At 35.8% G+C, this 144179-nt stretch overlaps 2 protein-coding genes and 2 long non-coding RNA genes across 4 annotated transcripts; 3 read left to right on the top strand and 1 right to left on the bottom strand.

The window, feature by feature from the left end:
• Positions 1 to 45282: 45282 nt before the first annotated feature.
• Positions 45283 to 49512, top strand: LOC126707235 (uncharacterized). Its single transcript, XR_007648871.1, has 3 exons — positions 45283 to 45434; positions 45672 to 45748; positions 49076 to 49512. It is a non-coding gene; the product is annotated as an uncharacterized LOC126707235 (long non-coding RNA).
• Positions 49513 to 52297: 2785 nt separating this feature from the next.
• On the top strand, positions 52298 to 62971 carry LOC126704727 (copper-transporting ATPase RAN1-like). The gene is made up of 5 exons (XM_050403748.1): positions 52298 to 52495; positions 52913 to 53110; positions 53267 to 53524; positions 53755 to 54132; positions 62918 to 62971. Exons 1-5 carry the CDS (start codon positions 52298 to 52300, stop codon positions 62969 to 62971), a joined length of 1086 nt encoding a protein of 361 aa, XP_050259705.1.
• Positions 62972 to 63608: 637 nt separating this feature from the next.
• Positions 63609 to 67048, bottom strand: LOC126704726 (uncharacterized). Its single transcript, XM_050403746.1, has 7 exons — positions 66938 to 67048; positions 65633 to 65719; positions 65303 to 65533; positions 65031 to 65195; positions 64861 to 64920; positions 64626 to 64775; positions 63609 to 63974 (listed from the first exon to the last, which is right to left on the bottom strand). The coding sequence occupies exons 1-7, from the start codon at positions 67046 to 67048 to the stop codon at positions 63609 to 63611; spliced, it is 1170 nt and encodes a 389-aa protein (XP_050259703.1).
• Positions 67049 to 127209: 60161 nt separating this feature from the next.
• Positions 127210 to 131670, top strand: LOC126707243 (uncharacterized). The gene is made up of 3 exons (XR_007648873.1): positions 127210 to 127349; positions 127584 to 127677; positions 131234 to 131670. It is a non-coding gene; the product is annotated as an uncharacterized LOC126707243 (long non-coding RNA).
• The last annotated feature ends 12509 nt before the right edge of the window (positions 131671 to 144179 follow it).

Genomic DNA, 144179 nt, shown 5'->3' with positions numbered 1-144179 from the left:
AAGACCTTGATGCACCTTCAAGGAGTGGCAGACGCGATCATGTGTAGAGCCTTCCCTACGACGCTGATGGGTGCTGTAAGAATTTGGTTCAGCCGACTGACACCCAACTCCATCGGCACCTTTAAGGAGCTAAGCGCTCAATTCACTACACATTTCATTGGAGGACATCGGTATAAGAAGTCTACGGCTTGCTTGATGAGTATCAAGCAGCGAGAGGAGGAAATGTTGAGAGCCTACATATCCCGCTTCAATAAGGAGGCACTCTCAATCGACGAAGCCAACGATAAGATACCTGTCGTAGCATTCACGAATGGGCTGAAGAAGGGTAAGTTTTTGTTCTCCCTGTACAAAAATTACCCGAAGACCATGTCGGAAGTGCTTTACAGGGCCACCAAGTATATGAACGCCGAAGACGCGCTGTTGGCACGAGAAGAGAGACCCAAGAAAAGAGAAAGGTAGGACGACACCCAGTAGGACCAAGGTCAGAAGAAAGCAAGGATGGGAGACTAAAGGGATGAGAGACGCCCTAAGCCCCTGGGAGGAAGATACACAAGCTTTACTCCGTTGACTACCCCGATAGATCAAGTCCTAATGCAAATCAAGGATGAGGAGGTTCTGACGTTCCCTGGAAAGCTGAAGAGTGATCCCAACAAACGTTCTAGGGATAAGTATTGCCGCTTCCACCGTGATCATGGTCACGATACGATCGATTGCTATGACCTAAAGAAGCAGATCGAGGCCCTTATCAGACAAGGAAAACTGCAGAAGTTCGTTAGTAAGGAGAAAACAGATCCACCCCCATAAGACCAACACCCCCAACTGGATAACGAACAACTAAGACCCCTGATAGGGGACATAAGGATGATCGTAGGAGGAACAGCTACCGTCGGGTCATCCAAAAAGGTTCGCAAAACCTACCTTCGGATGGTACAAAATGTTCAGCTGACAGGGGTAGTGCCAAAGATAGAACGAAGAGGAGGCCCCATTATTGGGTTCTTAGAAGAAGATGCACGACACCTTCACCATCCATATGATGATGCGCTCGTCGTCAGCTTATGTGTAGAAGACTACAATATACACCGGGTGTTGGTCGACAACGGCAGTTTAGCAAATATTCTATACTACCCGGCGTTCCAGTAGATAAGGATTGACTGGGAGCGATTGATTCTGACAAATGCCCTGCTCGTGGGCATTGGAGGGAGCCAGGTATTCCCCCTTGGCATGGTCACATTGTCCGTAATGGTAGGTGATTACCCCCAGCAGATAACCAAGGACGTAACATTCTTGGTAGTCGATTGCTCGTCAGATGGCCGCGTGCGAATGCTACGTGGCCATGATGGAGATGGAGGATCAGGTTCAAGCCTTGAATATAGAAGAGCACCGAACAGTGACAGAGCCAGTAGAGAAGCTAGAAGAGATACTCCTTGACAGTTCCGATCCTGGCCGAACGACCAAAATTGGAACACTCGCTAACCCCACAATCCGTCAAGAGCTCATAACCTTCCTTAGAGGCAATCGAGATGAATTCGCCAAGAGCCATGAAGATATGCCAGGAATAGACCCTTCAGTCATGGTGCATAGGTTGAATGTATCGGCCTCCTTTCCACCTATCCGACAGAAGAAGAGAGTGTTCGCCCCCGAACGAGATCGGGCCATAGCAGAAGAAGTTCGCAAACTACAGGAAGCAAGTTTCATTAGGGAAGTATACTATCCCGATTGGCTAGCAAACATAGTAATGGTCAAGAAAGCTAGCAGAAAGTGGCGGATGTGTGTGGACTTCACCGACCTTAAAAAAGCCTGCCCCAAAGATAGCTATCCCCTCCCAAGGGTCGACGTCCTAGTAGACTTAACGGCCCGACACCAGTTGTTGAGCTTCATGGACGCTTTCTCGAGGTACAACCAAATCCGAATGCATGAAGCTGATCAGGAGAAAACTTCATTCGTGACCAGTCAAGGCCTCTTCTGTTACAAAGTAATGCCCTTTGGCCTGAAGAACGCGGGCGCAACATACCAAAGACTTATGAACAAAATGTTCGCGCAGCAAATTGGGAGGAATGTCCAGGTTTACGTTGACGACATGCTAGTGAAAAGCCGAAGGGAGGAAGATCATCTAGAAGATCTCAAGGAAACATTCAACACCTTTCGTTCTTACAACATGAAGCTTAATCCAGGAAAATGCGCCTTCGGAGTGACGGCGGGAAAATTCCTAGGATTTATGGTGTCCCAAAGGGGGACCGGACAAGATCCGGGCCCTTATGGAGATGGCGCCACCAAGAAATGTGAAGGAGGTACAAAGCCTTAACGAAAAAATAGCAGCACTGAATAGGTTCGTGTCAAGGGCGATGAAAAAATGTTTGCCCTTCCACACACTGAAGAGATCATTCGAGTGGACTGCCGAATGTCAGCAAGCATTCGAAGAGTTGAAGGCTTATCTCTCCTCCCCACCACTGTTGAGCCCATCACAGCCAGGAGAAGAGCTTTTTCTCTATCTAGCCTTCTCCCCCACAGCCATCGGCACTGCCTTAGTCAGAGAAAAAGAAAATATACAAAAGCCCGTATACTACACGAGCCGAGCTCTTTGTGGTGCCGAAGAAAGATACTCGCCTATGGAAAAACTTGCCTTTGTATTAGTTACGGTGGCCCGCAAGCTCAAACCGTACTTTCAAGCCCATACGGTAAACGTCCTGACCGACTAGCCCTTGTGATGGTCGATGAGCAATCCTGAGGCTGTGGGTCGATTGGCGTTATGGGCTATAGAGTTGAGCAAGTTTGATATCCAGTACTGCCCACAAACCGCCATCAAGGGACAAATCGTCGCAGACTTCATAGCAGAATTCACTCATGACAAAGACAAGGGGTAGAAGAGTCCCCTCATTGGAGCATATATAAGGACGAGTCATCCAACAAACAAGCCGGAGGGGCTAGCATCGTGCTACTATCACCTGAAGGAGATACAGTTGAATGTATGGTCCGTCTCGACTTCCCCGCTACCAATAATGAATCAGAATATGAAGCATTAATAGCAGGACTCGACCTCGCCAAAGCAGCAGGAGCTGCGAGGGTAGTCATCTACTGCGACTCTCAGGTCATTACTAACCAAATAAATGGAAACTACGAGTGCAAGGGCGAAAAGATGAAGAGGTACCTTGATCGAGTAAGGGCGAGAGTAGATGACCTAGAAGCCAAAATCGTCCAAATCCCCAGAGGAGAAAACGAGCGAGTCGATCGCCTCGCAAAGGCCGCTTTAGCAAAACATATGGTCATCTCGGGTAATGTACTCTCTTTTGTGCAGCTTTCTCCACTAATAGATTCCAGCAACGTGCAGGAAATAATCTTTGACAGTAGCTGGACCACGCCGTTAATTTCATACTTAAAAAACGGGGTCTTACCAAATGGAAAGGAGGCTGCAAGAAAGCTGAAGGTCCAGGCGACAAGGTTCATCTTAATAAAAGATGTCTTGTACAAAAGAGGCTTCTCCCAACCATATCTGAGATGCTTAGGTACAGAAGAGGTAGACTACGTCATGAGGGAGGTACACGAAGGAATCTGCGGAAACCATTCAGGGTTAAGATCATTGGTGCACAAGCTTGTGCAAGCAGGGTACTATTGGCCCACCATGCAGAAGGATGCTAAAGCTTATGTCAGGACCTATGATAAATGCCAAAGGTTCAGCAATATTATTAGACAACCAACCGAAGAGCTGACCCCAATGACAACCCCATGGCTATTTGCACAATGGGGATTAGATATTATGGGACCATTCCCTATAGCAATACGACAGCTGAAGTTCCTGGTAGTGGGCATTAACTACTTTACAAAATGGATGGAAGCTAAAGCTTTGGCCACCATTACGGAGAAGAACATATAAAGCTTTGTCTGGAGATGCATCATATGCAGGTTTGGCATTCCTAGAGTCTTTGTCTCCGACAACGGGAGGCAATTCGACAACGACTCCTTACGGGATTTTTGCTCACTATTAGGAATAAAGAACCACTACTCCTCCCTCGCCCACCCTCAGGCTAATGGCTAGGTCGAAGTCACAAACCGATCCTTGCTCAAGATCATCAAGACTCAGCTCGAGGGGACAAAGGGTATATGGCCTGAAGAATTGCCAAGCATACTGTGGGCATACAGGACGACGGCAAGGACACCTACAAGAGAGACACCATTCCGGCTAACGTACGGAAGTGAAGCAGTCATCTCAACCGAAGTTGGACTTATGAGCTACAGGGTGAATAACCATGACAAGAACAAAAATGACGAAGCAATGCGACTACAGCTTGACCTAGTGGACGAGATCAGGGCGGCGGCAGAACAAAGGCTCGCTAGGTACCAGGACCGCATGGCCAAACACTACAACTCTCGAGTCCGACATAGAGACTTCCAAGTTGGAGATCTCATTCTTAGAAAGGTCATGGGTGCTGCTAGGGACCCTACCCAAGGGAAGCTCGGCCCCAATTGGGAAGGACCTTACTGAGTTACGTCGTGGTAGAGGAAAAGCACTTACCACCTGGAGACGTTAGATGGACAGAGGCTGCCACATCCATGGAACACTGAGCACTTACGAGAGTATTACCAGTAGAAGCGGCAACATGAAGACCAACTTTTTTTATTTACATTTCAGCAAATTTTAGTCTTACTCCTCAGTTTTATCATTTACTTTAAGTTTTTTTGCAACAGTACCTTTTTTTCATTTTAAGCCCAAACGGCAGGATTTGATTTTGGAACTACTTTTATTTACAAATGCATGGCAATAAGAGGTGTTTATTCAAAATTGCTGAAGTATCTATTTTAGAAATCTACAGTTTAAAGTTCACAAAAGTAGGCGACTAAGTTCACAAAAGCGGGCGACTAAGTTCACAAAAGTGAACAACAAAAGTAAACGACGAAGTCCATAACGCATGGACTAAAAAAGTTGACGATCTCACCAAATAAGATGGGACTATCATCATATGGACAAGGTTCTATAACCAACAGGCCTACAAAGATGACAATCTCATCTAGTCCATGACAGACTAAAGCTAAAAAGCTGACGGTCTTACCAAATAGATGAGACTATCATCATATGAACAAGGTTCCAAAACCAACGGGCCTACAAAGATGACAAGCTCATCAAGTCCATGATAGACTAAAGCTAAAAAGTTGACGGTCTCACCAAATGGACAAGTCCATTGTATAACCAACGGGCTTACATTAAGTCCATAAAATGACTGGAGATTAGAAAATTGACGGTCACATTAAAGTAAGTAAAATGATAAAAGTGGTGACAATTGACGGGCGAGGCTATAGAGCCGACGGGCTACAAAAGTGATGGAACCAGTATGCGAATAAAGCAACCAAGCTGACGGAGCTTGAAAAATGACAAACAAGGTTGCAAACCTAAGGAGAAAGCCCGTGAAACTGACGAGACTATCTAACCCAAAAGGATAAGATGGGCAAGCTCATAAGTCACAAAATGGCTATGCCGACGGAGTTTCCAAACCAATTCAAAAACTGACGGGGTTCCAAAACAGATGGGAATTCTGACCAGGACTTCACCTAGCACAATAAAAAAAAAAAAAAAATGGAAATGACGGGAATAACATGCCATACAATAAATGCAGCTGTATACAAACAAAAGCCCAGAAAAAACCAAATGGGCACTTAAACGATTGTTTGAAAAGCAATTGAAATACACATAAAACGATTGTTTGCAAAATGATTGAAATACAAGGTTAAAATACAAATAAAAAGAACTAAGGAGCAGGAGCGTCAGCAGGATTCCCGTCGGCTTGCTGATTTTCAACATCTACAATCACAGCTGGAGTGTTGGAAGCAGGAGTAGGAGGGTTTGCAACAGGCTGGGCTAGGACAACGACACCGTCAGAATCCAGAGTAGGATTAGGCTGAGAGGAGCCGTCATCTCCATCATCCATTGTAATTCCATACAGGTCTAGCTCTGGGAATGCTGACGCGACCTACTTAAGGCAATCGTCAAACCCAGTGCCATAATACTTGGCACAAGAGTCAATGAACGATTGCATCGCTTTAAAATCTCGAACGGCTTCAGCCCCAGCCATCTGCACCCTTTGGCCTAGATCTGTCACCTCCTCCTTAAGCTTTTCATTCTAACGGTTCGCCTCTACCAGCTTTTCCCTGACTTCCTTCAGCTCTTGGTTTAATGTATGGACGGCATCCTTGTACTGCCCCTGTTCATTCATTAGATTTGTATTATGCTTTTGGACCCGGGTGACGACTCCCTCCTTCGCGACACAACGGTCCTGAATGGCCTTGACGAGCACCAAGGCCTAAGAAAAGAACACAGACGTCAGTCAAAGTTTATCATAACAAAATAAAATTAGTTTAACCAAAAGATAGAAAGCATACCCTGGTGAGATCAAAAAGGGATGACGCCCCTAAATCCTCCATCCCTAACAGATCACAAGGCTCTATATCCGTCGGTTTTATTAAGGACTCAACCTCCTCGACGGCGTAGTCCTTATGGGTCAAGAGGTGGCAGGGACCCTAGTTGACGGGACCAGAAGAAGTCATTACCCCCTTGCCCGCACCGTGGCTTGGCTTCAGAGGGGATTTTTCCTTTAAAGCACCATCCCTAAGAGTGATGGCGGCCTTTTAGGACAGACAGCCATCACTCCCCTCGGACTTCCTCTTTGACAGCTTAGTGACGGCCTTTGGGGTTGACGAGGTCTCCCCGCCTGCCTCCTTTGCCCTCTTCTCCTCCTTCTGACGGGCTGCGACAGCTCTCACCCTCTGTTTAGCAGATTCCATCTCTACAAAAAAAAAAAAAAAAAAAAAAAACCTAACAGTTAGAACAAAGAGACGGAGGAGTAGATTAACGGAGGTAGTAAGGAATCTACTCACGTCAGTGAGAAAAATCGTCCAATCTCTGGGCTTCAGCTGACGGTTCTAGACCCCCACAGTATAAATGAATAGTGTCAAGGGTGATCAAATCCCTACACTTTCGTTCTTCCAGAGGAATCTCGAGAATCTGACGAATGAACTCCTCTTGCTCGTCGGTTATGTGGGGGCGGGTATTAGCTGAAAAGAAAAAAGAGAAAGAAGGTTAGAAGCGTCACTTCAAAACAAAAGAAACATGGTTGACGGGATTAACCTGAATCCCTGACAAAAGCCCAAGTGTTGTCAAAATAACCATGGGGCATCGTCACCCATTCCTCCTGACGGCAAACCCAATCCGTCCCTTCAACAAAAAAATATTTACTTTTCCAGTTCCTATTGGAATCTGGCATATCTGATACCAGCCTCAAACTTTTCTCTTGGGCATTAAAATGGTATGTCCCCCTAGACGAGGCAATGTGATGGGGTCTGCAGCAGTAGAAGAATTTGTCCAAGGTAAGCTGATGATGTCCTCCACTAAGGCAACCCCACAGGATTTCAACACCTATGAAAGTTCTCTAGGCATTCGGGGCAATTTGAGTGATGGACAGGTCCAGAAAGTCAGCTAGTTGACGGTGTATGGCCGTCAACGGCAATCTCAAACCCGCAGTAAACATGGCATCATACATGCCAACGTCAGCTGTTCTCCTTGAGTAACATCTCTCATTCTCTCTAGGGAGATGGATCGGGATGTGGTCTGGAATTTGGTAACGAGCGCGCAACTCCCTAAATACCTTATCACTCATCCTAGGTAAAAACCTGTTGACGGCCCAATCCTCAGGAAGAATGAAAGGATGGTTATCCCCTGGACCCTCCGAGGTCTCTCCATTGGATCCCTCATCACCGTCACTATCATCTCCGTTGACATCTATATCATCCCCGTCACTTCCATTCTCTCCTCTTCCCTCTTCTACTTCGTCCTTACTCCCCTCAGTATAACACTCATCACCATCAAGAGATCGGGCCAACGTCTCTTTCTCTGACGAAGGCGAGAAGTCCTCTGACTCATCACCAGAACCAAAGGCCTCGTCGTAGCCCACTCCTTCGCGGACTGATGACTCCACACATGATGCGTCACTTAACATCTGACTACCTACAAGTGACGGATCCAATCTAAGTACAAGATCCAATCTAAGTACCTAAGCTGGCGTCCTCACTAAAGAAATATTCAGGCATAAACAAAAATAAAAGAGAAGAAGAAATAGAACTTATTGGTGAGCAAAAATGGCTTTAAGGGCAGCAATGGACAAGCTAACGGAAGTAAGGAATGAAATGACAAAATTCAGGGCGTCGGTCTCTCTCTTTCAAGGATCAGCAAGGATGAAATAGGGGAAATAGGGAGGAAGAACCACTTATATATAGAGTGATAGTGTGCGAAAGACGAAGCGACGCCCTCGTCAGAAGTGAAGCCAATGAGAACGTGCCATTTGTCCAAAAGCATTAAATGCATGGCGGCTCGAGGAGTTCCATGTAAATATCTTTCCCGCCTCCTTAAAGAATACAACAATCAACAAGAACATTAACTCCATAACCAGTCAGTATGTAAAGTGACGGAGATATGGAGTAGGGGGCAACTGATAAGGATAAAAGAGATTAATCATAAAAGACAAGCCGACGATTTATAGCTGACGGGAAACTACTGATCCGTCAGCTCTCATTTAATGAGGGCTGTCGACAGAATAAGGTTATAGGGAGAAGCATCGAAAATACACCCTAAGGCTGACGGGGTCATAAAGCTGATAGGATCATGAAGCTAAAGGGAACTTGAAGCTGACGGGATTAAGATTGAAGGTATACTGTAAGCTGACGGCATTAGTCAAAGAATGCTTGCTGATCACGTTTGCGTATGTAAGGAAATGACTTGTCCTCCACGTTTGGGGAAACCTAAGAGGGATTCCTATATGGAAAGGATCTCAAAAAATATGCCCAAGAAGACTCCTATAAGGAAAAGACTTCTACTCTAAGGAAAAGAGGTCAACCCCTACTACTATAAAAACCCAAGTACTCTCACAAACCAAGGTACGCATAATTTACCCTCTCTAGCACTCTAGAGTTGTAAGAATATTTTTGATTTAACCTTCGGAGGGTATTTGGCTGATACCACACCAGTACTCTCTGCTAGGTCTTTTTTCTGTTTGCTGTGCAGGTGTTGTTTCGAGCGCAAGAAGACCGTGTGGCTTACTGGTGATATTTTCCGCATCATCAAGTGGGTTTATGAAAAAAGTGTAAACATGTGCATGTCTTTATGTGTGCGTATTGGAGGACAGAGAGGGGCACAGTTGTATAGAAGGCAACCAGATTTCTGTGAGGCATTGAAGTATAATTTTTCTCAAATGGGAATATATGTCATACAAATATTTTCCTTTTTTTTTTATATTTATATTTTTAAATTATTGAAGGAATATCTTTTAAGGACCTTTCCAAACAAATAGATTGAGCATGTCTGCCATAAAACCAATTGCTTTGTGGACATTTGCAAGATTTCGATAGTTCAAGGCTTATTAATTTATTAACTCTTGATAAGGAGGGTATAATGCTGTCATAATATATTAAAAAAAAATTAAAGTTTTAATCAAGAATTATATTACTTGGCAAGCCAAATTTTTATCTACTATGATAACCATTTGGAATAGTTTTTAACTTTCACCTTTAAGCTTTTTAACTTATTTGCTTACATACATACTCATAAAATCCCAAGATTTTTTAGATACAAATATATTACTGCCTTTTTTCAAAATAAAAAATGCAAAGATAATAAATATAAGAGAGATACAAATATTTAATTTTTAATTTTGAGCAAAGTGAATTACAGAGTGTAAAAATTGAAGAATCCAAATCCAATTGGATTTCAATTTTTCACCATGTATCCATTTTTTAAAAATTTTTGTGGCAATTGAATTATTGGATGAAAAAATTGAAAAGTCTAAATCCTATTAAATTCTAAATATATATAATATGAGAAACTATTACATATTTTAGAATTGTATGGTTTAAAAAAAAAATAAGATAATACTACGTATAATTTGAATCTCTTCCAAAAAAAAATGTATAATTGTGATTGTTTTTAATTATACCCGTGCATAGTGAAAAGACTCTGTTTTATTTCAATGTAATTTGTCCGGATCCTTCGTAAATACTACCAAAGTTTGGGTTGTAATGACTAAGAGTCTTTAGAATGTATAATAATAATAATTACTTGATAAATGGAATTATGGAATTTTTTGGATTAATTAAACAAACAAATTGATAACTAACATATCTTACAAACTTTGCAACAAAATTTTTCTTTAAAAATTGATTTTATTAGCCAAATGTCTCTTATACTTACGAGATTTCAAATGATCCTGCGTGTTGCGCGGGTTAAACACTAGTATATATAAAAGCAGAGACCTCCTGTGAGAGTGCATGAGGTTCTGCCATGTGGCACTCTCTTTGAGAAGAAAAAAATTTCCACTTTAATTCTTTACCCAAGTGCTACATTAGAGATAAGGATTAACTAAAATTCAAAAGGTAAGAACTCTTTATTTTCTTGGGTTCACTATTTCTGGACATTCCTGAAGTGGCACAATAAATACAAGACCTAATTACAATTTAAAAGATAGGAATTCTTTATTTTCATGGATTCAACCAAGTGGCACATTCTTTACAAAGAGAATTGAAATATTCTCAAGTGCCACATTGGAGATAAGAACAAATTAAATATTGACTTTTTGTTTCATTTGGTTTAATGTTTTGAGTCTTTTCCTCTCTCACACATACAAACAAAACTCTTTGCATTTCATTTCATCATTTTCACCTCTTGTACTTCTACTCCTTTATACATATTCCTATAGATAACCCTTCATGTAAGAGTGTTAATTAGGGTTAGCAGGCAACGTGGACTAAGGTAGTTAGGCAAAGTGCAAAAGTGTGATGTGAAGATTAGGAATTCGAGCAGTGAGGCAAAGGTGTGAAGATGAGTTTGTTTTGTTTGATTAGTGTTAGGGATTTTAGATTTGGGGTTGCGTTGGATTGGGTTGGAAGTGGCTTTAGTTTAGAGGAGAATTCATTTTGTTTGATTAAGGATCTTGGGTTGGCTAACTTGGCTGGATGTGGGCCAATTTTTTTGTTTGTATTGGACTAGAAAAATTGTTTAAAATTTTGGGGGGGGGGGGGGATTTAATTTTTGTGGGGGGCCATGTCTATTTTTTATATATACTATAGAGGAAATTTTAAAAATTTTGGGGGAGCCAAGTTGCCCTGCCCCTAATTAGCATGTCGTGGTAGTGTTGTGTCAAGAAAACGGTATTCAGCTAAATATTTCAACCTTGAACTAGACTCATTTAATAATTGTGTCATGACTCTTCATCCCTAACACGACCTGTTGTTGAAGCAGGTTAACATGACACAACACGACCCACTTGACATGCTTAATAAATAGGTTGTGATGGTTGATACGAATGTGACCCAACTTATTTCAACCCACTTAATATTAAACAGGTTGGAATATCAGTGGTGGTTATTGCATGTCCTTGTGCTCTTGGATTGGCGATGCCAACTGCTATCATGGTTGCAGCAAGGGTTGGGGCTAATAATGGTGTGCTGATAGAAGGAGGAGATGCTTTGGAAAGGGCTCAAAAGATTAAGTATGTCATATTTGATAAAACAGGCACCCTAACCCAGGGACAAGCCACAATTACAACAGTAAAAGTTTTTACAGGAACGAACCGTGGAGAATTTCTTAGATTGGTGGCCTCTGATAGGCCAAAAACGAATTGACCCATTGTGATAAATTAACCAATTAATTTAGCCAGGTGAATTAATTAAGTTAATTAACATGCAAATGCATGGTAGCACAAACAAATCACCAATAAACTAAGTATGCAGAGGAAAATAAATTTGACACGGTGATTTGTTTACGAATGGGGAAAATTTACATAGCAAAAACCCCACTGGGTGATTTTCAAGTCACTACTCCAGAAATTTCACTATTATCACAACAAGCTATTACAAGTAAAGGAATCCCAGTACCTTATACCAACCTACAGTTGAACCCTTACCCCAATACCCAATTGGACTTGTTCTGCAGTGATAATTTCTCCTCTTGATGCATGGCTCCCAATATGTGACTAACCAATTGCGCAGATCCCAGTACGCTACTTTAATCACCAACTAGAGAAGGTTGTTGGCTGCAAAGCTCTTCAGTTCATCCACGATGAAGATCAAGAAGATGCTTGGTTACAAAACCCTACGGTGCACAAATATAGCAACTTCTTCACAAGAATGATGAACTAGGGCAAAATTGTCTTCGGTCACAAATTGCTTGAACAAACTTTGCTTAACACTTGTGTAACTTGTGTACACTTTTTCCTTAATCGAACCCGAGCTATTATAAATAGTAAAGACAACATTTTTTTTTATTGAAAAATTGTTTATATTCACTTTATTGTTCTATGGTTAATTTCTAGAACCAGTATCCAATTTCATATGGTTCTTGTGGGGGACCAGCTAATCAAGAGGTATTGTTAAGGCTGTACTAACTGAGCTTATGGCCAAATCCGAGGACATTAGCTAATCCGAGGATGGCCAAATAAGATTATAAGGGGAACGGAATAAAGAGAAAAGTAAAGATAATATAAGATAAGTCCATTGAATGTCCGACGAGAAAGGCCATCTCGAAAACAAGGGTCAAAGGTCAGTAAGAGTGCCATATCATCATGGACTTTCTTCAAAGTTACATCACAATTAAGAGTTGGACGTTGGACAAAGGGTAAAAAAGGGGAAGGGCAACAAATATCTTCAAAAAACTGCTACCTCCACATTAAATTCCTCCCAACTAACTCTCTGGCCGCATTAATATGGAGGTGATGCCTGAACAGTGGTTAAGCAGCCTTACAGCCACTAGTTGATGGTTCTGGGAGGTGTTGGATGGGACAAGAAGGAGTTCACATAATCTAACCTACACGTGTATGGTAGGGATGATACCAAGATTGTAGTATATAGCATGAGAAGGTGGACTAAAGAGAGAGATCGGAAAAAATCAAGAAATTGTTGTAATAACATTGTGAGCTCTTGTAACTTTGTTCATAAACAAAACAATATAATATATGCTTCTCAGGCCACTCCAAGGACAGACTTTCATATCTTATTTGTGTTTAATAGCCTTCAATTAGCAAATTTTATCAATTTTCTTCTCAAGTAGATTTAGTTCTTTCATCTACGCTCTACAAATTTATTGTTTGGGCTTTTTGGGCTAAAACCCAATCCTATATTGGGTTCAATCCAATTTCAGTCCTTACAGTTCTATATGTGAAAAATATCATATTGTTTTTTTGTTTTGGAGATTCAATATCATATTGTTCCCCAAGTTTCTTGTGGTATACAAATATTTTACCCTTGGCATTTTCAATTAGAATTTCAATTGTTTATGTTTTAAAATTATATGAAAAACATGAGTTTGTTATTAAAACTAAATATATTAAATAGACTAGCATTATGCCCATCATGGCTTAATCAAAATTCATATGCAAATAATTTTTTTATTAATTTGCTTAAAATTAAATGTAAGGTTGAATTTAATCAACCATTTTGTTGGCTTTATTCCGTGTCAAATTTTCTTGTATTTCAGCATTTAGTAACCCTATATTTAGGTGGGTTTGTTGTAAGGGTAGTGCGTGAGATAAAGTGTTGAATACTCAAAAGTGTGCAAGAAAACAGAGACTCGCGGCTGGATCTCGCGGGTGACTCGCGGCTGCAAGCTGCCAGATGCAGCACACGTGCCAAGCATGCCAGAAGATGAACAGTCATGCTAGCTGGAGCACTACAGGACAAAATAGGACAACTGGCCATACGGTTATCTCGTGACTGGATCTCGCGACTCAGTCAAGTTGCAAGGCCAAGCCGCGAGCCACCCCTGTTTTGAAAAACCTGACGTTTCACATTCTCTTCTCACCCCAGTATAAATACCCTTCATACCCACAAATGAAAGAGAGCTTCTGGAGAGAATTTTGAGAGAGAAACCCTAGAGTAAACCAAGATTGATTCATCTACAATCTTTACATAAGAGTCTCTTCAAATTCCTCAACTCTCTTCCTCTCCATTGTCAAATCCTTGAGAGGCATTTTTACCAAAACCTTTTCCTCACCATTTCCATTACTGTGAGAGGGTTGTTTGGTGTTCTGGGAAGCAGTTAGGAAGGAACCAATTTACATTGGTTGATGCTATGGTCAAGTAGCGGAATCTGGGAAGTTAGAAAAGAAATAGGTTCGGCGCAAACTCGTTGGAGCAAGAAGCTTGGAGGGCTTAGGTGCACTGGGTAGATTAGGCTTGGAGGGTCTATTGCTGTCCATGTATCCCAACTACATTTTCTAGTGGATTGTTTACTGCTTGGAGGGCGGCAGAGAGGTTTTACTCCAAGGGCTTCGTTTTCCTCTTCGATAACACATCGCGTGTTGTCTTTGTATTTGCATCTTCCTTCCCTTTTATCTTTGCCTTTTATTATCTGCTGTGGGTTGTGATTTTAATTTGGCTTAAATAGTTTTCCAATTCTATTTTATAGCTTTTGTTCATTTTCCGTACACTAGTTGTTTGACATAAAGATTGAATTGGTTAATTTGTAAATTGGGGGTTTAAACGTTCAAGGGTATTTTTACACTATTTGAACTTTCATTAAATGATAAAAATATTTTACTTTTAAGTAATATAATGAAGCATATTGTGTTAGACTAAGATATCATAAAATGCATATATAAAATGATTTTGAATAATATATTGAACTTTAAAGATAAAAGGATTTTGAATAATACATTGAATTTTAAGACTCAATTAATCACTTATATTTAAATGGAAAAATCTTGAATTTAATAATGAAAAACTACCCAAAACAATAATTGAAATCATGATTAGGTGGAAACCTCAATTCAATAATTAAGAACAATCTAAATTACTAAACATTTTAAAATTTAAAGTAAAGAGACTCACATGAGAATTTAATTTTTGTTCTTGAAAGCATGGGAAAGACACTGAAACTTGAGTGAGTTTCACCCAACCAAAAAAATTAAAAACAAAAGAGGATGTACAGACACACACACTTCAAGTTTAAGTCCCATGCATTGCATGGGTTTTGAGTATAAACTCATAGAACATATAATTTTATTAAAAAAAAAAAAGATAAATGAACTATTATTATATAATTGAAAGTAAAAATCACGCTACAAGTGTGTGTGTATGCATGAAAAAAAGTTTGAATTCAAAATTTATTGCAGAAAAAGAAGGAGTGTAGTCTTACCTCTGTTAGGCTAATTCTTGTTATAATCCTTTTATTTTGTGGGGATAGAGAGAAACGCTTCTTTTTAGAAAGGGGGGGGGGGGAGTCATTGTATACTATATAATAGCAAATATATTAGTCTTTGGAAGTGGTTTCCCATACAAATTAGTATTTCAATTGTGGTATTTTTTTAATTATTTTTTTATTAATACAAGATAGAAATTCTACTCTGGTCTAATCTAAGTGTATATGTGCGTGAAACTCCCTCCAAGAAACTTGAATCTCGACCCTTGCTCACCACATTTCACAAATACTTATACTTGTTGAATGACCATTGCATGTGTGAAACTCCCTACTGGAAACTTAAATCTCGACCTTTGCTCACCATACCTCACAAACACTTATACTTATTGAATGACCATCGCACTAAGGGTGCGCGGTGGTGTTTCAATTGTGGGGTTTGGTAGTTAGAAGTTAGCACATAGTAGTTAAAAATTAGCAAATTACTTTGAAAAAATAGCTTAAACAAAATGAAAAAATAATAATGAAAAAAGAATGCATACCTGTGTTGTCATAAGATTTAGGCATTCACATATTGGAGTAAACTTCACTCTAAAAAGGATATAAAATTCCAATCCTATTTGAATTAAGATTTCTAATCAATGTGTTTGTTGCTATCTCATAAATTCCATAAAAAAGTGGAATAAAAAAAGTCGTATGAATAGAAAGAAAAAAGAAAACATTTTTATTTTAATGGAAAAAAAGGAAATATTGATATAGAAGTTGATACTTTTTATCTTTATGAGAAGGAAGAGAGGGTGTTTACTTTAAACTCAAATGTTTATAACATTATTTACATTTTTTTTTTTTTACTTTATCCAAAAACATTTTTGAACAAGTAACTTGCTATCTTTCGTTTTTTATGGAATACGAACCAATAACGTTGCTGTTTTATTTATTTTTATTTTATTTTTTATGACTATGTAGTAATATAAATTAAGTAAAAATAAATTAATTATAAAAGGATTAGATGAGAAATTTGGATTGTAATCAAATTAAGATTTTAAAGATTTTTATCAATTTAGAAATTATAGGAGAAGAAGATAAAAACAAAAAAAAAATTTATATATATATATATATATATATATATTTTACTATAAAAAGACTAAAAATATTTTTGCAATTTGGTGCAACTACTTGCCACAACTATGGCTTCTAAACCCAACATTTGTTATCTATACTATCTCTATAAGAGGATTCCTTTCTTTGGACTAGACTTTTATGAGGTTCAAAAATACTCCTAGACTCTAAGTTTAACAACGAAAAAACTTGGAGACAACCAGGTAAAAATATATCTCCAATTCTACTTAAAAAGCCTACAAAATAGGACACTCTCTGACTAATCCATGTTTTTTTTTAAAAAAAATTATCCAAAATTTAAAATTAAAAAAATTTTCTAAAAATTGAGATGAGCAGAAAATTATGACAATAGACCAAAAACAGAAAAATAAAAGAAAAGAAAAAAAGGATACTAGACCCATATCTTCAAAAAAAATTCAAAGTTGAAAAAAAGAAAAATAATGACACTAGACCCAAAAAAAAAAATTCATCGCACATGCAAATCTTGTGTGATGAGGCTAGTATAGTATATGATATAAAATTTGGCTTATATGTTAAAAATGAATAAAATGTGTAAATGTTATTTAGTGGTATAACATAATAATATTAATAACCTTTCCCCCCATTTTTTGTAAGATAAATATCCTAAACCACTAACCCCACACACATATATCTATATTTATTTTAGAATGAAAACATAATATATATATATATATATATATATATTCATGGACAAATTGGAATAAAAATTTATTTTTGGCTTTTTTAAGGGCCATTATAGTCCATATGGGTCTATAGCAATGATTTTGGGTGTTCTAGATATTGTCGCTATAGGTTTGGTTTTTGTAGTGTAGATTCTCTTGTGCATTCATTATAGAGGTTTCAAACGGGTCTTACCTATATTGGGAAGTAGCTAAAAATAAAAAAACAAATATTCTTTAATTTAAAAATGGCTCGACTTCTCATGCTCTTTAACATGCTTTTGGTCCGATCAGGTTAATTGTTGAAATAGTTAAAATGATTAGAGAAAGTGGCAATGACTTATATGTAAGATAAAATATCCTCTCTCTCTCTCTCTCTCTCTCTCTCTCTCTCTCGTTATACATACATACATACATACATACATATATATATATATATATATATATATATAAAGTATGAAAACATAATATATATTCAAGGACAAATTGGAATAAAAATTTATTTTTGGTTTTGTTAATGGCCATTATACATTATATTCCATATGGGTCTATAGTAATGATTTTGGGTGTTTTAGATATCTAGTTTTTATAGTGCTGTTGCTCTTGTGCATTCGTTAAAGAGGTTTCAAACGGGTTCTACTTGTATTGCGAGGTGGCTAAAACTAATAAACAAATGTTCTTTAAATTAAAAATGGCTTGACTTCTCATGCTCTTTAGCATTCTTTTGGTTTGATCAGGTTATTAAGGCTGATACCATGACCAACGAACCAAGCAAGCTTCTTGTGAGCTAATATGAAGTATTATAAAATTTATATTAGATTTACATGATTTATAGTTTCTAAACTTCTATATCACTTCTCTCTCAATATATTAAATATTACTAAACTTGTTTTCATCACTAAATTAACTTGTGATTTAAGAATAATAGTAATACCTTTGCTAAGGAATTTACTATTTATGAGTTTTTTTTTAAATGATTTTTACTTGAATGATTTATAGTTTCTAAGCTTCTATATCACTTCTCTCTCAATATATTAAATATTACTAAACTTGTTTTCATCACTAAATTAACTTGTGATTTAAGAATAATAGTTAATACCTTTGCTTAGGAATTTACTATTTATGAGTTTTTTTTTTTTTTTTTAATGATTTTTACTTGAATGATTATTATACATATTTTTTTTCATGCTTATTTGTGTTGTACTATTTTCTATAACAGTCGATACCGTATTTTGTTTGGCCCCAATTAATGCGTCAAGGCAATGATAAAAATCCAAAAAAAAAATCATGATTTTTAAAGCCAAAAAGGGGCAATAAATAATTGCAACATGATCGGATGGTGAATTAAAAAATTGCAACAATTAAATCCCTTTTGATAAGAATTAAGATCAATTGACTTCCACTATATTAAATTTCATAATTTCAAAATTTTACTGGTCCAAATAATAATTTTTTATTTTCATTTATTGAATCAAAGAGTTTCATATTACATATGACTTGTTGGTACATTTGGTGTGACATGAAGAGAATACGAAAAACAAGTATCCTCTTCTTATTTTTCATTTTTTCTCCCTAAATTTGAAACAGTAATCTAAATGATCAGGGACAATTAGGGTTTCTACCAGGACCACCATAATAAAATTTGTTTATAAAATTTTTGACATTATAGCAATTTGGTTTCGTAGCGGAACTGTTACTTTTTTTGAGAAACCTGAGAGTGTTTGAACCATCAATAATTTGGAGATTTGTGAAGTAACTAGCCCTGCTGAGCCCTTCTTCAGGGAAATGACCGCTGCCCATTTGTGTGGAGGTGTGCTGCCCATTTTTTTGTTGGTTTGTTACCAATCCTCCCCATAGGATCTGTGAAGCGCTTTCAGATAGGGATACAAATAGGGAGGCAGGCCAATATCCCATTAGATACTTATTCCCAACTTGCAACCACCAGTCTCCCCCTCCTTTGATGTCCTACCTCATTGTACATGTCATGCAAATCAGTTTGTAATATTTTGAATGATGAATGAAGGTATGAAGGTTAAATATTCTTTCACTTATTTATGTGCATACACATGCCTGTAATTGATGTGACAATATACATATTAAAAAAAAAAAAAAAAAAGATATCTATATTTAAAACATAAAAATAAATGTGAAAAAATGAATGTAAAAAGTATAAGTGAGAGAATAAAAACCTATCGGTAAAGCATTATATTTTAGGTGTGATATATATTTCTATTGAAAGAGGAAAAAAAAAAAAGAATCTTTGTGCAGAACAACTAGACATAAATTTGCGGTCTTAAAAAATAAGTCAGGTTAAAATTAATTGAGTATAGAAAAACTTGAAACTTTAAATTTAAAAAGTTGTATGTATTAATAAATAAACCGAGAAATAAGAATTTCAAACATGAACTGTTACAAATAAAACCAGAAGAATATAATAGGGCTTGGGCCTTGAGCCCTATCTGTAAGATTTGTTACTATGAATTTTTTTTATTATAGAAAAACTAGGTATGATATAATCATATATATATATATATATATATATGTATGTATGTATCCAAAAATTAGAAGTATTTGATAAAGTAATAAAATTGAAATTTTTTACTACCTTCCAGACAAGGAAGTGGAGTTCATATTGGGAACCAGCATAGACGGAAATAGGGTTGAGGCTTCCACCCAGCGCAATTTCCTTGTTGATTTGAACAAAGCCAGGTGAGCACAATAGATTGTAGCAGCCCCAGCCCCTAGTTTTATTTTTATATTTCTGCAGGAATGAATAAAAGACTATTTTTTGAAAACCAGTAAAAAGAAACAATAATGGTGGGGAAGTAAAGAATTAAAACACGTACATTAGAAAAGAAAAAAGCGAAGAGTCTAGAGTTGTAATCTCCATATACATTATAGTTGACCTGTTATTACACACATATAATTTTTGTAAAATTATTAGTAATTCAATGTTTTGCAAGGGCCTAAAAGAAAAAAAGTAAAGATGAAATTAAATAATAAATATACCATCCAGCCAGCTTGAATGGTATTAACCGCTGTATGAGCATCACCACCTAGGATTTCGAGTTGAGACAAGCTGAACTCAGCTTGTTCCTGGATTTGGGGTTTCCAAGCGTTTATGGTTGCCTTAGTTCCATAATACTTATCTCCTGTCACAAAAACCATTGCATTCTGGAAACTCAACCAAAAAAACATGAAGTTTGTGAGTGTCGACTTCTTGAGTGTCCTTAGTAGTAGTAGTAGTAGATATCATTGAGTTCAAACCTATTAAGTTGTACCTCTTGGAAACCAGTTTTCTTGGTTTCCGTGGTATCAAACTGAGGGTATTTGTTCCTTCCATAATTTGCTACAGAGCTTGCCCTTAATAAATCTTCTTCTTTAGTTCTTCTGATGGGAATAGTTTCTTCAGGACACCTTCCATTCAAGTGCCATAGTTGAGTAATTTGGGACTCGGACTTTGAAGAGACATCATCGAATGAAAGCCCTTCTGGGTGAAAACTTGGTCTCATCTAAGGCATATATAGGCAAACCCAACCCCATACATACATAAAATAGGGATCAAATTATTAGCGGTTCCAAATGATCAATTGCTTAATTAAACTAGTCACCTGAATTGTATGATTCTTGAAGAAAGGATGATCAAAAGCTGGTTGGTTTTTGATATGTACGCAGTCGATTATATCTCCATCTGGACTCTGTATCAGATACATTTTCTCATCACACACAGATAGATTTCAGTTTAAGCTCATAAAAAAGTAGTAAATGTGGGAGTCATGGAGACACCACAACACACAAAAGAGAATAATTATTTTAGGACTAAAGCTGAAAATACTATATAGAACACAAACTTTGCTTACCCCAAAGAGAAGGAAAAAAAGAAAGAAGAGAGAGAGAGAGAGAGAGAGAGCTAAAAAGAAGAGAAAAAGAAGGTGGAAATATATAAAAGGACAAAGTTTAGCTACATAATTGGTTATAGCTTAACGCAACAACTTCCTTTAAAAAAATTAATATTGCTACATATTTTAAAAATCTAATTGTTAGATGCATGCTTTTTTTAACTCTTAACACATATGTCAAATTCAAAAATTCTCAACAAACAAACTCAAATTCTCAAATTTCAATCAAAAATCAACCTTGAATCAAACTAGAAATTCTTATACCCAAACTCAAAATTCTGAACAACTCAAACTCAATTCTCAAATTTTAATCAAAACCCAACATGAATCAAACCATAAATTCTTATACCCTAACTCAAACTTCTCAACAAGTTAAACACAATTCCCAAATTCAATAATATACAAATCAAATTTATCAACCATAAATCACACACAACAAATTACCAGCAATTAAAAAAAAGAAAAAGAAAAAAAGAGGAAGAGCAATTAAGATCTAAGAGAACTCATGGTGCAAAGCCATGTAGAACCCACCCCAAATCTCAGCCACCCATTGCAACCATAAAACCTAGCTACCTGCCACCCACCATAACCCACAAACTAGCCAAAAACCCAAATCGACAAACCCACATAGTGGTAGAAAAATACCGATTTGAGAATCAATGGGTGAGTTGAGGATGGTGGAGGTGGAGGTGGTGATTGAGGATAGTGAATTGAATGATTGGATTGGGGGAAAAAAAAAAAAAATATATATATATATATATATATATATAGAAGAAGGTTGAACTGATAATTGGAGGTTGGAGCTGACGATGGTTGAGGTTGGGTCAGCAATGAGTGGTGTTGGAGATGAGTGGTGCCGATGAACCTGAGAGTGATGAGTGGCTTGGTGGCTTTGGTTTGTGGGAAGAGAGAACTTGAGAGTGAGAGGGAAGAGGGGTTGTTTTACTCATGAGAGAGAGATAGAGAGTAGAGAAAGGGGGGGGGGGGGGAGATGTGTGAAAGAGAAGCGTAAAATGTTTTATATTTCATTTAGGAGTAAAACATTTTATGCTTGGGAGGGGTTTTTATTTATAGTTTGACTATAAAATATTTTACAGCTGACCGAATTTTACACCCAAACAAACATGGTAAAATGTGTAAAATAATTTCCGGAAAATATTTTACTTCGAAACAAATGGAGCATAAAAAAGAATGTTATATGAAGTAATTAATAACCTTGATGGATTTAAGAGCAGGCTTGTTGAGGCGCTTCAACTGCCGTTGAATATCCAATTTTTGTTTCTGACCAAAGATGGTGTTAGTGTTTCCAATTCCAGTTGCTACCATTGGTATGAGAAAGCACAAGCACAAGGTCATCTTTACTGCCCTTGACCACCTCCTCCCCCTGACACAAGGCAATGCCATAACTAGCTAATACTTGAAGCAAGTTGCTGGTTTACGGTGTGCAATGATATTGCTAGCTTTGGTCATCCCCTTTGCAATACTTAAAAAATTTCAATTGTTTGTCTTTGAACTATTACACATTCTCTCTATCTATCTATCTATTTATAATCATCTATTTATAGTCTATCTATTTATAATCTATCTATCTATTTATGAAGAGAATTGAAATATTCTCAAGTGCCACATTGGAGATAAGTACAAATTAAATATTGACTTTTTGTTTCATTTGGTTCAATGTTTTGAGTCTTTTCCTCTCTCACACATACAAATCTAGGTTAGATATAAAAGGTATTTAACAAATCTAAAATAAGATGAATATTTATTTGTTATATAAGTTAATCGGGTTGTACTAAATGGGATCCGAAAGCACAAGCACAAGGTCATCTTTACTGCCCTTGACCACCTCCTCCCCCTGACACAAGGCGATGCCATAACTAACTAATACTTGAAGTAGGTTGCTGGTTTGCGGTGTGCAATGATATTGTTAGCTTTGGTCGTCCCTTTTGCAATACTTAAAAAATTTCAATTGTTTGTCTTTGAACTGTTACACATTCTCTCTATCTATCTATCTATTTATAATCATCTATTTATAGTCTATCTATTTATAATCTATCTATCTATTTATGAAGAAAATTGAAATATTCTCAAGAGTCACATTGGAGATAAGAACAAATTAAATATTGACTTTTTGTTTCATTTGGTTCAATGTTTTGAGTCTTTTCCTCTCTCACACATACAAATCTAGGTTAGATATAAAAGGTGTTTGACAAATCTAAAATAAAATGAATATTTATTTGTTATATAAGTTAATCGGGTTGTATTAAATGCAATGGCGGAGGTAGGATTTCAAGTCAGGAGGGGCAAGATTAAAAGACAATATTGAAAGTAAAATTAATCTAAGAAATATTAATCGATACTATTAACAAAATAAATAAACGACTATATGCCAAAGTCATTGTCATACATAATCTAATATAAAATTTTACTTTAATTCATTTTTTTCATTTCTAATTAAATTTACTCAATTGCAAAATCTACTTCGGTACGAGCTATGAAGTGGTATGTGTTCCTCAATGTCATGAATGCTTTTAAAATGTTATGTAGACATTTGAGTTTATAGCAAAAACTTTGGTTTATTTATTTTATTTATTTATTTATTTATTTTTATTATTATTTTTTTATTTTTCAGATTAGCAAAAACTCAGGTTGAGACAGAAAATGGTTGATTACAAGAGAAAAAAATTGTAAATAAGAGGCAGACTACTGAGGTGCTACAGTTTGGAATCACTATATTTTTTTTCCCAGTCATATTCAATGAAAGTTGTGTGCAAAACCAATGTACTAGTAGGTGGGACCCATTATTTAATAAAAGTGTTGCTTCAGTCCTTTGTAAATGTAAAATTGTCTTCTTGTTGACAAGTTAGCTATACATATATAGTAAAATCCAAAAGTTGTTTCTATCAGGAGGGGCAAATGATCTTTTACTACGTTTATTAATAGTTTATAACTAATACATAGAGAATTTTTGCCTCCCTCTGCCCTTGATTAAATGGGATCCCACATGAATTTCACTTTAGTAGAGATCCTTGTGAGATCCAAGACATTTTAGGTATGTGGGATCTTAAGATCCAAATCTGGATATTGATTACCATGCATATGACCCATAAATGTCATATATGTCCCTTGGCTACCCAATAATTAAAGGAAAAATAAAAAACATCCAAAATTACAGAATGGTTACTAAACCACTAATTAAACAAAAAAAACTTATAAAAATATATAGTATCTTTATAATATACGGCCATGTGTCTTCTATATTAAATATTTTGTAGTTAAAAATATAAATTTTTACTTTCTCAAAAAAAAAAATTAAGTTAATGGCTTTTAAGTGGCTTTAATTCATGATTACATTAAATTTTCTCTAAATATATATCTTTTTATTTTTTTTAAGTAATGGTCATTACATCAATCAAATTTTTTTTTTTTGAGAGAATTACATCAATAATGTTAAATTATCATTTTTTAGAAGAAAAAAGAACCAGATTATCAATTGAGCCTCTTTACAACTTTCAATCTTTCCATTTTCTTGAATTAATTTTTGGGAAATGCTACGTCCACAGTATTTTTACAATACTTTCATAACAAATCTTAAATGACAGATTGTTACGGGCTGTTACTAGTGGGCAAGAAAGTAATTTTAGTGATGGATTCAAATTAAAAACCTATAACAACCTGCCGTTTAGGATTTTCCCTTAGTTTTTTATTTTTTTAGTAACCTAAAAGCCATGTTTTGTATTTTGTGAAAATCTATAACAATGAGTGTGTGAAAACATCTAACAATTATAAGACTTAATAAATAAATAAATAATTGAAATTTCCGAGGTGAAGGAATTGGGGAAAAAAAATGCCATAACTAAACCACTATTTTTGGTTACAGACCTTAATTATTATATTATTAACATATTTTAAATTAGGACAATTAAATATGATGCTTAAATGATTCTCTAAATACATATACACACTCAAGACCAAGGTTATCAAGTTCAAGATCTTACATAAATTGATAAGAGGGTTCGAGGATCGAATTGTAGGATCAGCACGAGGATTGTAAGATCCTACTTTTCAATTAAAAAAATATACAAAAAATATCCATAATTATAATTAAATATATATATATATATATATATAAACATTGAAAAAAGTAATTTTTTTGACACAAATTACTTAATTAGTGAAACTAATAATAAAAGGCAAAGTATTAAATTGTAAATACATAAGCAAAGTTCAAAGTTCAAAAGTTACAACTCACAAATACCAAGTTCTAAGTTAAACAACTCAAAGTATACATAATGTTTCACATAAACAACTTAAAGCAAATAACAATCTCAATTCCAAATATATCACATAAACAACACAAACCAAATAACAATGTTTCAAATAACACACAAACACACTCATTCTTTAAGACCAAAGTTTTGGTTATCTTGGATGAATTTCTCAAAGTATAGTTGATCCTTATAAATAACATTTTTGTCATTGTTAGCGGAATTTAAAAATATAAAGAAATTCTTTTGTTGTCAATGTTCTCTCTTATAGTGGCGTCACCGTCGGATTTTTAGCTTCTCACCCTCATCTTCTACTCTCTAGTAGGCCACTCTCTTCTCTTCTCTTCTCTTCTCTTCTCTTCTCTTCTCTTTTGTCTTTTGTGATTTTATTTATTAGGTTAAAGTGATGATTGACATTAGCCTTAGGGTTTTATTATTATTTTTTTTAACCAATTTGGGCTAAAGTCACTAGGCTGATTGGTTTATTACATTTTTTTAATATCAGTTTTGGGTCTTTGAGCCCCATTTAGAGGCCCAAAATAAGAAAATATTTTTTGAATTTTCCTTTATAACATCAGATCTTTAGTATCATTATGGGATTTGGGATCCTATAAGATCCTAAGATCTGGATAAGGATTCCACATAGATTTCACTTTAATAGAGATCTTAGTGAGATCCATAATGTTTTAGGTATGTAAGATGTTAGGATCTAGATTGAGATACTAATAACCATAACTATGAACCATAAAATGAGAGAATGGTTATTAGTAATTAAATGAAAAATAAAAAACTTTTAAAATAGGAGAATGGTTATTAAACCACTAATTACACAAATATATATATATATATATATATTTATATATTTATATATAGTGTCATAATGGCCGTCATGTGTCTTCTATATTAAAAATTTTGTAGTTAAAAAAAATATTTTTTGTTAATGGCCTCAAGTCACTTTAATTCACATTTGTTGTCATCATTATGTCAAATTTTATCTAACTATATATCTTTCTAATTTTTTGTATTATATTTTATAGGTAATAGACTTTACATCAATTATGTTCTTTCCTTAAAAACAAATATCAATAATGTTAAATTATATTTTTTTTATAATAAAAAGAACCAGATTATTAGAGATTAATTGAGCCTCTTTACAACTTCTAATCTTTCCATTTCTTGAATTAAGTTTTTGGATCCTCAAACTGGAAGTGCTTACAATAGTAACACGTGTCCTTACAACAATACATAAAACAATGTCATGTATAATATTTTATAACTTCCTTCTTTTATTTGGTATAATATGGAAAGATAAGTGGGTTTCAATTAGCTCAACTGGTAAAATCTCTAATAGTTGTATAAGAGATCTGGGGTTCAATCTCCGCCTACACCAGAAACTAATTGGTGTCTTGGTCTGATGACAAAGAGCTATTATCAGGAGCGGACGTTATAGGTTGAAACTCTCTCAAAAAAAAAAAAAAATGTAAAGATAATGTTATGTGGTAGACAATTATTTGTACATGTCCATTTCTTTGCCATGTGTCAACAATAAATTCCATCATTATAATAAATATTCACTATAAGTTCCTTTAAACACTCCGTCAATTTTTTCTTTAGTTTATTTTATTTTATTATTTATTTATTTTTTTAATGTTTTGGCCAAAATATATGCACTTTTGGTCCTTATATTTTGGGTAAATTTTTGGTTTGGTCCCCACTTTTTAGGTTGCATTTGTTTCAACTGAAAATGGATTTGGGAGAATATTTTACACCCTCCTATGTGTTTGGTTGCGCATCGAAATTTTGGTCAAATGGAAAACATTTGCGTTAACCGTAAAATAAAACCCTGAAACCTGTAAAACAATTGCTGGAGTTATTTTACCTTCAAAGCATTTCCAAAATTCTTCACTCCACACAGTCCAACTCACCAAGCTCTTCAACGCACCAACAAGAGGGAGACAGAGCTCCACCCCACACATCGACGCTAGTCCGAGGTCCACCCACACTCCAACAAGTAGTTCCGTCGTTTTCCCCTTTGCGCCAATGGGTTTTCCCCCTTTTCTTTCTCTTCTCTCACTCAACCTCACCTCTGCCAATTTCAAGCTTTGCATGTACCTAATCCACCAAGGCAAAACTCTCCCTCACGCCGGTGAAACCCATCTCACCTCCAACATCTCCGATTTGTCGCTCCCACGTCGTTGGTGAAACACTTCTCTCAAACCCACCCTCTACAATACCCAATCCACCCAAGACCAAACTCATTGCCGCCGCTGAAGACCAATCTTGTTGACCTAATCTCCATTTCTTTCATGATCTATCTCTCTTTCCCTCAATCTCTCACTCTTTCTTCCTCCCTCTCTCTCAGTTTAACCAAGTTCAGCTTGTGAATGAATGAAGCTAATGGATTTTTGTTTTGTTAACTATATATACTGAAATTTTCTATTATAAAATTTGTTTGGAAGCTGAGAAAATATGAGAAACTAGTAGAAAATAGCATTTTTAGAATGCAACCAAACACCTGAAAAAATTTTCTAAAACAATTTTCATAAAGCAGCCAAAAACTTGAAAATATTTTCTTTTCCCAAAAATATTTTCACCGGAAAATATTTTACACTTGGAAAATATTTTACATGTTACCAAACGCAGCCTTAGACACACCTAACTTAGTCCATGAAAATCGAAAATCGTTACCATTTTAGTCCTTACAGTAATCTCAGTAACAAAAATTGTCTATGTGGTAGATGGAATACATTATTTGCACAGTAAATGCTAACGTGACTATTAAAATAATATTTTTAAAAATTATTTGGAATTTAAAAATTACCACATCAGCAAATAAATTAATAAAAAAACAAAAAAAAATTCTCAATTTTAATTTAAATTGGAAAAATTAAAAAACAAAAAAAATAAAAATAAAAACTTTTTCCATTATAAAGATTTAGAAAAAAAAACTTATAACAATTTTCTCAAATTTTCTTAAACTCTCTTAGTCACCAAGAGTAGACACTCCATTTTGTTCCAACATATATCCAAGCCCCCTATTCCTAATGATGAGAAATCAAATTGCTACCAAATTGATCAGCTCCATGTGTCGAATCCAATGAGGAAGATAGGCCTAACAATGGCCCAATACAGTCCAAGTTCAAGACCAATTACAAAAATATGCAAGAAGCCCAGAGCCCAAAAGGCAATTTTGACCTAATTTGGCCCATGCTTACAAAGAGTGCGTATCTTGGGTATTTAATGCGTACGCACCCAATCTATGACATATGCACTCTTTGGATAGAAAGCCTAAAATCACTTCATTTCCATTTTAATGAGATTCTAGGGCAACTTGCCTGGTCAATTGGCTACCTAAACTTGCCATCAAACCCTAACTACTCATTTCCCCTATAAAAACCACCATTTCCAACATCCAAGGGGTCAGAAAATTAAGACCTACCAAAACTCTGCCAAAATTCCTGAATTATACCTAAACCTAAAGTTTTAAGGCAAGAAGGGCAAAGGGGCTGAGCAATGAGCATTAGATTGATCTTTAGATCCTTGTTGATTTTGAGATAATCTCTTTCTCACCCAAATTTGAATTCTAGTTTGGTTCAAGCTTGCAATCATACTACTTAGTGTCTCTTAGCAAACCCTAATCAAGTTACTCAACTCATCCTCCTACACACATAATTGTGTTAGTCGATTTTGTTAGGACATATGTGATTCAATGCTAGGAACATATGTCAACATTTTATGTAATTGGCTAATCCTTTGACAAAACGCACTTTACTTGTAATTGGGTAGATCTAGGATGTGTTTAATGCTTCAACAAATAAGGTTTCAAGTTCAAGTGTTAAAGTCATGCAAGTCTATCCAAGAATCAAGTGAGAAAGTGCAGGGTTTTAAAACTCGACAGCTGGCATCTATCGAGGTATAAAAAGCCGTGAAGCCTAAAGCTCGACAGCTAGCTCGATAGATATTCTATCTTTTGAGGTTTATGAAACTCAGTTTTTTAGAGCTATTTTTCATCCAATCCATGAGTATGTGTTTAGGCTTTCTTTTCTCATAACCCTAAACATATATAAGGATTATTTTAAGGGTTGTTATAGCTGATGCAACTCAATGCAAAAGTTTTTCACAAGCATATCATGAATCGGAGACATATGTCCTAGTTCATCTTTCTCTTGAAGGAACTGTTGTGTTTGTACATCGTAGGATTTTGTGACCAAGGAGCTTCTTGATCTTCATCGTGTGATGAAATGAAGAACTTTGTAGCCAACATTCTTCTCAGGTTGGTGATTAAGTCGCATACTGGGATCTGCGCAATTGGTTAGTCACGTACTGGAAGCCGTGCATTAAAAGAAGAGATTTTTACTATAGAACAAGTCTAATTGGGTATTGGGGTAAGAGTTCAGCTGTAAGTTGGTATAAGGTACTGGGATTTCTTTACTTGTAATCGCTTGTTTTGATAATAGTAGATTCTCGGGAATGGTGACTTTAAAATCACCCGTGGGGTTTTTGCCATGTAGGTTTTCCTTATTCGTAAACAAATCGCCGTGTCAATTTATTTTCCGCTACATACTTAGTTTAATTGGTGATTTGTTTGTGCTACCACGCATCTTGCATGTTAATTTGATTAATTAATTAATAAACTTGGCTAATTAATCAATTAATTCATCACAAGGGGTCAATATATTCTTGGCCTATCAGATTTCACTTGAGGAGCCGGTTAAAACTACATCATTGTAAGTGCTATGAGGAGGGGATATGTATCTTTTCTATGACCCACATTTTCCTCCTCAATCCTTGTTTCTATTATGTTTTTGTTGTTTTTAAGCCTTAATATGTTGTTTTTCATGTATATATTTACACTTTTTCTTTAATTTTGTTCATTTCTACTGTTTTTGTTAAGAACATGTAAGAACCCTAATTTGCCTCGAGATGTGTACGCATAGTGTTGTGAAATTTTAAAGTACTCGCAAGTGTACGAACTGTACCGAAGTATAGTTTGACAAGAACGAGGTTGAACCCATAAGGATTTGAATGAATGCAGGAAAATTAATTAAACCTTAACCAATTAATCCTAATCTAGTTTAGTAAAATTTGGTTGTTTTGAAATTAAATAAAGCTAACCAAATAATTAAACAAAGCAAATATGTGATATCAAGCAATAAAAAGATGTAAACAATCAAGAGAAAGGTATTAAGGTTTTGGAAATCTTCTTGCTAATTCATATTAGCATATATTTATGATCATTAATTTTTCCAAACCAGTACATGATAATCTAGAAATCAATTTTGCTATCATGGAAAATATTATCATTAAAATCTTCATTTAAATATCTAAATTATGCTTTTCTTCGCTTCCTAGGTATAAAATCAAATTATCAATTGTATCCATAGTCAAACAAATCACAAGATATATCAAATTTCAAAATTAAGTAATAATAGATCAAGCATTCAATTAATTAAGATAAATCCAAAATCATGAAAAAAAAAAATGATTGGAATCATATTAAGATTCCTATCTTAGTTAATTGTAATGAAGTAAGAACAATTTAAATCATTAAAGAAAAATTGCTATGGAAAAAAAAAAATCAAATCACATAAATATTACTAATAATCCTTAACAAAATTTAATCCTCGACCTTAATTGAAAATTTAGTTACTCATAGTAATTGAAATAAAACAAAAAAGTAAAATATTAAACATTAAACATTAAACTAGATAAATAAAATAAAACTAGAGTGAAAGAGAGAAGTCACAATGCTAGAGAAAAGCCACAGAGGAAGCCACATCTTGCTCCTATTCTATGTTATGTGCTCTAGCCCTAGCTGTCCACCTTACTTTTCTGTTTGCTCATATTTATATCACACAAAGGCACACCCACTTCAAAGAGAGAAGCCGCCTGGCTCTATGAAATTCCCTAACACAAGTGAAACTAGGATTGTAAGCCACACACTACGCTTCAAGTTCTGCCCAGTCAAAACCAAAGACTAGCCCAAGAGTGTTTGTGTTTCAATAAGTAATAGAGAGGCCCACCAACAATTAACAAATGTTCATTTAAAACTTAAGCCCACGTATCTCTTCCACGTGAATAAGCTTCCTATCAATTATTTCTCTTTTTCTTTTCTTTGCTCCTTCACGTGTCTCCAGGGCCTTCTTCTGTTCATGTTGGCTTTTGAATCAGTAGGCTTGAACCTCTTTCCCTTCCTTTTATTCTTCTTTCTTTAATTTTCTTTGATTCTCTTTGCTTCACATTTTTTCTTCCACCAATTGTCATTAGCATGTAAATCATTTATAACCTATAAAACAAACACAACTTATAGTCAGTCACGAAATAGTAAAATTGAGGCTAAAAATGTAAATATGAGAGTACTTTATCATGTGTATTTCATGCACATGACACGAGATAAGACACGTATGCGTCGACATCCTAGCATACGCACTTTTCATGCAGCTAGGGTTCTTGTTTTGGTTGTTTTCTAGAAATCTACCTTAAGTCTCAAGTGCATACACCAATAGAAGAGTGCATACGCACCCTTCTTACAGCGTACTCAAATTTGAGCTCAACTAGTTTTCTTATCTTTTCTGTTTCATTTGTCAATTTTGTACAAATAATATTGTTCCTTCAAAGTCCGAATCTACTAGGAGGCTTTTTTTTTTTTTTTTTTCCTTTCTCTTTTTATTGTCAAAATTGTTCATCTATCCCTGTTATAGTTTGTATATTTTTCTGAGCAATTTATGAGTTTGCCAACCACCAAAATTGCCAGGAGCGTGATGAGATACAGCTAAAAAAAATGAACATCAATATCCTCTTTTATTTCTATAACAACTTTTTTTTTTTTTTTTTTTTTAATGAAGCAAATAATTTCTTCTAGAAACATGATTAAATTGAAATTTATTAAAAACTTACCCATGCTGATTTGGCATGGATAAAGTTCACACAATTAATAGAGCTTCTAACACATAAAGGGGCATCAATTGGCCACATCCTCTCATATAATATCATTTACTATATAATAAAAGTTGGGCTTAAAAGTTGTGGGTGCATCAAGTGGGTTGCACCAAATTGCAAAAATATTTTAGATAAAAACAACTTATTTGTTCTTATCAACTCTTTCTCTCTTTTCTACCCCAAAAAAAAAAAAAAAAAAAAAAAAAAAACTAGTTCTCTCCTGCTTTATTATTTGAATTTTTTTTTTCTCCATGATTAAACTCTCATTTTTGATATTAGTGGATAGTTATCTATTAATATGTTTGTGTGATACTTTGGTATTGAATAAAGATGTATTTGTTGTTGATAATTGATAAACTAGCATTATCGGTTATAATCCACACCAAAAAAAAAAAACCCTAGCATTATCCATTTGAATCTCTTGCCTCTTTTACGCCAGCGGAACTGCTTTATCTACAGAAGTTAAAATAGAATCATATTTAGGGCTTGCTGTTTCTTTTGATATGCAGTATATAATTTGAGAAAGGCTAAGCAGCTAGCAACTAGTGAGGCCTGTTTTACGTCCCTTGTGGGCATGATTCACATTCAATAAACTCTTTTGGCTATGTTCTTGAACTTTAGGTAACATCCTAGAAGTATTGCAACCCTTTTCTATTTTTTCTTGTATCATTATTATTTTTTCTATATAAATATAAAAGTGGCATATTACGATGCTTTGTGTTAGAATTCTTGATGCACTTATCAATGGCTTTGCTCAAAACAAAACCGGATGTTTAATTACTATTGATAATTTGCTTCTTCGTTTTGGTATTGGATGTACGTACCATTCAGGCGAATTAACCTTGAACTCTATCTCTAAACATCTTCATACAAAAACCACTTTGTTTTGGTGTCTAATTATTTAGATTTGCATGTCTAAGTACATTGTCATTTTATTTTATCTGGTACTATTGATGCTGGTTTTAATCAAGAATTAAAAGAAATCACTAATATAAAAACACATTGTTTAATTCACATTTCTTTTTTTTGTATGTAATCCGTAAGAATGATTTTTTATTTTGGTTGTCATGGTGGCGATTACGTGTAGCAAAATTTTATACACACATTTATATATTAACTATGTTATCTATACATTTTTGTGTACATGGTTACATATGATTTTTTGTTCTTAGCTCATTCTCCTATATCTTCTAAATTGATTAAAAAGCCTAACTTTTTTTTTTTTTTTTTGAGAATCATTAAAAAGCCTAACTTGATTACCTTTTTGAATTATTCATCTAATATAATTCTTTATTATATGTGGGTTCTAGTTAATTTAACTAGTAAAGTCTCTGATTGTTGAATAAGAGATCTAGAGTTCAATTTTTGCCTACACAAAAAATCGATTAGTGTCTTGATCTGATAATAAAAGAGCTATCATCAGAAGTGGACATCATCAGAAGCGAATACTATAAGTTAAAACTTTCTCTCAAAAAAAATTCTTTATATTATTAATTTTTTTTATTAGTAGTTTCTTAATAAATGGTTAAATATATAGTTCATATCAACTTTTCATTAATAGTTTGTCTTTTAAAAAAATTGTTTAATATACACGGCAATATATATAAGAAATTATTTCAAAAGAAAATTCTCAAGTCCGAATAAAGTCAAGATCTTTGGTTGGAGAGCTTGCCATAATATTTTGCCCCCTAAAGATAATTTGCAGCGTCAGAAAATTCTTGATGTTTCCTTGTGTGAGCTTTGCGAGCAGAACCATGATTCCGATCTGCATGCTTTGGGGAATTGTGGGGTAGCTCAAGATGTATGGGCTAGTAGTCTCTTCGCTATCCAAAAATGTGGGACTGGCCAAGTTGATGTGCTGGGATTGTTGGAGTATTTGATGACTCAGCTAAGTTTGGAGGAGCTGGAATTTTTCTTCGTGTAGGCTTGGTTTATTTGGCATCAATGGAATGTTGTTGTGCATGGTGGGAGGATCCAAGACCCAACCTTTTTGAACAAGCGAGCCCAAGAGGTTCTAGTAGATTTCAAAAACTCTTAGCTTCGGTTGGGAGTTTCTCCATGTCCACGTGCTTCATCTTAGTGGCAGCCTCCTCCTGATCCTAGTAATAAGTTGAATTTTAACGTTGCGATGTTCACAAACCCTTCTGCAACAGGTTTTGGTGTTATTATCAGGAATGATAAGGGCGAAGTGATGGCTGCTTCCTCTGCTAGAGGTGCCCCGGCTTCTGGTTCTGAAGAAGCTGAGGTTTTGGCGTGTTGTCATGCGGTTGAGTTTGCCCTTGGCTTGGGTTTTAGAGAGTTAGTTATTGTAGGAGATAGCGCCACTGTTATGCGTAACATCACTGATTTTGGGACTTTCTCTTCTCGTTTGAGCCATATTTTCTTGGACATTCATTCCTCCTTGGCTGGTCTTTTATGTTTTTCTATCTCTTTTATTCATAAGGAGTGTAATTCTGTAGTTCACTCTTTAGCTAGGTTTGCTAGGCATATCTCTGATGATGTTATTTAGATTGAGGACTCTACTCCTCCAGATTTGAAATCTTTGTACTTTGATTTAGTGCATATTACTTCTTAAATAAATTATCAGTTTGTTTTTTTAAAAAAAATTCTCAACATTCTAATATGATATTATACATATAATTTTCACTAATTATCATATAAAGATTAAGATTTTTATTTTATAAAAACTTCTTGTAAAGTCTTTTGTTTGTACCATGCAATTATCAAATGTATCAACTTCTTTTTTTTTTTTTTTTTTATAAATTAGAAAATGTAGATAGATTTATACTAAATACAGGACTTAACATAACCGTAATTAATACTTATTAGATCAATTTGGGATTATGTTTAACTTGATGTGAAGTAAATAATCGGATAGTATAAGTATGTTGTTTAATAATAACTCTTGGTAGAATTTAATTTCTAATTAATAACAACCAGTTTGGTTTAAATTCTATAAATAAGATTTTAAACGTTTATGTGATTCATTTGTCAATAATGGATTCTTTTGTCAATTTCTTTTTTTAATGTGACACAAATAAAAAAAATTAAAATAATACAAAAATGAACTAGAATGGTCAAACTTAAATGAAAATCATAAACAAGCCCTAATTCAATTGAGACATTAAGATGGTAAAAGGCATTTGGCATCAGTTTAGCTTTTTTAGTTTTAATTTGAAAACATGCATGTTTACATGGGCAATGTGCAATGTGAATTTTAAAAACTTCCTTCTGTTTTTCCCCCGAACCACATGTTCATTAGATATCTATCACATTAGTGTGTTTAATTGAGATACATGGTCATTTATCTTCACCATCCATTGGAGGTTACTTAATTAACCCATGCTCATTCTAGAGCAACTTTCAAAAAAATAGTTGAGTTCAATTTTTTTATTTAAAAAAAACTAAACAATCATTTAATTGAGAACTAATCCAATTCTTTAATTAAGAAAAGATAAAAAGCCCGAACTATCAAGCAACATCCAATATAGGCTTAACCAAGTTACACCCCATTTTAGCCATTGATTCTTATAAGATCATGGTAAGAAATAGAGTACTTACCATGTCATTAATATTCTAGAAATTAATGACACAATTGCTTTCACAGTCAACGTATATCACTTTGATTCTTAAAATAAATAAAAAAAAAAGTTATGTTAATAGGTGCCTTTAGAGTAACCGTTAACAAATTATTTTAAGAAAGTTTTGGCACCATTTTTATGAGAAATATAAAAAATTGTCACAAAAATTAATTACTTTATCATTTTCCCAAAATTGATTTTAATTATATAGTTTCTAAACCATTGCCTTTAATATTCTAGAAATTAATGACACAACTGCTTCCACAGTCAATGTATATCACTTTGATTCTTAAAAAAAAAAAAAAAAATGTTAATAGGTGCCCTTAGAGTAACAATTAACAAATTATTTTAAGAAAGTTTTGACACCACTTTCATGCATGGAAAATATAAAAAACTGTCAAAAAAATTAATTACTTTATCATTTTCCCAAAATTTATTTTCTAATAATAGTTCCAAAATCATTGCCCTTAGGCTACATCCGTTAACTTTTCCCAATGTATGTTATGCATGGATACATTTAAAGATATATAATAAGATGCATAATATAATTCCTATATATATAATTTAAATACTATTGTTAGTTATTTTTATATTTTATTAACTCTTTAAAAAATTTTGTATGGATATTATTAGATATAAAATGTAAATTGTCCATGTTTTTTTTTTTTTTTTTAATTATTGTAAAGCACTTTTTTTTTTTTTTTTGCGATTCATTTATTCTAGACTCTTTGGTTTTTGTACTTAATGACCCACTTAAATAAATATTTATGATGTGATCCCACATTTGATTCTAAAATTAAAAAATAAAACTCTTTATTAATAAATAATTTAGGACATATGGCGCAAAATTAGAATTCTAATTTGGAATTCTAATTTGAGTTTCTCTCAGCTTCACCTATTATTATATGAGATGGGTTCAAGTTACACCTGGTGCAACTCTTGTAAAGTTACACATTTTTTACACCATAGATTCATAAGAAATCTAACGGCTAAAAAAATATCATTAAATGTTATTGGTTTCCACCTCATTCTTAATTAATACTAGCATTTTTTCTCTCTCCTTCTTTATTGTTTTTCACTTGATAAAAGAATATATTGCCATTTTTAACAACTTGCAGAGATTTTTCCTTAAAATCTTCCAAAGCCATGAGGTATTTCTCAACAATTTATAAGGGAATTGAGCACCAGTCAAGATTTCTTAGCTCTAGTAATTTGGGGAACTGGTAAAGAGTCTGAACAATTGAACCAACAGATCAAATATCATTCATAAACCTTTTTTTATGAAAAAAGAAAAAAAAAGTAAAAAAGCACAATGGAATTAGTAGTCATGAAATTTATGACTAACCTGATATAAGAAGGTTAACCCAAGTGTCTCGTGCTGAGAGAGATAACGCAAAATCGTGCAATCATTTTTTACCAAATATTGAATATAGCCATAATTTATAGACAGATTAACAAAGTTAGGTATATCCCCTAAAAGGATTTTTGTCTTTTGAAACCTAGAATAATTGAAAGAAACAAGATTTATAGCAGAAATCTAGATATGATTCAGAGAGTTGCAGTTTAATATCTCTAAATGCTTTAACTTGGGCAAAGGGCTAGAAGTCTTTAAATTCAATAGAGAGTTTGAGCACCCCACATGTAATCTTTCAATGGATGGGCAATTAGATAAAACATAGTCGAGAACTTCCCCACTCAGTTTCACATAAAAAGAAAAAAGAAAAAAAGAGAAAGGTCTGTTAAAGAATCAAGACTGTAACCATGAAGAAACTAACTAGTAAGAGTATAGGAATTAGAGTAATGATGCCAAATGGACTTGAAATACAATGAGAGCTTTTTAACCCTTTTTTTAGTGAAAAGAGTAGCCAAATTGTCAATTTCCGATGTGAATGTCCCATCCATGTCAAACAAAACTCTAAGTTCATCTATACTATCGCCTTGATGCAATTCCAATACGTGATTCACCCAACTATATTTACTGGAGAAGAGTAATATGAGTGGAAACTGTGAGTCTGTGACTGGTGCTTGAATACCTTATAAACTGTTGAGAAATACCTCATGGCTTTGGAAGATTTTAAGGTAAAATCTCTACAAGTTGTTAAAAATGGCAATATGCTCTTTAATCAAGTGAAAAACAATAAATAAGGAGAGAGAGAGAAAAGCTAGTATTAATTATGAATGAGGTGGAAACCAATAGCATTTAATGATATCTTTTTAGCCATTAGATCTCTTATGAGTCTAAGATGTAAAAAATGTGTAACTTAATAAGAGTTACATCAGGTGTAACTTGAATCCATCTCTTATTATATATATAGATTTTCCCAAATTCTCTTTTTTCTCTTTCTAACCTCACCTCTTCAGCTCTTCCACAGCTCCCCTCTTCACCATAAAATAAGTTGGGTTTATGATGAGATTAAGGAACTATAAGTACTAAACCAGTTGGGTTTGTGGTGATGGTTTGGTGCTTAGTTCGAGCTGGGGTTTTTCCAAAAGGGGTGGGTCTTGTCTATCTCTACGGTGGCAGCAAGGGCATGATCCTCAGTTAAGTGTATTGATGCTACATGTGTATTGATGGTTTAAGATAGAGACCCAACCTCACAAATGGCAGCTACATGTGTATTGATGGTCCTTTGCTCTTTAAAAGCATATGCAAATTTCAAATATCTTATCATAAATTCATATCTATCTTCGAATAGATTTCTTTATTTAGGATGTGATTGGTCCGTAACTACAAAATAAAGAACAATACCAATCATATCTATCAAATTGCAACTTAGGATTTTCTTGATTCCCTATCCATTATTATTTCTCATCCCACAAACCATTTCGGTCTTTAAATTTTGGGATCATAGTTAATTTGATTTTTACATTTTAATAATGGCTAATTTGGTTATTATTATTTTCAACTTGCAATCAATTTAGTCTTTACCATTATGTGGTGTGGCACACGTAAAAAAAACTGACATGACTAATAAAATAATATTAAAATTTTATAATAAATATTAAATAATACCATGTAAGCATTTAAATATTAGAAAATATAAAAAAAAATAAAAAATAAACACAAAAATTAAAACAATTAAGATTTACTTTTTCTTTTCTTTGATTGAAATATTTTTTGGCAACTAAACATGTGAAAACATAGAGATTAAAAAAAAAAAAAAAAAAAAAACCAGACCAAAACAATACAAAATGATCTCTTTTCCTTTTAATTAATTTTGTATTTGCTATTATTTACTATCTGGATGGTATCTGTAAAGTTAGAGAGTGTTTGGATTGCGTCTACATTTTCACGCAGACGCATGTTTGCCTTCCTTTTTTTTTTTTTTTTTAACCAGTGCTGAATAGTGCAAATAGGCAAATGAATAGTGCTTTTGGTGTAAACAGTAATTCGAAAATTATTTTTTCATTATTTTCAGTTTTCAGCAAAATAAACAGTATCCAAACTCACACTTAACAAAACAAAAAAGAAGAGAATAACCTCAGCTTCCGAATGCTACATAGATTTCCTGCATCCAAACCCATTTACATCTCTCTCAGGGGTTCACTCAAATCTGCGTTCAATATTTATTAATTGAATGTGAATTTTTAACAAATTTACAGTTCGATTAGATGTTCTTCTTATATTCTAAATGCTTTCCAAATTCAAGATTATATGAGACAAATATCTGTCATTGGTCAAATATTTAAATTTCAAGTTTTTATACTTAAATTATGTATAAAAGATGGGTTTTTAGATAGAATAGTGAATAGCCTTCTCTTGGCACTAAACTTGGTATGCATATTAACAACATAGGTCATTCTACACTACCCACTTTTTGTTTAGTGAGTACGATACCCACCTAAATCTCACATAGTTGATTTTAATTTTATTAGTCTTGACCGTTTATCTAATTTTAATGGAATAAGTATTAGTTACTGGTGAAGCTCATATAAAAGTTTAAGAAAAAAAAGGAAAAAAACACTCTTTTATCTCATGTTCTCTCTATTTGCCTCTCTATCTACTTATATCTTGCGAGTTTTGTGATGGGTTAATCTCTTTTGGCATCTAGAGGGCTTCTCAAAAAGATCAGCATCTCTTTGATATGGTGGAAGGTAAGGAACAAAATAACAAAACTCTAAATCATGCAAATTGTGAAATCTCTAAATTAGCAATGTTTGTTTTGTTTCCCCAAAATTTTTGTTAGTTTTTCAAATTATGCAATTTTTATTTATTGCACATCTGATGTATCTCTGTCTATCTCTCTATTTGATTTAGTCAGCTGAAGACTCATTATATATTGTGGGTATTATATGAATTTCAACCTCTGTGAATTAAGGAGGGGCCTTTACTGGATTTTGTTAAATTATATCACTCCTTGTCATTAATATCCCTTCAATTAGCTTATTCTATAGATGAATTTTAGCCTTTAAGCAATGATTTATTCCTTGATTTTGGTGGAATAGAGTTTGAAGAAAGGATGATATGCAACTGTAAGGAGCTTTTGAAAGATGTACTCAGATGTTGTTTTGCATTAGATATGGCAAGCTTGACGAGGTAAATAGGGAGAGATGTTGAGATTAAAGAGTATTAATTTTGGAATAATAGAATTGGAAGTAGCTCCTAGCAACTACGCTATCATCCTTGTTTATAGTTTGGTTTTAATATTTCGGAGTTGTGTTGTTAGTCTTATTGATATTAATTAAGGTAGCAATCATAGTGTTTTTTTTTTATTATTTATATATATATATATATATATATACATATATAAAGCCTATAGTGTTCGTTCCTGATGATAGCTTTTTTCATTAGATCAAGATACCGATCAATTTTTTGTGTAGGCGGGGATTGAACCCCAAATCTCTTATACAACTATCAAAGACTTTATACCAGTTGAGCTAATTGGAAACCACAGCTAGCAATCTTAATTAGGTGGCCTTTGAAGGATTGGCTGTGAGCTTTTGCTTTGTTTGTAATGTTTTTGCTCTTTAATATAAGGTCTAAATTATATATATATATATATATATATATATAGTAATTAGAAGTAGGTCTCATGCATTGGATCATGTAGAACAATGTTAATCTGTTATCATGCAATTACTACTTTTTGTTCTAATGATTAGTGTTGATTCCACATCGCTACTCTCTCTCTCTATTTGTATGGTCAAATATTTAGTAACAGGGGAGTTGATATCTTTATGGTGCTTGTTGATTTTTAGGTAGCTTGAGGGGTTATAGGGGTTTGCTGTTTTTGTTTTCATAAAAGATGGATTTCTAGATTGAATAGTAAATAGCCTTCGTTTGGCACTGTATGTATATTAAGAACATATAAAAAACATGTAATTTAACAATGAGATTTTTGAAAAATCAATCCAACAAAAAGTTATTAAGTGGTTGTGGTGGGCCTTTTTGGGTTATTGGGCTTTGATTTCTCCTACCATATTACGGCTCGTGCGTCTGAGGTAAGAGAGTTGGGGTTGGCCTAAATGAAATACACTTTAGGCCAATTTGTGCACAAGTCAAGTCATCCCAATATAGATGCGTTCTAACAGAATCGTTGAGTGTATGGTGTGCCCATAGTAGGAACAATTGTTAAAAATGTTATAGCAGGAATACAGTATGGCAGAACGACTAAAATACTAAGCAAATAACGTTAACACCGAACTAAAGGAAAGTGGCCTAATAAAGTCATGGCAGAATAATACAACAGTAAAAATAACGCTATAGCAAACAGTTTAATAACTAAACAGTAAACTAATCACCCAACAAGCATAAAAGAAAAACTTGTCTGCCAGAAAAGTAGGCTTAGCTTCTTAGTAGATGCAAGTCCAAGAATGGAACCGATCCCTAATGTGAGTAACCTCAAAGAAGGCTTCTGCCATATAAGTTATGCACTTTGGAAAAATGACCTAAATGGTTTAAGTTTCAATCCTCAATCTCCCAAAGAGTGGGTCTGTCAAGACGGAGAGAAAAAATGTAGTCTATTGATGTATGTATCTATTCCTACCGCTTATGTCTCTTTAATTTTTGTATATCCTTTTCTTTTCTCTCCTTTTTTTTTTTTTTTGGTTATACCTCTTCTCCTTTTTTGTTCCTTCTGTCCTCCTTTACTGTTCACAGCAACTACTTTTTATATTGTCTACCATGGTGCGATTTGCCACTTTTACCCTTCAACTACTTTTGGCTCCTTATGGGTGTCCTTCCAAGACTACCTACTGGCCTTTCGGCTGATTAGCCACTACCATAGCTCTGAATGTGTTGATTGCACCACTCCCAATTCCCAGACAAAATTGCTTGTCTTGTTTCTTACATCTCTTTATGTTTCATTACTCTCATCTGGATAAGGATTAAATCTCTCCATCACATACCTTTATGGCATGTATCAAGTAGTCCCAACCCATAATTACTTCTTTTGGGTGAGATGCCATCCCAACAAGATATTTTCTTCCCAAACAAGTTTGAGTGGGAACTCTAAAATATACCCCTTCTTTCTCCTCACTGCCAGACCACACCCTTTAAATACCTTGACTCGTGGCCTACCTCCCATGTATTGGCTGGGTACAAGTAGGTGGTGCCTTGGCCCTTTGTGCATGCTCCTTTTTGTCTGAATTTTTTTCTTTCTAGCCTTCACTCCATTTTTGTTGTCTTCGTGTTTTTTCATTCTACTGTATGTTCTAGTTGGTGTTTATCTCTTGTGGCATGAAGGATGTGTGGGCTTTTGGGCTTATGTTCCTTGCCTTTTATCCCTTCTTTGGATTGGGTGTTGCTTGGGCAAAGGCCCTCATCTTTTAGCCAAGCCCATCTGTGTCAGTGGGCCTTTTGGTTATTAGTCCTGCCATATCACTTCATCATGCCTACTATAGCTTTACCCTCTCTTTTACTTCGTGTTACACTGTGAACTTGTGGGCTGATGTTCTTGCCGTGCCAACCCATTTCTTTGTCAATCCTTTGCTTAGGGCTTCTTAGGCCACCTTTTCATATCTTTACCTCTTTTGAACTTTGGTGGCCAACATTCCTGCTGTGCCAGGCCATTTCATTATTTCATCCCTCGGACTTCCTCGGCCCGTTTACTTCCTCTTTACCTCTTTTACTCCCATGAGCTTTTTAGTAGATCCTTTGGGCTTCCTCGGCCACATCCTTACCTCTTATTACTTTTCAGGCTTATTAGCCTTTAAGCTAACTCAATGAGTTTACTAATTCATTTCTTGGGCTTCCCCGACCCATTTACTTCCTCTTTATCTCTTATTATTCTCATGGGCTTACTACTTCATTCCTTGGGCTTCCTTGGCCCATTCACTCCTTCTTTACCTCTTTTTATTCTTGTGAGCCTGCTGGCCATCAATCCTGCCATTTAGCATGCTAGGCTTGTTTCCCTATTCCCTTACTATTTTCCCCTTCTCACTTTCTTTATATTGTTGAGCTTCTTTTGCTGTTGGGTCTTTTGTCAAAAGTGGGCATCAACAGTGGTCTAACAGGCCTAACAATATTTAGAGACTATGTTGGCATTGGAGACCAAATTTGTTAGTTTTGAAAAATTTTGGACTTGGTTGGCATTAGTCCAAACCTCAACCATATGTTAATGGAATTTATCTTAATTCTTACTACAAAATTGACTATTTATATTCTCAATAAATATTTTTTGACAAAATATTCTCAATAAATTATAAACACTAATTTGACATTTTATTAATTTATTTACAAACTTATAAAGCCCATATAAAGTCCATATAAGTGTACTTTTATACATACATACATATTCTCTTTGATCTAAATTACTAGGCCTCTATTTTATTTTGAGATATCCCAAAATGAAGTCCTTTTTGAAGGAGTACCATAAATATATACTCTCTACTCTCACATAATTATGGGTCCCACTAATTAAATTCATGATGGAACCCACAATTCATGTGAGAAGGGAGAGTATGCATTTATTGTACTCTTAGAGTATTCAATAAATTTCCCTCTTTGAAAAGTCAATAAATGAATTTCAAAACATACGATTTACTTTATTCAAAAAGTTAATATCCATCTTTCAATAAATTTTAAATTAAAGTGAGTGATTTTGGAAAATTAAACATATTTATTTAAAAGACAATGTATTATATGATATTCCATTAAAAAATGAAAATTTTCAGATTAATATATTTAAGTTTGACCTAGGCTGTGTTTGGCTCAATGTAAAATGTTTTCAGAGTGTAAAATAATTTCAACTGAAAATGTTTTTGGGAAAGGAAAATATTTTTAGGTGTTTGGTTGCATTCCAAAAAAATTTTTGGAAAATATTTTCTCTCTCTCTCTCTCTCTCTCTCTCTCTCTCTCTCTCTATATATATATATATATATATATATCATATACTATATATAATAGCAGAAGCTAAGAGAAGTTGATTCCTACAATTAAGGAGGCGCTGACAAATAGGATAACTGCCTATCTAAAATTTAGACACATATACAACTTTTAAGTAAAACAGCCGCAGTGAGCATTAACATTGGGGAATGCTAATGCCAAATGTAAGGGAAATTTGGCATTTTAAGCCTCAAAATGCTTTGCATCAGGGAATGCTAAACCTAAGTATTGCAAATTTTTTTGCAATACTGCAACAGTGCAATTCTAAACTAAATATTATTTTTTTATTCCATCAGTTCTCTCTCCTTCAGTCCTCTCTCCCCTCACTCCCACTCTGTCTCTTCGTCTCCCACTCTGTGCAAAGTCCCTCTTTCTCTCATCTCACATATCTCTTTCTTGTTCAAGACTTGCACTGGAGCTGGGTTGGGTTCGTGGTTTGATCTGGGCATGGTGGTGTGTTAGGATCGGTTGATGGGTTCGTTGGAGTGTGTTTGAGGAATGGGTTTGCGAAGTGGTGGGTTTGAGAAATGGGTTTGCGGAATGGGTTTGTCGGAGTGGTGGGTTTGACGTATGGGTTCGTTGGAGTGGTGGGTTCGTTGGAATGGGTTTGAGGAATGGGTTTTCTAGGTTTCAGGGATGGGTGTGGTGGGATGCAACCAAATCGGGTTGAGTTTGAGCAAGAAAAAATGGAAGGGACGACGAAGCTGGAGGGGACTTCAGACGATGCCTTGTGGTTTGTGCTTGGTCGGCAAGGTCTTGGTCGGCGAGGTCTGGGTTTTTGCATTTTGGTCGGCGTGGGTCACGGAGTGGGTTTTTTTTTTTTAATATGGGTTTTTGGTTCCGGTGGGATTTTGGTGGGCATTGGGTAGTGGTGGCGTGGTGGGCACGGTGGAGGTGTGGTGGTGGTGACTGGGCAGTGGAGGCGTGGTGATAGAGGTTAAGGGAAGGTGGAGGAGAAAATTGGAAAAAATAAAAAAGAAAAAATATATTTTATTGTATAGATATATTATTTTAATGACTAGAATAGGAAAATAAAAGTTTAGGATACTAGAGTTATTGTAAAATAGCATAGTATAATGATAAAGTGATTTTTTAGAATGATAAAATAGAGTAGAATTAGAATTTCGGGATGCTAACGCTCAAACATCGTTTGGCGTTTCAAAACTCTACCACGCTTGCAATTAAAAAATAGATAAGTTTCTCAAAAAAAAAAAAAAAAAAAAAAAAAAAAAAAAGAAAAAAAAGGAAGAGGAGGATAATTTAAATAACCGGTTAAAAAAAAAAAGAAGTTGCAATTAAAAAAACCCTACCGATTTCTTTTCATCGGACTGCTTAACATTTTCTCTCTCTAAACCAAAAAAAAAAAAAAAAAGCGATACTGCGATACAGAGAAAGGGAAGGATAAAAAAGAAGAAGCTTGCAATCCAGTGGAGAATCGTGCGATCAAACGTTTGTCTCAAAGGTATTGAGATACGGAAATAGGGATCGACCGTTAGGGTCGCCGCCCATATGTTCTGTTTTTAGTTTTAGAAAGTGGGGTTTTTGTAGGGAGATTCATTTGGGTATTATTTATGATTCAGGTATTTTGGTTTGATTGGTTATGATTTAGGTTTTTTGGTTAGGAGTAGTTTTGTTTAATTTATGTAAATAGACGGGTTAGCTTTGGTTTAATCTCTTACCTGGGTTGCTGTCAATTTAGGGATTTGAGATACGGAGATAGAGGTCGGCTCAACTCTGTAGCCAACGTAATTGGAACTAAACATAGACCAATGAAAGGTACGTATAAATTCTCTGAGTTCGAATTTGAATTGAAATTCGAATGTTCATTCTCTTTCTTTAAATGCTTTGTTGTGAATATTAATTCTTACGACATGGACAAGAACGGCAGAACCCTAGAAGTGCACAATGATTTGAATTGTTGCCTCTCCTCTCTCTTTACTGTTTTCTCTCCACCAACAAAAAATGAAAAACCCATTTGTTCTTTGATATTTAAAATTTCAAATACAATTACAAATTAATAATTTTTTTTTAACAACTTAAACCGTTTCACACCACTTAATTTTTTTTAGCCCTTGAAAATGTGTAGGAAAAAACATGTTTGCCGATTAATAATGGTTGATTGCTCAATGTTGCTGCTCTGCGCATCTATTACCTGAAACTAAAATGTGTAAAACCTTTTTAATGTTTGTGCTAAAAAATCATGTTCCCTGTTTGATTGTATATTTGTTTAAAGGAATGTATATTTGTTTTAAAGAATCAATGAATTTTTTTTTTTTTTTTTTTTTTTTATAGTAAATTATGTTTTTTTTCCCTTATTGAACTTGATTAAATAGCCAACATATTGCTTAAAATTATGTTGTTGAATATTTAGGGATTAATTGTTACTATTCTTCTGTTTTGAACAGAATTTCAGTAACTGTTACATTTAACTCTGTTCTTCACTTCCCACTTGATCATTTTGACCATAGCCTCTTCAAAAGGTAGTCTTCCTTGATTAATACTAGCATTCCTCTTAAACCAAATATGATACATAGTAGAGCAGAATGCCAATCTAGACACAATTCTCATCCTTGAGAAGAATCTCATGCCAAAAGAACTTTGGGATTTTTTAAAGGCACCAACTCATTATGGTTCACCATATATTCATCGAGAATGAACAATCACAAAACGAGTGATGCCTACTTTCAATTATCTTTTTACAAAGAACACACTGAGTATCAAGATTAGCACACCATCACTACACATTAAATCTGTTATGTACATTCTATTGTGAACTGTTAGCCTTAACCAGCCTATAAACACATGCTTTGTAATTACTTTGGGAAACCAGATGATGATCTTCATGATTTAAACTTGGGGAATTTCTTCCTAATATAGTTTCATGCACCTGCACAAGAATATGTCACTTTTTTCTCAGTAATCCAAATTAGCATATTTTCCCTTCCAAATTAGTTTGTAGTTTATATACCATAGCTGTCCAGTAAAAGTTGCAAGTACCATCTAAATGCTTCAGATTTTGTGGCAATTAGAAGCTACTATAACATACTAAATTATTGTGAAAGCCTCAAAAACCCTTAAAAATGCATGAACCTGCCATCATCTGAATGAGAGTTTTTAATTAATTTATTTTTGTATTTATCTGTTTAATGATTCGTTATAGTAAATATATATAAAATGCAGTGGGGCAGGCCCAATTTTTTTAGGCAATATAGCATTTGTTTTTGCATTTGTCCTAGATTCCAAACTAACCTAAATTAAGTCAAGTGCTTAAATAATTAGACAAATTAAATGGGATCTAGCAAAATCTGAAGGATATAAAGATGAAAAAAAAAAATCTATGTACTTCTATTGATCCACTAATTGTCTTCGATTAATGTTTTTGATTTGTCCATGGATCTTTATTATTATAGTTTGCTTGAATGCTGATTTTCTTTTTACTTATCTCATACTTTGTCTTACATTTTGTTCATTTACTCTATTTCTATTTCAATTGGCTTTGATTTGCATGTTTTAGCCAGCTTCTGTCTTTACTAATTGATTTCTTCAGCCAATTCTCCCTTGTACTTATTTCACATCCTTACCACAACTTTTTGTTATTCGAATTTGAATTAAAATCTGGATGTTTATTCTCTCTCTTTCAATGTTTGGCCTCAGATTATAATCTTTGTTTTTCCTACTTTACTAACATTATAATCTTTTCCAATTTGGAATTATTATATTCTTTGATTATTTACTGCCTTCTTTGAAATAGAAAATTAGAGATAATACTAAACAAAGGTGCACAATGTCGTCAGGGACAATCTAAGTTAGATGGTCTGCATTCATAGGAATAGGCAGTTGGTAAAAGAAAAATGGCCAAATAAAACCTCTCCCTCCTTCCAATTGTTAATTTGACACCCATTCTATTTCGCTTCTTTTCTGCAACACCTATACCCAAGGTCTGCATTTTGTTACTTGATGTGTTATACTCTTTATTTTGATGCCTTCTTCTTGATTTATCGTAATTCTGTTTTTTTTTTTTTTTTTTTTTTTTTTTTTTTTTTTTTGAGTGGCATCATGAGGTTTAGCCCTTCAATATGTGTAGAAAAAAACATGTTTGTCATTCAATAATCGTTGATTTTGTAGCATTTTATTTTTTTCAATATTTGTAGGTTTTGGTGTTTTGGGCTGTTTTGAATAAGTATATGATTCATAAAGCGTTTCATGTTCACATAATTTTTCATATGTGCATGCATCCACCCTTTGGTGTTTGTTCTTGAGTTTTTATTGAAAATTTTGCTTCGCAACCCAATGAAGAGATAAAAAGAAAGTAGTGGGCTGATTTTCTATTGATGAGTAATGGAATTTTAGGGATGTGCTTTAGCAATACAACATTTTGAATCAAAAGAAGGGGTCACATATTAGGTTTTACTTTCTCTACTAACAGAGGTTATATTTATTATATGTGTCCATTAAGGGTTGAGGTTTGGCTACCTTTTCCCCTTATTTCCTTTTTCTTCCCCAATTTCTTGAGTTCTATTTTGTTTAGTTTTCTTGAACGGATTATGTTTTGTCGATGGCTACATGCTAAAGTTACTGAATGCTTAAAATGAGGGTTCGTTTTTGTGATCACATGATTATTACACTTCTTTTTTTTCTTTTGCATCCTATTGATCTTATGCTATAGGAATTGATATTAACCTTCAAAGAAAAAGTAAAAAAATTGTTTGTGAGTTTTTTGTCATTTTCTTAAAGATTATGGTGCATTCTGATCTGGGTGCAGTTCAGAAACTGAGGCATCACTTGGTTGATGGCAAAAAATAAATTACATGAAGAATAAAATTTTTAATATTATTTTCCAGTTAGATACCTACTTGACTTTTTTTTTGGTTCTTGATTTAGTTTTGGTTGATTGGATGAGGTTTGATCCTTTAGTATTTCAGATTTTGTTTGTTCATTTCTCTGGTGCATTTTAATCCATGGTTATTTTTGTGTGCAAAAGAATCCTCTTCTGAAGTAGGGGACTCTGTTTTTATCTCTTTTCAGAACTACACTATAATTTCTCACATGTAACTTTCTGAATTCTGAACTAAATGTTGTGGGCTGTGTATGGTTGTGGTGCAGTGGGTATTCTTTGCTTAGTGATCCCCAGTACAACAAAGGACTTACCGATGCTTTGGTCATTCAGTTGACTCCTTACTACCAGTCTGTACTTATTGTCATGCTAACAAAAACAGGGGTTTCAGCCGGTTTTAACTATTATTGGATTTGAACCAATGACTTACTGCTTACTATTCAAGGGGAGGCGGAGCGCTAACAAAGAGAAAGCATTATCACTATTTGAAACTGTTTTCCATCCTACCTGATCTGCTGCTTTTGAAGAGTGATTGAAATTGTAAAACTTTGAAATCTGAAAGTGTAATGTATTTTGTTGTTGTAACTTTATAGTTGCTGGTGGGTGAATTTTCATTTATAAAACAATGAATATGATTGCTATTAAATTGACAGAAATTGCATGTAATTCATTTAGTAGATCATGTTTGGTTGGAGGACACCTCTTATACTTTGAGTTTCACACTCTAGAATACATTCAAAGATAGTGTGCAACAGCTAATGTGGCATGACCACAAAGCTGAAGCTGCAAAGGGGTATCAAAGATTTGATTGATTTACAGATACTTCTCAATAATGCTTAAAAATTTGCTAAAAATTCTACTGCACCAATATAATATGGACATCTAATCATGGTTAAAGACCATTTTAGACCATTTTAAAATCTGTTTGTCAAGTATACACTAACAGCATGTATGGATATACAATGGTTGACAATCATATTTATCTAAAACTAAGCAAATGGTATTCTGCAACATTTCGTTTCCAATTATTGTCTGGAACTGTTGAGGTTGTTTTCTTATTGATCAAGGCTGGCTAAGTACACTACAACTCATTACTTATCCCAAGAAAAAAGTACAGTACGACTCATTATAAAAGAACAAAGGAGAGATGCCTTTTAACTAAATTAGAATGTTTAGGTAATTAGCCATGTTAAAAGAACATAGAATCGCTACATAACATTATGAAAAGTTAGCTTCAGAGATCAGATTCATGTCCCCATAAATGTTTGCCCCTACACTTCCGATTTGAATCATCCATTATCCCAGTATGGGATCTCATACTTGCATAATGCATGAATGGTCCAATTTACGCAATGTAAACAATACATTGTAAGGGATATGCTACTTCCACTAATGTTATTGAGTGGGTTTATGAAGCAAGTATAAACATGTGCATGTCTTTATGTGTGCGTATTGGAGGACAGAGAGGGGCACAGTTGTATAGAAGGCAACCAGATTTCTGTGAAGCACTGAAGTATAATTTTTCTCAAATGGGAATATATGTCATACAAGTATTATCCTTTTTTTTTTCTTTTTTTTTTAATATATTTATATTTTTAAATTATTGAAGGAATGTCTTTTAAGTACCTTTCCAAACAAACAGATTGAGCATGTCCGCCGTAAAATCAATTGCTTTGTGGACATTTGCAAGATTTAGATAGTTCAAGGCTTATTAATTTATTAACCCTTGATAAGGAGGGTATTATGCTGTCATAATATAAAAAAAATTAAAGTTTTAATCAAGAGTTATATTACTTGGCAAGCCAAATTTTTATCTACCATGATAACCATTTGGAATAGTTTTTAACTTTCAACTTTAAGCTTTTTAACTTATTTGCTTACGTACGTTCTCATAAAATCCCAAGATTTTTTAGATACAAATATATTACTGCCTTTTTTCAAAAAAAAAAAAAAAAAATGCAAAGGTAATACATATAAGAGAAATATTTAATTTTTAATTTTGAGCCAAGTGAATTATAGAGTGTAAAAATTGAAGAATCCAAATCCAACTAGATTCTAAATTGGATTTCAATTTTTCACCACGTATTGATTTTTTTTTTTTAATTTTTGTGGCAACTGAATTATTGGATGAAAAAATCGAAAAAGTCTAAATCCTATTAAATTCTATATATATATATATATATATATATATATATATATAATATGAGAAACCATTACATATTTTAGAATTGTATGATTTAAAAAAAATATAAGATAATACTACGTATAATTTGAATCTCTTCCAAAAAAAATGTATAATTGTAATTGTTTTTAATTATACCCATGCATAGTGAAAAGGCATGTCTATTTTATTTCAATGTAATTTGTCAGGATCCTTTGTAAATACCACCAAAGTTTGGGTTCACTATTTCTGGACATTCCTAAAGTGCCACAATAAATACAAGGCTTAATTACAATTTAAAAGATAGGAATTCTTTATTTTTGTGGATTCAACCAAGCGGCACATTCTTTACAAAGAGAATTGAAATATTCTCAAGTGCCACATTGGAGATAAGAACAAATTAAATATTGACTTTTTGTTTCATTTGGTTTAATGTTTTGAGTTTTTTTTTCTCTCTCACATATACAAACAAAACTCTTTGCATTTCATTTCATCATTTTCACCTCTTGCACCTCTACTCCTTTATATATATTCCTATGGATAACCCTTCATGTAAGAGTGTCAATTAGGGTTAGCAGGCAGCGTGGACTGAGGTAGTCAGGCAGAGTGTAGAGGTGTGACATGAAGACTGGGAATTCGAGCAATGAGGCAGAGGCCTGAGGTGATTAAGGCAGAGGCGTGAAGATGAGTTTGTTTTGTTTGATTAGTGTAGAGGTGTGACGTGAAGACTGGGAATTCGAGCAGTGAGGCAGAGGCGTGAAGATGAGTTTGTTTTGTTTGATTAGTGTTAGGGATTTCAGATTTGGGGTTGGGTTGGAAGTGGCTTTGGTTTAGAGGGGAATTCATTTTGTTTGATTAAGGATCTTGGGTTGGCTGGCTTGGCCGGACGTGGGCCAATTTTTTTTGTTTGTATTGGACTAGAAAAATTGTTCAAAATATTTTTTTTGGGGGGGGGGGGGGGGAATGTCTATTTTTTTATATACTCGAGAGGAAATTTTAAAAATTTTGGGGGAGCCAAGTCGCTCCGCCCCTAGTTAGCATGTCGTGGTAGTGTCGTGTCGATATAGGGGTATTCAGCTAAATATTTCAACCTTGAACTAGACTCATTTAATAATTGTGTCATGACTCTTCATCCCTAAGACGACCTGTTGTTGAAGTAGGTTAACATGACACAACACGACCCACTTGACATGCTTAATAAATAGGTCGCGATGGTTGATACGAATGTGACCCGACTTATTTCAACCCGCTTAATATTAAACAGATTGGAATATTAGTGGTGGTGATTGCATGTCCTTGTGCTCTTGGATTGGCGACGCCAACTGCTGTCATGGTTGCAACAGGGGTTGGGGCTAATAATGGTGTGCTGATAAAAGGAGGAGATGCTTTGGAAAGGGCTCAAAATATTAAGTATATGATATTTGATAAAACAGGAACCCTAACCCAGGGAAAGGCCACAGTTACAACAGCAAAAGTTTTTACAGGAATGGATCGTGGAGAATTTCTTAGATTCGTGGCCTCTGCAGAAGTGACTTCCAATTCCCTACTAGTTTTCCAGTTTTTATTCAAAACCTCAGCTTTGTGTTTTTAGATTTTCCCAATTCTTGGCTCTGAATTATGGTGCCAGAGAGAGTTCCCAAGAAGACCTCATAATATGACAGCAATAAAATAAAAAATTCTTGCCATAATATTTTGACTCCTAAAATGGAAAACTTGCTTTTTACGTATGTTATTCTGACATTCTACACATTACACATGCAACATATATGGTAGCAGAGGACATACAAACGATTGAGTTTTCATTTTCTCCTTCTTCACCTAACACGATTTATTCCCTTCTTTGGGGTGGCGTGGGGGTGATGAAACTTCTATATATATATATATATATAGTAAGCAACAGAATAGTAGCATAACTTTTATTCTTTATTTTTATTCCCTGGCTTAGGCTAGCAGTGAACACCCGTTGGCAAAAGCAATAATGGAATATGCACGCCATTTTCATTTCTTTGATGAACCTTCTGCAACCAAGGATTCTCCAAAACATAACAAAAAGACCAATTCCAGATGGCTTTTTGATGTCTTGGAATTCTCTGCTCTGCCAGGAAAAGGTGTCCAGTGCTTTATAGATGAAAAACTTCTTTTGGTGAGTGTCCTTTACATTGAGATATGTAAATGTCATTATCTCTCAAAAAAAAGAAAAAAAAAAAAAAAAGAAAGATATGTAAATGTCAATTCATTCTTTAAGATGTGCTTCATTACTTTCTGGGATTGCTTACTGGAATTAATGTATCCTGAACAGGTTGGTAATCGGAAACTGATGACTGAAAGTGGAATCACTATTCCAATCCATGTTGAAGATTTTAAAGTAGAGCTTGAAGAAAGTGCCAAGACTGGCATACTTGTTGCATATGACTATAGCTTAATTGGTGTTTTGGGAGTTGCAGATCCACGAAAGAGAGAAGCTGCTGTGGTTGTAGAGGGCCTTAAGAAAATGAATGTCATGCCGATCATGGTTACAGGGGACAATTGGAAAACAGCTAGGGCTGTTGCTAGGGAAGTTTGTATATAACTTTTATGTGTTCTTCGGTTGAAGCCCGGATTTTAGCATTATGAAACTCAAAATTCTTTGAGTTCTGATATTTAGGCAACTATTATATTACTTTTCTAGGATCTGAGAGTTCGGTTCTTACCCCTATAATATCAATAATGTCGTAACCAAACTTAGAGGTTTTCATCTAAAACTCTATATTCTGTGAGTTCTGAAAAATAAATGATGATGCTGGGCAGGTTGGCATCCAAGATGTAATGGCAGAGGTAATGCCGGCGGGAAAAGCTGATGTTGTCCTAAGCGTAGTTGCAATGGTGGGTGATGGAATCAACGACTCCCCCGCGCTAGCTGCTTCTGATGATGGTATGGCAATTGGCGCTGGGACAGATATTGCAATAGAAGCTGCTGATTGTGTATTGATGAGAAATAACTTGGAAGATGTAATCACAGCCATTGATCTCTCAAGGAAGACCTTTACACGTATACGATTGAATTATGTGTTTGCCATGGCCTACAATGTGGTTGCAATCCCCATAGCTGCTGGGGTTTTATATCCTTCTCTTGGGATGATCATGTTACCACCATGGGCAGCTGGTGCATGTATGGCTCTCTCATCTGTAAGTGTAGTATGCTCTTCTTTGCTTCTTAGGAGATACAAAAAACCTAGACTTACAACCATACCAGAAATAACTGTAGAGTAGAAAGAGAACTGAAAAATTTTAGGCTACGGCTTTGAATTGAGATAAGATGGGGGTTCCATTAGAGTTTGATATCCCAATTTTGTATATTTCTGTTTTTCTTACACCGAGGGTGTAAGTTTGGCACCCCATTCAATTTAAATCCCCTAGTATAATAATGTCCTTAATGCCTTTTCTTTTTTAATTTCTACTTTTTTCCCACTTTGTTATTATATTTTTATTCAATGAAAATGATTATGCTCTCTCTCTCTCTCTCTCTCTCTCTCTCTCTCTCTCTCTCTCTCTCTCTCTCTCTCTCTCTCTCTCTCTCTCTCTCATTGTGGGGTTGTGCATCCATGTTTCAGTGTTTGTGTGCACTAGGCACACTTGCATTTCATGTGAATTTACATGAGGAAAGAGAAGGTATTTTATGTATGGGATATATGGACTCTCCCTCTTACAGCATGTGTCCCACACAATGTGGAGTCCATATGTTGTGAGAGGGTGAATGTATATATCTAATGTGCGAAATAATTATTTAAGAGAATGTTTGTTTGTTTGTGTACCATATATAAATTGTGGGAAAGTTCTCTAAATTGTGGGTCTCACTATATGCAACTGTACGTTACTATGGTATCCAGACTCATGTGGGCCTTGGGTTCTAACTCAGTAGTGTGGCCCATGGCCCCAATCTCTCTCTCTACCCATGGCCCCAACTTGGACCCACAAAAGCCACGGGCCCAAGTTTCGCATTGCCCAAAAGCCTAAAGGGTAGACAGTCTACATTGGCACGCACCTCGTTTTGCCACTTGGTCTTTGCTCGACGAACCGTTCCCGAGCAAGAAGAAAGGCGTTTGGATACACCATCCCTTGTATGCTCGACAATGCCTTAGGGAGTATCATTGCCGAATGTATCCACTGGAGTGGGAACCAGTTCTAAGGCCACTCTCACCACACCCTACTCCCACCTAAACACCCACTTACGATTAATGATATTAGACCTCCTAATGCACTAACTTTGAAAGCAATTATAATAACTCCACTAACACTTGGCTATACATATGAGAAGCTAAAGGAGGAAGGGGGGGTTTTTTGGGATGGAAAAAGTGGAAAAAGGAAGAGAGAATAGAGTGAGGTGAGTAACCCAGAGACAGAGAGATTGTTTCAGTGAGTCTCTATGCCGAGAACAACCCATCGTAGGAAATCCAAGCCCACTTTATAAATAATTTGTGAGCCTAGGTGAGGCCCAGCCCAATAGTCTTATTTTTTGAGTGCACAGCAGCTATATGCAAAATTAAAGAGTTGTTTTTTTTTTTTTTTTTTCATTTGAAAAATAAAAAGAGTTGTATTTTCATTTGAGGCAAAATAAGGAAACTTCTAAACCTTTTCATGGGATACTTTTAATTTTCTGTTTGTGTTTATTCTTTAAGGCTCTGTTTGTTTGGACTGAAAATTTTTTCTCCATTTTCGAGTGTTTGGTCCGACTAAAAATAACAGTCAACCTTACAGAAATGGTGAAGAACCCTTTTAATTCTTTGTTTGTGTTAAGGCTTTGTGTTTTGACTGAAAATATTTTCTCTATTTTTGGGTGTTTGGTTTGACTGAAAATAATGGCCAATTTGAAATTTTTTTCAAGTTGACTGTCATATAACTCCCTTTAAGACGTAAATTAATAAGAAATTTTACTTATTTTTTTTAATTTATTATTATTATTATTATTTTTCTCTGTAAAAACAAGTTTGAAAAATATCCCAATTCCTCTCTTTTTCACCTCCTACCTACCCCACCCATCACTACCATAAATTAGTCATGACCACCGGTGCCACCACTACAATTATTGACACCTCTACTGCGACCATTGGCACCAGAAACCCCTCTCTCTCTCTCTCTCTCTCTCTCTCTCTCTCTCTCTCTCTCTCTCTCTCTCTCTCTCTCTCGCCTAAACTATTGCAACCATCACCTCGGCAATCACAAACCATCCCGGCGACCCCTTGAAAGTTTAAATTTTGTGTTAAGATGAATTTCTTTCCATACTAGCAAAACACTTGAAAATGTTTTCCAATGCATTTTTAAGAATATAACTAAACACTTGAAAATATTTTCTTTGCAATCATAATATTTTTACCTAAAAATATTTTATAATCAGGAAATCAACAAAAAGCTTTTTGAAACCACTGTCCTTCCACTTGCAGCAAATCTCTCTTTAAATAGGTCAAACTGAAAGTTTCTCTTTTCTCGTGTAACGGAGTCAAACCAAGAAGAGGCTGACCTTTAGATAATCCAGAACCCAATGGAGCTATTAATAGCAAGGTTGGCTTGACCAATTTAAAGTCTATATTGTTGAATGAATCAACTTTAAAAGTTAATTGGCTCTCCTAGCCAAAGCCAAGTTTTCATTCTCGTTTCACTAGTATGCAAGCTTAACATTTTAATCTCTTTTATGAATTAAGAAAAAAAAAAAATTTGAGGCATGTACGAAAAAACCACAGTTGATTCGACCTTCTTAATTAATAAATTCTCTCACTTTTTTTTATTTAAATTTTTATAATTTTATTTTATTTTAAGTGGGAAGTTTTACAAACTACTGTTTGCATGTAAACAAGCTATAGCCAAGCCAAACCTAGTATTAAAAGCTCATAATTTTATTTATTTTACTTGAAATATAAGCAGAGTTCAAGCCCATCACTAAAAGATTATATGTTAAGCTTTATTCATTTTTTGGTGAACAAATGCATGTCTTTTTGATAAATTAAAAATGATAAATAGGAGGAGACCAGTGTGGCTTCCTTACTTAGTTTAAACTACAAAAGCTCGAACATGTTAATGAACTACTTAATTAACTTATTTTTTTTCTCTTATATATAACAAAATTATGAACTACTTAATGAACTACTAAATTTTTTAGCCATTACAAATCTATGCTAATAATCAATAACAAAATTATAGTTGAAATCATATTATTTAAATGAATTAGATAATACGATTTTCACTTATGAATATGTAAAAATTAGATTAACCAACCTTGTATTTGTTATAGCTTCAAAAAATAAAAAATAATAAAAAATTCTTGTGTTGTTACAAATTATATATAATTTTTACTATAAAATTGACTATTTATATTCTCAATAAATTATAAACACTAATTTGACATTTTATTAATTTATTTACAAACTTATAAAACTCAGTATAAAGTCCATATAATATAAGTATACTTTTATACATATATACATATTCTCTCCCACCTAAATTGTTAGACCTTTATTTATTCTTTTTTATTATTATTATTATTATAGAATGTTAGGCCCTTATTTTATTTTGAGATGTCCCAAAATGAAGCCCTCTTTGAAAAGTTAATATAACTTTCTTAACATACCATTTACTTTATTAAAAATTCAATATCCATCTTTCAATAAAATTTAAAGGGTCATGCTAATGGCTGCCTTTAAGACAATGGTTAACAATCCATTTTAGAAAGGGTCATGCTAACGAGTGCCCTTAGGGCACTTGTTAATAATCTATTTTAAGAAAATTTTGATACCACTTTTTTAGGAAATGAAAAAAGCTGTCAAAATATTAATTACTTTTTTTTCATTTCCCATAAAAACTTTTTTTAAATGGATTATTAACAAGTGTCCTTAGGGCACTCGTTAGTATTTCTCTTTTAGAAAAGTTTTGAAAAAACTTTTATGGGAAATAGAAAAAGTTGTCAAAACATTAATTACTTTTTTTTTTCTTTTCCCATAAAAACTTTCTTTAAATGGATTGTTAACCATTACTCTAAGGGCATCTATTATCATTTCCCAAATTTAAATTAGAGAGGGTGGTTTTGGAAAATTGAACCTATTTATGTAAAATACTATACATTAAATAAAGTTCTCTTAAAAAGTCGAGTTTTCACATTAATATATTTGAATTTGACTCAATTAATAGTTGAGTCAAAACTTAGGCTTGGACTTAACTCACACTACCGCTTCAAGGCCTAGGTAACTTAGGCCCCCACTTGTCCCAATTTGTTAAAGAAGGTTTTAAGGCCCCATTAAAGAAACAAAATATCTCAAAATTGTTTTTAAAAAATGCAAAAATTGTAGAATGATAATTTTTTTTCAAAAGAATAAAATATATGTGGGTTTTGCATTCTTTTCTCATCTTTAAGAAGGTTCAAAAATATTGAGCTAATAGATATTCAACAAAATTAAAACTCTAAATTATTTCACAAAAGAAAAAAATTGTTATGATTGTGTCAAATAAAAATAATTATTGGCAATCAAATTTCCTAACAACTTGTAAAAGAGATATTAATAAACCTAAATACAAAAATATATTAGCAATTTTCTCTTAAAAACCAAGAAGAATGGTTTTTAAATAATAAGTTGAATAGATTATTTTATAATAATATTTAAATATTAAATAATTCATATTATTGCCTTATGCTCCAAAATGTATTAAGTAAACCTGTTGACTTATTTGTTAAATAAAAATACAAAAAAAAAAAAAAAACTTTTTCCTTAATCGAACCCGAGCTATTATAAATAGTAAAGACAACATTTTTTTTTTATTGAAAAATTGTTTATTTTCACTTTATTGTTCTATGGTTAATTTCTAGAACCTGCATCCAATTTCATATTGTTCTTTATGTGAAAAATATCATATTGTTTTTTTTTTTTGGAGATTCAATATCATATTGTTCCCCAAGTTTCCTGTGGTATACAAATATTTTACCCTTGGCGTTTTCAGTTAGAATTTCAATTTTCATGTACTTCTAGAGAAACAAACAATTGTTTTCCTCAAAAAAAGATGTACTTCTAGAGAAAGAAAGAAACAATTGTTTTACTTTCTCAAACGTGAGGTAGCATGAAGATTGTAGCAAAAATGTTCAAATCAACGCAGCTTCTCCGCTAAATAATCAAAAAATTTTCAGCTCGAAGCAAACACTTGGTCAAATATCTCAAAAACAAATGTGTAGTTGGTCATAATTTCCTTAATCCGAATCACTTTGAAAGATTATCTAAATTTTCTTTATTTTAATCATTTATCCTTGTTTACAGTTGTCCATCATTGACTCAATACCAGCAGCTAGTAGCCTAGTACCTATTGGGCATTATCTGCATATTTGTTCTTTCACGCTACTTGCTCAACAAAAGTTTGGGAAAAGAAAAGTGAGGTAATAAAATGAAATGAAAAATAAATAAATAAATAAAAACTCTAGGATAATTAGATATCTATAATTATCTCATATGTGTTGTATAAAATATTTAAATTTCAAGTTTATGTTTTAAAATTATATGAAAAACACGAGTTTGTTGTTGAAACTAAATATATTAAATAGACTAGCATTATGCCCATGCGATGCATGGCTTAGTCAAAATTCATATGCAAATAATTTTTTTATTAATTTGCTTAAAATTAAATAATAAAAATATTTTACTTTTAAGTTATATAATGAATGCATATTGTGTTAGACTAAGATATCATAAAATGCGTATATAAAATGATTTTGAATAATACATTGAACTTTAAAGATAAAAGGATTCTAAAAGAAAAAAACAAACAAACTTTAAAGATAAAAGGATTTTGAATAATACGTTGAACTTTAAGACTCAATTAATCACGTATATTTAAATGTAAAAATCTTGAATTTAATAATAAAAAACTACCCAAAATAATAATTGAAATCATGATTAGGTGGAAACCTCAATTCAATAATTATGAACAATCTAAATTACTAAACATTTTAAAATTTAAAATAAAGAGACACACATGAGAATTTAATTTTTGTTCTTGAAAGCATGGGAGAGACATTGAAACTTGAGTGAGTTTCACCCAACCAAAAAAATTAAAAACAAAAGAGGATACACACACACTTCAAGTTTAAGTCCCATGCATTGCATGGGTTTTGAGTATAAACTCATAGAACGTATAATTTTGTTTTAAAAAAAAAAAGCTAAATGAATTAATAATATATAATTGAAAGTAAAAATCATGCTACAAGTGTGTTTATATGCATGACAAAAAGTTTGAATTCAAAATTTATTACAGAAAAAAAGGGAGTGTTGTCTTACCCCTATTAGGCTAAGTCTTACCCCTAATAGCAAATGTATTAGTCTTTGGAAGTGGTATCTCATACGAATTAGTATTTCAATTGTGGTTTTTTTTTTTTTTTTTTTTTTTTTAATACAAGATAGAAATTCTACTCTAACCTAATCTAAGTGTATATGTATGTGAAACTTCCTCTTAGAAACTTGAATCTCGACCCTTGTACGCCACATCTCACAAACACTTATACTTGTTGAATAACTATCGCATGTGTAAAACTCCCTACTGGAACTTGAATCTCGAACCTTGCCCATCACACCTCATAAACACTTATACTTTTTGAATGACCAACGCACCAAGGGTGCGCAGTGGTGTTTCAATTGTGGGTTTTGGTAGTTAGAAGTTAGCACATAGTAGTTAAAAATTAGCAAATTACTTTGAATTTAAGAATGTATGTGAGAAGTTTTTATTAATTTTTTTGAAGTTAAAGAAAAATAGCTTAAACAAAATGAAAAAATAATAATGAAGAAAGAATGCATACTTGTGTTGTCATGAGATTTAAGCATTCATATATTAGAGTAAACTTCACTCCAAAAAGTATATATATATATATATATATATATATATATATATATATAGGTCGAGTTTTATTTGATATATAATTTAAATCCTATTGGAATTAAGATTTCTAATCAATGTGCTTGTTGCTATCTCATAAATTCCATAAAAAAGTGGAACAAAAAAAAGTCGTATGAATAAAAAGAAAAAAGAAAACATTTTTTTATGGGAAAAAAGGAAACATTGATATAGAAGTTGATACTTTTTATCTTTATGAGAAGGAAGAGCAGGTGTTTACTTTAAACTCAAATGTTTATTACATTATTTACAATTTTTTTTTTTTTTTTTTACTTTATCTAAAAACAAATTTTTACTTTATCCAAAAACATTTTTGAACAAATAACTTGCTATCTTTCATTTTTTTTTATGGAATACGAACCAATAACGTTGCTGTTTTTTTTTTTTTTTTTTTTTACTTATGACTGTGTAGTAATATAAATTAAGTAAAAATAAATTAATAATAAAAGAATTAGATGAGGAATTTGGATTGTAAACAAATTAAGATTTTTATCAACTTAGAAATTATAGGAGAAGAAGATAAGAACAAATATATATATATATATATATATATATATATATATATATATATATATATATATATATATATTTTACTATAAAAAGACTAAAAATATTTCTGCAATTTGGTGCAACCACTTGCTGCAGCTACGACTTCTAAATAACCCAACTTTTATTATCTATACTATCTTTAGGAGGATTCCTCTCTTTGGACTAGACTTTTATATGGTTCAAAAATACTCCTAGACTCTACATTTAACAAGGAAAAAACTTGGGGATAACCAGGTAAAAATATATCTCCAACGCTACTTAAAAAGCCTATAAAATAAGACACTCTCTGACTAATCCATGTTTTCAAAAACCAAAAAAAAAAAAACTTATCCAAAATTTAAAAATTTTAAAAATTTCTAAAAATTGAGATCAATGGAAAATTATGACAATAGACCAAAAAAAGAAAAGGAAAAAGAAAAAAAAAAAGATACTAGACCCATATCTTCAAAAAAAATTCAAAATTGAAAAAAAGAAAAATAATGACACTAGACCAAAAAAAAAAAAAAAGCTTCATCACTCGCGCAAAGCTTGTATGATGAGACTAGTATAGTATATGATATAAAATTTGGCTTATATGTTAAAAATGAATAAAATGTGTAAACATTATTTAGTGGTATAATGTAATAATATTAATAACCTTTCCCCCCCATTTTTTGTAAGATAAATATCCTAAACCACCAACCCCACACACATATATCTATTTTTTTTAGAATAAAAACATAATATATATATATATTTATATTCATGGACAAATTGGAATAAAAATTTATTTTTGGCTTTTTTAAGGGCCATTATAGTCCATATGGGTCTATAGCAATGATTTTGGGTGTTCTAGATATCATCACTATAGGTTTGGTTTTTGTAGTGCGAATTCTCTTGTGCATTCATTATAGAGGTTTCAAACGGGTCTTACATATATTGGGAAGTAGCTAAAAATAAAAAACAAATATTCTTTAATTTAAAAATGGCTGGACTTCTCATGCTCTTTAACATGCTTATGGTTCAATCAGGTTAATTGTTGAAATGGTTAAAATGATTAGAGAAAGTGGCAATGACTTATATGTTAAAAATGAATAAAATGTGTTATTCAATTGTAAAACGTTATTTGGTGGTATAACATAATAATATTAACTGCCCCCCCCCTCAAATTTTTTGTAAGAAAAAATATCCTCTCTCTCTCTCTCTCTCTCTCTCTCTCTCTCTCTCTCTATATATATATATATATAATGAAAACATAATATATATTCATGGACAAATTGGAATAAAAATTTATTTTTGGCTTTGTTTATGGCCATTCTACATTATATTCCATACGAGTCTATAGCAATGATTTTGGGTGTTTTAGATATCAAGTTTTTATAGTGCTGTTGCTCTTGTGCATTCGTTAAAGAGGTTTCAAACGGGTCCTACCTGTATTGGGAGGTGGCTAAAACTAATAAACAAATGTTCTTTAAATTAAAAATGGCTTGACTTCTGATGCTCTTTAGCATTCTTTTGGTTTGATCAGGTTACTAAGGCTGATACCATGATCGACGAACCAAGCAAGCTTCTTGTGAGCTAATATGAAGTATTATAAAATTTATATTAGATTTACATGATTTATAGTTTCTAAACTTCTATGTCACCTCTCTCTCAATATATTGAATATTACTAAACTTGTTTTCATTACTAAATTAACTTTTGATTTAAGAATAATAGTAATTCCTTTGCTTAGGAATTTACTATTTATGAGTTTTTTTTTAAATGATTTTTACTTGAATGATTATTATACATATTTTTTTTTAATGCTTATTTATGCTGTACTATTTTCTATGACAGTTGATACCACATTTTGTCTAGCCCCAATTAATGAGTCAAAACAATGATAAAAATCCAAAAAAATTAATAAATAAATCAAGATTTTTAAAGCCAAAAAGGGGCAATAAATAATTGCAACATAATCGGATGGTGAATTAAAAAATTGAAACAATTAAATCTCTTCTGATAAGAATTAAGACCAATTAACTTCCACTATATTAAATTTCAAAATTTCAAAATTTTACTACTCCACATAATAAATTTTTATTTTCATTTATTGAATCAAAGAGTTTCATATTACATATGACTTATTGGTACATTGGGTGTGACATGAAGAGAATAAGAAAAATAAGTGTCCTCTTCTTATTTTTCATTTTTTCTCCTTAAATTTGAAGCAATAATCATGGACAATTAGGGTTTCTACCAGGACCACCATAATAAAAGTTGTTTATAAAATTTGTGACATTATAGCAATTTGGTTTCTCAGCGACAATGTAACTTTTTTTGGGAAACCTGAGAATGTTTGAACCATCAATAATTTGTAGATTTGTGAAGTAACTAGCCCTGCTGAACCCTTCTTCAGGGAAATGACCGCTGCCCATTTGTGTGGAGGTGTGCTGCCCATTTTTTTGTTGGTTTAGTACCAATCCTCCCCATTGGATCTGTGAAGCGCTTTCAGATAGGGATATGAATCGGGAGGCAGGCCAATATCCCATTAGATACTTATTCCCAATTTGCAACCACCAGTCTCCCCCTCCTTTGATGTCCTACCTCATTGTACATGCCATGCAAATCAGTTTGTAATATTTTGAATGATAAATGAAGGTATGAATGTTAAATATTCTTTCACTTATTTATGTGCATACAAATGCCTGTAATTGATGCGACAATATACATATTTAAAAAAAAAAAAAAAAAGATATCTATATTTAAAACATAAAAATAAATGTGAAAAAAATGAATGAGAAAAGTATAAGTGAGAGAATAAAAACCAAGTATATGCGAGAGAATAAAAACCTATCGGTAAAGCATTATATTTTTGGTTTGATATATATTTCTATTGAAAGAGAGGGAAAAAAAAAAAGAATCTTTTTTTGTGCAGAACAACTAGACTTAAATTTGCGGTCTTAAAAAATGAGTCAGATTAGAATTAATTGAGTATAGAAAAACTTGAAACTTTAAATTTAAGAAGTTGTATGTAATAATAAATAAACCGAGAAATAAGAATTTCAAACATAAACTGTTACAAATAAAACCAGAAGAATATAATAGGGCTTGGGCCTTGAGCCATATCTGTAACATTTGTTGCTATGATTTTTTTTAATAGAAAAAGTACATATGATATGATCATATATATATATATATATCCAAAAATTAGAAGTATTTGATAAAGTAATTAAATTGAAATTTCTTACTACCTTCCAGATAAGGAAGTGGAGTTCATATTGGGAACCAGCATAGACGGAAATAGGGTTGAGGCTTCCACCCAGCGCAATTTCCTTGTTGATTTGAACAAAGCCAGGTGAGCACAATAGATTGTTGCAGCCCCCAGTTTGATTTATATCTTTCTGCAGGAATGAATAAAAGACTATTTTTTGAAAACCAGTAAAAAGAAACAATAATGGTGGGGAAGTAAAAAATTAAAACACGTACATTAGTATAGGAAGAATAGAAGAGTCTAGAGTTGTAATCTCCATATAATTTATAGCTGACCTGTTATTACACACAAGTAATTTTTGTAAAAATGAAAATTATTAGTAATTCAATGTTTTGCAAGGGCCTAAAAGAAAAAAAGTGATGATGAATTTAAATAATAAATATACCATCCAGCCAGCAACAATGCTATTCATATCTGTAGTTGCGTTACCACCTAGGATCCAGAGTTGAGACGTGCTGTACTCATCTTGTTCCTGGATTTGGGGTTTCCAAGCGTTTATGGTTGCCTTAGTTCCATAATACTTATCTCCTGTCACAAAAACTAGTGCATTCTAGAAACTCAACCAAAAAAACATGAAGGTTGTGAGTGTCGACTTCTTGAGTGTCCTTAGTAGTAGTAGTAGTAGATATCATTGAGTTCAAACCTATTAAGTTGTACCTCACTGAAAGCAGTTTTATTGGTGTCCGTGGCATCAAACTGAGGGTATTTGTTCCATCCATAATTTGCTACAGAGCTTGCCCTTAATAAATCTTCTTCTTTAGTTCTTCTGATGGGAATAGTTTCTTCAGGACACCTTCCATTCAAGTGCCATAGCTGAGTAATTTGGGACTCGGACTTTGAAGAGACATCATCGAATGAAAGCCCTTCTGGGTGAAAACTTGGTCTCATCTAAGGCATATGTGGGCAAACCCAACCCCATACATACATAAAATAGGGATCAAATTATTAGCGGTTCCAAATGATCAATTGCTTAATTAAACTAGTCACCTGAATTGTATGATTCTTGAAGAAAGGATGATCAAAAACTGGTTGGTTTTTGATATGTACGCAGTCGATTATATCTCCATCTGGGCTCTGTATCATATACATTTTCTCATTACACACAGAGAGAGAGAGAGAGAGAGAGAGAGAGAGAGAGAGAGAGAGAGAGAGAGAGAGAGCTAAAAAGAAGAGAAAAAGAATGTGAGAATATATAAAAGGACAAAGTTTGGCTACAAAATTGGTTGTAACTTAAGGCAACAACTTCCTTTAAAAAAATTAATATTGCTACATATTTTAAAAATCTAATTGTTAGATGCATGTCTTTTTTAACCCTTAACACGTATGTCAAATTCAAAAATTCTCAACAAACAAACTCAAATTCTCAAATTTCAATCAAAAATCAACCCTGAATCAAACTAGAAATTCTTATACCCAAGCTCAAAATTCTGAACAACTCAAACTCAATTCTCAAATTTTAATCAAAACCCAACATGAATCAAACCATAAATTCTCATACCCTAACTGAAACTTCTCAACAAGTTAAACACAATTCTCAAATTCAATAATATAAAAATCAAATTTATCAACCATAAATCACACACAACAAATTACCAACAATTAAAAAAAAAAAAAAGAAAAAAAAAAAAGAGGAGGAAGAGCAATTAAGATCTAAGAGAACTCATGGTGCAAAGCCATGCAGAACCCACCCCAAATCTCAGCCACCCATTGCAACCATAAAACCTAGCTACCTGCCACCCACCATAACCCACAAACCAACCAAAAACCCAAATCGATAAAATAGAAGTGGAGGTGGTGATTGAGGATAGTGAATTGAATGATTGGATTAGGAAAAAAAAAAAATAGAAGAAGGTTGAACTGATAATCGGAGGTTGGAGCTGACGATGGTTGAGGTTGAGTCAGCAATGAGTGGTGTTGGAGATGAGTGGTGTCGATGAACCTGAGAGTGATGAGTGGCATGGTGGCTTTGGTTTGTGGGAAGAGAGAACTTGAGAGTGAGAGGGATGAGGGGTTGTTTTACTCATGAGAGAGAGAGATAGAAAGTAGAGAGAGGGGGGGGGGGGGGGAGCTGTGTGAAAGAGAAGCGTAAAATGTTTTATACTTTATTTAGGAGTAAAACATTTTATGCTTGGGAGGGGTTTTTTTTTACAGTTTGATTATAAAATATTTTACAGTTGACCGAATTTTACATCCAAACAAACATGGTAAAATGTGTAAAATAATTTCCAAAAAATATTTTACTTCGAAACAAATGGAGCATAAAAAACAATGTTATATGAAGTAATTAATAACCTTGATGGATTTAAGAGCAGGCTTGTTGAGGCGCTTCAACTGCCGTTGAATATCCAATTTTTGTTTCTGACCGAAGATGGTGTTGGTGTTTCCAATTCCATTTGCTACCATTGGTATGAGAAAGCACAAGTACAAGGTCATCTTTACTACCTTTGACCACCTCCTCCCCCTGACACAAGGTGACGCCATAACTAACTAATACTTGAAGCAGGTTGCTGGTTTGCGCTGTGCAATGATATTGCTAGCTTTGGTCGTCCCCTTTGCAATACTTAAAAATGTTCAATTGTTTGTCTTTAAGTTGTTACACATTCTCTCTATCTATCTATCTATTTATAATCATCTATTTATAGTCTATCTATTTATAATCTATCTATCTATTTACAAAGAGAATTGAAATATTCTCAAGTGCCACATTGGAGATAAGAACAAATTAAATATTAACTTTTTATTTCATTTGGTTCAATGTTTTGAGTCTTTTCCTCTCTCACACATACAAATCTAGGTTAGATATAAAAGGTATTTGACAAATCTAAAATAAAATGAAAGTTTATTTTTGTTATATATGTTAATCGGGTTGTATTAAATGGGATCCCACATGGATTTCACTTTAGTAGAGATCCTTGTGAGATCCAAGACGTTTTAGGTACGAGGGATCTTAAGATCCAAATCTGGATATTGATTACTATGCATATGACCCATAAATGTCATATATGTCCCTTGGCTACCCAATAATTAAAGGAAAAATAAAAAACATCCAAAAGGAGAGAATGGTTACTAAACCACTAATTAAACAAACAAACAAAAAAAACAAAAAACTTATAAAAATTTGTAGTATCTTTATAATATACGGCCATGTGTCTTCTATATTAAATATTTTGTAGTTAAAAAAATATATTTTTACTTTCTCAAAAAAAAAAATTAAGTTAATGGCTTTTAAGTGACTTTAATTCATGATTACGTCAAATTTTCTCTAAATATATATCTTTTTATTTTTTTAAGTAATGGTCATTACATCAATCATTTTCTTTTTTAAAAGAGAATTACATCAATCATGTTAAATTATCATTTTTTTTAGAAGAAAAAAGAACCAGATTGTCAATTGAGCCTCTTTACAACTTTCAATCTTTCAATTTTCTTGAATTAATTTTTGGAAAATGCTACGTCCACAATATTTTCACAATACTTTCACAACAAATCTTAAATGACAAATTGTTACAGGCAGTTACTAGTGGGCAAGATAGTAATTTTAGTGATGGATTCATATTAAAAACCTGTAACAACCTGCCGTTTAGGATTTTCCCTTAGTTTTTATTTTTAAAATTTTTTTAGTAACCTAAAAGTCATGTTTTGCATTTTGTGAAAATCTATAACAATGAGTGTGTGAAAGCATCTAACAATTATAAAACTTAATAAATAAATAAATAATTGAAATGTTCGAGGTGAAGGAACTGGGGAAAAAAATGCCATAATTAAACCACTATTTTTGGTTACGGACCTTAATTATAATATTATTAACATATTTTGAATTAGGACAATTAAATATGATGCTTAAATAATTCTCTAAATACATATACACACACTCGAGACCAAGGTTAATTAGTGAAACTACTAATAAAAGGCAAAGTGTTAAATTACAAGCACATAAGCAAAGTTCAAAGTTCAAAAGTTACAACTCACAAATACCAAGTTCTAAGTTAAACAACTCAAAGTATACATAATGTTTCACATAAACAATTTAAAGCAAATAACAATCTCAATGCCTAATATATCACATAAACAACACAAACCAAATAACAATGTTTCAAATAACACACAAACACACTCATTCTTTAAGACCAAAGTTTTGGTTATCTTGGATGAATTTCTCAAAGTACGGTTGATCATTATAAATAACATTTTTGTCATTGTTAGCGGAATCTAAAAATATAAAGAAATTCTTTCGTTGTCAATGTTTTCTCTTATAGTGGCGTCACCGTCGGATTTTTAGCTTCTCACCCTCACCTTCTACTCTCTAGTAGGCCACTCTCTTCTCTTCTGTCTTCTATGATTTTATTTATTAGGTTAAAGTGATGATTGACGTTAGCCTTAGGGTTTTATTATTATTATTTTTAATCAATTTGGGCTAAAGCCACTAGGCTAATTGGTTTATTACATTTTTTTTTTATATCATTTTAGGGTCTTTGAGCCCCATTTAGAGGCCCAAAATAAGAAAATATTTTTTTGATTTTTCCTTTATAACATCAGATCTTTAGTACCATTATGGGATTTGGGATCCTATAAGATCCTAAGATCTGGATAAGGATTCCACATGGATTTCACTTTAATAGAGATCTTAGTGAGATCCATAATTTTTTAGGTATGTAAGATGTTAGGATCTAGATTGAGATACTAATAACCATAACTATGAACTATAAAATGAGGGAATGGTTATTAGTAATTAAATGTAAAATTAAAAAATTTTAAAATGAGAGAATGGTTATTAAACCACTAATTACACAATATATATATATATATATATATATATAGTGTCATAATGGCCGTCATGTGTCTTCTATATTAAAAATTTTGTAGCTAAAAAAAAAAAATTTTGTTAATTGCCTCAAGTCACTTTAATTCACATTTGTTGTCATCATTATGTCAAATTTTATCAAACTATATATCTTTATAATTTTTTGTATTATATTTTATAGGTAATAGTCTTTACATAAATTATGTTCTTTCCTTAAAAACAATATCAATAATGTTAAATTACCATTTTTTTTATAATAAAAAGAACCAGATTATTAGAGATTAATTGAGCCTCTTTACAACTTCTAATCTTTCCATTTCTTGAATTAAGTTTTTGGATCCTCAAACTAGAAGATGTACACAATAGTAACACCTGTCCTTATAACAATACATAAAACAATGTCATATATAATATTTATAACTTCCTTCATTTATTTGGTATAATATGGAAAGATAAGTGGGTTCCAATTAGCTCAACTGGTAAAATCTCTAATGATTGTATCTAGGGTTCAATTCCCGCCTATACCAGAAACTAATTAGTATCTTAATTTGATGATAAAGAGCTATTATCAGGAGTGGACGCTATAGGCTGAAACTCTCTCAAAAAAAAATGTAAAGATAATGTTATGAGGTAGACAATTATTTGTACATGTCCATTTCTTTGCCATGTGTCAACAATAAATTCCATCATTATAATAAATATTCACTATAAGTTCCTTTAAAAACTCCGTCAATTTTTTCCTTGGTTTTTTTTTTCTTTTTTTTTAATGTTTTGGCCAAAATATTGCACTTTTGGTCCTTACATTTTGGGTGAATTTCTAGTTTGGTCCCCACTTTTTAGGCTACGTTTGTTTCAGCTAAAAATGGATTTGGGAAAATATTTTACACCCTCCTATGTGTTTGGTTGCGCATGGAAAATTTGGTTAAATGGAAAACATTTGCGTTGACCGTAAAATAAAACCCTCAGACCCGTAAAACAATTGCAGGAGTTATTTTACCTTCAAAGCATTTCCGAAATTCTTCACTCCACACGGTCCAACCCGCCAAGCTCTTCAGCTCCACCCCACGCACCAACAAGAGGGAGACAAAGCTCCACCCCACATGTTGAAGCTGGTCCGAGGTCCACCCATACTCCGACGAGCAGTACTGTCATTTTTCCCTCCGCGTTGGTGAGTTTTCTCCCTTTTCTTCTCTTCTCTCACTCAACCTCACCTCCGCCCATTTTGAGCTTTGCATGTACCTGATCCACCAAGGCAAAACTCTCCCTCACGCCGGTGAAACACTTCTCTCAAACCCACCCTCTACAATACCTGATCCACCCAAGACCGATCTCATTGCCACCATAGAAGATTGTCACCGCCACTAAAGACCAATCTTGTTGACCTAATCCCCATTTCTTTCCTGATCTATCTCTCTTTCCCCCAATCTCTCACTCTTTCTTCCTCCCTCTCTCTCAATTTGACCAAGTTCAGCTTGTGAATGAATGGAGCTAATGGATTTTTGTTTTGTTAATTGTATATACTAAAATTTTCTATTATAAAATTTGTTTGGAAGATGAGAAAATGTGAGAAACTAGTAAAAAAAGCATTTTTAGAGTGCAACCAAACACCTGAAAACATTTTCTAAAACAATTTTCATAAAACAGACAAAAACTTGAAAATATTTTCTTTTCCCAAAAATATTTTCACCTAAAAAAATTTTACACTTGGAAAATATTTTACATGTTACCAAACGCAGCCTTAGACACACCTAACTTAGTCCATGAAAATTGAAAATCGTTACCATTTTAGTCCTTACAGTAATCTCAGTAATAAAAATTGTCTATGTGGTAGACGGAGTACATTATTTGCATAGTAAATACTAACGTGATTATTAAAATAATATTTTTAAAAATTATTTGGAATTTAAAAATTACCACATCAGCAAATAAATTAATAAAAAAATAAAAAACAAAAAAATTTTTCTCAATTTTAATTTAAATTGAAAAAATTAAAAAACAAAAAACTTTTTCCATTTTAAAGATTTAGAAAAAAAAAAAAAAAAAAAACTTATAACAATTTTCTCAAATTTTCTTAAACTTTTTTAGTCACGAAGAGTAGACACTCCATTTCGTTCCAACATATATCCACGCCCCCTAGTCCTAATTATGAGAAATCAAATTGCTACCAAATTGATCAGCTCCGTGTGTGGAATCCAATGAAGATGATAGGCCTAAACATGGCCCAATACAGTCCAAGTTCAAGACCAATTACAAAAATATGCAGGAAGCCTAAAGCCCAAAAGGCAATTTTGACCTAATTTGGCCCACGCTTACAAAGAGTGCGTATCTTGGGTATTTAATGCGTACACACCCAATCTATGACATATGCACTCTTTGGATAGAAAGCCTAAAATCACTTCATTTCCATTTTAATGAGATTCTAGGGCAACCTGCCTGATCAATTGGCTACCTAAACTTGTCATCAAACCCTAACTACTCATTTCCCCTATAAATACTACCATTTCCAACATCCAAGGGTTCAGAAAATTAAGACCTACCAAAACTCTGCCAAAACTCCCAAATAATACCTAAACCTAGAGTTTTAAGGCAAGAAGGGCAAAGGGGTTGAGCAATGAGCATTAGATTGATCTTTAGATCCTTGTTGATTTGAAGGTAATCTCTTTCTCACCCAAATTCGAATTCTAGTTTGATTCAAGCTTGCAATCATACTACTTAGGGCCTTTTATCAAACCCTAATCAAGTTACTCAACTCATCCTCCCACACACATAATTGTGTTAGTTGATTTTGTTAGGACATATGTGATTCAATGTTAGGAACATATGTCAACATTTTATGTAATTGGCTAATCCTTTGACAAAACGCATTTTACTTGTAATTGGGTAGATCTAGGATGTGTTTAATGCTTCAAGAAACAAAATTTCAAGTTCAAGCATTAAAGTCATGCAAGTCTATCCAAGAATCAAGTGAGAAAGTGCAAGGTTTTAAAGCTCGACAGCTGGCATTTATAGAGGTTTAAAAAGTCGTGAAGCTCGAAGCTCGATAGCTAGCTCGATAGATACCCTATCTTTCGGGGTTTATGAAACTTAGTTTTTAAGAGCTATTTTCATCCAATCCGTGAATATGTGTTTAGACTTTCTTTTCTCACAACCCTAAACATATATAAGGATTATTTTAAAGGTCATCATAACTGATGCAACTCAATGCAAAAGTTTTTCACAAGCATATTGTGAACCGAAGACATATGTCCTAGTTCATCTTTCTCTTGAAGGAACTGTTGTGTTTGTACCCTGTAGGGTTTTGTGACTAAGGAGCTTCTTGATCTTCATCATGTGATGAACTAAAGAACTTTACAGCCAATAATCTTCTCAGGGTGGTGATTAAGTCGCGTACTAGGATCCGCGCAATTGGTTAGTCACGTATTGGGAGCCGTGCATTGAAAGGAAAGATTGTCACTATAGAACAAGTCCAATTGGGTATTGGAATAAGGGTTCAGTTGTAAGTTGGTATAAGGTACTGGGATTCCTTTACTTGTAATTGTTTGTTTTGATAATAGTAGATTCTCGGGAGTTGTGACTTTAAAATCACCTATGGGGTTTTTGCCGTGTAGGTTTTGCCGTGTAGGTTTTCCCTATTCGTAAACAAATTACCGTGTCAATTTATTTTTCTCTGCATACTTAGTTTAATTGGTGATTTGTTTATGCTACCACACATCTTGCATTTTAATTTAATTAACTAATAAACTTGACTAATTAATCAATTAATTCATCATAAGGGGTCAATATATTCTTGGCTTATCAAATTTCACCTGAGGAGCCAGTTAAAACTATATCATTATAAGTGCTATGAGGAGGGGATGTGTATCTTTTCTATGACCCACATTTTCCTCCTCAATCCTTGTTTCTATTATGTTTTTGTTGTTTTTAAGCCTTAATATGTTGTTTTTCATGTATACATTTTTACTTTATCTTTAATTTTGTTCATTTCTACTATTTTTGTTAAGAACATGTAAGAACCCTAATTTGCCTCGAGATGTGTATGCACAATGTTGTGAAATTTTAAAGTACTCATAAGTGTACAAACCGTACTGAAGTATAGTTTGACAAGAACGAGGTTGAACCCACAAGGATTTGAATGAACGTAGGAAAATTAATTAAACTTAACCAAATTAATCCTAACCTAGTTTAGTAAAACTTGGTTGTTTTGAAATTAAATAAAGCTAAACAAATAATTAAACAAAGCAAATATGTGATGTCAAGCAATAAAAAGATATAAACAATCAAGAGAAAGGTATTAAGGTTTTGGAAATCTTCTTGCTAATTCATATTAGCATATATTTATGATCATTAATTTTTCCAAACCAGTACATGATAATCTAGAAATCAATTTTGCCATCATGGAAAATATTATCATTAAAATCTTCATTTAAATATCTAAAGCATGCTTTTCGTCGCTTCCGAGGTATAAAATCAAATTATCAATTGTATCCTTAGTCAAACAAATCACAAGAGATATCAATTTTTAAAATTAAGTAATAATAGATCAAGCATTCAATTAAGTTAGATAAATCCAAAATCATGAAAAAAAAAAAAAAAACATGATTGGAATCATATTAAGATTCCTATCTTAGTTAATTGTAATGAATTAAGAACAATTTAAATCATTAAAGAACAATTGCTATGGAAAAAAAATCAAATCATATAAATATTACTAATAATCCTTAACAAAATTTAATCCTCAACCATAATTGAAAATTTAGTTACACATAGTAATTGAAATAAAACACAAAAGTAAAATATTAAACATTAAACTAGATAAATAAAATAAAACTAGAGTGAAAGAGAGAAGTCACAATGCTAGAGAAAAGCCACAGAGGAAGCCACATCTTGCTCCCATTCTATGTTATGTACTCTAGCCCTAGCTGTCCACCTTACTTTCTGTTTGCTCATATTTATATCACACAAAGGCACACGCACTTCAAAGAGAGAAGCCGCCTGGCTCTATGAAATTCCCTAACACAAGTGAAACTAGGATTGTAAGCCACACACTACGCTTCAAGTTCTGCCCAGCCAAAACCAAAGACTAGCCCAAGAGTGTTTGTGTTTCAATAAGTAATAGAGAGGCCCACCAACAATTAACAAATGTTCATTTAAAACCTAAGCCCACGTATCTCTTCCACGAGAATAAGCTTCCTATCAATTATTTCTCTTTTTCTTTTCTTTGCTCCTTCACGTGTCTCCAGGGCCTTCTTCTTTTCATGTTGGCTTTTGAATCAGTAGGCCTGAACCTCTTTCCCTTCCTTTTATTCTTCTTTCTTTAATTTTCTTTGATTCTCTTTGCTTCACATTTTTTCTTCCACTAATTGTCATTAGCATGTAAATCATTTATAACCTATAAAACAAACACAACTTATAATCAGTCACGAAATAGTAAAATTGAGGCTAAAAATGCAAATATGAGAGTACTTTATGGTATATATTTCATGCATATCACACGGGATAAAACACGTATGCGTCGACATCCTAGCATACACTTTTCATGCCGCTAGGGTTCTTGTTTTGGTTGTTTTCTGGAAACCTGCCTTGAGTCTCAAGTGCATACACCAATAGAAGAGTGCATACGCGCCCTTCTTAAGGCGTACTTCAATTTGAGCTCAACCAGTTTTCTTATCTTCTGTTTCATTTGTTAGTTTTGTACAAATAATATTGTTCCTTCAAAGTCCGAATCTACTCAAAGGCTTTTTTTTTTTTTTTTTTTTTCCTTTTTATTGTCAAAATTGTTCATTTATCCCTGTTATGGTTTGTATATTTTTCTGAGCAATTTATGAGTTCGCCAACCACCAAAATTGCCAGGAGCATGATGACATACAGGTAAAAAAAAAATGAACATCAATAACCTCTTTTATTTCTATAACAACTTTTAAAAAAAATAATAATAAATGAAGCAAATAATTGCTTCTAGAAACATGAATAAGTTGTAATTTATTAAAAAGTTACCCATGCTGATTTGGCATGGACAAAGTTCACACAATTAATAGAGCTTTTAACACATAAAGGGGCATCAATTGGCCACATCCCCTCATATAATATCATATACTATATAATAAAAATTGGGCTTAAAAGTTGTGGGTGCATCAAGTGGGTTGCACCAAATTGCAAAAATATTTTAGATAAAAACAACTTATTTGTTCTTATCAACTCTTTCTCTCTATTCTACCCAAAAAAAAAAAATAAAACTTGTTCTCTCCTGCTTTATTATGGGATTTTTTTTTTCTCCATGATTAAACTCTCATTTTTAATATTAGTGGACAGTAATCTATTAATACGTTTATGTGATACTTTGGTATTGAATAAAGATGTATTTTTTGTTGATAATTGATAAACTAGCATTATCGGTTATAATCCACACCCAAAAAAAAAAAAAAAAAACCCTAGCATTATCCATTTGAATCAATTGCCTCTTTTACGCCAGCCGAACTGCTTTATCTACAGAAGTTAAAATAGTATCATATTTAGGGCTTGCTGTTTCTTTTAATATGCAGTATATAATTTGAGAAAGGCTAAGCAGCTAGCAACTAGTGAGGCCTGTTTTACGTCCCTCGTGGGCATGATTCACATTCAATTAACTCTTTTGGCTATGTTCTTCAACTTTAGGTAGCATCCTAGAAGTATTGCAACCCTTTTCTATTTTTTCTTGTACCATTATTATTTTTTCTATATAAATATAAAAGTGGCATATTACGATGCTTTGTGGTAGAATTCTTGACGCACTTATCAATGGCTTTGCTCAAAACAAAACCGGATGTTTAATTACTATTGATAATTTTCTTCTTCGTTTTGGTATTGGATGTACGTACCATTCAGGCGAATTAACCTTGAACTCTAAACATCTTCATACAAAAACCACTTTGTTTTGGTGTCTAATTATTTAGATTTGCATGTTTAAGTACATTGTCATTTTATTTTATCTGGTACTATTGATGCTGGTTTTAATCAAGAATTAAAAGAAATCACTAATATAAAAACACATTGTTTAATTCACATGGGCTTCTTTTTGTGTATGTAATCCGTGAGAATGATTTTTTATTTTTATTTTGGTTGTCATGGTGGCGATTATACGTGTAGCAAAATTTTATACACACATTTATATATTAACTATGTTATCTATACATTTTTGTGTACATGGTTACATATGATTTTTTTTTGTTCTTAGCTCATTCTCCTGTTTTTTTTTTTTTTTTAGAATCATTAAAAAGCCTAACTTGATTACCTTTTTGAATAATTCATCTAATATAATTCTTTATTATATGTGGGTTCTAGTTAATTTAACTGGCAGAGTCTCTAATTATTGAATAAAAGATCTAGAGTTCAATTTTCGCCTACACAAAAAACCAATTAATGTCTTGGTCTGATAATAAAAGAGCTATCATCAGAAGCGGATACCATCAGAAGCGAACATTATAAGTTAAAACTCTCTCTCAAAAAAAAAAAAAAATTCTTTATATTATTAATTTTTTTTATTAGTAGTTTCTTAATAAATGGTTAAATATATAGCTCATATCAACTTTTCATTAACAGTTTGTCTTTTAAAACAATTGTTTAATATACACGGCAATATACATAAGAAATTATTTCAAAAGAAAATTCTCAAGTCCGAATAAAGTCAAGATCTTTGGTTGGAGAGCTTGCCATAATATTTTGCCCCCTAAAGATAATTTGCAGCGTCAGAAAATTCTTGATGTTTCCTTGTGTGAGCTTTGCGAGCGAAACCATGATTCCGTTCTGCATGCTTTGTGGAATTGTGGGGTAGCTGAAGATGTATGGGCTAGTAGTCTCTTCGCTATCCAAAAATGTGGGACTGGCCAAGTTGATATGCTGGGATTTTTGGTGTATTTGATGACTCAGCTAAGTTTGGAGGAGCTGGAATTTTTCTTTGTGTAGGTTTCGTTTATTTGGCATCAATGGAATGTTGTTGTGTATGGTGGGAGGATCCAAGACCCAACCTTTGTGAACAAGCGAGCCCAAGAGGTTCTAGTAGATTTCAAAAACTCTTAGCTTCGGTTGGGAGTTTCTCCATGTCCACGTGCTTCATCTTAGTGGCAGCCTCCTCCTGATCCTAGTAATAAGTTGAATTTTAATGTTGCGATGTTCACAAACCCTTCTGCAACAGGTTTTGGTGTTATTATCAGGAATGATAAGGGCGAAGTGATGGCTGCTTCCTCTGCTAGAGGTGCCCCGGCTTCTGGTTCTGAAGAAGCTGAGGTTTTGGCGTGTTGTCATGCGGTTGAGTTTGCCCTTGGCTTGGGTTTTAGAGAGTTAGTTATTGTAGGAGATAGCGCCACTGTTATGCGTAACATCACTGATTTTGGGACTTTCTCTTCTCGTTTGAGCCATATTTTCTTGGACATTCATTCCTCCTTGGCTGGTCTTTTATGTTTTTCTATCTCTTTTATTCATAGGGAGTGTAATTCTGTAGATCACTCTTTAGCTAGGTTTGCTAGGCATATCTCTGATGATGTTATTTAGATTGAGGACTCTCCTCCTCCAGATTTGAAATCTTTGTACTTTGATTTAGTGCATATTAATTACTTCTTAAATAAATTATCAGTTTGTTTTTAAAAAAAAATTCTCAACATTCTAATATGATATTATACATATAATTTTCACTAATTATCATATAAAGATTAAGATTTTTATTTTATAAAAACTTCTTGTAAAGTCTTTTGTTTGTACCATGCAATTATCAAATGTATCAACTTCTTTTTATTTTTTTATTTTTATAAATTAGAAAATGTAGATAGATTTATACTAAATACAGGACTTAATGTAAGGTTGAATTTATTCAACCATCTAATTAGTTTTATTCCGTACTAAATTTGCTTGTAATTCAGCATTTAGTAACCCTGTATTTAGGTGGGCATGTTGTAAGGGTAGTGAGTGAGATAGAGTGAAGTTTGCTCAAAAGTGTGCAAGAAAACAGAGACTCGCGGCTTGGCCTCGTGGGTGACTCGCGGCTGCAAGCCGCCAGACGCAGCAAACGTGCCAAGCATGCTGGAAGGTGAACAGTCATGCAAGCTGGAGGACTACAGGACAACTGGCCATACGGTTATCTCGCGACTGGATCACGCGACTTAGTCAAGCCGCGAGTCACCCCTGTTTTGTAAAACCTAACGTTTCACATTCCTATCACACTCCAGTATAAATACCCCTTTTACCCACGATTGTAAGAGAGCTTCCAGAGAGAATTTTGAGAGAGAAACCCTAAAGAAAAACAAGATTGATTCACCCACAATCTATACATTAGAGTCTCTTCAAATTCCTCAACTCACTTCCTCTCCATTGTCAAATCCTTGAGAGGCATCTTACCAAACCTAGTTCTCACCATTTTCATTACTGTGAGAGAGCTGTTTGGATTTATGGGAAGCAGTTAGGAAGGAACTAATCTTCATTGGTTGATGCTACGGTCTAGTAGCGGAATCCGGGAAGCTAGAAACGAAAAAGGTTCGGCGCAACCTCGTTGGAGCAAGAAGCTTAGAGGGCTTAGGTGCACTGGGTAGATTAGACTTGGAGGGTCTATTGCTGTCCATGTATCCCAACTATATTTTCTAGTGGATTGTTTACCGCTTGGAGGGCGGCGGAGAGGTTTTACGCCGAGGGCTTCGGTTTCCTCTTCGATAACACATCGCGTGTTGTCTTTGTGTTTGCATCTTCCTTCCTCTTTATCTTTGCCTTTTTATTATCTGTTGTGGGTTGTGATTTTAATTTGGCTTAAATAGTTTTACCAATTCCATATTATAGCTTATGTTAAGTTTCCGCACACTAGTTGTTTGACATAATGCTTGAATTGATTAAGTTGTAATTTGGGGATCTAAACGTTCAAGGGTGTTTATACACATATTTGAACTTTCACTTAGCATAACCATAATTAATACTTATTAGATCAATTTGGGATTATGTTTAACTTGATGTGAAGTAAATAATCGGATAGAATAAGTATGTTGTTTAATAATAACTCTTGGTAGAATTTAATTTCTAATTAATAACAACCAGTTCGGTTTAAATACTATAAATAAGATTTTAAACTTTTATGTGATTCATTTGTCAATAATGGATTCTTTTGTCAATTTCTTTTTTTAATGAGACACAAATAAAAAAAATTAAAATAATACAAAAATGAACTAGAATGGTCAAACTTAAATGAAAATCATAAACAAGCCCTAATTCAATTGAGACATTAAGATGGTAAAAGGCATTTGGCATCAGTTTAGCTTTTTCAGTTTGAATTTGAAAACATGCATGTTTACATGGGCAATGTGCAATGTGGATTTTAAAAACTTCCTTCTGTTTTTCCCCCGAACCACATGTTCATTAGATATCTATCACATTAGTGTGTTTAATTGAGATACATGGCCATTTATCTTCACCATCCATTGAAGGTTACTTAATTAACCCATGCTCATTCTAGAGCAACTTTCAAAAAAATAGTTGAGTTCAATTTTTTTATTTAAAAAAAAAACTAAACAATCATTTAATTGAGAACTAATCCAATTCTTTAATTAATAAAAGATAAAAAGCCCGAACTATCAAGCACCATCCAATATAGGCTTAACCAAGTTACACCCCATTTTAGCCATTGATTTTTATAAGATCATGGTAAGAAATAGAGTACTTACCATGTCATTAATATTCTAGAAATTAATGACACAACTGCCTTCACAGTCAACGTATATCACTTTGATTCTTAAAATAAATAAATAAAAGTTATGTTAACAGGTGCCTTTAGAGTAACAGTTAACAAATTATTTTAAGAAAGTTTTGACACCATTTTTATGAGAAATATAAAAAATTGTCACAAAAATTAATTACTTTATCATTTTCCCAAAATTGATTTTAATAATATAGTTTCTAAACCATTGCCTTTAATATTCTAGAAATTAATGACACAACTGCTTCCACAGTCAATGTATATCACTTTGATTCTTAAAAAAAAAAAAAAAAATGTTAACAGGTGCCCTTAGAGTAACAATTAACAAATTATTTTAAGAAAGTTTTGACACCACTTTCATGCATGGAAAATATAAAAAACTGTCAAAAAAATTAATTGCTTTATCATTTTCCCAAAATTTATTTTCTAATAATAGTTCCTAAATCATTGCCCTTATGCCACATCCGTTAACTTTTCCCAATGTATGTTATGCATGGATACATTTAAAAATATATAATAAGATGCATAATATAATTGTTATATATATAATTTAAATACTATTGTTAGTTATTTTTATATTTTATTAACTCTTTAAAAAATTTTGTATGAATATTATTAGATATAAAATGTAAATTTTCCATGTTTTTTTTTATAATTATTGTAAAGCACTTTTTTTTTTTTTTTTGCGATTCATTTATTCTAGACTCTTTGGTTTTTGTACTTAATGACCCACTTAGATAAATATTTATGATGTGATCCCAAATTTGATTCTAAAATTAAAAAATAAAACTCTTTAATAATAAATAATTTAGGACATATGGCGCAAAATTAGAATTCTAATTTGGAATTCTAATTTGATTTTCTCTCAGCTTCACCTATTATTATATGAGATGGGTTCAAGTTACACCTGGTGTAACTCTTGTAAAGTTACACATTTTTTACACCATAGATTCATAAGAAATCTAACGGCTAAAAAAATATCATTAAATGCTATTGATTTCCACCTCATTCTTAATTAATACTAGCATTTTTTCTCTCTCCTTCTTTATCGTTTTTCACTTGATTAAAGAATATATTGCCATTTTTAACAACTTGCAGAGATTTTTCCTTAAAATCTTCTAAAGCCATGAGGTATTTCTCAACAATTTATAAGGTATTTGAGCACCAGTCAAGATTTCTTAACTCTAGTAATTTGGGGAACCGGTAAAGAGTTTGAACAATTGAACCAACAGATCAAATATCATTCATAAACCTTTTTTTATGAAAAAAGAAAAGAAATAAAAAAGCACAATGGAATTAGTAGTCATGAAATTTATGACTAACCTGATATAAGAAGGTTAACCCAAGTGTCTCGAGCTGAGAGAGATAACGCAAAATCGTGCAATCATTTTTCACCAAATATTGAATATAGCCATAATTTATAGACAGATTAACAAAGTTAGGTATATCCCCTAGAAGGATTTTTGTCTGCTGAAACACAGAATAATTGAAAGAAACAAGATTTATAGCAGAAATCTGGATATGATTCAGAGAGTTGCAGTTTAATATCTCTAAATGCTTTAGCTTGGGCAAAGGGCTAGAAGTCTTTAAATTCAATAGAGAGTTTGAGCACCCCACATGTAATCTTTCAATGGATGGGCAATTAGATAAAACATAGTCGAGAACTTCCCCACTCAGTTTCACATAAAAAAAAATAAAAAAAGAGAAAGATCTGTTAAAGAATCAAGACTGTAACCATGAAGAAACTGACTAGTAAGAGTATAGGAATTAGAGTAAAGATGCCAAATGGACTTGAAATACAATGAGAGCTTTTTAACCCTTTTTTTTAGTGAAAAGAGTAGCCAAATTGTCAATTTCCGATGTGAATGTCCCATCCATGTCAAACAAAACTCTATATTCATCTATAGTATCGCCTTGATGCAATTCCAATACGTGATTCACCCAACTATATTCACTGGAGAAGAGTAATATGAGTGGAAACTATGAGTTTGTGACTGGTGCTTGAATACCTTATAAACTGTTTAGAAATACCTCATGGCTTTGGAAGATTTTAAGGTAAAATCTCCAAGTTGTTAAAAATGGCAATATGCTCTTTAATCAAGTGAAAAACAATAAATAAGGAGAGAGAGAAAAGCTAGTATTAATTATGAATGAGGTGGAAACCAATAGCATTTAATGATATCTTTTTAGCCATTAGATCTCTTATAAGTCTACGATGTAAAAAATGTGTAACTTAATAAGAGTTACATCAGGTGTAACTTGAATCCATCTCTCATTATATATATAGATTTTCCCAAATTCCCTTTTTTCTCTTTCTAACCTCACCTCTTCGGCTCTTGCATAGCTCCCCTCTTCACCATAAAATAAGTTGGGTTTATGATGAGATTAAGGAACTATAAGTACTAAACCATTTGGGTTTGTGGTGATGGTTTGGTGCTTAGTTCGAGCTGGGGTTTTTCCAAAAAGGGTTGGTCTGGTCTATCTCAACGATGGCAGCAAGGGCATGATCCTCAGTTAAGTGTATTGATGCTACATGTGTATTGATGGTTTTAGATAGAGACCCAACCTCACAAATGGCAGCGACATGTGTATTGATGCTCCTTTGCTCTTTAAAAGCAGATGCAAATTTCAAATATCTTATCATAAATTCATATCTATCTTCGAATAGATTTCTTTATTTAGGATGTGATTGGTCTGTAACTACAAAATAAAGAACAATACCAATCATATCTATCAAACTGCAACTTAGGATTTTCTTGATTCCCTATCCATTATTATTTCTCTTCCCACAAACCATTTCGGTCTTTAAATTTTGGGATCATAGTTAATTTGATTTTTACATTTTAATAATGGCTAATTTGATTCTTGTTATTTTCAACTTGCAATCAATTTAGTCTTTACTGTAAGGTTGAATTTATTCAACCATCTAATTGGCTTTATTCCGTGCCAAATTTGCTTGTATTTCAGCATTTAGTAACCCTGTATTTAGGTGGGTTTGTTGTAAGGGTAGTGAGTGAGATAGAGTGAAGTTTGCTCAAGAGTGTTCAAGAAAACAGAGACTCGCGGCTTGGCCTCGTGGGTGACTCACGGCTGCAAGCCGCCAAACGCAGCACACGTGCCAAGCATGCCGGAAGGTGATCAGTCATGCTAGCTGGAGCACTACAGGACAAAACATGACAACTGGCCATACGGTTATCTCGCGACTGGATCTCGCGACTAGTCAAGTCGCGAGGTCAAGCCGCGAGCCACCCCTGTTTTGTAAATCCTGACGTTTCACATTCCTCTCCCACTCCATTATAAATACCCCTGAAAGTTCAAATATGTGTATAAACACCCTTGAACGTTTAGACCCCCAAATTACAACTTAACCAATTCAAGCATTATGTCAAACAACAAGTGTGCGGAAACTTAACATAAGCTAATATATGGAATTGGTAAAACTATCTATGCCAAATTAAAAACACAACCCACAGCAGTTAATAAAAAGGCAAAGATAAAGAGGAAGGAAGATGCAAACACAAAGACAACACGCGATGTGTTATCGAAGAGGAAACCGAAGCCCTCGGTGTAAAACCTCTCCGCCGCCCTCCAAGCGGTAAACAATCCACTAGAAAATGTAGTTGGGATACATGGACAGCAATAGACCCTCCAAGCCTAATCTACCCAGTGCACCTAAGCCCTCCAAGCTTCTTGCTCCAACGAGGTTGCACCGAACCTTTTTCTTTTCTAGCTTCCCGGATTCCGCTACTAGACCATAGCATCAACCAATGAAGATTGGTTCCTTCCTAACTGCTTCCCAGAAATCCAAACAGCCCTCTCACAGTGATGATTATGGTGAGAACAAGGTTTGGTAAAATGCCTCTTGTGAGAGTGCTTTTTTCTTTAGCACACAGGCCCAAGGATCCTGGGCCAAATAGTTGTATTTTGGTGGACTGGGCTTGGTTCACCGCAGCTAAATGGGGGCTAATTATGAACCAAGTTGTGCGCAAGTCACATAAATCTCTTCAAGGCAAAAATGCGATTCCTTCGCGGGCGTACTGTCGTGGGATCCCGGGACGTATTGTCGTGGGATCCCGGGGCGTATTAGGCCTGTAAGAACCCAGAATCTCTGGTTCTCTGCACTATACAATCTTTCTCCATGCTTGTTATGCAATGGAGTTTTGTCCTTTCCTTTTACCTCTATAGGTCCTACACAAAAACAACTATACAATGCACATATCTTCAAATAATTGTTAGTTTCTTAGATTAGGATAAATATATATATATATATATATATATATATATATATTAATACATATACATATATGTAAATGAATTTCATAAGGATGATTCAGCCACGAGGATCCTGGCCCCAATTCTCACAGACTTATGCTTTTGCACAAGACTTGTGGGATTTGGAACTCAAGTCTGAGTGGCTTTGCTTGGGCAGGGACTCAGCTTTAGCAGCAAGAAGCAGTAAAGAAATATGCAAAGTAATTGTTAGAAATTCTCCAATCAATATGAGATATTTCATTATTTTTCTTGATTGTGGATTACAAATGTGCTCACTAAGACGTGATACAAGGTTCAAATAAGCTCAAAAATTACAGACTTTGATGGCTATTCAAGCCTCTAAGACTTGCAAAGTTTGAATCCTTTTGAATCCAAGTATGTGCTATAGTGGCTGTTTCTGGGATACCGGGAGACATTCCTCTGTTTTTCTTAAATTTTACAGAGTTCTAATGACTCTGTTATGATATTCTTCCTACTGAAAATCCCCCCCCCCTTCAACATGGGTTTTCTCTTCCTTTTATAGTGTGTTTTCTAGGGCTCCATGGTACTAGTGATTTCTCTCTTTTGCCCCTCAAAGCTCGTGCTGTGTCATTTTCTTAGGAGCTGGTTTCTTCCCTTTTTTCTCATAGTTTTCATCTTTTAATACTGTTTCTCTAAAAGTCACTTGTTGACTTTCCATTCCGGGGCGTCCTAGCCTTCAATCTCTCTTCCTTCAAGATTTCTCACTTTTCAAACTTAGCTATCGGTGTTATTTCCTTGTTGTCATTATTCCCAAATAATTGGAATCTTTTATTGCTGGGTTGAAAGTTCTCTTCCAGTTGCTTCTACGTATGATTTTCTCATTCTTGGTTCCTTGTGGTACAGCTCCTTTGTTCATGAATGTTTGCTTTATACTTTATGATTCTTTGCTGCATCAGTGGGTACTTGAGAAGGACATCTCTGTTCTTCATTTCTTGTATTTCGTGGTACCTTTCTTGAGTTGTCTCAATCCTACAGTAGCTGTCCTGCATTACCTGAGGATCCCGGGCGTCTTGCAGCCTCTGGGTATCCCGGCCCAGTTCTTTCACTGAATTTTGCTGGACTTTTTAATGACCTTTTTGCTGGAAATCTGAACATAAATAGGGCCTTAATGTTGATTCTTCTTGCTGCTTGAATTGGGCCTTCTTTACTTTTCATGGAATGTGAAATTTTAGCCTTCAACACCTCTCAAGGATTTGACAATGGAGAGGAAGAGAGTTGAGGAATTTGAAGAGACTCTAATGTATAGATTGTGGGTGAATCGATCTTTTTTTTCTTTAGGGTTTCTCTCTAAAAAATCTCTCTGGAAGCTCTCTTACATTTGTGGGTAAAAGGGGTATTTATACTGTAGTGTGAGAGGAATGTGAAACGTCAGGTTTTACAAAACAGGGGTGGCTAGCGGCTTGACCTCGCGGCTTGACTAAGTCGCGAGATCCAGTCACGAGATAACCGTATGGGCAGTTGTCCTGTTTTGTCCTGTAGTGCTCCAGCTAGCATGACTATTCACCTTTCGGCATGCTTGGCACGTGTGCTGCGTCTGGCGGCTTGCAGCCGCGAGTCACCCGCGAAGCCAAGCCGCGAGTCTCTGTTTTCTTGCACACCCTTGAGCAAACTTCACTCTATTTCACTTACTACCCTTACATCAAACCCACCTAAATACAGGGTTACTAAATGCTGAAATACAAGCAAATTTGGCACGGAATAAAGCCAATTAGATGGTTGAATAAATTCAACCTTACAATCTCCCCCTTTGGCTATTCCGTGACAAAACCCTAAAACAGACTCTAGACTTACCATGTGAGTTGGGAACAGTTGAACAAAACTCACTCACACCTAACTCTAGAAGCTGTGAAGCACTTGAATCATATGAACATAAGACTCCTGAAACACAACAATACACCATGATTATTGTTAAGCAGAAAATCGTGAAATGCATATGAAACAGGCAATATGTGATCAAGCAAAGATGAAGTTAAGAAACAAACCATGGCTTGATAAACCAAGTAATCACTACAAGGTAATGACCACAATGCTCATTCACACTTGGAATGAACACAAGGACATACAAGCTAACAAGCACAAGGCAAGATACTTGTATGCTCAACACTTAACCAATGCATAATACACAAGGTATATGCATCTAGGAACAATCCTACAAGGGCACAAGAGTGACAGTACATAAATCAAAATGCAAGACATTTAGATAGAAGTACTAGTTTCAACATAGCATAAAAGGCTGCATTAAGCAAGGTACAAACCATAAAGCCTACATATTATGCATAAAACATTAACCCTAAAAGCTTACAGAAGCACATGGGTACAAACACAATATTAAACTGAAAAACATCAACAATATATATAAAAGATTAAACCAAGAGTATAAGACATGAGTTAGAAACAAACATACACCAAAACCACAGTGTATCAAACCCATATAAACATCAAATATCCAAAACATAAGCATATAAAAACAAAGTCTCTGATTTTGACAACTCCCCCTCAACATATTACTCCCCCTTAAGAGCTGCTTTTCTGCTTCTCATCAACAATGTCATCAACAACAGAAAGAAACATCTCCCCCTTTTTGACCGGAATGGCCAAAGGGTCACTGTCCATACTGGATGGTGAAGCTGTCAAGTTTTGCAGACAAAACATCAATCTAGTCCTGCATGGTTCTCATCCTCTCAGAGTGCTCAGTTTGGATTCCTCTGATCCCATCAAGTCGTTCCAGAATGATTTGGAAAGCATCTGGGGGTGTATCTGAAGAAGTTGATGCTCTAGTCCTTTTACCACTCCTCTTGGGTGTTGAGGTTGATGCATGCCCTGCTGCTTTTGCCTTAGTCTCCATTGGGACACCCTCTCCTTCATCACCTTCATCTTCTTCTCCTGGAAGCCTAACGCTTATCCTTTTGCAGGTAAGCTTGTTAATTGCAGAGGGTGTGGACATGGGACTGATGTCTTGTGGGATTGGAACACCCTTCTTTCTAATGATCCTCATTAGCAAACTAGGAAAGATCAATTTTGGCCTAGAAGTTGTTATAGTCTCATCCACAATAGTGTCATATATGTGGGAACTTATGTCAATGAAATTCTTTTCTTTGAGATCCATCAGAAAACATTGCTCTTGCACAGTTGATTGTAGTCAACTTCTTTATGGGATAGAGGTTAAACATCATGATTATTGTTAGACACCTCATGTCCACTGGAAAAGCTGTGGTATTCAGACATTTCCCTTCTCTCTGTCCACCTATCCTTTGTTGAACAGTTTCAATAGATACAATCCTATCTTTGTAATTGACAAACTCCTGATCTTCTAATCCTTCAAGCCCTAGCACATCATTAATGACATGTGCATCCAAAGTAAATTCTTGACCTCTAACCCAGCAGCTTAAATCATTCTCCCTTATCACAGCATTTGAATAAAACTCCCTAATCAGGGGTTCACACACTACAGGGAGATCACTCAGAAACTTTTCCCATCCTCTCCCTTTAAAACAGCTGGGGATAAAGGAGTTTCTTAAATCCTCCAAATCTACAAATCTTTCTTGAATAATTCCTGCTTTCAAGAAGAAATCCTTGTATCTCTCAAAGTGTTGAACCGACCTAAACAGTTTAGAATCCATTTTCAATCTTTTGTCAGCCTTCTTTGCAGGAGTTTTCTTCTTCGGAGGTGAGGGAGCCATCTGTGAACAATCAGAAGAGGCCACAACAACATAGTACAAAACATGTGTAGGACAAAACAGAACTTTGTTAGTGATAAGGACAAAAATGCTTTCACTCAAATGAACTAAAAACAATTAAACCTCATGCTACTGAAATCAACCACACAGATGAACAGTCTTAAAAAGTGGACACACAAGAACAACAGGGAGAATGCAGGGGAGAATTAAATCAGCAGATATAGAAAATATCCTAAAGACAGATATATGTCAATGAGACATACAATGGAAAGAAAATGATATGACTCATAATCAGCATTGTAAAACTAACAGATGCTCCCAAATGATTTAAACAATAGAACATGCACATTCAGCACAATAAACTACACATCCACAAAAGGAACATTTTGAATCAACTCAACAGCTCAAGTTCAGATAAAATAAAAGGAAACACTTAGCTAAGCACATGATGAAGACCAAAAAGGAAACAACTAAAAAAAAATTCAAACTCAAGCTACAGCATCCATAAGCTAAGCATGGACATAGAGCAATATCCGAAACACAAACCCATCTCAAAAACATAAACTCATGTGAAAAATCAAGGGGGAAAAACACAAAATCAAGTAGAAAGAAGTTCAAGAATGAAAACCCATACCTGTTACTTGAAGATTTTGAGTAGAAAATACGCAACAATGGAGTTGAAAATGGCAGCACGGAGTGTTTGGGAAGGAGATATTTGAGAGAGAAGATGAACAGTCACAAAAGTTCGAGAGAAAAACTAAAAAAGATTTAAAAACTGCCCCTATTTTTGCCAAACATGCGTTTTTCGCGACTCGAGTGAGTCGCCACAAAGTCGCCAGTTCAAGCCGCCAAAACACTCAAGGACAAAAATTTGAAAAATTTTTTCTAAGTGTTTTTCGCGATTGGAAGGTCTACCCGCGAGTGAGTTGCGAGCTGAACCGCGAAAATCTCTGAGTAACCCTCGCGACTGGACCTTCCATTCGCGAACAAGTCGCCAAAAATGACCCGCGAAGACGCGACTGAGGCTCGCAACTTGACTTACCCGTGACTGAGTCGCCAAAACAGGGCAAAACTGGGTTTTTGAAATTTTCAGATTTTTAAACAAAATACTTTCAAAAAATACCTAAAAACACTCAAAAATCTTTTTGTGTTTGAATTAACAAAGATTCAGCATGTGAAAAACACATTTCATCAAGTACAATCACACAAATGAATATGGCATTTATTGAACATAAACTTGTGTGTTGTGTGTGGATATCAACAATGAGATAGTCCTTAGTCTAATGTGAAGCTTCAATGATCAATTCAACCAAGGCATACACAATTAGCACTAGATCATGTGACCCATCTCAATTATAGAAATATGTATATATGACCTCCCACAAAACTTGATAACATATCTTGGAGCTTTACATTTGACTCCACTTTCAACCATAACATTTGATCTTTTTGATCTTTTAAGGCAATCACCTCTCATTGTGAGAGTGATATTTGATATTTCACTTTAATGAACAAGCCTTTGGCTTTTTGAATAAACATTTTCTTTAATATAAGGTCGCTTACCCTTTTTCCTAGTCGAATACTAGAATGTGCGACAGGCTTTTGCAGCTCAATATCTCTTTTCATTTGGAGATTTACATTTGGTGAGCTCTTTTTAGCAACAACAAAAATAAAGAGTGGGAAGATATATAGACACAAGTCTATGCATGTCTCAAGATCAACATAACCATTCACTAATCATTCATGACAAGATTGAAGATCTATTTACAACAATCACATAGATTTCAAGATTTCTCCCATAGTGATATGAGTGCAAAGAGACAAGCAATGCTCGAAAATGCACAAAGCCATTAGCACAAAGGTACAAGGCAAAACAAGTTTTGAAACAAAAGCTCAACAATGTCAATCAAACTTTTTGATTTTATAATTTTTATGTGATTTTTGGATTTTTGACACTAGAAGAAAAAGATTGATCAAAAACAAAATAAATTAAAAGTATGCACAAGTAGACAAGCAAACCAACCAACAGCAAAAACAACAAGCAAACAAACAAACATTGTCACAAAGCATAGGAAGTATTAATGCATGGACATGTTGTAATGCTTATGCATGAGTACCCTTTTTCACCCACACGTCACTTGCGTTTGGGGTGATTTCCTTATAGGATTGGGTACGGGAGTTAAAGCTTTCAAACCATCATGAGAAGCTTTCCAAGCAGTTGGTGAATGCACCAATCATCTTCATCACGTTCATCATTCCGGGATCACCATTCTGATCTCTAGATTGTTCACCTGCCCAATCTCTTCTATCATTTCTAGGTCCTTGTGACCTTTGAGGAGTTGCACTATTCTTTGCTCTCAGCTTTTGGCAATTTGGTCGAGTATGCCTTTGAAGTCCGCAATAATGACACACATAAGTTGCTCTAGGACCTCTTTGTGGTCGTGGGCGTGACTTGGCACGAGATTCAGACCTGCCCACATACTGATTGCTGGGATTCAACAACCGTTGGTTCTCCACATTCTTCTTCTCCTCCATCTTGAGCTTCTCAGCAGTAAGGTCAACTACAACTGGATCTTTAGCCTTTACAAACTTCACTTCTTTAGTGACATTTCCAGATGAGCTACTACCTCCGGTATATCCCAACCCAGATTTGTCTGAAAAGCTCTTTTGAGATGAAATAACATCATCTAGCTTCTTGGTGGTGACCCTCTCTATTTTAGCATTTGCTTGCACAATCTCTTGCTCAAGAAATCTCACTTTTGTGTAAGTTTCGAACAGCTCACCATTCAGTGTTTCTATCTCACATTTGGCCTCCCTATATCGGATTAGGAGACTTTTGTAATCCTCCTCTGCCTTCTTCATTTTTCTCACAGCAGCCTTGGCCACCCTTGTGTACTCACCCGACTTCTCTAGGAGTGAGTTATAATTTTCTTGAAGATTGGATGTGCTTTCATCTTCTTCAGCATCTGATTCTTCAACAATTCCCAGTGATTCTTGATCACTATGTTCTCCAAGGTCTCGTACAAGCAGATTCAACTCGTCTGAAGACTCAACGTGAGCAATAGTCATAAACGCTGAGTAGTTCCCCTCTCCATCACAGCTTTCTTCAGATTCTGAGTCGGATGAATCCAAGTCACTCAATGTTGTGGCATACACTTTGCCTTTCGATTTCAAATAATTCGGACATTCTTTCTTAAAGTGTCCATGTCCATTACATTCGAAACAAGTGACACCTTATGTAGGTAGGGATTCTTTTCCATCTTTCTTTTTGAATTCCCTTTTCTCCCTTCCTGAACTTTGGAATTTTCCTTTATCACCAAATTTGCCATTATTTTTGAATTTCAAAAACTTCCTGAAATTTTTAACAAGGTATGCAACATCTTTGTCAACCACATCTTCTCCCGATGAATCTTGATCTTCCACCTTCTCATTAATGGTCTTAAGAGCAAGAGATTTACTCTTCCGTTGATTGGGCAGCGACATCTCATAATTCTGAAGAGAACCAACCAGCTCCTAGACTTTGATGTCATCAAGGTCCTTGCTCTCTTCAATCGCTGTCACTTTAGCACGAAAACTTTTCGACAAAGATCGAAGGATCTTCCTTACAATTGTAGAGTCCTTCGTTTTCTCTCCCAAATTGAACTTGCTGACAACCACCTCATTTAGCTTCACATAGAAAGAGTCAAAGGACTCATCCTCACTCATTTTGAGTTCCTCAAACCAAGTGGTCAGCATTTGCAACTTGGTGTCTTTCACTTTCTTCGTGCCTTCATAGGTGGTTTCCAATATCTCCCATGCTTCTTTGGCAACGGTGATGTGAGAAATCCTGTGAAATTCATCTGGAGACACACCACAGAAAATAGCATTGAGTGCTTTACTGTTAGCATTAGATGCAGTAAGTGCTGCTTTATCCCATGTGGATTTGGCTTCCTCAGGCCTGGTCCAACCTATCTCAACAGCATCCCAAACAGATTCATCAATAGAACACAGAAAAGCTCTCATGCGAACCTTCCAAAAAACATAGTTACTACCATCAAAATATGGAGGAGCATTTAGGGATTGAGATCGATCCATCTCAAAAGGTGATCCTTGACTCCCTTTTAAGATGGAAAGGTCTCAATCCCTAAATGCACCTTCATATTTTGATGGTAGTAATTATGCTATTTGGAAGGTTCGCATGAGAGCTTTTCTATGTTCTATTGATGAATCTGTTTGGGATGCTGTTGAGATAGGTTGGACCAGGCCTGAGGAAGCCAAATCCACATGGGATAAGGCAACACTTGCTGCATCTAATGCTAACAGTAAAACACTCAATGCTATTTTCTGTGGTGTGTCTCCAGATGAATTTCACAGGATTTCTCACATCACCGTTGCCAAAGAAGCATGGGAGATATTGGAAACCACCTACGAAGACACGAAGAAAGTGAAAGACACCAAGTTGCAAATGCTGACCACTCGGTTTGAGGAGCTTAAAATGAGTGAGGATGAGTCCTTTGACTCTTTCTATGGGAAGCTAAATGAGGTGGTTGTCAGCAAGTTCAATTTGGGGGAGAAAACGGAGGATTCTAAAATTGTGAGGAAGATCCTTCGATCATTGCCGGAAAGTTTTTGCGCCAAAGTGACAGCGATTGAAGAGAGCAAGGACCTTGATGACATCAAAGTCCAGGAGCTGGTTGGTTCTCTTCAGACTTATGAGATGTCGCTGCCCAATCAACGGAAGAGTAAATCTCTTGCTCTTAAGACCATTAATGAGAAGGTGGAAGATCAAGACTCATCGGGAGAAGATGTGGTTGACAAAGATGTTGCATACCTTGTTAAAAATTTCAGAAAATTCTTGAAATTCAAAAATAATGGCAAATTTGGTGATAAAGGAAAATTCCAAAGTTCAGGAAGGGAGAAAAAGGAATTCAAAAGGAAAGATGGAAAAGAATCCCAACCTACACAAGGTGTCACTTGTTTCGAATGTAACGGGCATGGACACTTTAAGAAGGAATGTCCGAATTATTTGAAATCGAAAGGCAAAGTGTATGCCACGACATTGAGTGACTCGGATTCATCTGACTCAGAATCTAAAGAAAGCTGTGATGGAGAGGGGAACTACTCAGCTTTTATGACTATTGCTCATGTTGAGTCTTCAGACGAGTTGAATCTGCTTGTACGAGACCTTGGAGAACATAGTGATCAAGAATCACTGGGAATTGTTGAAGAATCAGATGCTGAAGAAGATGAAAGCACAGCCAATCTTCAAGAGAATTATAACTCACTCCTGAAGAAGTCGGGTGAGTACACAAGGGTGGCCAAGGCTGCTGTGAGAAAAATGAAGAAGGCAGAGGAGGATTATAAAAGTCTCCTAATCTGATATAGGGAGGCCAAATGTGAGATAGAAACACTGAATGGTGAGCTGTCCGAAGCTTACATAAAAGTGAGATTTCTTGAACAAGAGGTTGTGCAAGCAAATGCTAAAATAGAGAGGGTCACCACCAAGAAGCTAGATGATGTTATTTCATCTCAAAAGAGCTTTTCAGACAAATCCGGGTTGGGATATACCGGAGGAAGTAGCTCATCTGGAAATGTCACTAAAGAAGTGAAGTTTATAAAGGCCAAAGAATCAGCCGATGTTGGTCCTACTGTTGAGAAGCCCAAAATTGAGGAGAAGAGAAATGTGGGGAACGAACGGTTGCTGAATACCCATAATCAATCTGTGGGCAGGTCTGAATCTCGTGCCAAGTCACGCCCACGACCACAAAGAGGTCCTAGAGCAACTTATGTGTGTCATTATTGCGGACTTCAAGGACATACTCGACCAAATTGCCAAAAGCTGAGAGCAAAGAATAGTGCAACTCCTCAAAGGTCAGGAGGACTTAGAAATGATAGAAGAAATTGGGCAGGTGAACAATCTAGAGATCAGAATGGTGATCCCGGAATGATGAACATGATGAAGATGATTGGTGCATTCACCAACTGCTTGGAAAGCTTCTCACGAAGGTTTGAAAGCCCTAACTCTCGTACCCAATCCTATAAGGAAATCACCCCAAACGCAAGTGACGTGTGGGTGAAAAAGGGTACTCATGCATAAGCATTACAACATGTCCATGCATTAATACTTCCTATGCTTTGCAACGATGTTTGTTTGTTTGCTTGTTGTTTTTGCTGTTGGTTGTTTGCTTGTCTACTTGTGCATACGTTTAATTTATTTTGTTTTTTATAAATCTTTTTCTTCTAGTGACAAAAATCCAAAAATCACATAAAAAATTAGAAAATCAAAAAGTTTGATTGACATTGTTGAGCTTTTGTCTCAAAACCTATTTTGCCTTGTACCTTTGTGCTAATGGCTTTGTGCATTATCGAGCATTGCTTGTTTTTTTGCACTCATATCACTGTGGGAAAAATCTTGAAATCTATGTGATTGTTGTAAATAGATCTTCAAACTTGTCATGAATGATTAGTGAATGGTTATGTTGATCTTGAGACATGCATAGACTTGTGTCTATATATCTTTCCACTCTTTATTTTTGTTTTTGCTAAAAAGAGTTCACCAAATGTAAATCTCCAAATGAAAAGAGATTTTGAGCTGCAAAAGCCTGTCGCACATTCTAGTATTCGACTAGGAAAAAGGGTAAGCGACCTTATATTAAAGAGAATGTTTATTCAAAAAGCCAAAGGCTTGTTCATTAAAGTGAATTATCAAATATCACTCTCACAATGAGAGGTGATTGCCTCAAAAGATCAAAATGATCAAATGTTATGATTGAAAGTGGAGTCAAATGTAAAGCTCCAAGTTATGTTATCAAGTTTTGTGGGAGGTCATATATACATATTTCTATAATTGAGATGGATCACATGATCTAGTGCTAATTGTGTATGCCTTGGTTGAATTGATCATTGAAGCTTCACATTAGACTAAGGACTATCTCATTGTTGATATCCACACATAACACACAAGTTTATGTTCAATAAATGCCATATTCATTTGTGTGATTGTACTTGATGAAATGTGTTTTCACATGCTCAATCTTTGTTAATTCAAGCACAAAAAGATTTTTGACTGTTTTAGGTGTTTTTGGAAAGTATTTTGTTTAAAAAATCTGAAAATTTCAAAAATCTAGTTTTGCCCTGTTTTGGCGACTCAGTCGCGGGTATGTCAAGTCGCGGGCCTCAGTCGCTTCTTCGCGGGTCATTTTTGGCGACTTGTTCGCGAGTGGAAGGTCCAGTTGCGAGGGTTACTCAGAGATTTTCGCGGCTCAGCTCGCGACTCACTCGCGGGTAGACCTTCCAGTCACGAAAAACACTTAGAAATTTTTTTTCAAACTTATTTCTTTGAGTGTTTTGGCAGCTTGAACTTGCGACTTTGTGGCGACTCACTTCAGTCGCGAAAAACGCGTGTTTTGGCAAAAATAGGGGCAGTTTTTAAATTTTTTTTGTTTTGTTTTCCCTCGATCTTTTTGTGACTGTTCATTGTCTCTCTCAACTGCTCTTACCCATTCACACCGTGCCTCCATTTTCGATCTCCATTTTTGCCTCTTTTCAGCTCAAAATCCTCAAGTAACAGGTATGGGTTTTCTGTCTTGAACTCTATTCTACTTGTTTGTGTGGTTTTCCTTCTGGATTATTCGCATTTGTTTGTGATTTTGAGATAGGTTTTTAGCTTGGCTATTACTCTTTGTCCATGCTTAGCTTATGGAAGCTTTTGTTTTAGTTTTGAGCTATATTAAATTGTTGGTTTTGTTATTCATCATGTGCTTAGCTAGGGTTTGCTATTTGTTGGTTTCTCATCTTGCCTGATCCGCTGTTGATGTGTTGATTCAAAATGATCCTGTGTTGAATGTGTGTTTTTCTAAGCTGATTGTGTGGTTTTATTCTGACCCTCTCTACTGAGTAGCTACATTTTGGCCATTTTTGTCCCTCATTGCTATTTTCTGGTCATTTTCATCTAGCTATTAAGGTTTCTTCATTATCCCTAAATTACCACTAACCCACTGCTAATAAAATCTGTTGGATTGTGTTCTGTCATTTCCTCTATTCAAGATTCAGACTAGACATGTCACCATTCAAGAAAGCAACTGTGAAAGGAGGTAGTTCCAAAGGGAAGGAACCCGTCATTGATGTTGATGATTACCCACCTCAAACAAAAGCGACTCGTTCTTCATCAAAGAGATTCGATCCCAACAAGTTCAGATCCTATGCAGCCTATCAGTCTCATGAGAATTATTTTCAAAATGCTACACCATTACTAGAAAGAACTGTGGATCAATCATCACTTCATGACACTGACATTCCGAAATGGTTTGCTCACAAGGACTGGAATTACCTTCTCTCTGATCTGGATGACGCGTATGAAGATTTGGTAAAGGAATTTTATGCCAACGCGATTGTGGAAGAAGATGAACTTAAGTGCTGGGTTAGGAAAAAGAGCTTTTTAGTCTCTCCTGCATATCTGGCAGAAATCCTTCACATCAACAGACCAACATTCCGACACTCACCGGTTTATGATGATCTTTGTCCTGATGAGGAGCTTCTCAAAGAAAGTCTTGGACAAGACTTGGAGTTCTCACCCAATGGAAAATCCATCAGTGTTTCCTCTCTTCCTCTAAAACTGAGAGTGCTTACAATTGTGATGTTTCACAATTTGTACCCTTTATCAAGCACTGGGTATATGAACCTCGGACGTGCTTTGTTTCTTCATGATCTAATCTCTGATGTAGAAATTGACATCCGTGCTCATATCTTTCATGTTTTGCGCAAAACGGTTCTACGAACTGAGTCTCGAACATGCATTCCTTTCTGCTGTCTCATTTCAAGGATCTTGAAGCTCAAGGGAATTTATCCAACGGCAGATGAATCTCCTCTCTTGAAACTGAGTCCAATCAACATGCGTACATTCAATGCAAGCATTGGACATAGTCGGAAGAGAGCCAAACCAGAAACTTCTGCATCTCACAGTGGCTCTCATTTCAGCACTCTCTCCCTTGATGAAAAACTTGATCACATTGTATCCTCTGTACACGAGTTGAATACAAAGATGTCCGGACTCACATCTACTCTACACCATCACAGCACTCGATGGGATATGAAGTTTACCTCACTTCAAACTCAATTGGATCAAATTCAGAGAAAGCTGGAAGAGGATGTATAGCCTATTCCATGACAAAAAGGGGGAGTGATAGGCCTGATCAGAGGGGCAGGATATTACCTAAGGGGGAGTGTCTTTGCATTCTACTTCAGTTTTAAGTTGATATATTGTGTTTTGTAAACTGATATATTGTGCTTTGTACCCATGTGCTTTTGTAAGCTTTTAGGGTTAATGTTTTTATGCATATTCTGTAGGCTTTATAGTTTGTACCTTGCTTCATGCAGCCTTTTATGCTATGTTGAAATCAGTACTTCTATCTAAATGTCTTGCATTTTGATTTATGTACTGTCACTCTTGTGCCCTTGTAGGATTGTTCCTAGATGCATATACCTTGTGTATTATGCATTGGTTGAGTGTTGAGCATACAATTATCTTGCTTTGTGCTTGTTAGCTTGTATGTCCTTGTGTTCATTCCAAGTGTGAATGAGCATTGTGGTCACTACCTTGTAGTGATTACTTGGTTGATCAAGCCATGGCTTGTTTCTTAACTCCATCTTTGCTTGATCACATATTGCCTGTTTCATATGCATTTCACGATTTTCTACTTACAATGATCATGGTGTATTGTTGTGTTTCAGGAGTATTATGTTCATATGATTCAAGTGCTTCACAGCTTCTAGAGTTAGGTGTGAGTGAGTTTTGCTCAACTGTTCCCAACTCACATGTTAAGTCTAGAGTCTGTTTTAGGGTTTTGTCACGGAATAGCCAAAGGGGGAGATTGTAAGGTTGAATTTATTCAACCATCTAATTGGCTTTATTCCGTGCCAAATTTGCTTGTATTTCAGCATTTAGTAACCCTGTATTTAGGTGGGTTTGTTGTAAGGGTAGTGAGTGAGATAGAATGAAGTTTGCTCAAGAGTGTTCAAGAAAACAGAGACTCGCGGCTTGGCCTCGTGGGTGACTCGCGGCTGTAAGCCGCCAAACGTAGCACAAGTGCCAAGCATACTGGAAGGTGAACAGTCATGCTAGTTGGAGCACTACAGGACAAAACAGGACAACTGGCCATACAGTTATCTCGCGACTGGATCTCGCGACTTGACTAAGTCGCGAGGTCAAGCCGTGAGCCACCCCTGTTTTGTAAATCCTGACGTTTCACATTCCTCTCCCACTCCAGTATAAATACCCCTTTTACCCACAAATGTAAGAGAGCTTCCAGAGAGAATTTTGAGAGAAAAACCCTAAAGAAAAACAAGATTGATTCACCCACAATCTATACATTAGAGTCTCTTCAAATTCCTCAACTCTCTTCCTCTCCATTGTCAAATCCTTGAGAGGCATTTTACCAAACCTTGTTCTCACCATAATCATCACTGTGAGAGAGCTGTTTGGATTTCTGGGAAGCAGTTAGGAAGTGCAAGTTCAAAAACGTGTACAAAAACACTTTTGAACGTTTAGACCCCCAAAAATCAACTTAACCAAATCAAGCAATATGTCAAACAACTAGTGTGCGGAAACTTAACACATGCTATAATATGAAATTGGTTAAATATTATCTACGCCATAATAAAATAAAATCACAACAGATAATAAAAAGGCAAAGATAGAGAGGAAGGAAGATGCAAACACAAAGACAACACGCGATGTGTTATCGAAGAGGAAAACGAAGTCCTCGGCGAAAAACCTCTCCGCCGCCCTCCAAGCGGTAATCAATCCACTAGAAAATATAGTTGGGATACAAGGACAGCAATAGACCCTCCAAGCCTAATCTACCCAGTGCACCTAAGCCCTCCAAGCTTCTTGCTCCAACGAGGTTGCGCCGAACCTTTTTCTTTTCTAGCTTCCCGGATTCCGCTACTAGACCGTAGCATCAACCAATGAAGATTGACTCCTTCCTAACTGCTTCCCAGAACTCCAAACAACTGTCTCACAGTGATGATGATGGTGAGAACCAGGTTTGGTATAATGCCTCTCAAGGATTTGACAATGGAGAGGAAGAGAGTTGAGGAATTTGAAGAGACTCTAAGGTAGAGATTGTGGGTGAAACAATCTGGTTTTTCTTTAGGGTTTCTCTCTCAAAATTCTCTCTGGAAGCTCTTTTTCAATCGTGGGTAAAAGGGGTATTTATACTGGAGTGGGAGAGGAATGCGAAACGTCAGGTTTTACAAAACAGGGGTGGCTCGCGGCTTGACTAAGTCGCGAGATCCAGTCGCGAGTTAACCGTATGGCCAATTGTCCTGTTTTGTCCTGTAGTGCTCCAGCTAGCATGACTGTTCATCTTCCAGCATGCTTGGCACGTGTGCAGCTTCTGGCGGCTTGCAGCCGCGAGTCCACCCGCGAGTCCCAGCCGCGACTCTCTGTTTTCTTGCACACTCTTGAGCAATCTTCACTCTCACTCACTACCCTTACAACAAACCCACCTAAATACAGGGTTACTAAATGCTGAATTACAAGCAAATTTGGCATGGAATAAAGCCAATTAGATGGTTGAATAAATTCAACCTTACAATCTCCCCCTTTGGCTATTCCGTGACAAAACCCTAAAACAGACTCTAGACTTAACATGTGAGTTGGGAACAGTTGAACAAAACTCACTCACACCTAACTCTAGAAGCTGTGAAGCACTTGAATCATATGAACATAATACTCCTGAAACACAACAATACACCATGATCATTGTAAGCAGAAAATTATAAATACATATGAAACAGGCAGAATGTGATCAAGCAAAGATGGAGTTAAGATACAAACCATGGCTTGATCAACCAAGTGAACACCACCAGGTAGTGATCACAGTGCTCATTCACACTTGGAATGAACACAAGGACATACAAGTTAACAAGCACAAGGTAAGACACTTGTATGCTCAACACTCAACCAATGCATAGCACACAAGGCATATGCATCTAGGAACAATCCTACAAGGGCACAAGAGTGACAGTACATGAACCAAAATGCAGAACATTTAGATTGAAGTACTGATTTCAACATAGTATAAAGGCTGCATAAAGCAAGGTACATACCATAAAGCCTACAAACTATGCATAAAACAATAACCCTAAAAGCTTACAAAAGCAAATGGGTACAAACCACAGAACATCCTGAATAACAGTTTTACAAAACACAATATATCAACTTAAAGAGAAAATTGAAACTGAAAAAGAATGTAAAGACACTCCCCCTTAGATAATGACACTCCCCCTTAGGGTAATATCCTCCCCCTCTGATTATGCCTATCACTCCCCCTTTTTGTCATGGAATAGGCTAGTCATCCTCTTCCAGCTTTCTCTGAATTTGATCCAATTGAGTTTGAAGAGAAGTAAACTTCATATCCCATCGGTTGCTTTGATGGTGGAGAGAAGCAGTGAGTCCAGACATCTTTGTATTCAACTCGTGGACAGAGGAGACAATGCGATCAAGTTTCTCATCTAGAGAGAGATTGCTGAACTGAGAGTCACTGTGAGATGCAGAAGTTTCTGGTTTGGCTCTCTTTCGACTATGTCCAACGCTTGCATTGAATGTACGCATGTTGATTGGACTCGGTTTAGGGATAGGAGACTCATCAGCCGTTGGATAAATTCCCTTGAGCTTCAAGATCCGTGAAATGAGACTGCAGAAAGGAATGCATATCCGAGACTCATTTCGAAGAACCGTTTTGCACTAAACATGAAAGATATGAGCACAAATGTCGATTTCCTCATCAGAGATTAGATCATGAAGAAACAAAGCACGTCCGAGGTTCATATACCCAGTACTTGATAAAGGGTACAAATTGTGAAACATCACAATTGTAAGCACTCTCAGTTTTGGAGAAAGAGAGGAAACACTAATGGATTTGCCATTGGGTGAGAACTCCAAGTCTTGACCAAGACTTTGTTTGAGAAGCTCCTCATCAGGACAGAGATCATCATAAACCGGTGAATGTCGAAAAATGGGTCTGTTGATGTGAAGAATCTCTGCCAGGTATGTAGGAGAGACAGAAAAGCTCTTTTGCCGAACCCAGCACTTAAGTTCATCTCCTTCCACAATTGCGTTAGCATAAAATTCTTTAACCAACTCTTCATACACGTCATCCGGATCAGAGAGAAGGTAATTCCAATCCTTGTGAGCAAACCATTTCGGAATGTCAGTGTTATGAAGTGAGGACAGATCCACAACTCTTTCTAGTAATGGTGTGGCATGTAGAAAAAAATTCTCATAAGACTGATAGGCTGCATATGATATGAACTTATTGGGATCGAATCGCTGTGATGAAGAGCGAGTCACTTTTGGGAGAGGTGTGTCTTCATCAACATCAATTACGGGTTCCTTCCCTTTGGAAGAACCTCCTTTCACAGCAGCCTTCTTGAATGGTGACATGACCAGTCTGCATTATGAAGAAGGGAAATGACAGAACACACTCCAACAGACTATATTAGCAGTGGGTTAGTGGAAATATAGGGACAATGAAGAAACCCTAACAGCTGGATGAAAATGGTCAGACAATAACAATGAGGGACACAAATGGCCCAAATTGAACTACACAGAAGAGGGTGTCCAAATATAACCACATAATCAGCTGAAAAAGGACCCACATTCAACAATACATCAATGGATTACCACACAGGATCATAGTGAAACACGACATCAAACAGCAGATCAGACAAAAATAGCTAACCCTAGCTAAGCACATGATGAAGAACACAACCACCAAAATAAACTAGCTCAAAAACAGAAGCACAAGCTACCATAAGCTAAGTAAGGACAACGAGAAACAGTTGAACTAAAAACCCATCACAAAACCACAATCAAAAGTGAATAATCCAGAGGGAAAACCATGACAGCAGGTAAAATAGAGTACAAGACAGAAAACCATACCTGTTAGTCGACGATTTTAAGCTGAGAAGAAGCAAACAATGGAGATCGACAATGGAGGCACGGTGTGAATGGGTAAGTGCAGATGAAAAAGACAATGAACAGTCACAAAAAGATCGAGGGAAAAACAAAAAGTTTAAAAACTACCCCTGTATGTCCAAAACACGCGATTTTCGCGACTGAAACAAGTCGCCACACAGTCGCCAGATCAAGCCGCCAAATCACTCAAGAACAAAAATTTGAAAAAATTTTCTAAGTGTTTTTCGCGACTGGAGGGTCTACCCGCGAGTGAGTCGCGAGCTGAGCCGCGAAAATCTCTGAGTGAACCTCGCGACTGGACCTTCCACTCGCGAACAAGTCGCCAAAAATGACCAGCGAAGATTCGACTGAGGCTCGCGACTTGACATACCCGCGACTGAGCCGCCAAAACAGGGCAAAACTGGATTTTTGAAATTTTCAGATTTTTCAAACAAAATACTTTCCAAAAACACCTAAACACTCAAAAATCTTTTTGTGCTGGAATTAACAAAGATTGAGCATGTGAAAACACATTTCATCAAGTACAATCACACAAATGAATATGGCATTTATTGAACATAAACTTGTGTGTAGTGTGTGGATATCAACAATGAGATAGTCCTTCGTCTAATGTGAAGCTTCAATGATCAATTCAACCAAGGCATACACAATTAGCACTAGATCATGTGACCCATCTCAATTATAGAAATATGTATATATGACCTCCCACAAAACTTGATAACATAACTTGGAGCTTATCATTTTACTCCACTCTCAATCATAACAATTGATCTTTTTGATCTTTTGAGGCAATCATCTCTCATTGTGAGAGTGATATATGACATTTCACTTTAAAGAACAGGCCTTTGGCCTTTTTGAATAAACATTCACTTTAATATAAGATCACTTACCCTTTTTCCTAGTCAAATACTAGAATGTGCGACAGGCTTTTGCAGCTCAATATCTCTTTTCATTTGGAGATTTACATTTGGTGAGCTCTTTTTAGCAAAACAAAAAAAATAAAGAGTGGGAAGATATATAGACACAAGTCTATGCATGTCTCAAGATCAACATAACCATTCACTAATCATTCATGACAAGTTTGAAGATCTATTTACAACAATCACATAGATTTCAAGATTTTTCCACAGTGATATAGGTGCATGAAAACAAGCAATGCTCGAAAATGCACAAAGCCATTAGCACAAAGGTACAAGGCAAAACAAGTTTTGAGACAAAACTCAACAAAGTCAATCAAGCTTTTTGATTTTCTAATTTTTATGTGATTTTTGGATTTTTGACACAAGAAAAAAAATGATTGAACAAACATAAAAAGAAGCAACGGTATTCACAAATGGACAAACAAACAAGAAACATGTTGCACAAAGAGCTAACACACAAACATGTGCCCCAACACAAACAGACTTATCATATTATAAATATGTGAAGCACACAACACACAAGAGATTCAAGGAATTGTACCAACACCAATGGTCTTACGGAGTGATTCAAACCGTGGACCATCGAGAGGCTTGGTGAAGATATCCGCCTTTTGATTGTCGGTGTGTATGAACTCAAGACACACAACTCTTTCCTCTACCAAATCCCGAATGAAATGGTAACGTATCTCTATGTGTTTGGATTTTGAATGCTGAACAGGATTCTTGGAAAGATTGATGGCACTGGTGTTGTCATAGAAGACACACATCGTTTCTTGAGGAATTCCATAGTCATGAAGTAATTTCTTCATCCAAAGTAGCTGAGTGCAGCAACTTCCAGCAGCGATGTATTCTGCTTCTGCAGTAGATAGAGACACTGAATTCTACTTCTTGCTCATCCACGAGACAAGATTGTTACCAAGATAAAAACAACCGCTTGAAGTACTTTTCCGATCGTCTACACTGCCAGCCCAGTCAGCATCTGAATACCCAGCAAGACAAGCATTTGAGTCTTTTGAATACCACAGACCATAGTTTGCAGTACCATTCACATATCGAATGATTCGCTTAGCAGCAGTCAGATGAGATTCCTTCGGATTAGCTTGGTACTTGGCACAAACGCCCACACTGAAAGCAATGTCCGGTCTACTGGTTGTAAGGTAGAGCAAACTCCCTATGATGCTCCTGTACAATGTAGGACTTACTTCAACTCCCGACGAATCCACATTCAGTTTAGTGGAAGAGCTCATGGGAGTGGAGGCATATTTTTTGGAGTCTAGTCCAAACTTCTTGACAATGTTTCTGGCATACTTCTCTTGAGATACAAATATACCCTCCTTCTGTTGTTTGACTTGAAGACCCAAGAAGAATGTGAGCTCCCCCACCATACTCATCTCAAACTCCTTCTTCATTTCCTCAGAAAATTCAGTAGCACGATCTTCGATAGTTGCCCCAAACACTATGTCATCAACATAGACTTGTGCCACAAGGAGATAATCTTCATCATTTTTGACAAACAGAGTGCGATCAGCATACCCTCTCTTGAAACCTCTATCTAGAAGATAGTGTGTAAGACGATCGTACCAGGCTCTAGGCGCTTGTTTTAAGCCATAAAGGGCTTTCTTCAATCTTAATACATGATTTGGAAAATGAGGATCTTCGAATCCTTTTGGTTGCTCAACAAATACTTCTTCATTTAGATATCCATTCAGAAATGCGCACTTTACATCCATTTGATAAAGTTTGAAATTCAAAGTGAACGCAATGGACATGAGGATTCGAATAGATTCGAGTCTTGCCACCGGAGCGAATGATTCATCAAAATCCACTCCTTCTACTTGAGTGTATCCTTGGGCTACTAACCGAGATTTGTTTCGAATTATCTCTCCATCTTCATCAGTTTTGTTTTTAAAAATCCACTTTGTGCCTATAACATGAACGTTCTCAGGCCGTGGAGCAAGTTCCCACACATCATTCCTCACAAACTGATTAAGCTCTTCATGCATTGACTCAACCCAATTCTCATCTTGAAGAGCCTCTTCAACCCTTTTTGGTTCAAACTGTGCAAGATAATAGTGATATGTTACATGATTGGCTAGCAGAATATTTCCTTTCCTGAGGCGAAGACCGTCATCAAGAGATCCTATGATATTACTTTCCGGATGATTCTTGATAACTCTTGAAGATGGCCTTTTTGAAGTGGAAACTTCATCACTACGAGAGATAGGAGGATGAACTTCTGGAGGAGTAAGAGGACTTGAAGTTCTAGACATCAATCTCGTTTCCATTCTTGGGTTGATGGGAGTCGATTCTACTTCCGGAATGGGTTCTTCACCTTCTATATCCAAAGCTTCTACCTCAACATCAGGTTCTTTGGTGCTCGGCCCTTCTACATCATCAATCATTTCCACCTTAGGTAAGGCATCATCAATCTTGACATTTATGGACTCCATCACAGCCTTTGTTCTCTTGTTAAACACTCTATACGCTCGACTTGTAGTAGAGTAGCCAAGAAAAATACCCTCATCACTTCTCGCATCAAACTTCCCAAGATTCTCTCGATCATTTAAGATATAGCATTTACTTCCAAATACCCGGAAATACTTCACTTTAGGCTTCTTCCCATTCCATATCTCATATGCAGTCTTCTTTGTACCAACTTGAAAGAAAATCCTATTGCCAATGTGACACGAGGTGTTGACAGCATCTCCCCAAAATTTTTGAGGTATTTCCTTGTTAAGCAACATGACTCTTGCCATCTCCTGAATCACACGATTTTTTCTCTCTACCACTCCATTTTGTTGTGGAGTTTTGGGAGCTGAAAACTCTCTTTTAATTCCATTCTTCTCACAGAAGAACTCGAATCTTGCATTCTCAAATTCCCTCCCATGATCACTTCTAACTTTGACTATCGGAATCCCTTTTTCGTTTTGTAGTTTCTTGCACAGAATCTCCAACCTCTTACAAGCTTCTGATTTTTCTCTAAGGAATTCAACCCAAGTGTATCTTGAGTAGTCGTCCACAATGACCATGATGTATCTCTTCCCCCCTAGGCTTTCAGTTCTGGTTGGCCCCATTAGATCAACATGAAGTAACTCTAAGCACCGAGATGTAGCTATCACATTCACCTTGTGATGACTTGCCTTAGTTTGCTTCCCAATTTGACATGCACCACAAACGGTCTTCTTCACTTTTCCAAACTTAGGAAGTCCCTCGACTGCTTCAAGTTTGGAGACTTTTGCTACTTGTTTGAAGTTGGCATGCCCAAATCTGTGATGCCACAGCTCCAACATATCCACACGAGCACTTCTACACGATATGGGTGCCGTGGGAACTATTCCATAACAGTTATCTGTAGTCCGATTTCCTTCCAAAACCTGAACCCCCTCTTCATTGATGATCAAACATCCCTTCTTAGAGAATTGTACCAGAAAATCATCATCACAAATTTGAGTGATGCTCAGCAAATTCGCCTTCAGCCCTTTTATGTACAGCACATCTTTCAGCAGAGGCAAACCAGGTATCTCAATGGTTCCTTTGCCTAGGACTTGAGCATGACTTCCATCACCAAAGGTCACATAGTCACCCACCTTTTCTTTGAGTGTCTTAAACAGTGTCTTATCCCCTGTCATATGGCGAGAACACCCACTGTCAAGATACCACAAACACGCATTAAACACTTTCAATGAGGTATGCACAAATAGGTTCACATGTGACAGACATTCTTGACCTTCAAACACACACTCATCATCAGTTTTCATGCTTCTTTCAGATTGATTTTTCATTTTCAGATTCTCAATCATCTCACACAACATTCTATTCTTTCTTTTATATTTCTTAATCAAAGATTTAGATTCCGATAGGCTACTGTGTAAGACACGATTCTGACTTTCAAGATATTTCAGCATGTGAACAAATACTCTAGCATGTTTCTTAGTTTTTAACAACTCTAAAAGACCATCAGTAAGACACCTTTCAGACATATGCATAGAGTCATTTTCACAAACACTTAAGCTACAATTCAGCATTGTATATTCCAAAACAACAAACAAACACAGGGGTCTAGGATCACACTTAGGTAATAAAACCACAACAAGTGTACCAGCTCTGATACCAATTGCAAGTTCAAAAACGTGTACAAAACCACTTTTGAACGTTTAGACCCCCAAAAATCAACTTAACCAAATCAAGCAATATGTCAAACAACTAGTGTGCGGAAACTTAACACATGCTATAATATGAAATTGGTTAAATATTATCTACGCCATAATAAAATAAAATCACAACAGATAATATAAAGGCAAAGATAGAGAGGAAGGAAGATGCAAACACAAAGACAACACGCGATGTGTTATCGAAGAGGAAAACGAAGTCCTCGGCGAAAAACCTCTCCGCCGCCCTCCAAGCGGTAATCAATCCACTAGAAAATATAGTTGGGATACAAGGACAGCAATAGACCCTCCAAGCCTAATCTACCCAGTGCACCTAAGCCCTCCAAGCTTCTTGCTCCAACGAGGTTGCGCCGAACCTTTTTCTTTTCTAGCTTCCCGGATTCCGCTACTAGACCGTAGCATCAACCAATGAAGATTGGCTCCTTCCTAACTGCTTCCCAGAACTCCAAACAACTGTCTCACAGTGATGATGATGGTGAGAACCAGGTTTGGTATAATGGCTCTCAAGGATTTGACAATGGAGAGGAAGAGAGTTGAGGAATTTGAAGAGACTCTAAGGTAGAGATTGTGGGTGAAACAATCTGGTTTTTCTTTAGGGTTTCTCTCTCAAAATTCTCTCTGGAAGCTCTCTTTCAATCGTGGGTAAAAGGGGTATTTATACTGGAGTGGGAGAGGAATGCGAAACGTCAGGTTTTACAAAACAGGGGTGGCTCGCGGCTTGACTAAGTCGCGAGATCCAGTCGCGAGTTAACCGTGTGGCCAATTGTCCTGTTTTGTCCTGTAGTGCTCCAGCTAGCATGACTGTTCATCTTCCAGCATGCTTGGCACGTGTGCAGCTTCTGGCGGCTTGCAGCCGCGAGTCCACCCGCGAGTCCCAGCCGCGACTCTCTGTTTTCTTGCACACTCTTGAGCAATCTTCACTCTATCTCACTCACTACCCTTACAACAAACCCACCTAAATACAGGGTTACTAAATGCTGAATTACAAGCAAATTTGGCACGGAATAAAGCCAATTAGATGGTTGAATAAATTCAACCTTACAGGAAGGAACCAATCTTCATTAGTTGATGTTACGGTCTAGTATCGGAATCTGGGAAGCTAGAAAAGAAAAAGGTTCGGCCCAACCTCGTTGGAGCAAGAAGCTTGGAGGGCTTAAGTGCACTGGGTAGATTAGGTTTGGAGGGTCTATTACTGTCCATGTATCCCAACTATATTTTCTAGTGGATTGTTTACCGCTTGGAGGGCGGCGGAGAGGTTTTACGCCGAGGGCTTTGGTTTCCTCTTCGATAACACATCGCGTGTTGTCTTTGTGTTTGCATCTTCCTTCCCTTTTTATCTTTGCCTTTTATTAACTGCTGTGGGTTGTGTTTTTAATTTGGCTTAGATAGTTTTTCCAATTCCATATTATAGCTTATGTTATGTTTCCGCACACTAGTTGTTTGACATAATGCTTGAATTGGTTAAGTTGTAATTTGGGGGTCTAAACGTTCAAGGGTGTTTATACACATATTTGAACTTTCATTTACCATTATGTGGTGTGGCACAATTAAAAAAACTGACATGACTAATAAAATAATATTAAAATTTTATAATAAATATTAAATAATACCATGTAAGCATTTATATATTAGAAAATATAACAAAAATAAAAAATAAACACAAAAATTAAAACAATTAAGATTTACCTTTTCTTTTCTTTGATTGAAATATTTTTTGGCAACTAAACATGTGAAAAAACAGACAAAAAAAAAAAAAAAAAAAAACCTAGACCAAAACAATACAAAATGATCTCTTTTCCTTTTAATTAATTTTGTATTTGCTATTATTTACTATCTGGATGGTATCTGTAAAGTTAGAGAGTGTTTGGATTGCGTCTACATTTTCATGCAGACGCGTGTTTGCCAATTTTTTTTTTTTAAACCGGTGCTGAACAGTGCAAATAGGCAAATGAACAGTGTTTTTGGTGTAAACAGTAATTCGAAATTTTTATTTTTTTTTATTTTCAGTTTTTAGCAAAATAAGTAGTATCCAAACTCACACTTAACAAAACAAAAAAGAAGAGAATAACCTCAGCTTCCGAACGCTACATAGATTTCCTGCATCCAAACCCATTTACATCTCTCTCATGGATTCACTCAAATCTGCGTTCAATATTTATTAATTGAATGTGAATTTTTAACAAATTTACAGTTAGATTAGATGTTCTTCTTATATTCTAAATGCTTTCCAAATTCAAGATTATATGAGACAAATATCTATGTCATCGGTCAAATATTTAAATTTCAAGTTTTTATACTTAAATTATGTATAAAAGATGGGTTTTTAGATAGAATAGTGAATAGCCTTCCCCTGGCACTAAACTTGGTATGCATATTAACAACATGGGTCATTCTACGGTACCCACTTTTTGTTTAGTGAGTACGATACCCACCTAAATCTCACATAATTGATTTTAATTTTATTAATCTTGACCGTTTATCTAATTTTAATGGAATAAGTATTAGTTACTGGTGAAACTCATATAAAAGTTTAAGAAAAAAAAAAAAGGAAAAAACACTCTTTTATCTCATGTTCTCTCTGTTTGCCTCTCTATCTACTTATATCTTGCGAGTTTTGTGATGGGTTAATCTCTTTTGGCATCCCAGGGCTTGGCTTTACTTAGTGGCAGAGGGCTTCTCAAAAAGATCAGCATCTCTTTGATATGGTGGAAGGTAAGGAACAAAATAACAAAACTCTAAATCATGCATATTGTGAAATCTCTAAATTAGCAATGTTTGTTTTGTTTCCCCAAAATTTTTGTTAGTTTTTCAAATTATGCAATTTTTATTTATTGCACATCTAATGTATCTCTGTCTGTCTCTCTATTTGATTTAGTCAGATGAAGACTCATTATGTATTGTGGGTATTATATGAATTTCAACCTCTATGAATTAAGGAGGGGCCTTTACTGGATTTTGTTAAATTATATCACTCCTTGTCATCAATATCCCTTCAATTAGCTTATTCTATAGATGAATTTTAGCCTTTATACCAATGATTTATTCCTTGATTTTGGTGGAATAGAGTCTGAAGAAAGAATGATATGTAACTGTAAGGAGCTTTTGAAAGATGTACTTAGATGTTGTTTTGCACTAGATATGGCAAGCTTGACGAGGTAAATAGGGAGAGATGCTAAGATTAAAGAGTATTAATTTTGGAATAATAGAATTGGAAGTAGCTCCTAGCAACTACACTATCATCCTTGTTTATAGTTTGGCTTTAATATTTCGGAGTTGTGTTGTTAGTCTTATTGATATTAATTAAGCTAGCAATCTTAGTGTTTTTTTTTTATATTTTTTATATTTTTTATTTTTTATTATATATATATATATATATGATGTGCAACAGAAACTCCTAAGTCTTTTCTCGTTCATATGCGTCGTCCGAAGTAAAGACAGGAAGAAGGGAAATCCTCGCCAAGCTCCTCATCCGTCCGTCCTTAAAGGACGGACGAGATTACTACCGTCCGTCCATCCTCAAAGGACGGATGAGGTTACTACCATCCGTCCGTCCTCAAAGGACAGACGAGATTACTACACTACATCTCCATTGGGTGAGAGAACGTACTGTCGCCAGTCAAATCCAACCGTTGTGAAATGTAGACTTCTTGAATAATCTAACTTCCACATCAGTTATGGAAGTTACCTCCGAGCCTTTTGGATTCCCCAAAAGTAGGAATAGTTACCAAACAAGTAACCGCTCCCCGCATGCTATATAAACACTCGCCAATGAAAGAGTAAGGGATTCTGATTATTCTGATTTTCTGATTTTCTAAGACTTTCAATTTACTGAGAATCACAAAAAAAGCTAATTTCACCATCGAAGGGTTCTTGGCCGGCTTCCACCGATCTCCTCTGAATTTTCTGTTTGTTTTCTTAGGATTTAGTCACAAATTCATCAAGGCTCGAGACTTTCAGTCCACTGATATCATAGGATTTATCAGTTGGCGCCGTCTGTGGGAAAGAATTTCTAATTTTTGAACTCCATTGTTGGATTCTACGATTTCTTTCTCCGACAAAGGACTGAAATGGTCCGAACAAGGTCAAGGGCTACCAGCCCAAGCCCTCAAGAAAGTAGGGGCGACCGTCAATCGATGCCTACTGTGCAACCACCTTCTGTCCAACACGTGCAATCCATGGCTGCCACTATGCCGGAGTTGACCCACCAGAACCAGGAGTTGGTTAGAGAACTTAACATAAGGAGGTAGCGTCGCGATGAGAACACTAGAGGACAGGCCCAGAGTCAAGATGGGAGGAATGTCGAATTTGAAAGCCAGTTAAGGGGTACCCCTTTAAGGAGGGTGCCTCACTTAGAAAGGGAGATGAACCAAATGAGAAGAACTATGGATGAGATGAAGGAGAGTATGAAGAGGAAGAACCCTGTAGAAGACTTGGTTCACAGAACTGATTCCCCTTTTGTGCCTTCCATCAATGCTCACCCTCTGCCACCCAAGTTCAAGATACCTTCCTTAGATTCATATGATGGGACGCGGGATCCGTTTGACCACATTGCCACCTTCAAAACTACCATGCACCTTCAAGGAGTTCCGGATGAAATAATGTGCAGAGCTTTCCCTACCATCCTTAAAGGACCCACACGAGTGTGGTTCAGCAAAATACCTCCGAGCACAGTAACGTCCTTCGAAGAGTTAAGCAAGTTATTTATCAACAATTTCATCAGAGGACAGAGGCATAAGCGTTCTTCGTCTAGTTGGCTGACCATAGAACAAGGAGAGAATGAAAGTTTGTGGTCCTTCATTACGCGGTTTAATAGGGAAGCCTTAGCAGTGGACAAGATGGATGACAAGCTCCTTTTAGCGGCTTTCCACAATGGGGTTCACTTTGACTTGTTCATCCACAAGCTATATGAGCAGGAGCCCCAAACCATGGCTGAACTTGTCCATTCAGCCCAGAATTTTATGAATGCGGAAGATGCTATCATAGCCAAGAAGAGGAAGAGAGTTGAGAAAATGGATGCCAACCCCACTCGCCATTCAGAACAAGGTCCTCGTCTTAAAAAGGGACGAATGGAAGACAAGAAGGATCAAGACAAGAAGGCGGGCCCATCAGCACGAAGTCAGCAGTATACGCCATTGAACATGCCACTCGATCAAGTCCTAATGCAAATCAAGGACGATCCTTCCTTGAAGTGGCCAGAGAAAATGAAGGGAGATCCAAATAAGTGCAATAGAAACAAGTATTGTCGCTTCTATAGAGACCGTGGGTATGATATGGACGAGTGTTTTGACCTAAAGCAGCAGATTGAGAATCTTATAAGGCATGAGAAGCTAAGGAGTTTCCTTGGACAAGACCACAAGGACGAAAAACTCAAGGGAAAAGCTGAAGAGTTGTCGCGACCACCACTCGGAGAAATCAGAGTTATTATTGGAGGGAGCTCTACAGGCCAGTCGTCCAAGTCCAAGAAAACATACCTAAAGGTGGTGCAGAGCGTCCAACTCTCTAGACGACCACCCAGAGATAGAAACACGGACGAACAGGCAATCACGTTCACTGAAGAAGAAGCTGAAAGAATCCACCATCCTCATGATGATGCTATTGTCATCTTGCTCATCGCTGATTACACAACTAGAAGGGTACTAGTTGATAATGGAAGCTCGGCAGATATTTTGTATCTTCCAGCTTTTCAGCAGATGAGGTTAGGACGAGACCGTCTTCGTCCAATGAATTCTCCACTAGTAGGTTTTGGTGGAATGAAGGTGCAGCCCGTGGGTACTATTACATTGCCAGTGGTAGTGGGGGCATATCCACAGCGAATCACCAAGGACGTGAATTTTCTTGTGGTAGACTGTTCGTCCTCTTATAATGCCATAATTGGAAGGCCAACTTTAAATAGTTGGAAGGTAGTTACGTCCACCTACCACCTATCAATCAAGTTTCCAACAGACTATGGAGTAGGATAGGTACAAGGAGATCAACTAGCAGCAAGAGAATGTTACTTAGCTATGTTGGCCACGGATGAGCAAGTACATACCATGAATATTGAAGAAAAGAGGATCATGGTAGAACCCATCGAAGTGTTAGAAGAATTGTTTTTATACCTGGCGGTGACCCCGCATGTCGTGAGCTCAGCACTGATAAGAAAGGAAGCAAAAATGCAAAAGCCAGTATACTACACTAGTAGGGCATTGAGGGGGGTGGAAGGACGATATCCGCTAATAGAAAAGCTAGCCTTCGCACTCATCACGACTTCCAGGAAGTTAAAACACTACTTCTAAGCCCATGTAATCAATGTTATAACAGATCACCCGCTTAAGAAAGCCATGAATAAGTTGGAAGCCGCAGGACGTCTGATCCAATGGGCGGTCGAACTCAGCGAGTTTGACATCCGATACCAACCAAGACATGCTATAAAGGCTCAAGCCCTAGCAGACTTTATTGCAGAGTTCACACCAAGATGCGATGATGAAGAGGTAAAAGAGAATAAAAAGTGGGTAGTCCATATAGTTGGTTCGTCCACGCAGCATGCAGGAGGAATAGGGGTGGTTTTGCAATCCCCTAAAGGAGATAAGTTGAAGCATAGAGTCCGTCTGCAATATCAACCAACTAACAATGAAGTTGAGTATGAAGCCCTGCTTAAAGGGTTAGAACTGGCTAAGTCTGTAGAAGCGAAGTCAATACTCGTCATGGGAGATTCTCTGTTGGTCATGAGCCAAATAAATGGGACATATGAGGCGAAGGAAGAACGAATGAAAAGATACTTGGAAAAGGTGTTACAGCTTGTGAAGAAATTCAAGGAAGCTAACTTCATTCAAATCCCGACGGAGGAGAGTGCTGAAGCAGATACCTTAGCAAAGGAAGCCTCAACAATCGGAGCAATGGATGAGTATGATGAAATTCAGTACGTCCCAAGTGTAGATCTCCCGGAAGTGCAGCAAATAGGGAATGAAGAAAGTTGGATGACTCCAATTGTGTCGTACCTAAAGAACGGAAGACTTCCGGAAGGAAAAGATGAGGCTAGAAAACTCAGGATGAGAGCAGCCAGGTATGTCCTTATGGACGAAGTTCTGTACAAGAGAGGTTTTTCTCAACCTTATCTCAGGTGTCTGGCCCCAGATGAGGCGAACTATGTGCTGAGGGAAGTTCATGAAGGAGCCTGTGGAAACCATTCGGGAGCCAGATCGCTCATCCACAAAGTCGTCTGCGCAGGGTACTATTGGCCAACCGTCCAAGTGGATGCAAAAGCTTATGTCAAGGCATGTGACAAATGCCAACGATTCAGTAATGTCCCCAGACAACCATCAGAGTATCTCACCCCAATGATGGCCTCGTGGCCCTTTGCTCAATGGGGCCTAGATATCCTTGGCCCTTTTCCACTTGGAACTAGACAGATGAAATTCTTAGTAGTAGGGATTGACTATTTCACTAAGTGGGTAGAAGCAGAACCCTTGGCAAGCATTACACAGCAAAATGTAAAGAACTTCGTCTGGAAAAATATAGTGTGCAGGTTTGGGGTACCCAAGGTACTAGTATCCGACAATGGGCGGCAGTTTGACAACTCCCTTTTCAGGGACTTCTGTCAACACTTCAGAATCCAAAATCATTATTCCTCCCCCGCCCATCCACAAGCAAACAGTCAGGCTGAGGTTACAAACCGATCCTTGTTGAAAATCATCAAGACTCGTCTTAAGGGGGCAAAGGGAGTATGGCCAGATGAGCTACCTGGTGTCCTATGGGCGTACAGGACAATGGTAAGGACCCCTACAGGGGAGACCCCTTGTAACCTAGCCTATGGAAACGAAGCGGTTATACCTGCGGAAGTGCACATAGCTAGCCATAGGGTGATGTCATATCAGGAGAAGGATAATGAGGAACAACTTCGTTTGAACCTCGATCTTATAGACGAGGTGAGGACAGATGCAGAGCACAGGGCAGCAAAGTACAAGAACCTCATGGCTAGGCAATATGATGCAATGATGAAACCAAGACGTTTTAGCATAGGAGATTTCGTCCTGAGGAAGGTCTCTTTGGCAACCATAAACCCAGCTCATGGGAAATTGGGCCCCAATTGGGAAGGGCCCTATAGAGTCATCAACTTTAAAAGGCAAGGATCCTACTACTTGGAGGCCCTGGACGGGAGAAAGCAGGAACATCCTTGGAACGTGGAGCACCTGAGGAGGTACTATCAGTAGGGGTGAGCCTGAATAAGTATCACCATGGACGAGCCTGGAGCTTGCTACTCTATTTACATTCTACTTATGTTTAATGTTGTGTTTGATACTACTGCTTTGTTATTTATGTTGTGTTTATTTGTCACGATTATGGACGAAGTTATGGAGTACTTACTAAATAAAAGGCATTAGCATGTATATGCCTTATTTGTAAACGATATTTGTGTAATGTACAAAATGTTGTGCGAATTTTAGATCTCCATGCTATTCTCGTTCAAAGCTAACCCACAGGGTGGCTAAGAACAAAATCTTTTTTAATTGTCAATAAGACGAGTAAATTCTTTGGATGCGGAGATGTAACGTCTAAAGCTTTCCTAAGAGTAAAGCAAGATTAAGGCACCTTCGCCCAAATCAAAGGACGAGGTAAAGCCTGTAAATTGAGCCAATACCCTGGACGAGCCTAAGGCGTATTCATCCATAAGGGTAAAGCAAGATGAAGGCACCCTCGTCCAAATCAAAGGACGAGGGAGAGCCCATAACTTAAGGCCTCGGGCATACTCGTCTATATATAAAGGACGAGACATAATGCACGTCCAGGCCATAAACAATAAAGTCCATAGACGAGATTTTTGAGCCAAAACCTAGTCCATGGACAAGCTGGGTCCAAAAGTCCGTGGACGATCAGGTTGCATGACATCAAAGCAAAAATCGGACGATCAGGGTGTATGACATCAAAGCAAAAATCAACTAAGTCCAAGGACGAGAAATTACCATTGAAATTCCAATAGAAATGGTTTAAATACATACATCAAATATGGACGAGTCAAGCGTGAAATTTTGCATATGAAAATGAAAAATTTCATCCATGCATATATGAAAGAAAAATAACTACATCCATTCAACTGTTTTAAGGGCGGACAACCAACTTCCAAACACCCTTATGAAGAACAAGTTTGATAACTCGTCCTAGAAACCATGGACGAGCTTAGCGTATTTGAGTTACATCAAAAGATCCCAAAACAAAGGATCAAACATAAGGAAGTAAAATTTTGTAAAAACTTGTTCTTAAGCAGGGGGGCATTGGACGGCTGGGTAGAGGCATCGTCCTCAATATTAATGTCCTCAGAGCTGGTTTGGAGAAGAGAGCTGGTAGCAGCATTCAAGTTAAGCTTGATGGAGCTGAAGTCCAATTCAGGGAAGTTTTCAACAGCGTCCATCCTGAAATCCTCAAAACCCACTGCATAGTTGCGGTCCAATAAATCTGTAAATGCTTTGGATGCCTTGAACTCTGCAATGGCATCTTCCTTAGCCTTGGAGAGGAAAGTACTCAACTCGTCATTCTTCTTTTGAATATGATCAAGACGAGTATCTTTCTCCACTATATCAGCTTTCAATTCTGCGATCAAATTTTGTTGCTCCGCTGCCTTCTCCTTAGCCTCAGCAGCTATCCCAGCCCACTTCTTACTCTCGTCCCTCACACTTTTGATGGTCGTCTCCAGTAAAATCCTCGTCTTGTCCAACTCAGTGGCTTGCCTAGATGTTGCGATGAATTTAGACATAGCCTGCAAGAGAAGAATGCTTGGTTAGAAGGCCAAAAAGTTACGAAATAATGAAGACAAGATGAGAGTAAATTTACCTTAAAGAGATCATGAACACCTGAATGTTCAAAATCTTTTAAAGACATGTCATAACAGGCATGTATGTCTTCATCCTTCACAACTTCCTCGAAATGTTGCCAAGCCAAATCCTCATTTTCAATAATGTTCGAGGATACCCTCGGAGGAGGCTGAGACGAGACAGATGTGATTGTCCTGGGAGGTGTCTTGGATGAGGTTGTCTCAATGGGTGGAGAGACATCCACATCAATTGCTTGGACGGTAAGATTAGGCTGGGGCAGGATAGGCTTGGTTACCTTGGATGATGAATGCTTAACTCTTTTGTCATGATGGCTGGGGAGACTCTCTAAGTCCAAATTTTTTGGTAGGGACTTTCTTTTGTCCCCAGTAGGCGGACAAGTCTGGGGAACAACATCAGGACGAGCGTCCCCAGCCTCAGGCCGATTCCCCTCACCAACAACCTCCTTTCCCTTGTTACCTTTCATTGTTGCCATTCCTAAAACAAAAAAGGGAGTTTTTAGAACTAACACAAAAAGAAAAAATGTGTAAGAGACGTTTTGGGTTTAAAACTTACTTCTCCTTACGGTTATCTCGTGTGCAAGTGCCTCTTCAGAAGGATTAGGACCAAATCCCCACTTAGCAAGTCGTCTAAGCGTCACTAGAGAGTGGAAACTCCTATCTGCGTGTAGACGAGCTCTATGGACGTGATCACGGTGAAACTTGCTAAGAGAAGGTCGTCCAACAGCTGTAAAAGAACGAGTTAGAATATAAAAATAATATATATATATATATATATATATATAAAAGACTTACCCTGAGGACGAAGGTTCCCTAGGTCCCCAGTATAATGGCCAAATGTGTCCCGGCCAACGTCTGAAGGATTCCCAGCCTAGTTGCCGGAGACGAAGAAAAACTCCTCTTCCATTTTCTGTCAGATGAGGGTAGGGACCTAATCACTCTACAATCCTTGCCCCTGGCAGTGACTGGTAAAAGCCAAGGGATTGGTGAATTTCGGAGGGTTTGTAGCAGTAGAGGAACTCGTCCACCGTAAGAGGATGGTCCCCGCCAAACACCTCCCACCATAGAACTTGCATAGAGATAACTAATCTCCACACATTAGGATTGAACTAACATATTCCTAAACCTAGCCTAACTAATAATTCCTTAATGAAAGCATTTAAAGGAAATCTCAAACCCCCCGGAAGATAGGCCTCATAGATGCCTATCCCAAAATGTGGATCACAACACCATTCTCCACGGACGGGCAACCTAAGGTTAAGCTCGTCTGGGATTTGGTACCATGCCCTTAGATTGTTTAATCTTTGCTCGTCTGTTTTGGAAGGTATATCTATCGCACAACTATACACGGTTACCTCCTCCTCGTCTAAAGGGACAGACGGAGGGACGGGCGGAGAGATGTTGGACGAGGTACCTGCCTGGGACCCCGAGGCCTTCCTAATCTCTTGTTGTATGGCCTCTAAGGGAAACCTAGGGACGCCGGAAACGTATTCTTCGTCCGTAGAGTTCCCCCCATCACTGCTACTAGAGGCACTAGAACTTGTACTAGTCTCGTTTTGGTACTCGTCTATGGCCTTCTCTAGACTATCGCTAGACGACATTTTTTGGAAAAGATCAAAAAAACCTAAAAGACGAGAGAAGAAGGAATACCTGGTTCTAAGATGAATGAAGGCTACGGACGCGAGGAAATTCCTAGACGAGGCTCTAGACGAGGAATGTCAAAGAACGAAAATCTTAGAAATGTAGAGGGCAACGAAGGAATTCCCTTATTTATAGGAGATTGACCTGGGCATACAAAACGACGTAATCAATTAGGAAATGACACGTGGCATTCATCTCGAAAAGATGAATCGACAAGACTCATTGCCAATAAAAAGGTGACACGTGGCACCTCGACACACATACATTCAGGGAAGTGACGCCAGGTCATCCCTCCCTCCATAGGTTTTGAATGAGGGGGCAACTGATGTGAAACAGAAACTCCTAAGTCTTTTCTCGTACATATGTGTCGTCCGAAGTAAAGACAGGAAGAAGGGAAATCCTCGCCAAGCTCCTCATCCGTCCGTCCTTAAAGGACGGACGAGATTACTACCGTCCATCCATCCTCAAAGGACGGACGAGGTTACTACCATCCGTCCGTCCTCAAAGGATGGATGAGATTACTACACTACATCTCCACTGGGTGAAAGAACGTACCGTCGCCAGTCAAGTCCAACCATTATGAAATGTAGACTTCTTGAATAATCTAACTTCCACATCAGTTATGGAAGTTATCTCCGAGCCTTTTGGATTCCCCAACAGTAGGAACGATTACCAAACAAGTAACCGCTCCCCGCATGCTATATAAACACTCGCCAATGAAAGAGTAAGGGATTCTAATTATTCTGATTTTCTGAGACTTTCAATTTACTGAGAATCACAAAAAGGCTAACTTCACCATCAGAGGGTTCTTGGCCGGCTTCCACCAGTCTCCTCTGAATTTTCTGTTTGTTTTCTCAGGATTCAGTCGCAAATTCATCAAGGCCCGAGACTTTCAGTCCACTGATATCATAGGATTCATCAATTTATATATATATATATATATATATACATATATAACCTATAGCGCTCGTTCCTGATGATAGCTTTTTTTATTAGATCAAGATACTGATCAGTTTTTTGTGTAGGTGGGGATTGAGCTCCAAATCTCTTATACAACTATCAAAGACTTTATACCAGTTGAGCTAATTGGAAACCACAGCTAGCAATCTTAATTAGGTGGCCTTTGAAGGATTGGCTGTGAGCTTTTGCTTTGTTTGTAATGTTTTTGCCCTTTAATACAAGGTCTGAATTATATATATATATATATATATATATAGTAATTAGAAGTAGGTCTCATGCATTGGATCATGTAGAACAATGTTAATCTGTTATCATGCAATTACTACTTTTTGTTCTAATGATTAGTGTTGATTCCACATCACTACTCTCTCTCTCTCTCTCTCTCTCTCTCTCTCTCTCTCTCTCTCTCTCTCTCTCTCTCTATTTGTATGGTCAAATATTTAGTAACAGGGGAGTTGATATCTTTATGGTGCTTATTGATTTTTAGGTAGCTTGAGGGGTTATAGGGGTTTGCTGTTTTTGTTTTCATAAAAGATGGATTTCTAGATTGAATAGTAAATAGCCTTCGTTTGGCACTGTATGTATATTAAGAACATATAAAAAAACATGTAATTTAGCAGTGAGATTTTTGAAAAATCAATCCAAAAAAAAGTTATTAAGTGGTTGTTGTGGGCCTTTTTGGGTTATTGGGCTTTGATTTCTCCTACCATATTACGGCTCGTGCGTCTGAGGTAAGAGAGTTGGGGCTGGCCTAAATGAAATACACTTTAGGCCAGTTTGTGCACAAGTCAAGTCATCCCAATATAGATGCGTTCTAACAGAATCGTTGAGTGTATGGCGTGCCCATAGTAGGAACAACTGTTACAAATGTTATAGCAGGAATACAGTATGGCAGATCGACTAAAATACTAAGCAAATAACGTTAACACCGAACTAAAGGAAAGTGGCCTAATAAAGTCATGGCAGAATAATACAACAATAAAAATAACGCTATAGCAGACAGTTTAATAACTAAACAGTAAACTAATCACCCAATAAGCATAAAAGAAAAACTTCTCTGCCAGAAAAGTAGGCTTAGCTTCTTAGTAGATGCAAGTCCAAGAATGGAACCTATCCCCAATGTGAGTAACCTCAAAGAAGGCTTCTGCTATATAAGTTATGCACTTTAAAAAAATGACCTAAATGGTTTAAGTTTCAATCCTCAATCTCCCAAAGAGTGGGTCTATCAAGACGGAGAGAAAAAATGTAGTCTATTAATGTATGTATCTATTCCTACCGCTCATGTCTCTTTAATTTTTGTATATCCTTTTCTTTTCTCTCTTTTTTTTTTTTTTTTTGTTCTACCTCTTCTCCTTTTTTGTTCCTTCTGTCGTCCTTTACTGTTCACAGTTACCACTTTTTATATTGTCTACCATGGTGCGATTTGCCACTTTTACCCTTCAACTGCTTTTGGCTCCTTACGGGTGTCCTTCCAAGACTGCCCATTGGCCCTTCGGCTGCTTAGCCACTACCATAGCTCTGAATGTGTTGATTGCACCACTCCTAATTCCCAGACAAAATTGCTTGTCTTGTTTCTTACATCTCTCTATGTTTCATTACTCTCATCTGGATAAGGACTAAGTCTCTTTATCACCTACCTCTATGGCATGTATCAAGTGGTCCCAGCCCATAATTACTTCTTTTGGGTGAGATGCCATCCCAGCAAGATATTTTCTCCCCAAAGAAGTTTGAGTGGGAACCCCAAAATAGACCCCTTCTTTCTCCCTACTACCAGATCACACCCTCTAAATACCTTGACTCATGGCCTACCTCCCATGTATTGGCTGGGTACAAGTAGGTGGTGCCTTGGCCCTTTGTGCATTCTCCATTTTGTCTGAATTTTTTTCTTTCTAGCCTTCACTCCATTTTTACTGTCTCCGTGTTTTTTCATTCTACTGTATGTTCTAGTTGGTGTTTATCTCTTGTGGCGTGAAGGATGTGTGGGCTTTTGGGCTTATGTTCCCTTTTATCCCTTCTTTGGATTGGGCGTTGTTAGGGTAAAGGCCCTCATCTTTTAGCCAAGCCCATCTGTGTCAGTGGGCCTTTTGGTTATTGGTCCTGCCATATCACTTCATTATGCCTACTATAGCTTTACCTTTTCTTTTACTTCGTGTTACACTGTGAACTTGTGGGCTGATGTTCTTGCCATGCCAACCCATTTCTTTGTCAATCCTTTGCTTAGGGCTTCTTAGGCCCACTTTTCATATCTTTACCTCTTTTGGACTTTGTTGGCCAACATTCTTGCTGTGCCAGCCCATTTCATTATTTCATCCCTCAGACTTCCTCGGCCCATTTACTTCCTCTTTACCTCTTTTACTCCCATGAGCTTTTTACTAGATCCTTTGGGCTTCCTCGGCCACATCCTTACCTCTTATTACTTTTTAGGCTTATTAGCCTTTAAGCTAACTCAATGAGTTTACTAATTCATTTCTCGGGCTTCCCCGGCCCATTTACTTCCTCTTTATCTCTTATTATTCTTATGGGCTTACTACTTCATTCCTTGGGCTTCCTCGGCCCATTCACTCCTTCTTTACCTCTTTTTATTCTTGTGAGCCTGCTGGCCATCAATCCTGTCATTTCAGCATGCTGGACTTGTTTCCCTATTCCCTTACTATTTTCCCCTTCTCACTTTCTTTATATTGTTGAGCTTCTTTTGCTGTTGGGTCTTTTGTCAAAAGTGGGCATCAACAGTGGTCTAACAGGCCTAACAATATTTAGAGACTATGTTGGCATTGGAGACCAAATTTGTTAGTTTTGAAAAATTTTGGACTTGGTTGGCATTAGTCCAAACCTCAGCCATATGTTAATAGAATTTATCTTAATTCTTACTACAAAATTGACTATTTATATTCTCAATAAATATTTTTTGACAAAATATTCTCAATAAATTGTAAACACTAATTTGACATTTTATTAATTTATTTACAAACTTATAAAACCCATATAAAGTCCATATAAGTATACTTTTATACATATATACATATTCTCTTTGATCTAAATTACTAGACCTCTATTTTATTTTGAGATATCCCAAAATGAAGTCCTTTTTGAAGGAGTACCATAAATATATACTCTCCACTCTCACATAATTGTGGGTCCCACTAATTAAATTCATGGTGGGACCCACAATTCATGTGAGAAGGGAAAGTACGCATTTATGTACTCTTAGAGTATTCAATAAATTTCCCTCTTTGAAAAGTCAATAAATGAATTTCTAAACATACCATTTACTTTATTCAAAAAGTTAATATCCATCTTTCAATAAATCTTAAATTAAAGAGAGTGATTTTGGAAAATTAAACATATTTATTTAAAAGACAATGTATTATATGATATTCCATTAAAAAATAAAAAATTTCACATTAATATATTTAAGTTTGACCTAGGCTGTGTTTGGCTCAATGTAAAATGTTTTCAGAATGTAAAATAATTTCAGCTGAAAATGTTTTTGGGAAAGGAAAATATTTTTAGGTTTTTGGTTGCATTCCAAAAAATTTTTTGGAAAATATTTTCATATGTTTGTTTGTGTTCTTGAAAATGCTCTAGAGAATGCATTTTCTACCCATTTCTCACATTTTTCTCAACTTCCAAACAAATATTATAATAAAAATCCCAATATATAAACCTAAAGAAACAAAAAAAAAAAAACAAAACGAAAATCTCAATTCCACAAACCCAACACTAGATAGTGACAGAGAGAGAAAGAGATTTGAGAGAAAAAATACAAGGTTGAGGTGGCAGGGGCGAGATTGAGAGAGAGAAGCAATGACGATGAGACTAGTGGTGAGATCTAAAGGCCTCGTCGAAGCAGAGGTGGTCCAATCTAGTCACGGTGGTTGTTGTTGTTAGTGGGTGGATGGGCATAGCGGTTCGATTAGTTCGTTTGTGGGTGGGTTAGGGTGGTCTGATCAATTCGTGGGTGGGTTACGGTGGAGCAATGGTGAGCGACAACGGTCCGGTGAGAGGAGGTATGAAGTTTCAATGGAGCCATGGGTAAGCTCTCTCTCTCTCTCTCTATCTCTCTCTCTCTCTCTCTCTCTCTCTCTCTCTCTCTCTCTCTCTCTCTCTCTCTCCTTTGGCTAGCAGATGTGTGATGTGAAGAAAGTGGAAAATGATTTGAAGATAATCTGGAAGTGTAAAACATATTACACTCCACGTCACCATATTTTTCGGTCAACTGAATTTATTTTCAGTTTGACCAAATTTTCATGTTTACCCAAACACCATCAAGGATGTAAAACACTTTCCCAAATTTCTTTATAGCCGAATCAAACACAGCCTTAGTTAAAAGTTGAGTCAAAGCTTAAGTTTGGACTTAACTCAGCTAGTTCAAGGCCTAGGCAACTTAGGCCTCCCCTTGTCCTAATTTTTTAAAAAGGTTTTAAGGCCTCCATTAAAGAAACAAAAGGTGTCAAATTTTTAAAAAAAATTGTAGAATGATAACAACATTTTTTTTTTAAAGAAAAAAACATGTGTGGGTTTTACATTCTTTTCTCATCTTTAACAAGGTTCCAAAATGTTTTATACTTCATTAATTTAGAAGTAAAACATTTTACGCTTGGGAGGGGTTAGTTTTACAGTTTGGCTATAAAATATTTTACAGTTGACCAAATTTTACACCTAAACAAACATAGTAAAATGTGTAAAATAATTTCTGGAAAATAGTTTACTTCAAAACTAATGGAGCGTAAAATGAATGCTATATGAAGTAATTAATAACCTTGATGGATTTAAGAGCAAGCTTGTTGAGGCACTTCAATTGCCGTTGAATATACAGTTTTTGTTTTTGACCAAAGATGGTGTTAGTGTTTCCAATTCCAATTGCTGCCATTGGTATGAAAAAGAAGAAGCAAAAGGTCATCTTTACTGCCTTCAACCACCTCCCCCCCCTAACACCAGGCGAAGCCATAACTAACTAATACTTGAAGTAGGTCGCTGGTTTGCAGTGTACAATGATTTAATTGCTAACTTGGTCGTAATCTTTGCAATACTTAAAAATGTTCAATTGTTTACCTTTGAATTGTTACACTTTTTTTCTATCTATCTATCTATTTATAATTATCCATTCTATTTATAATCATCAATTCTATTTATAATCATCTATTTATAATCTCTCTCTCTCTCTCTCTCTCTCTCTCTCTCTATATATATATATATATATATATATCATATATCATATACTATATATAATAGCAGAAGTTAAGAGAAAGTTGATTTCTACAATTAAGGAGGTACTGAAAAATAGGATAATTGTCTATCTAAAATTTAGACACGTATACAACTTTTAAGTAAAACAGCTGCACGTGAGCATTAGCATTGGGGAATGCTAATGCCAAATGTAAGGGAAATTTGGCATTTTAAGCCTCAAAATGCTCTGCATCAGGGAATGCTAAACCTAAGTATTGCAAATTTTTTTGCAATACTGCTACAGTGCAATTCTACCTTTAGAATTGCATTGTAGCACAATTCTAAACTAAATATTATTTTTTTATTCCATCAGTTCTCTCTCCTTCAATCCTCTCTCCCTCTCACTCCCACTCTATCTCTCCGTCTCCCACTCCGTGCAAAGTCCGTCTTTCTCTCATCTCACATATCTCTTTCTTGTTTAAAGCTTGCACCGGAGCTGGGTTGGGTTCGTGGTTTGATTTGGGCATGGTGGTGTGTTGGGATCAGTTGATGGGTTCGTTGGAGTGTGTTTGAGGAATGGGTTTGCAGAGTGGTGGGTTTGAGAAATGGGTTTGCGGAATGGGTTAGTTGGAGTGGTGGGTTCGTCGGAGTGGTGGGTTTGACGTATGGGTTCGTTGGAGTGGTGGGTTCGTCAGAGTGGGTTTGAGGAATGGGTTTTCTAGGTTTCAGGGATGGGTGTGGTGGGATGCAACCAAATCGGGTTGAGTTTGAACAAGTAAAAATGGAAGGGAAGATGAAGCTGGAGGGGACTTCAGACGATGCCTTGTGGTTTGTGCTTGGTCGACGAGGTCTTGGTCATGCTTGGTCGGCGAGGTCTGGGTTTTGCATTTTGGTCGGCGTGGGTCACAGAGTGGGTTTTTATTTATTTATTTATTATTTTTTTTAATATGGGTTTTTGGTTCCGGTGGGATTTTGATGGGCATTGGGTAGTGGTGGCGTGGTGGGCATGGTGGAGGCGCAGTGGTGGTGACTGGGCAGTGGAGCGGTGACGAGGTTGAGGGTAGGTGGAGGAGAAAATTGGAAAAAAATAAAAAAGAAAAAATATATTTTATTGTATAAATATATTATTTTAATGACTAGAATAGGAAAATAAAAGTTTAGGATACTGGAGGTATTGTAAAATAGCATAGTATAATGATAAAATGATTTTTTAGAATGATAAAATAGAGTAGAATTGGAATTTTGGGATGCTGATGCTCAAACAACGTTTGGCCTTTCAAAACTCTACCACGCTTGCAATTAAAAAAATGATAAGTTTCTTCAACAAAAAAAAAAAAAAGGATAATTTAAATAACCGGTTAAAAAAAAAACGTTGCAATTAAAAAAACCCTACCGATTTCTTTTCATCGGACTCAGGCCTTGTCAATGGGCTGGGCTGGGCCGGCCCGACCCATTTTTACTTGGCCCATGGGTCTAACGGGCTGGGCTTAACGGGTTGTTGACTAGTCAATGGGCTGAGTCGGGCCAGCTGGATGGAAAAACCCTAGCCCATGGCCCTACCCATGGGCAATGCCCATTTGGGCTTTAGCGGGCTGGGTTAGTGAGGTGGGTTTAATGGGCTACCCATGGGCATATTTAACAGGTCTTCAATGGGTTATAAAAATTTAACAAAAAAAATTATAATTATATATTATTACAAACTATCAAATTGAACAATTAAATCTACTAAAAAGATTCTATTAAAAAAAATACTAAGACATACCTCTTAAAAAGGTACTAAAATAAGATTAATTAACTTTTATTGATAAGAATAAATAAGTACATTGAATTAAATATCAACTCCTAAAGGAAATATTTGAAGGATAAAATATCAATTCTTAAAGGAAATATATGAAGAATCAAATATCAACTCATTAAGGAAAGAATTTCTTCCAACCAACGGTAAACTTTTTTTTTTTTTTTTTTTAAGGAATTTCTTCTATAATTGTAACTTGTAAGGAAAGAATTGGAATTTATCAAAGGAAAGAATGACTTTCTTTCCAGAGGTACAGAGGTAGGGCAACAGTCATCTTAGTAACTTTGTTTTAAAAATCAAAGCTACTAGACTAATACCAAAATATATATTTATTATGCATATTGTATCACAATCATTCCAAGTATTTAGTGGTTATGTGTGTGGTCTTAAAGTTTTTATAATGTCTAAAGTTCAATCCCTCACCCACCCAACCCCCAAATTATTTTGTTATAAATTTTGGGTAATGAGTCAGGCTAACGGGTCGGGCTACTGGGCTGGGCTAACGGGTCGGCCCACCGGGCACCCATGGGTAAAGAAACCAACCCATAACCTGTCCCATGGGGCTATTAGGCTGCCCACGGGCTTCAATATTACCGGGCTGGGCTGCCCATTAGCCTGGTGGGCTAGCGGGCTACTGGGCCAGCCCATGGGTCATGGGCTATTTGATGACCCTTAATCGGACTGCTTAACATTTTCTCTCTCTAAACCAAAAAAAAAAAAAAAAAAAAGCGATACTGCGATACAGAGAAAGGGAAGGATAAAAAAAAAGAGGCTTGCAATCCAGTGGAGAATCATGCGATCAAACGTTCGTCCCAAAGGTATTGAGATACGGAGATAGGGATCGGCCATTAGGGTCGCCACGCATATGTTCTGTTTTTAGTTTTAGAAAGTGGGGTTTTTGTAGGGAGATTCATTTGGGTGTTATTTATGATTCAAGTATTTTGGTTTGATTGGTTATGATTTAGGTTTTTTGGTTAGAAGTAGTTTTGTTTAATTTATGTAAATAAATGGGTTAGCTTTGGTTTAATCTCTTACCCTATTGTCTTCTTTAGGGTTGTTGTCAATTTAGGGATTTGAGATACGGAGATAGAGATCGGCGCAACTCTGTGGCCAACATAATCGGAACTAAACACAGACCGACGAAAGGTACGTATCAATTCTCTCAGTTCGAATTTGAAGTGAAATTCGAATGTTCATTCTCTCTCTTTAGATGCTTTGTTGTGAATATTAATTCTTACGGCATGGACAAGAATGGTAGAACCCTAGAAGTGCATGACTTTTCAAGCCTTTTGAATTGCTGCCTCTCCTCTCTCTTTATTGTTTTCTCTCCACTAACAAAAAATGAAAAACCCATTTGTTCTTTGATATTTAAAATTTCAAATACAATTACAAATCATTTTTGAAAGTATTAATAATTTTTTTTTTAACAACTTAAACCGTTTCACACCACTTAATAAAAGCCCTAAATTGCTACATCCTCAAACAAACGGCACCACTTTGTTTTGCTTCTTTTCTTGCTGCACCTATACTCTAGGCCAGCATTTTGTTACTTGATGTGTTATACTCTTTACTTTGAATCCACTCTTTTTTTTTAGGGTGGCATCAAGAGGTTTAGCCCTTGAAAATGTGTAGGAAAAAATAAGTTTGCTGATTAATAATGCTTGATTGCTCAATGTTGCTGCTCTGCATATCTATTACTTGAAACTAAAAAGTGTAAAACCTTTTTAATGTTTGTGCTAAAAAATCATGTTCCCTGTTTGATTGTATATTTGTTTAAAGGAATGTATATTTGTTTTAAAGAATCAATGAATTTTTTTTTTATAGTAAATTATGTTTTTTTTTCCCCTTATTGAACTTGATTAAATAGCCAACATATTGCTTAAAATTATGTTGTTGAATATTTAGGGATTAACTGTTACTATTCTTCTGTTTTGAACAGAATTTCAGTAACTATTACATTTAACTCTTTTCTTCACTTCCCACCTGATCATTTTGACCATAGCCTCTTCAGAAGGTAGTCTTCCTTGATTAATACTAGCATTCCTCTTAAACCAAATATGATACATAGTAGAGCAGAATGCCAATCTAGACACAATTCTCATCCTTGAGCATAATCTCATGCCAACAGAACTTTGGGATTTTTTAAAGGCACCAGCTCATCATGGTACACCATATATTCATCGAGAATGAACAATCACAAAACAAGTGATGCCTACTTTCAATTATCTTTTTACAAAGAACACACTGAGTATCAAGATTAGCACACCATCACTACACATGAAATCTGTTATGGACATTCTTAGCCTTAACCAGCCTATAAACACATGCTTTGTAATTACTTTGGGAAACCAGATGATGATCTTCGCGATTTTAACTTGGGGAATTTCTTCCTAATACAGTTTCATGCACCTGCACAAGAATATGTCACTGTTTTCTCAATAATCCAAATTAGCATATTTTCCCTTCCAAATTAGTTTGTAGTTTATATACCATAGCTGTCCAGTAAAAGCTGCAAGTACCATCTAAATGCTTCAGATTTTGTGGCAATTAGAAGCTACTATAACATACAAAATTATTGTGAAAGCCTCAAGAACCCTTAAAAATGCATGAACCTGCCATCATCTGAATGAGAGTTTTTAATTTATTTATTTTTGTATTTATCTGTTTAATGATTCATTATAGTAAATATATATATAAAATGCAATGGGGCAGTTATACATTTGGATTAAAAATGTAGCAGGCCCAATTTTTTTAGGCAATATAGCATTTGTTTTTGCATTTGTCCAAGATTCCAAACTAACCTAAATTAAGTCAAGTGCTTAAATAATTAGACAAATTAAATGGAATCCAGCAAAACCTGAAGGATATAAAGATGAAAAAAAAAAAATAATCTACATACTTCTATTGATCCACTAATTCACTAATTGTCTTCGATTAATGTTTTTGATTTGTCCATGGATCTTTATTATTATAGTTTGCTTGAATGCTGATTTTCTTTTTACTTATCTCATACTTTGTCTTACATTTTGTTCATTTACTCTATTTCTATTTCAATTGGCTTTGATTTGCATGTTTTAGCTAGTTTCTGTCTTTACAAATTGATTTCTTCAGCCAATTCTCCCTTTTACTTATTTCACATCCTTACCACTACTTTTTGTTATTCAAATTTGAATTAAAATCCGGATGTTTATTCTCTCTCTTTCAATGTTTTGGCCTCAGATTATAATCTTTGTTTTTCCTACTTTACTAACATTATAATCTTTTCCAATTTGGAATTATTATATTCTTTGATTATTTACTGCCTTCTTTGAAATAGAAAATTAGAGATAATACTAAACAAAGGTGCACAATTTCATCAGGGACAATCTAAGTCATTAGATGGTTTGCATTCATAGGAATAGGTAGTTGGTAAAAGAAAAACATCCAAATAAAACCTCTCCCTCCTTACAATTGTTAATTTGACACCTATTCTGTTTCGCTTCTTTTCTGCAACACCTATACCCATGGTCTGCATTTTGTTACTTGATGTGTTATACTCTTTATTTTGATGCTTTCTTCTTGATTTATCGTTATCCTGTTTTTTTTTTAGGTGGCATCATGAGGTTCAGCCCTTCAATATGTGTAGAAAAAAACTTGTTCGTCGTTCAATAATCATTGATTTTTTAGCATTTTATTTTTTTCAATATTTGTAGGTTTTGGTGTTTTGGGCTGCTCTGAATAAGTATATGATTCATAAAGTGTTTCATGTTCACATAATTTTTCATATTTGCATGCATCCACCCTTTGGTGTTAGTTCTTGAGTTTTTATTGAAAATTTTGCTTTGCGACCCAATGAAGAGATAAAAAGAAGGTAGTGGGCTGATTTTCTATTGATGAGTAATGGAATTTTAGGGATGTGCTTTAGCAATACAACATTTTGAATCAAAAGAAGGGGTCACATATTAGGTTTTACTTTCTCTACTAACAGAGGTTATATTTATTATATGTGTCCATTAAGGGTTGAGGTTTGGCTACCTTTTCCCCTTATTTCCCCCAATTTCTTGAGTTCTGTTTTGTTTAGTTTTCTTGAATGGATTATGTTTTGTCAATGGCTGCATGCTAAGGGAGAGCTTTTGTTTTGTTTTTGATATAATTTGTAGTGTAGTTTTTTGGCCTTTTAGAATCTGAAAGTTACTGAATACTTAAAATGGGGGGTTTGTTTTTGTGATCACATGATTATTACATTTCTTTTTTTTCTTTTGTATCCTATTGATCTTATGCTACAGGAATCGATATTAACCTTCAAAGAAAAAATAAAAAAATTATTTGTGAGTTTCCTATCATTTTCTTAAAGATTATGGTGCATTTTGATCTGGGTTCAGGTCAAAAACTGAGGCACCACTTGGTTGATGGCAAAAAATAAATTATGTGAAGAATAAAATTTTTAATATTATTTTCCAGTTAGATACCTACTTGACTCTTTTTTGGTTTTTGATTTAGTTTTGGTTGATTGGATGAGGTTTGATCCTTTAGTAATTTCAGATTTTGTTTGTTCATTTCTCCGGTGCATTTTAATCGATGGTTATTTCTGTGTGCAAAAGAATCCTCTTCTGTAATAGGGGACTCTGTTTTTATCGCTTTTTAGAACTATACTGTAATTTCTGACATGTAACTTTCTGAATTTTGAACTAAATTTTGTGGGCTGTGTATGGTTGTGGTGCAGTGGGTATTCTTTGCTTAGTGATCCCCAGTACAACAAAGGACTTACCAATGCTTTGGTCATTCAGTTGACTCCTTACTGCCAGTCTGTACTTGCTGTCATGCTAGCAAAAACAGGGGTTTCAGCCAATTTTAACTATTATTGGATTTGAACCAATGACTTACCGCTTACTATTCAAGGGGAGGCGGAGCGCTAACAAAGAGAAAGCATTATCACTATTTGAAACTGTTTTCCACCCTACCTGATCTGCTGTTTTTGAAGAGTGATTGAAATTGTAAAACTTTGAAATCTGAAAGTGTAACGTATTTTGTTGTTGTAACTTTATGGTTGCTGGTGTGTGAATCTTCATTTATAAAACAATGAATGTGATTGCTATTAAATTGACAAAAATTGCATGTAATTCATTTAGTAGATCATGTTTGGTTGGAGGACACCTCTTATACTTTTGAGTTTCACACTCTAGAATACATTCAACGATAGTGTGCAACAGCTAATGTGGCATGACCACAAAGCTGAAGCTGCAAAGGGGTATCAAAGATTTGATTGATTTACAGATACTTCTCAATAATGCTTAAAAATTTGCTAAAAATTCTATTGCACCAATAAAATATGGACATCTAATCATGGTTAAAGAGCATTTTAGACCATTTTAAAATCTGTTTGTCAAGTATACACTAACAGCATGTATGGAAATACAATGTTTGACAATCATATTTATCTAAAACTAAGCAAAAGGTATTCTGCAACATTTCGTTCCCAATTATTGTCTGGAACTGTTGAGGTTGTTTTCTTATTAATCAAGGCTAGCTAAGTACACTACAACTCATTACTTATCCCCAAAAAAAGTAAAGTATGACTCATTATAAAAGAACAAAGGAGAGGCCTTTTAACTAAATTAGAATGTTCAGGTAATTAGCCATGTTAAAAGAACATAGAATCGCTACATAACATGAAGAAGAGTTAGCTTCAGAGATCAGATTCATGTCCCCAGAAATGTTTGCCCCTACACTTTCGATTTGAATCATCCATTATCCCAATATGGGATCTCATACCTGCATAATGCATGAATGGTCCAATTTATGCAATGTAAACAATACATTGTAAGGGATATGCTACTTCCACTAATGTTATTGAGTGGGTTTATGAAGCAAGTATAAACATGTGCATGTCTTTATGTGTGCGTATTGGAGGACAGAGAGGGGCACAGTTGTATAGAAGGCAACCAGATTTCTGTGAAGCACTGAAGTATAATTTTTCTCAAATGGGAATATATGTCATACAAGTATTTTCCTTTTTTATTTTTTTTATATATTTATATTTTTAAATTGTTGAAGGAATATCTTTTAAGGACCTTTCCAAACAAATAGATTGAGCATGTCTGCTGTAAAACCAATTGCTTTGTGGACATTTGCAAGATTTCGATAGTTCAAGACTTATTAATTTATTAACTCTTGATAAGGAGGGTATAATGCTGTCATAATATTAAAAAAAATAAAAAAATAAAGTTTTAATCAAGAATTATATTACTTGGCAAGCCAAATTTTTATCTACCGTGATAACCATTTCGAATAGTTTTTAACTTTCAACTTTAAGCTTTTTAACTTATTTGCTTACATACATTTTCATAAAATCCCAAGATTTTTTAGATACAAATATATTATTGCCTTTTTTCAAAATAAAAAATGCAAAGATAATACATATAAGAGAGATACAAATATTTAATTTTTAATTTTGAGCCAAGTGAATTACATAGTGTAAAAATTGAAGAATCCAAATCTAATTAGATTCTAAATTGGATTTCAAATTTTCACCATGTATCCATTTTTTTAAAAATTTTTGTGGCAACTGAATTATTGGATGAAAAAATCGAAAAGTCTAAATCCTATTAAATTCTAAATATATATATATATATATATATATAATATGAGAAACCATTACATATTTTAGAATTGTATGGTTTAAAAAAAATATAAGATAATACTATGTATAATTTGATCTCTTCCAAAAAAAATGTATAATTGTGATTGTTTTTAATTATACCCATGCATAGTGAAAAGGCTCTGTTTTATTTCAATGTAATTTGTCAGGATCCTTCATAAATACTACCAAAGTTTGGGTTGTAATGACTAAGAGTCTTTAGAATGTATAGTAATAATAATTACTTGGTAAATGGAATTATGGAATTTTTTGGATTAATTAAACAAACAAATTGATAACTAACATATCTTACAAACTTTGCAACAAAATTTTTCTTTAAAAATTGATTTTATTAGCCAAATGTCTCTTATACTTATGAGATTTCAAATGATCCCGCACATTGCACGGGTTAAACACTAGTATATATAAAAGCAAAGACCTCCTGTGAAAGTGCATGAGGTTCTGCCATGTGGCACTCTCTTTGAGAAGAAAAAGATTTCCACTTCAATTCTTTGCCCAAGTGCTACATTAGAGATAAGGATTAATTAAAATTCAAAAGGTAAGAACTCTTTATTTTCTTGGGTTCACTATTTCTGGACATTCCTAAAGTGGCACAATAAATAGAAGGCCTAATTACAATTTAAAAGATAGGAATTCTTTATTTTCGTGGATTCAACCAAGTGGCACATTCTTTACAAAGAGAATTGAAATATTCTCAAGTGCCACATTGGAGATAAGAACAAATTAAATATTGACTTTTTGTTTCATTTGGTTTAATGTTTTGAGTCATTTCCTCTCTCACACATACAAACAAAACTCTTTGCATTTCATTTTGCCATTTTCACCTCTTGCACTTCTACTCCTTTATATATATATATATATATATATATATATATTCCTATGTATAACCCTTCATGTAAGAGTGTCAATTTGAGCAATGAGGCAAAGGTGTGAGGTGATTAAGGCAGAGGCGTGAAGATGAGTTTGTTTTGTTTGATTAGTGTTAGGGATTTCAGATTTGGGGTTGGGTTGGGTTAGGTTGGAAGTGGCTTTAGTTTAGAGGAGAATTCATTTTGTTTGATTAAGGATCTTGGGTTGGTCGGCTTGGCTGGATGTGGGCCAATTTTTTTGTTTGTATTAGACTAGAAAAATTGTTTAAAATAATTTTGGGGGGGGGGGGTGGATTTAATTTTTGGGGGGGCCCATGTTAATTTTTTTTATATACTATAGAGGAAATTTTAAAAATTTTGGGGGAGCCAAGTCACTCCGCCCCTAATTAGCATGTCGTGGTAGTGTCGTGTCGAGATAAGGGTATTCAGCTAAATATTTCAACCTTGAACTAGACTCATTTAATAATTGTGTCATGACTCTTCATCCCTAACACGATCTGTTGTTGAAGCGGGTTAACATGACATAACACGACCCACTTGACATGCTTAATAAACATGTTGCGATGGTTGATACGAATGTGACCCGATTTATTTCAACCCGCTTAATATTAAACAGGTTGGAATATTAGTGGTGGTTATTGCATGTCCTTGTGCTCTTGGATTGGCGATGCCAACTGCTATCATGGTTGCAACAGGAGTTGGAGCTAATAATGGTGTGTTGATAAAAGGAGGAGATGCTTTGGAAAGGGCTCAAAAGATTAAGTATGTCATATTTGATAAAACAGGCACCCTAACCCAGGGAAACGCCATAGTTACAACAGCAAAAGTTTTTATAGGAATGGATCGTGGAGAATTTCTTAGATTGGTGGCCTCTGATAGGCCAAAAACGAATTGACCCTTTGTGATAAATTAACCAATTAATTTAGCCAAGTGAATTAATTAAGTTAATTAACATGCAAACGCATGGTAGCACAAACAAATCACCAATAAATTAAGTATGCAGCGGAAAATAAATTTGACACAGTGATTTGTTTACGAATGGGGAAAACCTACACAGTAGAAACCCCACTAGGTGATTTTTAGGTCACCACTCCAGAAATTCCACTATTATCACAACAAGCGGTTACAAGTAAAGTAATCCTAGTACCTTATACCTACCTACAGTTGAACCCTTACCCCAATACCCAATTAGACTTGTTCTGTAGTGACAATTTCTCCTTTTGATGCACGGCTCCTGGTACGTGACTAACTAATTGCGCGGATCCCAGTACGCAACTTCAATCACCAACTAGAGAAGGTTGTTGGCTGCAAAGTTTTTCAATTCATCCATGATGAAGATCAAGAAGATGCTTGGTCACAAAACCCTACGGTGCACAAACACAGCCACTTCTTCACAAGAATGATGAACTAGGGCAAAATTGTGTCTTCGGTCAAAATTTGTTTGAACAAACTTTGCTCAACACTTGTGCAACTTGTGTATACTTTTTCCTTAATGGAACCCAAGCTATTATAAATAGTAAAAACAACATTTTTTTTTTATTGAAAATTGTTTATATTCACTTTATTGTTCTATGGTTAATTTCTAGAACCAGCATCCAATTTCATATTGTTCTATATGTGAAAAATATCATATTGTTTTTTTGTTTTTGGAGATTCAATATCATATTGTTCCCCAAGTTTCTTGTGGTATACAAATATTTTACCCTTGGCGTTTTCAGTTAGAATTTTAATTTTCATGTACTTCTAGAGAAACAAACAATTGTTTTCCTCAAAAAAAGAAGTACTTCTAGAGAAAGAAAGAAACAATTGTTTTACTTTCTCAAACGTGAGGTAGCATAAAAATTGTAGCAAAAATGTTCAAATCAATGCAGCTTCTCCGCTAAATAATCAAAGAATTTTCAGCTCGAAGCAAACACTTGGTCAAATATCTCAAAAACAAATGTGTGGTTGGTCATAATTTCCTTAATCCGAATCACTTTGAAAGATTATCTAAATTTTCTTTATGTTAATCATTTATCATTGTTTACAGTTGTCCATCATTGACTCAATACCATCAGTTAGTAGCCTAGTACCTATTGGGCATTATCGGCATATTTGTTCTTTCACGCTACTTGCTCAAGAAAAGTTGAGGAAATAAAATGAAATGAAAAATAAATAAATAAATAAAAACTCTAGGATACTTAGATATCTATAATTATCTCATATGTTTTTGTATAAAATATTTAAATTTCAAGTTTATGTTTTAAAATTATATGAAAAACATGAGTTTGTTGTTAAAGCTAAATGTAGGGTCAGAATTCGGGGCCCAAGCCCAAAAAGTATGGTGTCTTGGTCCAAGGAGCCCAGAAACAATGAATTTGTAGAGAGTGGGCTGTAGAACTAGGTTTTAGCGAATTGGACAGCGGTTAGTATTGAGCTATACAGCAGCTGAACACAAGTAAAACGCGTTAGTATCCATAGATCCTTAGTCCGAGGAGATAAGATCAATGTATGTCGGTCTCTATTTGAAATTATGGTCGTTTGTACTACTACAATATTCTCTCTTCTTTTTCTCTATCCCCTCCCTTATGGGGACTCCCCTTCTTATATAGTCTTCTTGAAACCATCATGGTCTTACACTTGTTGATCATCTGGACCCTTGCCTGAGTGCTTGTCCCATCGGACACTCCCTTTCAGTCTTTTGTGAGTTGTGGTAGACAAGGCAGCACTGTTCACAGGTTCTCTCCACATTAATGCGGCCAGAAAAGTAGCTGCAACGCATTTAATGTGGTAGTAGCAGCCTTTCCGTGGGTATCTTACGTTTTCTTCTTTCCTGTGGGTCTGTGGGACGCATCCCTACTGCTAATGTCTGTTGGGGTGGATCCTTCTAGCAGACAGAGTGTATGTTTGAGCCATACTCATCACGTCCGAGGAGGCATTCCTCCTTGAACCGTCCTTCAAATGCCCCCCTATCCACGAGACTTGGGTTGGAAATTCTTTTGGCATCCATTTCCTCTCCTCAGACATTGCTAATCGTCCCGGATGGGGCCCAAGGCCCATTAGATGATTTGGGGCCTTTGTCCCTACACTAAATATATTTAATAGTCTAGCATTATGCCCATGCGATGCATGGCTTAATCAAAATTCATATGCAAATAATTTTTTTATTAATTTGCTTAAAATTAAGTGATAAAAATATTTTACTTTTAAGTAATATAATGAATGCATATTGTGTTAGACTAAGGAATCATAAAATGCGTATATAAAATGATTTTGAATAATACATTGAACTTTAAGACTCAATTAATCACGTATATTTAAATGGAAAAATCTTGAATTTAATAATAAAAAACTACCCAAAACAATAATTGAAATCATGATTAGGTGGAAACCTCAATTCAATAATTAAGAACAATCTAAATTACTAAACATTTTAAAATTTAAAGTAAAGAGACTCACATGAGAATTTAATTTTTGTTCTTGAAAGCATGGGAGAGACACTGAAACTTGAGTGAGTTTCACCCAACCAAAAAAATTAAAAATAAAAGAGGATATACACACACACACACTTCAAGTTTAAGTCTCATGCATTGCATGGGTTTTAAGTATAAACTCATAGAACATATAATTTTATTTAAAAAAAAAAAAAAAGCTAAATGAATTATTATTATATAATTGAAAGTAAAGATAACGCCACAAGTGTTTGTGTATGCGTGAAAAAAGTTTTGAATTCAAAATTTATTACAGAAAAAGGAGTGTAGTCTTACCTTTGTCAGGCTAATTCTTGTTATAATCCTATTATTTTGTGGGGAGAGAGAGAAACGCTTCTTTTTTTTTTGGGGGGGGGGGGGGGGGTGGGAGTCATTGTATACTATATAATAGCAAATATATTAGTCTTTGGAAGTGGTATCTCATATGAATTAGTATTTCAATTGTGGGGTTTTTTTTTTATTATTATTTTTATTAATACAAGATAGAAATTCTACTTTAGCCTAATCTAAGTGTATATGTGTGTGAAACTCCCTCCTGGAAACTTAAATCTCGACCCTTGCCCACCACATCTCACAAACACTTATATTTGTTGAATGACCATTGCATGTGTGAAACTCCCTATTGGAAACTTGAATCTCGACCTTTGCTCGCCACACCTCACAAACACTTATATTTGTTAAATGACCATCGCACTAAGGGTGAGTGGTGGTGTTTCAATTGTGGGGTTTGGTAGCTAGAAGTTAGCACATAGTAGTTAAAAATTAGCAAATTACTTCGAAAAAATAGCTTAAACAAAATGAAAAAATAATAATGAAAAAAGAATGCATACCTGTGTTGTCATAAGATTTAGGCATTCACATATTGGAGTAAACTTCACTCTAAAAAGGATATATATATATATATATATATATATATATATATATATATAGAGAGAGCGAGAGAGGGAGAGGTCGAGTTTTATTTGATATAAAATTTAAATCCTATTGGAAATAAGATTTCTAATCAATGTGTTTGTTGCTATCTCATAAATTCCATAAAAAAAGTGGAATTAAAAAAAGTCATATGAATAGAAAGAAAAAAGAAAACATTTTTTTTTTTAATATACAGAAGTTGATACTTTTTATCTTTATGAGAAGGAAGAGAGGGTGTTTACTTTAAACTCAAATGTTTATAACATTATTTACATTTTTTTTTTTACTTTATCCAAGGAGGGTATCTTACGTTTCCTTCTTTCCTACGGGTCTGTGGGACGCATCCCTACTGCTAATGTCTGTTGGGATGGGTTCTTCTAGCGAACAGAGTGCATGTTTGAGCCATACTCATCATGTCCGAGGAGACATTCCTCCTTGGATCGTCCTTCAAACGCCCCCTATCCACGAGACCTGGGTTGGAAATCCTTTTGGCATCCATTTCCTCTCTTCGGACATTGCTAATTGTCCCGGATGGGGCCTAAGGCCCATTACATGATTTGGGGCCTTTGCCCCTATAATAGCCCCTCAAAATTTTGGTTTTTCCCTTTTATCCGAGGAGAAAAAGGTGGAATTTTGATATTTAATGGATAAGTCACCACAATTCCTTGATTCACATGTGTGGGAGCATTGTCTCACGTGCCTCATTACTGCTACTGATGTTTCATAGTCCACGAGGCGCCATTAATTGCACCAGGCGGCTCTATGTCCCCTCACATCCAATAGTGGGGCGCTTAATCAATGATAGATATTCCTCTAAACTTTGGGCGGGAGTAATCCCGTTCATTTTTCCTCGCTATATATAAGCTCCTGAGGGAGATTACTTTCCCTTTTCTAGAAAAGATATTCAAGTGTTCCAGATCACTTCAGCATTTTCTCTTGCGAAATACTCTAAGTCCCTGAGTTCCATAGTTGTTCCTGTAAGGATTTCTGGTGGATCCTTTGAAAGTTTGAGAGATTTAGAATTCGTACTTCCCGAAAGTTTTCATTTTTCCATATTCCCTTGCTCCCCTTTTTGTTGTTCTCCTCAACCTTCTTTCGTTTATAAACCTTTCTCCGTGCCCTTTAGGGTTAACTGGATAGGTAAGTTTAAGAGCCTAGTAGATTCTCTGGCCAGTATGGGAAGTTTTAGGGCCAAGTACCATATCCTACAGAGAGTGGGTCTAGAGTATTGCTCCTCGGACCAAATCCTAACCAAGAGAGAAACGGGGCAGGTCTTCATTCCTATGATCGCTTTCATAGAAAGAGGGATGACGATTCCTATGGGTAGGATAAATAGGGATTACTTGCGCGGCCATAGGTTGGCCCTCCACCAGTGTGCCGCTAATATGTTCCGGATTCTAGGGTGCGTAGATGCTTTGAATGAACGGATGAACCTCGGCCTCTCATGGCACGATGTTGTTCACTTGTACGAGTGCCATTGTCTTTTCGAGTCGTATTACCTGAAATCCAGGTCCGACAAGGTGAGATTGATATCTTGCCTTCCCAAGTCCAACAAAGGCTTGATGGACGATTATCTGATCATCTCCAGAGCATGGCACGACGGTCTTCGCTGCCCAGTTAGGGCGGGAGCACCATGTGGGACACTCTAGGATCAAGTCCCTTGGTGGGGATCTTAGTTTTTTGAGCTTTCCCTTTACTTGTTTTGGTCTTGGTTTTGGTTGCTTGTTTTCTAGGACTGACATAACCCTTCCTTTGGATGTTTTGCAGACAAAGTACACACTACCCCAAGGATCAGCCTAGTCAACGTCCAAGCTCTTAACTACCTCTTAAGGTCGGAGATCTTTATGAGCGAGGACGGGTAGTTGCAGGCTACTCACCTCATTTGGACTACGAGCCTCTATCTCGTCGTGGACGTGGGACAGGCGATAAAAGCCGGGAGTCCCCGATTAGCTTGTATTGACGTTTCTAAACTGGGCCTTTTAGCTCGGAGAGACTTACCACTAGTTCAGCCGCCCACTCATCACGTTCCCCAAGAGGTAACCACTCCAGGGGAAGGAATTGATTCCATGCACTCGTCTTTCGAAGCCGAAATCGATCATTTCCACTTCAACGGAGAGGGTGAGGTATCAACAAGGCCCGTAGAGCTTTCAGATTTTGGCTCGGATCTTGATCGCTTCTCGGCAGCTCACTCTCCAAAACTAATAGTTGCTCGGATCAACACAAGCCAAGAAGTTGAAGAGGAAGGCATGGACCTAAAGCTAAGATCTGGTCTGAGGGGCCTCATGTCCAACAGGAATAAAGGGCAATCCTCCAAGGATGCCCCTAAGGAGCAAGTTCCTGCCAGCCTTCCTCCTCCACCTCTTCCTCCCACTAACCCCGCACTACAACCCATCCCAAACTTGAGGTGGAAAAGGCCAATCGAAGAACTGGAGGAGGGCGAGGTCGACCCTCAGAAGGCCAAACAGTAGAAAAAACGCAAAGAGCCTAAAGACAAGAGGACAAAGTCCATAGATAGCCAAGATGAGGCTGTACTTAGGAGGGGGCAGCGCATCTGGTCTCCCCGGCTAGAATTGGACGGCGCTCCCATCCCTTGGGATGCGACCCTTTGGGAGTCCCAGCGGGGGCAGGCGTCGTATCTTGCCGAGGCCCTGCAGCAACCCCTCCTCTTGCCCCGTGACATGGACAGGCTCCGGACTACGAGGCAACCGAACCTCTTCATGTCATTGAAGAAGGATCTCGCTATGGTAAAACGAAGATTCTCCATTGTTCAGGTTCCTTATTCTATGCTCATCTATTTTCTGTCTATGTTTTGATGATTCTTCCATTGCTTCTATGTAGGTCACCCAGCAAATCTTCGTGGCCGAGGAGTGGGTGAAGAATTCTTGAGAGGAGGTGAACGCTAAGGTTCAGTCTCGCCTCGCCACTGAGAAAGCTATTAGTGTCCTCAAGCTAGAAAAAGAGAGCCTAAGTGAGAAGGTTAAAGAGGCTATTAAGGCCCGGGATAGCGCTGAGGCAGGCTTTAAGACCATAAAGAGGCAGGCTGAGGACATGCACCAGTAGCTTCACTTAATAGAAATAAACCTGGCCACCAAAAGGCAAATGGTCCTGGACCTCAAGGCGCAACTGCAACAGGCGAAGGAGGCGGCTCGGGCGGCTGAGGTTGCGGTGGCAGCCTCTTACGACCGTGGGGTGAATGACATCGAGGCCAGGCTGACTGAGGAGGTAGCTGTGGTTTGTAAGGACTACTGCACCGAGTCTTGGGGAGTAGCAATGGACCGGACAGGAGTTCCTACAGACTCCGAGCTCAGGAGGATCGAGAAAATCTTCTTCCCTGAGGATATTTGAGTGATTCCTAACTCGGATCCTCCTAAGAAGCTCCTTTCCGCCCCGACCCCCGTTCCTGATCCCATTGTTCCTGAGGGGAAAGGAGTGGATGTGGAGGCATAGCCACCAGCCAAGGACAAGTCACCTGAGGACTCCTTCACAATTAGAGATGTTGTCTCGCGGGCCAAGGATGCCGAATCTAAATCCAAAGCTGGAGATGATCATCCCGAGACTGATGGCCCAGCAAAAAGCCCAAACAAAGATAAAGCTTAGAACTTTAGTGTAGGGTTTTCTTTTGTAATTGTTTTGTTCTGCCTTTCATTTCCTTGGCTTTTACCGATGTTTGTAAGATAACTTCTTTTGGAGTTTAATGAATGATATAATTTCTTCTTCTTTGGACATTATTTTTACTACTTTAACTTTATTGTCGTCATGAATGAATTCGGGCCGTGTTGCTAGATTTCTAATGGTAATTCATTATAGTTAAGTATGGGAAAGGGAAAAAGATTCTTCCCCAGTGCTTTGTGCTCTTTCTGAGTAATTAATTTCCCCTGGACTTATGGTCCGAGGGGCCACGTGGGGCCTAGGTTCCGCTTAATACTTGCATAAAGATATAGAGTGATTAATTTCCCCCAAACCTGTGGTCCGAGGAGCACGTAGGACTTGGGTTCTTTTTAATACTTGGGTAAAAACGCGAAGTGATTAATTTCCCCCAAGCCTGTGGTCCGAGGAACCACGCGGGACTTAGGTTCTCTTTAATACTTGGATAAAAACATGAAGTGATTAATTTCCCCTAAGCTTGTGGTTCGAGGAGCCACGCGGGACTTAGGTTCTGTTTAATATTTGGATAAAAACGCGAAGTGATTAATTTCCCCCGAGTTTGTGGTCCGAGGAGCCATGTTGGACTTAGGTTCTGTTTAATACTTGGATAAAAATGCGAAGTGATTAATTTCCCCCAAACTTGTGGTCCGAAGAGCCACGCTGGACTTAGGTTCTATTTAATACTTGGGTAAAAACACAAAGTGATTAATTTCCCCCAAGCCTGTGGTTCAAGGAGCCATGCTGGACTTAGGTTCTGTTTTATATTTGGATAAAAACGCGAAATGATTAATTTCCCCCAAGCTTGTGGTCCGAGGAGCTACGCTGGACTTAGGTCCTGTTTAATACTTGGGTAAAAATGCGAAGTGATTAATTTCCCCTCAAGCTTGTGGTCTGAGGAGCCACGTTGGACTTAGGTTTTGTTTAATACTTAGGTTTTGTTTAATACTTAGGTAAAAACACAAAGTGATTAATTTCCCCTAAGCTTGTGGTCCGAAGAGCCACGCTGGACTTAGGTTTTGTTTAATACTTGGATAAAAACGCGAAGTGATTAATTTCCCCCGAGTCTGTGGTCCGAGGAGCCATGCTGGACTTAGGTTCTGTTTAATACTTGGATAAAAATGCGAAGTGATTAATTTCCCCCAAACCTGTAGTCCAAGGAGCCACGCTGGACTTAGGTTCTGTTTAATACTTGAGTAAAAATGCGAAGTGATTAATTTGCCCCTAGCCAGTGGTCCGAGGAGCCACACTAGACTTAGGTTTCGTTTAATACTTAGGTAAAAACGCGAAGTGATTAATTTCCCCCAAGCCTGTGGTCCGAGGAGCCACGCTGGACTTAGGTTCTGTTTTATACTTGGATAAAAACGCGAAATGATTAATTTCCCCTAAGCTTGTGGTCCGAGGAGCTATGTTGGACTTAGGTCTTGTTTAATACTTGGGTAAAAATGCGAAGTGATTAATTTCCCCCAAGCCTGTGGTCTGAGGAGCCACGTTGGACTTAGGTTCTATTTAATACTTAGGTAAAAACACAAAGTGATTAATTTCCCCCAAGCCTGTGGTCTGAGGAGCCACACTGGACTTAGGTTCTGTTTAATATTTTGATAAAAATGAGAGATAAGTAGCACAAAGGCTTTTTGCAATAGAAAGGTATATCAAGAGTGGAAACTTTCATTAATAATAGTACCTTTTTAGGTTGTTTACATTCCAGGGGCGTGGTACCGCATGCTCAGCCAAATCTTCTAAAAAGTATGCCCCTATGCCAGCCATTGAAGCGATACGATATGGCCCCTCCCAATTCGGTCCGAGCTTTCCCCATGCGGGATTTTTTGTAGTACCCAGAACCTTTCTCAATACCAGGTCCCTAGGTGCTAATGGCCTTAGCTTTACCTTGGCGTCATAACCTTGCTTAAGTTTGTGTTGGTAGTAGGCGAGTTGGACCATTGCCTTTTCCCTTCTCTCCTCGATAAAGTCTAAACTCTTCTCCAGCAGCTCATTGTTGCCACTGGGATAGAATGAGTTGGTTTTCAGTGTTGGAAAGTTCGTTTCTAGCAGAATGATAGCCTCGACCCCATAGGTCATCGAAATGGGGGTCTCCCTCGTTGACCTACGGGGTGTGGT

The sequence above is a fragment of the Quercus robur genome, chromosome 11 (genome assembly GCF_932294415.1).
Source record: "Quercus robur chromosome 11, dhQueRobu3.1, whole genome shotgun sequence".
Classification (NCBI taxonomy): Eukaryota; Viridiplantae; Streptophyta; class Magnoliopsida; order Fagales; family Fagaceae; genus Quercus; species Quercus robur.
Note: the sequence above shows the minus strand (reverse complement) of the source record. Positions and strands in the feature narration are given on the sequence as shown.

Excerpts from the sequence above, each read along its gene's own strand:
- LOC126704727 (XM_050403748.1), top strand. The coding sequence starts at position 52,298 with ATGGTTGCAACAGGGGTTGGGGCTAATAATGGTGTGCTGATAAAAGGA. Across the intron at positions 52,496-52,912 it reads GATTCGTGGCCTCTGCAGAA|GCTAGCAGTGAACACCCGTT; the intron begins GTGACTTCCAAT and ends TCCCTGGCTTAG. Across the intron at positions 54,133-62,917 it reads CATGTATGGCTCTCTCATCT|GTTACTAAGGCTGATACCAT; the intron begins GTAAGTGTAGTA and ends TGGTTTGATCAG.
- LOC126704726 (XM_050403746.1), bottom strand. The coding sequence starts at position 67,048 with ATGGTAGCAAATGGAATTGGAAACACCAACACCATCTTCGGTCAGAAA. Across the intron at positions 64,921-65,030 it reads GCATTGTTGCTGGCTGGATG|GTCAGCTATAAATTATATGG; the intron begins GTATATTTATTA and ends GTGTAATAACAG. Across the intron at positions 63,975-64,625 it reads TCCACTTCCTTATCTGGAAG|GACATCAAAGGAGGGGGAGA; the intron begins GTAGTAAGAAAT and ends ACAATGAGGTAG.